Source organism: Necator americanus, chromosome II (assembly GCF_031761385.1).
Source record: "Necator americanus strain Aroian chromosome II, whole genome shotgun sequence".
Lineage (NCBI taxonomy): Eukaryota > Metazoa > Nematoda > Chromadorea > Rhabditida > Ancylostomatidae > Necator > Necator americanus.
The window spans coordinates 16,861,526-17,004,284 of record NC_087372.1 but is presented as its reverse complement, the minus strand read 5'-3'; the positions used below and the strand labels follow the sequence as shown (position 1 = coordinate 17,004,284).

The window sequence follows — 142,759 nt, the reverse complement described above, 5'->3', positions numbered from 1 at the left end:
TCTGTGGCCAACTTTGATGGTCATACTTCTCATGTTAAAATAAGAATCATCCAATCTAAAATATGGCCCCGCACCTCAAGGTACTGGAGTTTAGCAATTAGTTCCGAGTGACATACTTTATCGAAAGCTTTTGACAAGTCAACGTACACTATGTCTGACGATTTACCTCTGGTTCAGAGCTAGAGACCAGTCAAAAACACTAGCAATTAAGTTAGTAGATGTTGAAGCACCTGCAATAAACCCATGCTTTTGAATGGGTATTAGATGAAATTTATTTAGCCAAGATAATAGTTTATCACTGATTATTTTTTTAATTACTTTCACCGACGTTAGTAGTAAGCTAATAGTACGGTAATTATTCAGCAACTTGGTGCCTGGAGACTTTGGAATGGCTGCGACAGTGGCGTTTTTCCACACCTCCGGAGCTTCACCTAATGATATTCAAATGGTAAATGATATGAGCTAGAAGCGAGGAGATAAAGTAGTAGCACACTTTTTATATACAATAGGTAGGATTCCACCATACGTTACACTAACTGACGGCTTACGGCTTAAGCCGTCGGTTAGTGTAACGTTGTAACGGCTTAGGAGATTTGAGGTATTTATAGATATCAGTAGGATGGAAAAACATGTTACTGCATTGCTGTTGGAGAGGAGCTATGCCAACAGTTTCTGGAATGAAGTTTGAAGAAAACACATTGGCAAAATGCATAGCTAGAGGTTTAGCTTTATCTGCATCTGTAACATAGGTAGCTACTGTCTGATGCAAGACTCGGAAGCATAGCATTCGCCTTCATTTTCTGCCTTTATCATAAATAAAAAGGCTTAATAGATTCTCTGTGCAATAAGCGGCGTTCTCGATAAGCTAGGTAGTTCCTTATGTGGAATTCAATGTCAGAAAATACTTTCTTGTATAGTGAACTAGGTAGGTCGTCCAACTCCTCAAAAAGACGTTGCCTCTGAGAGTACAAAGTTTTTAGTTGACGTGGTAGATTTAAGGAGAAAGAGCGATGAAATCGAAAATTAACAAATTTGGCCAGACTCTCGTAAACTTTTTTGCAGAATCTGAAATAGATGTCAGAACATGAGGAGTAAAAATAAGCAGGTAATAATAAGTAAAGAGAGTGAAAAAGGAAAAGAATAGAAAAAAGTAATAAGTATTAAGTTGAATCGAAAGTTCTCGGACAAATTGACAATATTTTTATTAATTTGCAATTTTCAAACGATAACTGCAAATCATTTGAAGTATGCCCCATTGGCATCGATGGTCTTCTGCCAACGTTTAGACAGATCGTAGATGCCTTTGCTCCAGAACGCTGGGGACTGTGACTTGAAGAACTGCTCGAGTGCCTTTTTGATGTCGTCTCGGGTTTGGAAGTCTTGACCATCCGGATGACGTTGGAGATAGGAAAAAAGGTGGTAATCGGAGAGAGCCAGGTCTGGGGAATACGGCGGGTGTGGTAAAATGGTCTAACCGAATTTCGTCAATTCGGTTGGACCATTTTACCACACCCGCCTTATTCACAAGACTTGGTCGTTCTTGCAATGTGCGGCCGAGCGTTGTCGTGGTGGAAGAAGACTTCGCGCTGCTGCGGGCTTGCATTTTCGAGATTTCTCTTCAAATTCCTCAGTTGCTCAACGTAGACGTCTGCGGTCACTGTACATCCCTCAGCGAGCAGCTCCCAGTATTCGACGCCGTGTACGCTCCACCAGATGCAGACCATAACGTTTTTGGCGTGTACGTTGAGTTTAGGGACGTCTTCTGCATCCGTACCTTTGTGAACCCATTGGGCACGCTGGTGAATGTTAGATCAGGAAATCCACTTCTCATCCTCGGTGAGTAGGTGCTCAAGCCACGTGTGCGTGCGCTTGAGCGTGAGGAGAGGAGGTGCCGTATCAGCGCGGCAGTCCATCTCATACTACGTCAGAGCATGTGGTATCCATCGACCTAGTTTTCGCACCTTGCCGATTGACTTCAATCCGCGAACAACTGTGGTTTGACTCACCCCAAGAGCGACTGTCGGTTCGCGAGTGGTTTGATACGGATTGGCTTCCATCTGTCTCTGCAGGAAGTCCAAATCCAACTCCATTGGGCGTCCCGAACGGTCTTCATCTTCGATGGAATAGTCACCCGACGCGAACTTCAAGTGCCCTTTGTAGACTGTACTTCTAGCGTGGCGTGCTCCTTGTAAACTTCCTTCAGACGTCTATCGATATCCGCGGGTTCTTGGCCAGATATATGGAGAAAGAGTATGAAGTTGTGAAGGTGGAGTGACGACGGCTTGAAATTGTGCGGCATGGTGGAAGGAAAGGAACTAGCTCAGTGTAGTTGTTAACCTGCACTTTGAAGAGCCTTTTATACTCTAACAAACGGTAGCTAACACGTCCATTCTTGTCAGCACTTTGCTGAGTGATGATCACTAGAAGTCATCACTACCACATTGTCCGAGAACTTTTGACTCAACCTAATAAAAATAATTGCTCAAAGAAGAGTAGTCAGCATCAAAAAAGTTAGGCATAGGAATTCCGGTGCTGACATAGCTACAGGTGATTTAAATTTGATAGTAGCTTGCTCGGATGAGGCCAGCGGCGGAAGTCGGAGTGGGTAGGCAGGTTCACATCTTGTACTAACTCTACATTAAAGAAGAAATCTAAGAAAAGCGTTGAAGCTGAGTTAAATGTTATAGAGTTGACCCAGTCTACATGCAGATTAAAGTCGCCAAGAATGATTGCATGATGATTTACAGCTGCAAGGTCGCTGAGTACTTCTACAATTTTTTTATCATCAGCAGCAGAGCTATTTCGCTGACGGTAAGCAAGTATGAAACGATGTTGCGACACATTGTCCGGGCAGAAAATCACAGCGCAGACCAAGTCAGCTTTTAGATCATAGTGAGGAGTAACGATCTGGGCACTAATAAAGGCCTTAACAATAACACAAACTTCACCTCCTCTTTTCATGGACCTATCAGAACGATAGACATTATAGGGTAGGCTACCAACCAGCTCAGAGTCTAAGATCTTAGCAGTTAACCAGGTTTCAGTTATAAAAACTAAATCAGGTTTATATAAACAGTGAAACATTTGCAAATGATGAATTTTGTTAACAAGAGTACGTGCGTTGAATAAATATGATTTTAATGTTGGAGAAACACCGTGCAGCTCTATTCGTTTCCCGATGTTCCTCTCTTAATGTCAGAGATGCGCCGCAGTTTGCCACGATAGACCACCCACTCTCGCTTTGCTTATCATTGTTACGCTCGCGAGCCTTTTTCCTTAATTCATACTCACGCTTCCTTTCATCAGGTGTCATACTTCTGCGTGTATAAACATTGGGAAAACCAGCTCTTCAAAGTAAACGAGCATTGACAAGGGCGCAACGCCAGTAAAACTGATACGGGAAGTCGTTTTTTAAGAGGCGCGGACGAGAGGGCTTAGGTTTCCCCATTCGATGTAGGTCAACCGGGCGACAGCTTACATTCAGCACAAACGAAATTTCGTTGACTTTGTCCTCAAGGTCGTCCAGCCTTTCTGAGGAGGACGAAGAACTCCCAGGCTCAGGCAGAGGACTAATCACTATGCTACGCGACAATGCCGTTTATCAGCTTCCAACTGCTCAGCAAAATCTGTTTTAACTTCTTCAGCAACTACTGCCAGCATTTTTCCTATAGCAGGGTCTCTGTTCCGTTCTGCAATAGACCTGTTGAAGTCTGGTGCGGACATTCCACTGTAGTCCTCTTCTGTTAATTGAGAAAATTTTACCGTTTGCGTCTCAATACCAGAGGCAGCTGTGAGGAGAGAGGAGTTTGTCTTTTTGCAATACAAATAGATTTAGCTGGTATGATTCGACCTAAATTCGACCTACCAAATGGATATCGATGTAACCAACCAATCACAGCGGCGCGAAAAAAAAAAGAAAAAAAAAGGAGTTTTGAAAAAAAAACATGAAAAGATTGAAGTGAATTAATTAAAACTGCTGATCGAGAAAGGTTAGAATGTTAATGAAAAAGTGATGATTGTAAAAACAGGACCTCAGATACAAGATGTAATAAAATGGATAAACAAGGAGAAGAAGCGTTAATTAAGGTTAAGACAAATGCGAATATATTTTTAAAAAAATGCGAGAGCAAGTAATTACGCCACATGACGCACCGCGAGTACCCAGTGTGTAGTGTTGTGCACGTTACGTTTTTTGTGGATCTAGAAAATGGAGAATCAAAAAATGCACCTTCGCCATGTGATGCTTCGGGAATTTAAATAAGGTGATACTCCAGCGGCGCCGGATCAAAAAATATGCAACGAGTATGGTGAAGGAGTGACAATCGATCGGGAGGTTAGAAAATAGTCTGTGAAATTCGGCTCTGGGGATGTGGCCTCGAAGGACGAACCAAGGGGTCTCCCCTCGATTCGATGACGATATTTTGAAGTTAGTATTCAGCACAAAATCCACGTCAAACAACGAGGGAGTTAGCAGAGAAGCTCGTCACAATAAATGTACGCAAAACAAAACGAAAGTAATTTAAGACTCAATATAATATTGTGCTCTGAACGAAGAAGGCTAATTGATGGTTGTTTACCACACTGAAGTTTTGTTGCATGTTCGAAATTTCTGAAGTAAAACGTCCCATGTTGGGAAAGACAATATGTTCTCCATCACGTTTTCGCGCAATGGAAAAGAAAAGACTTGAACGTTTTAAAGGTGTCTACATATATAAGATGGAACATTTTTTGTAGTACATGCTAGGATTGAAGAATAACAAATAATGAATGCCCAATACTGTAAGGAGTTTTGGTTTACTATGTACCGTTAGCCATGTTATCTGCGCTAGCCGCAAATGATTTTCAAATCAGAAACTGTGACAGGATTTCTCCAGCAATACTCAGTTCGTTAGGATTCTTCGAATTCTTATTATATGACCAATGAAAAAATAAAAAAAAAAGACTGGTGCAACTGTGTTTCTTGTTTCTTCCAGGCTCCAAGCTATGACCACTGTAAATAATGTAGCAGAGTATAAAGGTCTTAGTGATGTTTTTCTCAAGGTGAGCATTCTTGGCCATTTTATTGGAGTACAGTTCCTAAGTTTTGAGCGGTTAATAACACATATGAGGGTATGGTTTATGATCTGCAGAAATGTGGGCAAATGTAGACAAGGAAATAAAGTGCAAATGGAGTGCAGTAATAAGATACCCAAAACTGTGACAATAGTGGATCTGGTAAGAACAAGTTCTCGAAGAGCAAATAAGGGCTCAAGTTCAGCAACATCTGGTCATCAGGGGCGTCCAAAGCAATCAGTGCGTACTTATTCTGCAAAATTAGCAGAAGTTTATCTATCGTGCTACATGTGAGCAATAGAATACATAGCTAATCTTTTACTAACGTGCTCAAAGGCAGCGTTAGCGGAAATTTGCTTCACTATGTGAAGACGGATTACTCGAAGCAGTTCTGCTAGGCAGTTTAGAGGCCTCGAGAGGACTGGGTGCGTGTAAAGAGGATCGCGGCGGAATTTGGAGCATGCCTCGGTCATGTCTCTTCAGAGCAATTAGCGATGGTGCGTATCCTGAAGAGATTCACTTTCGTTGGCACCTAAATAGCTGACTCTGCTTACCTGCCGCTAATCATACGCTGCATCACAGGCTAGGATATAATTCACTACCTATTAAATTGTTTTGGAGAATCAGACACATCCACTGCAATTTTGTGAGGTGAGGTGAACTTGTAATCGTACCAGAAGCAAGAGAAATATGAGATAAGGATGTACATATCTAATAGTTTTAGATTGCGTATATAAAAATTCCTGTTAAAACGGAACATTTCAGCCTTCAAAAGTAACGGTAATGAGAAATATCATTATCCTCTAGCTCCCGAGCTTTTTTGTAGCCTAATTTATTCCCAGACAGAGGGACCTTCTGTCTCTGGACTTAGAACTTACAGGAAGAAAAAGAGTTCAAATTTGTTAAGATTTCTAGACTTTTTGATAGTAATGTGAAGACAAACTCACTCCCTTTTTTGCATTATAACACCATACAAAATCCGAAGTACTTCTATCTAACTCTATTATCCTTTGGCTTACTCGGTAATTTCGACAACCCACACCACTCTTCTTTGCATATTTTTTTGTAACCGCGCAGTTCTTTGCGTCTTTGTGGCTAGAAGAATATCTAAGATGGTTGTCTGCATCTTATTTCTCGGAGGCATTCGCGGAGAATCCGCCGAGACCCTCTTTACCGTTCCTCGAGCGGACTGATAGATTTGAATGCTTGTCATGTCTCGAAATCATGTTTTCTGGGCACGTTGTCGTTTTTCTCATTGTCAAACTCGCAAACTTGGCCCCGCTACTGATGAGGAGATACCAATCTCGAGAACTTCCTTTCGAATCTTGGTTTTAAAGAACAAATTGCTACTGAAATTCATAAAAGTTTTCGATTCTCTACAGGTACTAATTTGGTGAGACGAGAGTGAATGAATTATCTATTTGTTTTGTTATTTGGACGCTTGCTTTACTTTATGCCTTTCAATCATTTCATTTTATTTTGCTTCATTTTCAGGTTTTGAAAAGGGAGGGCGTATTCGCATTTTGGAAAGGGTTCACGCCGTATTTTCTAAGGATGGGGCCCTACACTGTGCTCAGCTTCCTATTTCTCGAGCAGTTCAATGCAGCATACTCACGGAGACTCGCCCGGCGACAGAAGTCTTAAGGATCTTGCAGATTCATATCAAACGTGTTTTCTTTCAAAGTTCATTTCTACTTTATTAAAACATTTAAAACTCGTTTTTTCTTGCATCTTATATGAAAGCCTTTCTTGATTCAAATATCTTTTTTCTAGCAGCTCTATTTCTCTAATTCTGGTTGAACACATCCAAAGAACGGAGACACTAATCATTTTTTGTTTCCGAAATTTACGCACTAATGTCGCACTATAGCTCCAACTTTCGTTTTACAATAACGTTAAACAACTGTCATTTTTCTGAAAGGTTGTGAACAAAGTGATTTTATTCTAAGAAACTGAAAGAGGCTTTGCAAAGATTTGTAGTGTTCCTGACTGATCCTGTAACAGATTCCTCAGCATATGAACTCTTTCGCACTTCATCGTGACGACTTAGTCGGCCTGTTGATAATTTCTGACGTTACTGCATGCATCTTAGCCTCTTCTTTGTTGAAAATTATTGAACTCTGCCCTCTGAACCTATTTGATGTTAAGCAGGTACTCCCATAAAGTCTATCCATTTGCCGTTGTTTTGTACACTGCCAGACCCGTCATCCCACCTGTACTGTCTGTTGACGCCAAGTGTCTTTAGGTTTTCTTTCGTCACCTCAACCACTTCCAGTATTAACCCATGCTTGCGGCTTTTTCCAAACTAGATCCGCGAGACTTCTCAGACCAAGTTGAACAAAGCAGTCTGCATGACTTCTTACAAGTCAAATGAAGAAATGAAGGTCAAACGAAAACGGTTCTCTGTGACTACGTTAGAAGGAGGAGGAAAATGATAATGCTCTCCACTATCATCTTCCGTTGCGATACATCCACTCCTGCAAAATTTCTTTTTTTCCGTTGATTGGAAGATTTCCGTTGCAACATACATATGATCAAAATGTTGATCAAAAGTAAATCGCCCGTCAATACAGCTTCCTTTTCCTGCAAATGCTCCACTTTTACCCCAAGCAATGCTTCAAAGTCTGATCTCGATAGATGATGATGATAGATGGAGCGAATAGTGGTTGGGTACACTAGTAGCTTGACTTTCTTAGCTGAGAGTGGGTCACAGCAGTATCAAAGCGTTTTCCTAATGGACATCTTTCCTGAATACCCGTTTCAAAGGTGCAGTTACTGTTCTGTACACATCTACGAATCCGTCGTGCATCCACCGTGATTCCCGTTGAAGATCGCGATTAGATCCATCCATCTGTGTACCATTGCCGGTCCTAACGCTTGCGCGTAATCCACGAGCTATGCTATTCGGTATAATAAGGCTCACAAGATGTTAATTTCGCCCTGACCTCTGTGAATATGTACTGAAAATACTATTCGCGGTCGGTCAAGTAGCGTTTTGGTAATACTAGGATGACATCGGCAAGACATATCGATCCGTTCTTCGCTTGATTTTCTCGGTGGCAAACGTGAACATTTTGACTTCTTTAGTTTGAGGCAACTCGACATGAACATTACTAACCATAGAGACTGTTCATACCTCATGTTTACAAAGTACGAAACAGTATCTTTAGGAAGAGAAAGAAAAAGAAAATCTTTAAAAGTTCGTCAGAGCCTAAGTAGTTGCGTTGCCGTCATTTTGGAGGATCTTGGTAGAACCGTCCAGCTAACTTCAGATCAGGATCTAGCTTGTAGCTGGGAAGAAAATACTCCTGAAAACGAGCCCGCATAGAAGACCGTTGTGAAAATGAACCCTCATCTCATTCTTCTTAATATAGGCGCTCATATGCGATTAGAAATTAGTAATGGTAAATAAGATTAGAAAAACAAATTTACGCCCAACAAATAAATTAAAACAAAGTAATACAATGCAGTAGATATTAATAAATGTAATGTATAATGAATATTAATATATAGAGTTGCAAAATAAATATGTATATAATAGTATAATATAGACGTCACAGAGAGCTCACTGCAGAAATCAGAAGTGTCAACACATGTGGACGTGACCATATAAGCTGGATAGATGGGGAAGTTCACAGCGTGTATATGACGAAACATTTTTTTCTTTGACTTTGATAAGTTCGATCCCCTCCGGGATATTTCCGCTTTTGAAAAATGGAGAAAACAACTTACACGTGTGCAGGAATTATAAAGGAATTTTCACACTATTTTTATACTTCCTATACACTGTTCCCGGCGGTTGTAGTGTAGCGGTTAGAGGTTCCGCTACCTGTACGATCGATCGGGGGTTCGAATCTGCCCTAGTGCTCAATAAGCCCTTCATCCCTCCAGGGGTCGATAAATTGGTACCAGACCTCTCTGGGAGAATAAAAACACTGACCAAACTCATCAGCTAGCTCCCACAAGCCATTGTATAGGGGAGTTAGTTATACGCTTCGTAAAACCTCAAACAATTCTGAATTGAAGTGAACGTGGGGGCGCTCCCAAGCGGATTGATTGACGACAGGCACACTTCAACTTTATACACAGTTTTACTCATTGACAGTGATTACAGGTGGTGATTAGTTTGAACCTTTCTCCGGTGGTCTTGGTTTTTGTAAAACGGAAAAAATTCTGAGAAGAACATTTTACCAACTATTTTTTCTCGTGTTGCGTATCGTACAACATCATTCACCACATTAAGATGTGAATGACGCAGTAGAAGTAATTTTATCTAAAAACATAATCCGTGATTGGAAATGACTGCTGGACTGGTCGGATTTTGTTATACTGAAGTAAACATGAATAACTGACTGCAGAAAAAACTAGAAAGGTTGAACAAAAGTGCTGTAAAGGAAGGGTTTTGTAGAAGGAAGTTTGCGACTGTAAAACATTCAAATTACCATTTTCAGAAACTCTCAGGCTACTTTGAAAACTAGCCAAGAAAAAAGTTGAGAAACTTAACAAGTTTTTCAACGTCCTCTCAACTTACTTTTGAGAGAACTAAAACCAACTGAAAAAAGTGAAAATAAATTCGAATAGAAATAATCCCCCTTCACAAAAAGCTTAAAACCAAATTTTTTTATAGACTACGAGCTGAGTTATTGAACATTGGTCCAAGTCAAACAGTTTTTTACGCGCAGCCGAAAATCTAAAATTTTGCGCCTTCCTCGTTGCACCGCAGCGCGCGTGAAAAATTCGGTGCCTAATTTCGATGAAGCATAGAGAAAAACCCTTGACCGCAAATGGTTATCTCTGCAGCTGTTCTGGTTCTCTAGAAAGCTACCTAAAGAAAATCCGGAAGTTTGTGGAAACATTTAGCATTTTTCTCAGCTAAGTTTGGAAGAAAAAACGTGGAGAGTTAGAAACACCTAACTTTGCTAAAATATAGCAAAGATCTGTCTCTACCGCAGTGCAAAATTGCATTTCAAGAAATTTGCTTTCAGCGCCATAATTCTGATGTTCGTGGGGCCTACTCTGCACTAATTTGATCCCTATTTCCGGTTGTGATAGTAAGAAAATTCATCAAGCATGCATCACTGTCACCAATGTAGTATGTATTATCTAATTAATGAATGATCTCATCTTTTGTGCAAAATAATAACACAAAAATTTGTGATGTTTAGATCTAATGGTTTTGATAGCAAGTTGAATGACGTGAGAAATTTTCATCGCATGCTTGATCCTGTCCTCAGACACCGGCCAACATAACCCTGCCAAGCTGCGCATTAAAATCCATGAGATTGCTTTGCATCAACGGTAGTGAGTCTAAAAGATCCTCTCCGGGTAATTTGTGATTGCTCTTGTGATCTGGTTATGTCACGATAAGTTGTTGCTTTTAGAGTATCTTGTGGAAATCTCATTATTTACAACTGGCAATGATAGATTGTGTGAGTATGATTTTTATGCTCATTGGGAATCCTCAAGGAGATGTTGTGTCGGTCAATTCTGAAGAGAAATGCATTTTAGTATTGCTTCAAAAATGCCTTTAGTGAAATTTCGGGCCAGTCTATCAAGAGTTCGAGCAGATGTGCGGAAACAATGATGACGATAGCTCTCCACGCGAGCACGTTGGTAGGCTGTGCGCACTTCCTTACCAGTGTAGTCTTCATTGAAGCAGCAGCATGTCTACCATAATATTACACGCTATTTTTGTTTAATATTCGTTTTCACCCCCTCCATTTTGGACTATCTGAGCACCGGTATATTCTATATTTCTTGTTTCTAGTATGATCTACACGTACTGACTTTTCGGATATCTTCAACTTCTATTTGTTCTTCAGAGGCATCCTCCGTTGTGAGACGGCAGTAAACTGCTGCTACTTAGTAATTTTGATTTGCTGTGTGACGCTGATCAACATGACTTTGCGAAGCTGCGCATTAAAATCCTTGAGAATACTTTGCAGCAGACCAATAGCAGAGGAAGGCACAACCGACACTAGAATGACAGTACACTCGTCATTCGGGAAGAAAATCTCGCTTCCATCACGAAAATGTTGTCAAAACATCTGAACTGTAATAATGTAATAACTGAATTGAGAACCAAATAATCGAAATTCGACTGATTACGATATATTGGGAGCTAAAATGATAAGACGGTAAAGGAAGAACATAGTAGTTCCGCTTTTTCATTCCCTACTCTAACTCTATTTCTCTCGGTTAAAAATGTTGGACATTACTGAACAGAGGTTGGTTTCGACTGCCCATATTTTTTATTCAATGATTAACCTGCTATCGTGTCCGAATCGGTACATAGCACCTACTCTCGGGTACTTTTACAATTCCTGGCTATTCGACATGTATGGCAAAAAGATGCATGTTCTCGCTGGCCAGCAGCTTGCTTGCATTTGTGTATGAGACCACAACAATTTACCACTGTCCAAGCATCAGAACCACTGTCTCGTTGGTGCATTAGTGAGTTAGCTGGCCTCCAAGGACAGAGAGCCACGCAGAAATGGAGAGAGTGCCAGTGGAATATAGCGGGCCTCCAACCTCCTGGCTGCTTCAGCTTCAAACAGTGATACCACCGTTTTTCGTTAGCTCAGAGACGATGAAACAGCGCTGCGACATCGCTTTGTGCAACTGGTGTCAAATGAAGCAACTCAGATGCGGCAAAAGGTGTCTAACATAGGGCAGAGAGATGCTCTGACACAAAAAAGACAGAGAGAAATGTCAAACCACGTCAGGATGATTGTCCAGGGAACAGTGTTCATGATTAAAGATTGTTCATACAGCAAAGGAAACCTGCATGAATGTTTAAGTTTGGTGTCTGTGTGCAGACAAAAGCGAGAAGAAGAGAAGAAGAAAAGCTTCCGTTCTGAAACTAGCCGACAACTTGGAAAATATGAGAAAAGTTGTTATTTTGCTGAAAAACTGTTTGTTTGGTCGAATAGTGTAACCATGTATTTGTGCTCTGAGAATTTTGAGATAATACTGAAGGATCCTTTTGATTGCGCAAAGTAGAATTTCGTTATGTAATAGCTGTACGTATTCACACATGTTCTTGTGCAGAATCTTCACGATTTTCTGTTTTGGCCAGGTATGAAACATAACATAATAATGTAATGGAATAAATAAACCAAAGATAACTATCACAATGAAAAATAAAAGAAAAACAAATATGAATAACAATATATATTCAAATGACAACATTCCAAGCGCTAACTCGCTCCAACGTTGAGAAAACTGGATCGAATTGAATGTTATAAATACCGGAAGAGATGGCCAGGTGTGAAAACAAAACTGTATCTGAACTGAGTGAGATTGGACTGGTTTTTTAGAATAAAAGTTGGCAGTGGGAGAAAAAAAAATGAAATTATTCTACTATGTAACAATACGCTGTTTTCAAATGAATGATAGTAGTCCTTAAACATCCGAAATCTTCAGCGGCGGTCTGTAGTGAACTTTCTAAACTAGTAAAACTACTTCATGGATACCAAAATGTTCGACTTTCAATGGCATAGCAAGAGATTGCGATTTTTTATGAGCTGTTGACGAGGTTGTTAGTTGATTTTTAAGTTAACGTTTGGGCAAATCGCCTTCTAGGCCTGAAACGGGCGAGTTAATCCACAATCTAAACGTCCAAATCTCTCCGCAATTAAAAAGACTAAACCTAAACGCACCTCCAAACCGTAACGCAGTAACTACATTAAATGCTTACTTTAGATTGGAAAAGCCTAGTAGTGACCGCCGACTAATCGATAACGAGGGCGAATGACCTACAGTATCATTTAAAATAAACGAGATATCAGTCGAGTTCAAAAAAAAAAAAAAAAAAAAAAAAGAAGAATTGGGGGGGTGTGGAGCCCTTCCAAGGGGGGGCCCCCCCAAAACCAAAAAAAAAAAAAATAATAAAAAACCCCCCCCCCCCCCCATAAAAACAACCCCCAAAAAAAAAAAAAAAAAAAAACCCCCAAAAAAAAAAAAAAAAAAAAAAAAATCAGTCGAGTTCAGTAGTCAAGACATCCTTTCTTGCGATTCATTTCAAAGTTTTTGGAATGGATCCAAAATGCCTCTAGTGATTTTCAGACCAACGCTGCAAATTGGCGCGCGTAAAAAGTAGACTTTTGTTCCACACTGCAAAACCGTTAGCGGTGGACCCGAGGAGAGACCGAGGAGAGAAGGGAATAGTTAACTTTGGCTCGCGAAATTTCTGTTTCTGACATTTAAAGAATCCTAACGTGTAGAAGAAAGCGATACCAAAGTGTGCGAACATGAGAATGGGAAGCTTCCACCACTGATAAGATACCTTTCTGTCTTTCTTTCTCCCTCTCTTCAATCTTCGATGAAGTGACCGTTGCCATTAAGCGGTGTCTGAGGAGAGCAGACTCAGCTACGATCACCGAACCGTCTAAGGCCGTCTAAGGCATCATATATAGAGAGCTCACCAACGTCGGTTTTTATATAAGCCGCAGCTAAGTACAATCTTTGCTTTTCGTAGCCAAGTTCGAATAAGCGACTTCTACGTTGTCGCTTGGATCACGTCAAAGTTGAGACCACGGCAGAATTCGAACCTGCGATCTTACTATGTCTGAGCATTTTGCTCACGATTCACGGCACGGCGGTAAGCGACACAAGATGTCCCGTCTAAATCAATGTAAGCAAAACAATACTCTTTGCTAAAGATGGTGACGTCATACACGAAACGCGCGTCGGCTGTAGAGTCTACCTCATTGGTGAGACCTACCAATGCACAATTTTCTAGGATCTACAACTCCCAATGCTGGTCTCATTCGTAAATCGTGAACGTCATCTCGCAATAGCCATGGTGTCGCTTCCTTCACTATGTTTACTCCTGAGGACTAATGGTTGGATAGTGAAGCTGTTTTGCCGCATCCTGACTACGTTCGGTCCAATCCGATGGTGCATCTCACACGCGCGACAGTGGGGGAATCCAACGCTGAAAACGTACATCAGTCGAAGGAAACAGAAACACGTGCGTAAACTGATAACATGCACTATTGTCATGTTGCAAATTGCAGTTATCGGAGCTTGTTCCCAATTCACGTCTATCGCAGCTGATGAAAACGTGTGCACAATAGTAAACAACACCGAAGCATGTGTCTTCAACGAAGTCACTACCATGATGCTGCAGTTAATGCAACAAGAAACCTGCTTGGCACTTCGAGATCATAAGAATGACTATATCGGTGTCATATCCATCAAGTTGAATGGCATACAGTACCAACGCGAAAAGGGATAAACGGATCAGAGTCAGGCCATCGTTGTTACCTAACAGGGAGCTACGTGAGTGACGCATGCGACACTAGCAATATCAAACCCACGGATAAGCTGAAAGAGTTCTCAACCACGGCAAACCAACACCTAGGGTACACTTACTGCTTCTCTAGCTGTGGGTGCAGGAAATGTGACAGATGGTTCCTATGCGACTCCAGCTGTTTGTTCTGCCGAATCAAATCGAGTCTGTGCAAATCTTCAATATCCCAAATCACAAAAATCACAAATTCCACCACATCTTCAATATACCCAGTCTTCACTTGCAATAGCTGGACTCTCGCAGTCTTCGCAGAAGTAACAGTAAATCGAGGAGACCATGCACACGAGCACATAGAACAATTTAAGTCTCACGCTGGTTGGTTGTAAATCAACTTCCAATACTCTCGTCAACCTTCATGCAAAACGAAAACAGAGTTGCAATAATCAAACCTGCTCATAAGGGACAATTAATCCCACATACAGCAGGGTAACTACAATGCGCAACCATGCAGAATGCCAGAAATTCCCATAGTCATTTCGCAAGCAGCTCCTGCACGTGCATAAAAGGAGAACATATAGCTTCTTGTACTTGTACCGACGGAGACCTCGACAACCAAAGTCTTCACGTCGTGCGTCGTTTCCTTCCCGGGAGGGACCATCAACGTTAACATCGAGGGAGTATTGCAGTTTGTCAATGACGACCTCATCAAATCCGAACTTCAAGTGGGCAACAATAATTTGGACACCGCAAGAGATCTATCAGGGGTTGAAAAAGTATTCAAAAACATGGCACTTTCAGTGAGTCATTCTTTCTCAATTCGTCAGTATCAAAATTCATTTCTTCTAGAAATGATCCTTATCTTGTCATTACTTCTCTCTCAAATTTATCATGCTCTATGGCCAAAAACATCTCTTACGAAGAAACACTATTGACGCCTTTGCTCCGGTAGGAGTTTCTGCAAAAAGCAGATAATGCGAAGGAGTTTTGTGCGATTTCCTAACTATTGTTGTTCTTGTTGTAAATCACTAGACATATTGAGCCTATGTTATTCTTTTTGGTGTGTCACCTCGGCAGAATATGCAAAACTAAGTTCTATTTCATTGAGTCTTCTCAAGATAGAATACATAGAGGAGGTATACATAAGAGATCATCAACGTTGGCTCCTATATAAACCGTAGCCAAGTACTATCTTTCCTTTTCATGGCCCACTTTCGAATAAACTTTTACGCTATCGCTTGAATCACGTCAAGCTAATTTAAAATCGCTTGTGCGTTACCATATGTACGACACCAAACTGTATTATTTGTCCCACTGGTAGACCAGGAAATTGAGATCCACTGTAATCTAACTGATTTTTTGCGCGAGCTGTGACGACGAGTATGTTAGTGGAGCGGTGCCACCGCTACATATTCGCACCAACCATGAAACACAAAAACGCGACAGAGCCAATTTTGGGATCAGCATTCAGATCGTGGTGTACGAATTTAAAACGTTGGCTCGAAAAAAAAAGAAAACGTCGGCTCGCTTGGAGCATGTTAAATCGAAGCCAGGAATCGTAAAATGAACCAAGGGCGAATATCTCTCGATAACGTGAAAATCCTGAACATACTCCGGATGGGTTCTATGATTTGAATGAGACATTCGAAGTTTTCGCATCTCGTGATCGACTAGCCGAAATTAGTGAATTGAATCGCTCATTTGAGGCTCCGAAGAAGGCGATTCGCAGAAACGTTAGCCGATAAAATTAATTAATAAGCTCGTGTACATCTTACAGGAAACCAGCACGAATTGATGGACAGATGAGCTTAGAGCATATCTGACGTGGTGAAGAAACCCGCGGGAAAATCTGCAGTTAAAATTGTAGACTGCGGGATCAGGAGTGGTTCAACTCATCTGTCCCTGATCGTCGTAGGAAACGGAGTGGAAAGCAACCTTTTTTTTACGATTTCAGCTGCAACGTGCCGCATCCACGTGCGATCGGTCGAAGGTCAGTGAATTCTTCTCACCAGCCTATTCAAGTAAAAGCAATGAATATGCTGCTACGTGTACATAGAGGAGCATAATAAAGTACTCGTAATAACCAAATTGGTTCAAATGCCGTTTTTTTTACGACAATAAGGGAGGGATGAACGGAATATGATCCGCAATTCACAACCCAATCTTTAGCTTTTCCCCTCGGATTCCTTCACTACGTCAGATTCGTGGAATGCTGCCTTTAACACTAAAGAGTCAGTTCGCATACCGAAGTACATATAAACGTGGCTCATCAAGGATTTTTTTGTTTATTTACTGAATTTTAGCAGCACGTTTCCAACGGAAACAGAAAACCGAACTTCTATGCTGGTAAGTGCTTGGTACGTTCATCACGAATATTTCGTTTTCCTTGTTTACCAATTGATGTCTCCTACGCTTTAGGACGATGATGTGATATTCTGGAAAGAGGTCGCCTTCCTCGGAGTGATTGGCTTTCTCACGTGCTTCTTTTTCGTGCTTACTTGTGTTCTCATTTGTCTTCTAAGGTTGAGGCTGAAATCCGGAGAGAAGTGTTCGGAGATTTTTAAAATGCAGTAGATAAAACATCACTTGCTCGTTTCGTTGAGAAACTGTCGGCTGTGTGACTATATTTCGACTACCTTGCACCCTAAAGAGAGACATACTTCCGATTTTTCAAATTCTACTTTAAAACTTTCTTCACCCAAACTGCAAGTGCAGAAGACTGCAACCTAAAACCATTAAACGCCGACTATCTGGACAATTGTGCAGCTACGACGTGTATTTAGCAGGATCCTAACCCGGACACCTACCACTTCTAGTACAAAACTTTGAGCTATTACTCTGGGAGTTTTATTGGAATTTATTAAGCTCTTTTCTGAGGAATCGCAATTGATCGCCTTTGGTAGCATTATTTCACCAGTTTATAATTTCCTTCTGCTGTTTACAGTTTGCTTCTGCTGTTTTGTTTCTGCTAGGCTTGTTCCAGTAGGAATCGGAGCTAATCTTAACAAAATCTGGAGAAGCAATACGTCCCTCGTGTTTTCTTGGTTAGGCTGTGATGTGAGTCGGAGATAAAATTGGGAAGGAATTTTTTCCAGTATCTGGAACAATGATTAAATAGCTTCTGCAATGAAAAATCTACTTACAGAGGAAAGTACAACTGTCTCCAGAAGAAATTTTAAGAAGGATCTGTGCCTAATAAAGGACTTCAGAAAGATTACTTGTCTATTTTTCTGAACTGTCTAGTGCTTGATTTAACAGCGTTGAGCGCTCCTAAGTGTCAAGGACTTATAAACTGCTCAAGTTTACTAGTGCAATCTTTTATGGATGATAACGTATTTCTCAAAATTAAGAGATAGTTGAAATCACAGTTTTCGTGAATTTAAAAGGGTCACGAAATGAATGTAATACGGAATCCTCAGAGAAAACGTAGAGTTCGAGTTGTAGATTGTGGAAGCAAGCGTGACACCGCTCCATTTCCCCTAGTACTCCGGAAAACGGGGTGGGAATCGCTTTAGTTCCTAGGAAGTACGTTAGAACGGTTCCCTATGTACACGTTCCGTTCGCCTCAGCACCCTATTCATTGGTTTTACTTGATAGGCGGTGAAGACACCTCATTAATCCTCGACCGCTCACTTGTGGAAGGGGCGCGTGCACATGGGTGGCGGGTTGCAACTGATTTCAACTGGTGAGGAAGAACACCATCTTCCGCGCTGTTTTTTGCAACAATTAGAGAAAGTCGAGCGGAGCCATGTTTCCGTAATTAACAACCCAAACTCTACTCTCTTTTAAAGGTAGCGTACCGCGAATCTGATGTGGTGAGAGAATCACCAGGAAAAGCTAGAGATGAGGTTGTACATTGCGAGACCCGGGGTTGTTCCTGTCTCCTCCCTCTAATGTTCGGAAAAAAGTGCAAGACGCGGTTTTTTTTTTGCGATTTTTAGTTTTATTTTGGTTGCGACGCACCCCTCTTGTGCATACGCCGCGTCAACGAGCGCCCATGTTCGAAGACTAATGAGGTTTTGTAGCAGTCCATTCAAGTAAAACCAACGAATACGTTGCTGAGATGACCGGAAAGGGTACATAGAGGAGCGTTCTAACGTACTCCATGAGAAGCAAAGTGGTTCCTAAGCTGTCTTTTACCGATATTATCAGAGAAATGATGCCTTTCTGAAAATAATAATTGAGTAGTTTGATTCTCCCGGAACAACTTGAAGGCCTGGAGTTATAGAACATTAGGATCCATGCTCACTTTCTTAGCAGCACTGTTCTTTCATTTCAAGCTTAAAAAAACTTGGTGCTTCAAAAAAAAGGGAGAATGTAGTCAGAGTTGTCGAGAGTTCTAGCAAACAATAATACGAGAATCAAGAGCTACACTCAACTTCATTGACTGAAAATCGATGAAACAAATCAAAATAGGATGATTATATCCTGCACATTGTGATGGCAACTGTTAGACAATTGCTTGAAGCTCTGTTAGGCATGAAAACCATAGCGGGAATATCTTCTACTCGACATTCACATTCCTTCACAACTTCTTCTTTCACAAGAGGCTCGACTGAGGAAAAACCAAGGAAGAATTGCTGTAAGTAACAGGGATGAATGGAAGCGTTAGTGGCGTCCACTTGAAATGCTTGGAAATCAAGAAGAAAACGGGAGATGAGCTGACATGATTCAATGAATCTTTTTTCTTTTGATTTCCTTAAAAATGTTTGCAATTCAAAAACATCAACTAGGATATCAGCAATCAAATACATAGCTCTACTTGTGATGAGCACACGAAATGGTGAATTATTCAATTTTCACGAGTCCATCTAGCTGCTTCTCTGCACAGTATTTCTGAGTCTTCTTTCGCTGATCTACTTGTTTCCATATAAAAGTGTGCTTATACAGTGACCTGCACAGGTCAGCCGACGCATCAAATCAGTGTTTTTTTTTTATTGTAGTAATAGGTTTCGTATCCATCCCGCAAAGATACAGAGCTTGATTTGTGACAATTGGAATGGGTCGGTTTCGAGCCATCTACCGTGCAGCCGCAGCCGAAAACCTCTTACCGGTTGCGCTACTAACGTCCTGTCTCCATATAACAATCTCGGATGCTTTCAATGCACCGATTCCTGAGGCTTCTTCTTAAGCGGAGCCAAGGGACGGCGTGGAGATCGAAGCCGAGATTCTACAAAGCATGCATAATTCATCCAACTTTAGAATCAGGTAAGTAGCTTCTGTCACTACTCAGTCATATTATATTCATAATAATCAAATTATTGAGTTCCATAAGGAATATTGTCATTGACAACAACTACCAGGTATCCAGTAGATTAAACGATTATTCAGACATATTCACAGAAGCACCAAGCGTCATATGAGGCACCTGCAGCAGTCTTGACCATACCAATTCTACAAATCTTCAATAATTCTACAAGATGTGCTTTTGTATAATTCTACAATAATAATCCTCCAAATTCTGCAAATGTTGGGTGAGACAGGAGGTAATGATATTTTTGCTGCGGCACTCAAAAAGAAAAACAATAAGAAGCAGAATTAATCACAGTCAAAACTAGAAGAAAGTAGAACTTTGGGTTTTTTCGTTTTCAGCACACATGTGGAGAAGTTCTTCTTTGTGCATTTTCTGAACACATTTTATTTCACTAATGCAGAAGCAAAGATCTCCACTATCAAAGTTTATTAGTACTCCGGGACTTTAAGTTGCCTCAGAAGCGTTTGATTTCTTGTGGCAATCAGTTAGAAAATATTTATAGAAGTGCTCGGCAAAGAACGGAGATGTTCCCCAACATGAACGTGGTTGTTTTGAACCAAACCTCTGCAACTGTGGAATATACCAAAACTTCGTTGAAATTCGTAAAGATTCGTAAAACTCGCGTATACGAGTCTGATTGCCAGAGAATCGAAAATCTAGAGCTGTTTGGGGCGTCGCGTTCGAATCTGACCATCTTCCGTATCTTCTCAGCTTCAAGATGCGGTTCTACAAGAGAAACCGTGAAATTCCTCTTCGACCGAAAACCGACACGGCAGGTCTGAAAGACGAAGAATGCAGAACGAAATTCCGCCAACGTGTGTCTATTCATATTGAACGGATTATCTTCGTAATCTCACGAATCCCAGACAAAGGAAGATATTTCAGCATTTCTGCGCTAATCCCATCGTCTCCACCAGATTTCCCATTCTTTATTTTCTGAATACAGACCAGGACCTCCGACTCGGTCGGTGGCTCCTCGTTAACCGCACATGTCGGTCTATGAACGTGCTCGAGTTCAGGAGCTGACGGTGCTAGCCGGTTCAGCAAGGCCTTGAAGTCCCTCCAAATTGGAAGGGTTGCTTCACCGACAGCTACTCCATTGGCAGAGTTGAGGACAGGAGAACATCTTTTCATTTTGTCGCAATACTGTTTTAGTAAAGCACAGGCTTTCCGCGGGTTCTGGTGCTCCCACGCCTTCCCGAACTCCATCGCCCTTGACGTACGACGACGCAGCTTTTTTCTAAGACGTTTTTCCTGGTTGAAGTCACCAGTGCTACACATACAGAATCGTATGTGGATTTTGTTTCCGCAGATGCAAAGACAAACTTCTTCGGCGGCAATAGAACCGGGAGCGTTTCCCTAGCAGCATCCTGGGTGCAATTCGTGAAGGAATCCGCATCGTTAAGCTTCTTCCTGGCCCGTACTCCAACATGAACATACACACGTTGGAGGATTTTCGTTCTGCATTCTTCGTCTTTCAGACCTGTCATGTCAATTTTCGGCTGAAGAGGAATTTCTCGGTTTCTCTTGTGGAACCGTATCTTGAAGCTGAGTAGAATTTGAGGGTGGTCAGAGTCGAAAGTGACGCCCCAAACAGCTCTACATTTTCGGATATTTGACTGAGGAATGTTCCTCGCCAGAACGTAGTCGAGCTGAAGTTCAAGAATCCTCATCTTCCGCTCGCGCTGCTTTTCAGGTGTTAAAAGTGTTGACCCCTGCCACGTTCGCACAAGTCGACCAAACGGTCACCGTTGTCCGACGTGCGCTCCGCTGGATAATACAATTTTCCTAGCACGTCGGATTGCTGTTCGTGTCCCATCTTTGTAGTTGCGTCGATTCCGACAATGACCACCTGCTGGCTTGGTATTTTAGACATGAACGCATTGAGTTCATCATAGAAGGCGTTCTTACTGTTGTCTTTAGCGGTTTCCGTAGGTGCGTGAGCACTTACGATCCAGAATACACGTCCTCTGCGATCTCGCAGTCGTACAAAGACGCATCTAGACGACATTGAGCAGAATTCCTCCACCAGGTTTTTGTAATCGTTCCTTACAGCTATCGCACAGCCACCTACTTTGTTCTCATCAGCATCGCCGCAGTATATGGTGTAATTTTTGATGCTGATGACGGGTCGATCTCTCATGCGTGTTTCGTGCAGTGCAGCAAAAGGCACACAGAGATATCGCAGAAGTCTGGATAGAGCGGCTTGTTAGAGTTCACTCGATAGTGTTCGACAGTTCAGCGTAACGAAATGAATGGTTGTTGCCAAAAATTCCATGCTCCCTTCAGGCAGTTGACCTTTCAGGTGATGGGCTGCGGGTTATATAATTCGTACGTTCCCAATGCGTGCACTCGAACCCCTGGTTGCGTTTAGTTAAAGCAGGGCACCCACGTGCAGGTAGCAATCAGACTCGTATACGCGAGTTTCACGAATTTTTACGAATTTCAACAAAGTTTTGGTATATTCCACAGTTGCAGAGTTTTGGTTCAAAACAACCACGTTCATGGTGGAGACCATCTCATGACGTTCTTAACTAAACACTTCTACAAATATTTTCTAATTGATTGCCACAAGAAATCGATTGCTTCTGCGGCAACTTAAAATCCCAGAGTACTAACAAGTTTTGATAGTGGAGATCTTTGTTTCTGCATTAGTGAAATAAAATGTGTTCAGAAAATGCACAAAGAAGAACTTCTCCACATGTGTGCTGAAAACAAAAAGACTCGAAGTTCTACGGCAGACCTGCAGATGGCCTTGCTCAACGAGTTCTGAGGAGTGTGTCGGGTTCAAGCTGGAAAAAGCCACCTGGTCGGAAATAGAAGTTCTGGCGAGAATAGCGACGAAGGGATTGATTCTGTGCAAGCTGTCGCAGAAGATCGAGAAGGTTGGAAAGAACTGTGTTCAAGGACGGCACACCTCGGCGAAGATGCGGGTAATCGCGGTCAGGCAATGATATCCGATTAAGTCAAGTAAGTCAATCACCTATTCGGCATTTTCGGCGACCACGAATTGTTCAGAAAAGTGTAAGAAATGTTGGGGCTTTGTGGCGTTTTAACACAATACTTTGTCACATACCCATAATCTTACCGTCTAGAACTTGCGCCACAATCCCTTCGCAACTGTTCGCGACAAGATGTAAGGATATGTAAGGATGGGCATATTGGAAAACATTCAGTTTTTTGAGGCTATATTACTCATTACCGTAGTTTGAGGTAATTGGTTTCTTTTCCACTGGTACGTCTCGTTATAGCGAATACAGGGACCATTAGATAACACCAGATCATCCAAATAGCAGTCAGTCTACGATTAAAGTATTGTCTCGCGAGTATAATTGCATACCTTGTCTTGACATTGCGCTAGCGGTACAGTAGGGTTAAAAAGACAAGAAGCACGGTGCAACTGCGTACGCGACTTCTCTCGAGGAGGTGCGATGGAGCGTAGTGGAAGCCTTGCTGGCACCACCCATCGCTACACTTTGCGATGGTCCCACCGCGGTTCCAACTGCTGCCTCCTCTGCGTCGTGTCGAGCGCGTACTCAAATATACCGTGCTTCATGTCGTATTGATCCGACTATAAGTACAGAGCATGTTTACGGGGAGCGAGCAGCAGGGCCTCCGTTCCAGCCATCTACTTCTTGGAGTTACCTTTGTGAAGGATCGTGGGAATTCGCGTCGAACGAACGGAAAAGGAGACAGACATATCCCTGCATTATATCGTCGCTTGTTGCTTCCAAATTTTCACTTTAGGAGATTTCAGCATGTTTACGTCTTTGCGTGAAAGGAATCCCTCGATCCTTGAAATTTGTTTATGTTTGTTACATGTATGCGGATTGATAGAAAGCATTCTCTTTCCGAATAGCGGAAGAGCATGTTCTGAGTTAATGATTTTATGACTAGACGTAAACAAAACGTGCAAGGTAAACATGCCTGGCAATTATTTAATACACAAAGTAATTAATTTCAAGATAGGATTGAAGTAAGAGGAACGATTGTTTTTTCCGCATTCAATTCCTAGTAACGCAATTTACTATTATTTGTAAACAAAACATACCCTGAGTGCTGTTTCTGTATTTAAAAAACACAAATTTTTGCAGTCACAAAATCGTTGTAGTCACCAAACCAGCAAATCGTTTCTAAAAAAACATGTGTGGAAGTGAACCACGGCATCACTTTGAATTCTGCTCTGCCATCTCTACTGTTAAGGAACTATGTCGGATTAAAGGAAAAAGAACAGTGCAATTATGAATTCCAATTTTACAAAATGCGGATCATGGAACGTGAAAATAGGGTGCAGAAAGGCTTTGAACGCAGATATTTCTTTGCTGGAGCAATTTTTTGGGTGATTTCCGAAGCAAAGGTAATAGCATTCTTTAATTGACTTCTTTTTGCCCACTTAAAAAGACTTCATCTTTCTAAGCTTCTAAGATTCTTTCTTTGCGCAGTCTCCAGAAAAAAAAACCTGCATGAATTATTGGATTATATGGTTGTCCCTCCGAATGTAGAAAGTCAAGTTTTTGAAAGATTTAAAAGCTTCATCATTTTCCTCATGCAGCGGTGGTTCAAAGAAAAGAAAAATGCGGTGGAATTCTCTGTTTTGCTCTCACTCGTTATGTAATATTTTCAATTTTTTTTCCTGGGTGAAGTTCAGGGTGTTTGAAAAGAGGCTAGGATTATTGTTATCTCCGAAAAGGATCAGACATACAAAGTTCCAAATATTTGCCCTTTTAGTGTCCTGCAAAATAATAAAAAAGATAACAAAAGACTAAATTTGAGAGTAGTTACTCAGTAATAATTGTTTCCCCATCTCTCCTACTATGTGATTCCTAATTTGAAATATTCATCTAATGGGTAGAGATTAAGCTCTCTGAAATAAACGTTGAAAACCAACAATTTTCAATCCTGCGTTATTCGATTTAATTGTCATCTTGCAAGTTGAGAGGTAGGGTTTTTCAGAATACTCTTAGCTCTTGTTCCAGAACTCGAGATTGCTCTAAATGTCACTATTTAGATAGATAACTTTCCGCAAACATTCTGCTGCATTTCGCAGAGGCGTTGAACCCATAGATATGTCATACGCACGCACGCACGAACGCACGTGACAGACTAATCCCGTTATTATATAGCATAATTATGACAAGATTTTATTAAGTGGTTCTAGCCATTTCATTATTGAGTTTTTTTAAAAATAGATGTTGATTAATATCTCAAAGTGCTCTCAACGTAGTTTTTTCTTTGGATTTGAGAAAAAAACGTGGGTTCAGCTCCACCGTTCAGCTCCATGCTTTACTAACTATGTACTCCCAAAGGCCACTCAATCTGTGGAATGCAGGTGATTTCCATCGACAAATGGGGATTATATGGATATGTAATTGTGAATGGGGCAGGTGTGACGCAGTAGGTATAGTCGGGTCAAAACGACATGAATCACGAGTGTTGTTGCGCTGCATTTGCATATGCGCTCGAAACGGCGCGATGGAGGCAGCAGTTGGAACCGAGTTGGGTCCGTCCCAAACTGCAGCGATGGATGGTCCCAGCAAGGGTTCCAGTGCGCTCCTAACCGCTACGCTCCACCGCACCTCCTCGAGAGAAGTCGCGTACGCAGCTGCACCGTGCTTCTTGTCGTTTTGACCCTAATATAGAAGGTTCCGCCGCGACGATCGATCGGTGGTTCGGAACCACCGTGGAGTCTTTCCTTTCTCCGGGATCGATGAATTGGTACCAGACTTATCTGGGGGATAAAAACATTGATGTGACGCATCGGCTGTCTCCGCATGTCACGAGTTCGTAAACATGAAACGATTCTGAATTGAAGGGAGTCCATTCCAAACGGATTAACTCCGAACATTTTATAATTCATAATTGCAACTGTTTGTCGTTTATGAAGAGAAGACTACGATTTTCAACAAGTTTTTGTGATATCGTCTCTGTTTCGTGTAATCGATAGTGTTAGAGACCGTTGGGCATCCATCAAAGGCTGTGTCTATCTCGAGGTACATGGAAAGGTGCTCCATATTAAATGTTACGTTTGGTAATCGATTGTCTCTAAAGCTACACAATCCGGAAGTTATAATATTTGTTTTTCAAAGAAAATTAATTGTTGTTTGGGGTCATTGCAGTCCCTGAAGAAACGTATTAAAATTGTCCGAAATTATATAGTGTATTTACCTTAATTATAGCTTGTGAGCTACATTATTTTTGAAATTTGGAACCAAATTTGCTCGGTGTGGTCTTTTGCGCTCTTTTACGGAATTTCAGGCTATTTTGTTACTCTCATTTCCGTACCCTGCTATTATTTTCTTCTTTTAAATGTGTCATCTTGTAAATGTGTAGTGTAAGTTGATGAAATGGGAATTGTAACATAAATAACTACGTTAAAACTGTTGATGGGTCAACAGGTGGCGGTGAGCAACGGAGCGGTTTCCCAGGGTACATCAAGTACAATAAAGCGCAACTCTCAAAAAGTATTTGCTCTGCTGGCCCTGGTTAGAACAACTCTGCTGTGATGCTCTGCTCTCGACGTACGCAAGCAATATGCTGGGATTGTGTGAACTCCGCTACGGCAACTTTGGTTCCATGTTATTTATGTAAAACTTCCCCTAACATTTTCTACTGCTAAATTGAGATTCTGGGGCAAATCAAGAAAAATCATGAACGAAAGTTGCGCTCTTCTACTCAACGGATTATTACTGCTGCTGCAGATGTGAGACTTTAGAGATAGTCATTCAAAACAACATGTTGGAAATCGCAATCTTCCTTAACGAGCGAATTACGTTTACAATTAAACTTCCAGATAATCAATACTTGTCAACAAGTCCCCTGCAATGTAAGTAATGAGATTTACATTCGTGGACAATTGTAATGTAAAACGAGCTGAGACGGCTTCCCCCCCATAACGGCTTGAGCGTTCTGTAATAACCAAGTTGCCGATTAAAGGAACTACATGGGAATGGCGTTTGTCCCTAAGGAGAACGTTAGAGCACCTCTCCTTGTACGCGCTCCAGTCCCTGAGTGGCCTGTTCATTGGTTATACTTGCATAAGCTGCTTAAGAGGCACTACTGACCTTCGACCGCTCGCTCGTGGACGCGGCGCGTGCACATTGGTGGCGCGTTGCAACTGATTTCGTGAGGAACAACCGCACTCTTCTTCATCATCTTCCACGCTGTTTTTTTATAACCATTAATGAAAGTCGAGCGGAGTCACGCTTGCGTAATTATCTACCCAAACTCTACTCCCTTTGTAAGGTAACATACCGCGAATTTGACGTGATGAGAGGATCCGCAGGAAAAGGCTGAGAAGAATTCGTTGAATGCAGGGTCTGGAGTGGTTCCGCTCGCTTACATGTAATCATCGTAAAATCGTTGCAACTAAAATCGTCGTGAGAAACGAAAGACGCCTTTTTACGACGATTTTAGTTGCAACGAGCCGCCCTTGTGCACAACCAGCGTGTCGCTGCGGTGCGCGGGCGGTCGAAAACTAATGAGGTCTCTTCAGCAGTCAGTTCAAGTAAAACCAACGAATACTCCGCTAGGAGGATCCGAACGTGTACATAGTGAAGCGCTCTAACGTACCTCGTAATACATAAAGACGACAATCAGGTGAAATTGTACGGAACCACGCTGGGTTCCATGACTTACAACGTGAACTCTAAGGGTTCTCTGCGGTTTTTGTACTACTTCAGTTTCTCGATACGCTGTTTTTAAAGCAGCGACGGATCTTTAAGAGAAATCAATTAGGTGAAGACGGGACAATATAGAAACTAACTTTTTGCTGCGAGCAACACTTTATTCATATTGGGTCTTAGAACCTGATACATCTATAGGATCCATGTTAATTCAACTAAAACCGTGCATTTTGATGCTAAAATACCTAGAATAATAGTACATGTAAAATTAGTTCCTGGTAACTACAACTCCCTCAGTTCGCCTTGAATATAATAACGAAAGTCTGAAGGGTGAATCTCTTAAGTTGGGTCATGCTAGTTAATCTGTTGCTTTGATTTTCTATGAGTTGAATTAGCCAGATGTTCATGGTTTCCTCTGAATTTAGTTTCTGTATAGTGAGTTGTTTTACGGCGAGTTTTCTCCCACTTTCTTGTAATTTCTCTTTGTTTGTTTGTTCCTCGCCTTTTGTCACTAGACTTTCACCACAATAAGAAAGCGCATGTTTTCGTTCAGATGTCACATTCGTCAACTTTTAGTGCAAATTATTTCACTTGTAAAATCGAGAAGTGCGCACATAGCGCACATCGCACCAGTTTCACACACAATACGATCCTAAACAGCATCCCGCTACATTATTTTTAACCATTAAACTTGCTTGTTGAACAGCTACTGAAGTGGTCCGCAATGCCGCAAACCAGCCGCCCCCATCACGGCAGAAATAACTCGCCGTTGTCGAGCCATGCTTCCGATGCTATCTCTCCTCATTGTGTTTTTCTTGTTCTTTCGTTGTCTTTTTTCAGAGTCATATCAATGCGTTGTCCCAGTCTCGCGTCGTAACGCAAAAAAATTCCCTTTCAGCAATTATCCCCTCTGAACCTGCTGTGAACCGTGCCGTGTGTTTTCTTTCCGCTATCAACGTCGACGTCCAATGAGTGCACAAATGCGTGGCTCGAAGCCAACAACAAAAACAGTCAGCAAATCATGATGGTCTCTGTTTCTTCAAGTAAACAAGGCCATCGACTCAGACTCGCTAGCGAGAACTGGTTCTGGCGCTGTTCTCACCCGTATTGAGGCTAATCCGTAGGCAAATTAGCGCTCTAATTTTTGGACTAGCTCTCACTCATCCGCCATTTATAGTAGAAATGGTCAGATTTGTTTTCGTGACTCGCTGGCATGATAGTTTTTTCGCTAACGTTTATTTTGAACTTCCACAAATTTACGCGAATTCTTTGTTGCAACAGCTGGTCAGTGAAACTTTCCATCCAAATATCTGCTTATCTTTTTTATGCAGCAATAGTTCGAAGCAGGCTCAGGCGTGGTGATGGGACACGACCCTCTCGAATACGACAAAGTAATAATGAGACCACGGAGATTTTTGCAAAAGAGACAGAAACAGGAAACAACTATTAAATATTAATTATTAAAGGATGAAGAATTTGATTTTACGTAGTAAACTGCAGTTTGAAAGTGAATCTAACAGAATTTAGTTACCAAAAAAGCTCAGATTCTGTGCACAATATTAGATCTGAAAGATCGCGAATAACTTCGTCATAAGAGGACCAAAAGAAAAAGTTCAGATAGTTTTTGAGAGAAGAAGGTTTACCCTAACACACAGTCACATCGCAATTTATTTCCGCCTCCTAGTTTTTTTGGAATTCCGATGGAACGAAATTGAAAATTTTCCGACTTTTTTTTGCATTTGTCCCATCTAAATTTTGAGAAAGCCAGAAGATCCGGAAAGGAGGAATTTTGCATAGGGGTTTTTCTACACTCTCCATCCGAACAGATAAGTGATTTTCTTTAAACGTTCCATTTTTCTCTAATGGAAAAAATCGCTCGCCAAAATTTCAATTTTAGCTCGAAAAGTGTGTGATTTTGAATAAAATCCAATAACTTGGAGTAACTTAAAGCGAAGCCAATCATCTTCAAGTATGTTGTAGCCGAAGATTTTCTCTATCAGATGCTGCATCAAAAGATCTCTAAGGCTTCGCCGTTTTTTCAAATTTCGAAGGGACAAAGATGGGAAAATGCCATTTTTCCCATCTCCCATTTTATTGTCCACTTCGGTCGAGTTCCACAAGAGAGTCGTTAAAATACTTCAGATGAAGCCGTAATTGGAAGAAACAGCAGGTGCAAAAGGTGCAGATATTGCCTTTCTTAGCCGGCGTTTGTGACTTGTAGAAGTTTAAATAGGTCGTATTTTGAATAATTGTGAAATATTTATTTTGAATATTTTGAATAATTTTGAAAATGAAACCTACCGCATCTTTCGCTTAAAATTGTGATATTAGAATATTTGAGAACTATGTATGCAGTTCGAAAAACTTCTTCTCATACAAATAACGAGGCTTAGTGAAGGGCCCTTCGGTTCTTGATCCAAATTCAGTGCAGCAACATGGGCAGGAATCAGCGATCTCTTTGATTGCTTAGAGGAATGTGTAGAGCCAGACATTTTTTCTGACATCAAGGAATAGGAATCGTAAACATTTCGATTTTTCTAGGTCACAGTCGCGTCCACCATAAATGTTTGATGCATATTTTGTGTTGATTTATGAGATGTCGTAGAGCTCGCAAACATAGAAATTCCTGAAACGATCACAGCCATCAACGAATCGGATCGCCAGATTCGGAGAAAAGAAGTGGAGCTTCTGATAGTACCTTCTGTTGTGGCTTCTGTGTTCCTGGTAAAGTGTGAGCGCAAATCATAGGAAAAAATGTGAGCGCTATTTTACGCTACGCTGCTCTTTAGTTTTAAACTCCATTACTACAATTTGCGAGCGTTACTCCGCCCGTGGGACCCTAACCGCAAGACTCAAATCAAGGCAAAATGAGAACCCTGAACTACTCTGAGAGAACTTCCAACATGCACGTATGATCTTATACATACTTGTTAAAGTACACATTCCTAAGCCTCGTTCTCCCGCTGAGACCATTACATTGACGTTTAGTGGACAGCACACTGAATCCCCAAATGTGTATTTGGCCTGCAAACAATTTTGAGGTTTCGAAAAAATCCTGCGATTACTTATACAAAATTTAGATAAGTAGAATATTCATGGTTTGTGGACACTACGGAACTAAAAAAATCGTTTACTTAACTATTAACTATTACTTACCTACTTCGCTAATATTCACCACTCCTTGGTTGGTGAATATCTCTGTAATACCACTTATGAAGCATTTTTTTTAAATATTTTAATAAATATACAATGTGATTTTTTATACTTTCAACCCAATCGATTTTCCGATTCTCTTCGATAATTTTCTTCTTCGCCAGAACCTAATCTAAGCATGAAATTTCATCTAAGATATTCCTTTTTCAAGCTCTTAGAGATCTCTTTTGGGACTCGAGTTAAGTATGTTCTACACATGTAACGATGGTTATTTGGGCTCAAAAACATTCAGTATGCGGGAATATTAATCAAAGGGAAGGTTTCTGAATGTGATTTTTCGAGCTCCTTTCATCTTCTTTGTTATTCGAATATTCGACAATAAACTCTCACATGTCACGCAGTTAGAGGAAACATTATTTGAAACAGTTCAATTAGTTTGGCGTTACTGTGCGTTACTATTTATTACCTGTATCTTGGTGTCAATGCTGGTTTCTTTTAAGTATTGCGGAATAGAGGAGTTGACGCATTGCCACAATTTCTGTCCCAACGGGTGGAAAACGAATGAGCATAGATTTCCAAAAAAAAGGAAGAAAAAAACTGAAAACCTGTGAAGAATTCTATCATTTTTGCCATTGATCTTGTTATAGTTGTAATATCATAACAACTTAGCTGATGATCTTGTGGTTTTCAGTTGGCACAAAAAATGTTGATGTGTGATTAAACGCGGCCCTTGAAATTTGTTTCATCAATTGCATAGTATTCTTTCAGTCATCTCTTGATGGTAGATTTCAAAATTCTGCAGGTTAGTTATAAATGCGAAGTTTTTGGAGAGCTCCGATCGATTGACATTCTATTAATTCGAACTCGAGGACAAACGTTGATGTCTGACAGAAATTTAATTATTAATTCAGAATTCACGAGTCAGTCAATTTGCATGTTTTTGTTTTTTGCATGGCGGCGATTCAATGTTTACTTCTTCTCAATGGAATAACAAGTAATACACAGATGAAGTAAATAATCATAAATCAGATAGTAAATAAATGGCCAACATTGGACTACCATTTATTCTCACTCTATGCCTCGCTCTCATTTAATATATAACTTCAACCATTTGGAAGCCTTGTGTATTTAGAATTATACGGCTGGAATAATTTGAAAAACAAAGACAGGATAATCTTTAGTGGTAATATGTGCAGGAATTTGGGATTCACTGATAAAATGGAGAAGTGAATTCCATTAAAGGCGATGCATCTGAATGAATCTTGAATCAGTTCATAAGAATTTTCGGACTACTCCTCAACCGATTCCACCTATCGGATGTGAGTTGGCGTCTACTCTAGTTAGAAGATATTAGATTCCTTCAAAAGCATTTTTCACGAGATATTAGGTCACTGCACCAGTTCTCAGCTTTTTTTCTAGAAATTTTCGAGAAGGTGTGGAAAGTTTGCTATGCGATGTATTTTAGAACACTTTTTTCTTGGAACACATATGGAAGAGTTACTTTTATGCTTTATTTCGAAAGCGTTTTTTCTTCACTTTGAGGTGTCTGAAGAATTGCAGCCAAATCCGCTATGCTCTATGGCTTCAGTGAAAACAACAGAATAGTATTTATTATGCGCAGTTGATAGATTTGACCACCACTAATTAGCTCCGTTGCTGCGTACATTGGAGCGAATTGATCCATATCATAGACCTTCAATTTTTGTAAAAGAAACTCAATCCGAAAAAAGTTATGCGCTGGCCAGATAGTGTGACGTGCAGGGGCGACTGCCTCTGTACAACCACCACATTGCTGCCACATGTGTTCGACTTGTCCACATGACACTGTGCAGCTATTTTCAAGTGCTTTGCCGTCACCAAAAGCGCATGCATTTGCAATTTATAATCAATGAGTTTTTTTTTTGCAAAAAAGTGACATCGACAAGAACATTTTCCCAATCTTTCGTATTCAGGCGATTTTCATTCACTTGTCATTATGCTTTTTTTTTGCTTTCTTGTCTTTACTCTTTTTTTTATTTCTAATGCTCAGCCGCTTTCGTTGTTGCTTAACTTTCATTTCATATACGATAGAAAAAAATGAAAACAATACGAATAAATATCCAGAAATAGCAGTAGTAAGCAAAAATGACAAATAAGTATAACGATGAGTTATATTAGTTGGCGATAGTTACCCAGATATTGATATTGAAAGGGGCTATTGTCCAGCGCACATCGCGAAAGCCCAGTGCGAACAGGTCAAATACCTAGGAGTAGCCTGAAAGCCCTCCTCTTTGGTAACAAAATACCGTTCCGCTGCGCAGAACTGCCGGAAATTGTCGGAGGTATGCGGGTCTCTCGGTGTATTGGCAGCTCAGGCGAGACACCAAGTTTCGCATGAAGTCTTGGAGCAGTGACAAACGGATGAATTCTGTGCGAGCCGTCGATCGAGAAGGTTGGACAGAGCTGTTTTCGAGAAGGAGTCGCCTCGATGAAGATGCTGGTAACCGCGCCGGGGGATTACACCAACGGTTGATTATTTTTAAAAATAATGGAAGTAGTAATAATTGTATATATCCATAAAATACAAATGTATAAACCAAAATCAAAATTGATTGCTCGCTCTCGTTGCTGCCAGAGAGCTGTCAATTTGTCTCAGACGAACTCAATAACTACTTCACTTATCCTTACAAATCCGCTTATTTCAGTTTTCCCACGGTTTTCAACGTTCAGAGTTGAAGTGAAGCACCGAAATATGGTTGCCTCTTCTTCCTGAAACTTGCGGCCACCACGCTGCACGTTTTTAGGCGCCTGAAACTGTGCAGACGACCACCTCCAATTGGTTGCTGATGTTGCTGTTCGGTTTGACGTTACATCATTGCCCACTCACTGTCATATGCGCAATCAATTCAGTTTCAATGCGGAAAATATTTGTTATTGATAGCTTCAGTGAATCGAAAGCAGAAAAGAATTAGAAGACTTCACGATCCTGCCCTTCTTCTCAGCCCTCAACTTCTGCTTCTTGGGTGACTCGGCTCGCTGATCACTTCTAAGAAAATCACTTTTTTTCACAGCTAGTTTCTTTTTTTTTTCTTTTGCCTCTTCCACCGTTTTTTTTTCTGTCTCTTGCTTTTACGCAACGAGCATTTCTTTTTGGTTCAGCACTTCACTACTTGGCAGCATTCCAGAAATGATTGCGAAGAACTTACAGACCAACATTTACGACCGAATCAAGAATATTACAAATGTAGAAGATAGAACACAAAGTAGAACGTGGTCGCACACATAGTTGTAAGCTTTTGAAATTCGTATCAGTCACATGTCCGCATAGGGCAAAGTCATGGAAGGTGACCGCACAGGGAGTGAACAACATTGGGTCATCGGAACAGAAATTTTTTTTGTCACGAGCCTATCTGTGGCACCCTATTTGTAGTTTTACAATTGTATTCCATTTCCAAGCAGGTTTTAGGAATATTCAATATAGTGCAATTTTTGACTTTAGGCAGTGACTGACAATGACGCAGTTCTCTCGTCGTTAGTTTCATTTTTTCTTGTTTCTTGAAAGTTTCAGGGTAGGAAAATTGCTGGAAAGGTTTCTGAGCAAAAAGCGCTAAGCAGGTCATGTCAGTGTCGTCTGCTCAAGCAGAAAGTTAAAAAAATGTAATGGGAAAACAACGCTGGCGCAGAAAGACTAACTCCATCGGCTATATCTCGCTTGCTTCTACGTTTTTGCACATTTGTATCCATCCGTGATTTCTCTGAAATCGAAGGCGTTTGATCGATTTTTCTAGTTAACATTTGTATTACCTCACAGAAAAATAAAGCAACATCCAAGTGCTCAATAAACAATGATCACGTATCTAGTTTACCTAATCAGCCAAGAACATAATAGCTTCACATGAACGCTGTCTCATGATTCAGCATGAAATTTGTATTTCTTGTATGACGGTGATGGATCACTGGTTGAAGATCAATTCAATTTGCGAAATATTTCACAACCTGCGCAATCCACAGCTTCGTTTCAGTAGCATCAAATTCATATGGCCCCAGAACCAATCGTTATTAGTTTCTTTTCGTGAAGTACGTATATATCTGAGATTTTTTTAGATGGCGCAGGTAGGAGGAATTCCAAGGGGTTTTTAGTTTCTCTGGAAGTCGACAGCACTTTGTTCTACAAAAACCTTGAAATTAAGTGGCAAAACTAATACCAGCCTTCTCTTCGTCTTAAAAACGCGTGAATATAAGCGACCCCGTGAAGACACAACAACACCTGGTTTTCAGATAGTGCGGATGACATCTGACGTCCGGTTCCTCCTATCTGCGCCATCTTCGCATGACGACCTTTCGCTCCTCAGTCTCGGGCGTCCGCTGTAGTTGTTGACAGTTTTCCGCAGCTTCGACGGACACCTCAAAAACTCGCCTTTATGATGCACGCTCTATGATGTTTTCCCCCTTCTATTCAGCACCATACTCTGGCAGGTAAATTGAAAAGCGGGTCACGCAAAGTTTGCTTCGTGCTTCCATCCCCTGTGCTCTGATTTCGATGCGCACGTAGGACTAACTTGTATCTGACCCAAATAATTTGCGCTCTTGCTCAGAACTTATTTGTCGTAACATTCCAGACATCAATACTCAAACCAGGAAGCCGGTTCGTTCTAGCGGGCAACTCGTTTTTGATTCCATCTTACATGGATCGCGCGAAGGTGAAAATTCCTGGATGTTCGGAAACCTGCCGTCTTCTGTGGTGTTTCTGCTATTTTTCACCAACGCGCTTTCTCTCAATGCAGTGGCTGATGCTGAACAAAAATTGCAGCCAAGAGATCTTGGCCTTCTCTAGCTTTGACATCTTGCCGTACTTTTTGTTAGAAAAGGAAATTAATGAACCCATGTTCTTCGACATTTCTTGGAATCTCTTTCAAATATTTGAATTTAATGAACTTGCTTCAAGCTAGTCATCAGCGACTCTTCAGACTTCCAATATCTTCCTATCATTTTTTGGATTTTTCTTATCGGTAGCGTGCCTTCGAACAGATTTGATTAAGCGTAACAAGTCCAATCTTAGTAGGAAATTCACCGTTTAATAAAGTCCGTTTTTGTGCGCATTTTTTTGTTCAGCTCGAACATCTGTTCCAATGACTGAAAAGGTGCGAATATGTCCCTAATTACAACTGGTGTATCCTGATATATCTTAACGTCCGTAACAACGACCGCACATGCAGCGAATTTCAGAGAAAAGAAGGGTTTTTTTAGCAAGAGAGTGCACATCTTCGCCATTGTCCATGTTTCTTTTCCTGCAGTGACTATTGGGCGTTCCTCTGTTCTGTTCAATCTGTGCATTACTTCTTTCTTTATCTTTTTCTTTCATGTAGCAGAATCCCTCCAGATCACAAAATTTTTCCCAGCGTACGATGTCATTGGACTTTTATAAACCTTATTGAGGCCTACAATGTCTCCTACTAACAAAAAGGCGAACTTCACAGAAATCCACGGAATCCAATCAATATGCTGGAATAATCACACATGGATCCGCACTACCATCGCTTCCGCATCTTACATTCCTCAATCCCTCCCTTTCGCTGTTATGAATACAATTATCGACACTTGTCCTCAACATGACACCACATTCCGTTCCTACAGAGCCTTTGATTCCTACGTCGTGCGATATTTTAGGAAAATGTCAGAAATACAAGACTAATTTCCTTTTTCCGCAGCTCGGCTCTCACCTTGTCCTCCCAAATTCGTTTTCTTCCTTTTATCTATGTTATTGTTCTCCGATTTACGGGCATTTACGAAAAACAAATGCACGTAAAAGTCCGAAAATGTGTCAAGTGCGATCGTTTCATGAACCATACAGGACTCTGCTTTTGCACGAACATTAACCTCTCAACAACAATAAAATTACATGGAATTAATGCAATGATCTTGCTTGCTCTCGGTTAACTAGTTCTTCAGCAACAATTTGTTATATCCTCGTTTCCACCATGAATCGGATTTGCTCTGGAATCTCTATAAAAATCGGCCTTTTGTTTTATCTCTACCCCACATCTCTCAGTTATTTTCCCATAATCGGAGCGCAAATTCCGTTCGTTGTTCGTCATATTTCACTTCCGGTTCTGAACTTCCATGAAGGAAGACCTTTCCTTCTTCTGTGAACTATGAATTTTAGCATGGTCTTCGGGAACGTTGTAGCGCAAATCTCATCCCTTTCCCCTCTGCTGGAATGCGTAATTTTGTTCTTGATTTTTTTAACCAAGTTGTGAACTATTCAGCACCGTTGCCGTGCTTTTTTATACTCGATCAACAATGTGGTTTTAGTTGGAGATGAGACTCTGCCATTTCACATCGTTCTTCTTCCAAAACCATGGTTTAAGATACGTCTAAGAGTGGTTGAAGATAGAGTAGCTGATTCTATTGATCGATTTTTTTCCTTTCGAATCATTAAAGAAAAAGTGAAAGAGAATGCAACGAACCTTCTGCAGCGAAGGATCCGCAAACAGACTCGAAAATCTCTCGAAACCCCATTCTCCTCTGGCGAATGGACATATTTGTCGAATGTTTGAGTGACATGGGTAAATTCCCAACTAAAATGGACAAACACATTAAATTAGCGATTCTAGCTCTTTATTTTATACGTGTGCAATAAAAACAGCTAAAATGAAAAATACGAGCGATCTAAGGACACATATTCGCTTGAGCAAAATACGTACGTTTCAACGACACGTTTATTTCATTGTTTTTTTACGTACTAACTTACGGTTCGGAACAACTGCAAGTGGAGGTTCAACCAAATCCTAAACACTCGAGAAAATTGTTATAATTAATTATTGTTATAATTAATTGTTATAATTAATTAAGGAGCTCTCAATCAATTCTCCATTTCTCAGTTCAGCCGTCATGAGCCTTGTATGTGCGTTGTGCTGCCACTGTGTTTCAGTTGATGAGGGAGCGACAAAGCATGGAGGCGTTGGATGCGGTAACATAGCTGCTCGAGTTTCTCTAAATCTTCTAACAAAAAGTTATTTTTATTCCTTGGATCTTAAGATGATAGATCCATGACCGTGACTTCAAAGACTCCCCTGAATACGATCATCGTGCAGTGCTCAAATCAGAATAGACCCACTGCCATTACATTACAGAACTGCAATAGTTTTCTCCCGAACTGCAAGGAGCGACCGTTAGGATTACTCAACGACCGTGCTCAAATCGGGGATTCCCGCCTTCTCCTGTATCCATAAGGACGTGAAATTGTTCCGCTGCTGCAGGATGATCTGACGATCCTGCCGATCCAGCCTAGCACGAACCTATTTTAAATCTGAGCAGAGAATAGATTGTTCGTGGAGATAGGAGACTAAGTTTGAAAACTTCTTAGCAAATTTAAAACCTCCACGAATTAATAGTTGATTAACGTATTTGCATACATAATCCTTTTGCTGCATAAGCGCGCTACAGCGACATTTGATACCAGTGTTTGTTTCGTTCCGAACGAAAACGATTCAGCGATTCTAAAAATGGGCGAAAAATTACTCGTTTTTCCGGAAGTACAGTGAGAAGTGAAATTCTGTCTGAAAGTCACTGTATTCACCTGAGTCATACATCCCGAAGAAAAAAGAAGCATAATCCATGAACAGTATACGGTACCTGTTTGCGTAGATCTATGCCCACAAGAAACAAAACTTCCGAGTATGGCTGGCGCTTGCAGTGTCAACAGAGGAAAAATCCAACGTTCACAGCTCCTCATCAGTCTTCATCATTCCTATTTGCTCTAGAAATCCTACTAGACAATGCTCGATGTCTCCGCAACTCGAAAGAACAGCAGAACGACAGTAATCGATCCTCATTTCCTTCTGTGTAATTACGTACTGCTTGCTTACTACCGAGAATATTTCTCTCGCATCGGTTTGCAGGATGCAACTTTATTTTTTTCCGCGTGTTTTCGTCTACTAGTCTTAGTAGTCATGTCACTACTTTTTTCCCTTTTTGACTGTTGCAAGGCACGTTTCTTTATTATTGACCATGCACTAGACATGAATCGTCTAAATTTCAATTCACTCTCTCCAAGCCAATGTTGCTAAATCTTCACCCATTCAAGACAGAGACCTTTAAAGTTTCCCTCATTTTTGTAAACTAAAACGCGTTTCCAATCTTTCAGAAAAAATCCAAGATTTTTTGCAGTTGCGATAACAGTTTAGACATTCAAATTCTATCCACCTACAATTTTTTTCTACACGATTTTTTCCCTTCAGGATGAAATTCTCGAACAATTTCTTTGTTGCTACTCGTTGAGACTTATGCTTTGTGATTTGTTCTATATTGTATAAAATCAAAAGAATATTATATTAATCATGTAGTGATATAATAGAATAATACATATGTAAATAATAATATGTAAATAATAATATGTAAATAATATATTAGTCATGAGCGCTTTTCTAATTATTAATTATTAACAATAATAATTCGTAATTCTTAGTTTTCAAGTCTCCGGAAATGTCCAAAAGCACAGAATATGTGAAGAACACCAAATGTGAGAGGTATGGCATCACTTTTTTAAAATGAAATGAATCCCAGGGTACTAGAATTTTGGAATATTTCTGTAATTTTTCTCATGACTCCAAGCTCCATAAGTCAGAGATGTCACTAGTCTTCGACTGTACTTTGAGGAAACACCTTTCATAAGAAATAAGGAAGAGTATTCCAGTAGTATTTTTACTGTCTCTAAAAGATTCTGAACGCGATAATGTTCTGTGATTGTCGTTCAAAACATCCCATCCTCTCTATTATAGTTAACTGCCGCGAAATCGAATTTCCGGTTTTGGAATGGCGATAATCCCGCGATTCCTCGCAGATGATGGCCACCAAGGGCGTTCGCAATGGCTTTTGCAGCCCACCCTGCCCTAAACCCTTCACTGACCCGTCTCACTTTTACGCTTGTGAGGTGGGCCCCGTGTGGAACCGATTTTCTTCCATAGTGTAACTCATTATGAAGAGCACATGTATGTAGTCGTCCTTACCTCGCTTCTACACTCTCCGGCGAGAGGCTGAGAACTGAGCGCGTTGTTCGGCGTGTTAGATAGGCAACTCACAAAGAGACGAAGAGTTTCCTACTGTTGTGTTTCACGTAAGCAAAATATAAAATATAAAATTTAAGAGACGTCTTCTTTTCTCGATGTCTATCTGTATAGATATTGAAGGGAGGAAAAGTCGTCTTCAAATAGTTCGGATCTTAACCCACCCGACTTCTTTCTTTGGGGTACGTAGAAAAAAATGAAAGAGCAAGAATTTTTCCGGTTTCGACTGTCGACCAATGCGGCGCACCGTTAGTGGTTCGTTGCTTGGCTTGTGTAAGTAACAACGGCGGAAATTTTGTGCAGTTTATTTAGATGTTGTTACTTGTATATAATTTCTTATATATGTTATATATTATGTTATATTTTCTTCCCCCAGAACAAAATATGAGACCAAGTAGCGTACGTTTGTGAGAGAATAGCGGTTTTGTGCACGTCCATACTTTTCGGCCGGTCCTGTGGAGAACATCACGAAAGTATTCGATGTCCGCTGTCGTGTTCTGGCAGAGTATCGCTCCTTTTACGATGTTCCGGGCGAGCTTTTTGCGGTCACAGTTCCTCAGATGCTGACCTCGAGAGTTCCTTGATTTTGCTGTGGGGGCGCTCTTGCTGTTTAAGGAGATGAAATGCAGGCGTCCTTCATGTTTTGCGCACCACCTTTTTCCATTGTCATTCACGCTACGTGCGTGTGTGATAGCAAACTCTTGTTCGTGCACTCGAGACGTTCCACTTATCCTTCGAATTCCTCTCCGTTGACGATTTCAGATCCCTTTTCATAGCATGCAAAAGAGCTCTTCAGCCGAGGTGGCCAGTGGTGTATTGTATCACGGTTTGCACCATTTGCACTAAAATTGGTATGAACTCGTTGACTTTTTGAGTGTTTCGTTGACGCTGTGAGTCGCAGTTGGTTTTTTTTCTGCTGTGAGAATGACCAGCACAGAATGAACTAGTGCACGGCCCTTAATTGCTGGTTCAAAAAGTCATCAGTAGGTCGAGCGGTTGCAATTAACCAATTGTTATCTCGTTCAACAATCAAAAAATTACGAAATTTCGGTGAATTGGTGTTAATTTGGGTGTCAGTTGGGTCAACTGACTAACATTTTCTTGAGACGGCGTCAAGAGCGTGCAGTAAGCAGGGAGGCGAAGGGATCTTGCTCGTTTAGAGATTGAGAACTCCTTTAAAGGAAAGGATACTAAGTGAAGAATAAAAAAACCATTGAGGGGTATATCGTGCACGTGGACCCCGGGCAACGTGGATCCCGTGGGAAAAAGGTGAAGGTAGACCGAACCACCAATTAACTCTCAGCTTCAGGACTATCGCTTTCAAAGGCCTGCAGATTTCTACAAATGGGCCGTAATTTTCAAATCTTAGGACACATAGGCTCTTTTTGACTGTGATTAACTGCTCAAAAAGCACCAACAGCTACTGTATTTCCTCCAGCAGTTGATATTTTTATTTTCTGAACTCTTACATTTTGTCTCTTCATAGGTTCACGATGGTTTTCCAGATAACGAATTCTCCACTGGTTTCTTGCATTTTTCTAATTTCCATCTTTTGTCGAAGCAATGTCTTTTGCTCAGCAGAACTTTCGTGCTAAAATCCTTCAAATTACTTTTCAGTAATGTAGTTAAGTAATTTCAGCGCTGTTGAGGTATGCGTCAAAACAATAACAGGCGTCGTCCTGGTAGTATCAAGGGTACAGGAGACCAATCAAATTTTTATGCCTGTCAATTTCAATTTTTTCCGATGGAAATTCATCTTCCCGATGCAGACCCTGAACTGGAAATTTGCACTTCAGTTGAAAAAAGCTCACATTTAGGGTGATTGCATTATCGAGTTGGAATAAAAATACGTTTAAAAACTATTCTATTTGATTTTACGAAAGAATAACATTATTCTCTGGTGGAAGTAATACATTTGTAAGCACGTAACTGCCTACTCTAGCTTCCCTTTTTAGAGACGTATTGACATTAACACGATTTATGAGGCAGAGAATTGCATTCGTTGTCCGACCTCCTTGGAGCTCTTCATGTTCGCACAAAAAGCTGTGGTGTGGACTGCGGCCTCGTTTAATATCTTGCATACACCTCATCGCACGATCGAGTAAAAACACTAAACTATTTTCAAGACGAGAACAGCCTCCTCAAAGGATCTCGTTCTCAACTGAGCCAGTTGATTTAACTGGAGGAAGAGCGCTGCTTTATCCTTCTGTTCCAATGACCTTGGCAATTTTCAAACTTCTGCAAAATTCGATCTTTTTTCTCACCTTTTTATTATGTGTAACGGATTCAAAAAGGACCGTGGAGTATCTGAAAACTTATTCACTCTTATTATAGCATCAACAAATGGGAATTTAAAAAATCGCGCTGGTTACACTTCGGAAATCAAGACTTAGTCATTTAAAATTTAAATTCTTCTCAAACATTTTAACTCTCGTTACTGTGTAAGAACGACATACAATCAAAATAACAGTGCACATATTGCAGTGACCTCTCGTGCAGATTTTTCTCATCCGCTCGTGCAATGTACATCGGTGTTTGTTTTGTTTTCAAAGAAATGGACAGATATTTGCATGCGCAGAGACTTTCCGTCCACCGCTTTCTCCTGCCCTCCTCAGTTGCTCTTCCGTAGTAAATGAGTGGTGCATTGATAGTTCCAATGATTTTGCAATTGCTAAAATCAACTATCATTATTATTGTCAAAGTTTAATGCTGAAAGTTATAATTTTAATGAATTATGCCTTTACTTTTTAGTAACTGTTGAAAATAAGTTTGAAAATATTCCCGTCACATGTAATTAGAACTATCTACACGAGCAACGAATTAAGGGAGGTTTAACTGAGTTCTGTTCAAGCCATTTTGCCTCTCTCGTGGAGGATAGATATGCCGGAAAAAGCATTGTTCGCTAGGCGTCCTCTTGGGAAGAAGTCTTTAACTGGTGTATGTCTGTATTTTTACGTGTTACTGTAGAAATCTTAGCTAACGGAGGACAATTTTGCACTGGGTTTTCGATGCCAATTTCTTTCATTAGCGGGAGATTCTGGATGTATTTTGCAAGTATGAAAAATTTGAAAAAAAAAACAAGAATTCCTCTCAAATCCAGGGATTAGAAGCACCAGTTCAGCCAAAGTGGTTACTTCTTCGTAGATTGATCGTCAATCTAAACACAAATTCTTGAGACGAGGGTGGAAATCCGCATTATGTTTCGCCTAGTCAGAACTGTGCATGTAAAGAGTTGCATCGTCGGTTTAAACTGATACTGGTTCTGATTCATGGATTCGTTGGAGGCGCTTCGCATTTTTATTATGATGTTTGCGAACTGCACTCCAAATCCCATGCATTACTGGAGACTCGGAGATCTCCCTAGCAATGTACTTAGCCGATTTAGGCTAAATTTGGGTGGAGCAATAAGGACAGTACTGGACACTTCCTACACTATTCATCTACTTGTCAATTATATCAGCTTTATTAATTTCCTCCATTACTCCTCTTCGCAATAGCACTGTTAGGATGGATTCTCTTGTATGCCAGAATGTATGTTGTCAGTTCTGCCCGGCGATAGCCACTTCACCGGTTTATCGGCTTTCCCTCGTTCTGCAGCGTCCGTAGTAGAATTTTATCTACGGAATTCGTTGTATGACATGATCGTAGATGTAATAATCGCTCAGCACTAAGCAACAGTTTAAGTTGGTTTCTTAAGGTATTTTCCTGGACATCAGAGGATTTGGAGGAGGTCTTTCGTTCGGTTACAATGGAAGAAATGAGCTATGACAACAGTAACCACAAAAGAAATATTTTGCCATCGTTGTGAACTTTTTCCGAAACGTTGTGACAATACGAGAATCCTTCTCTTATCTGCGACGAAGTTCCTAAGCCTCGAACGAAAATTTACAAGTTAGAGTTTCTAGTTAGTAGTAGTAGAAGATTTACAAGTTAGAGTTCTATGTTTCGTTAGCTAAAAATTTGGTGAGGGAGCACTGCAAAGGCCAGTTCAGAATTCACTGCTTTGAGTGTGTGCTATGTCTAACTTCGGACGAGCACTGCTGCTGGGAAGTGTGACGGCTCCCACAAATGTCTTTGTCAAGCCCATTCACAGTACCTAATAGACAGTGTGTACATGAAGTGCAGTGTGTCACAACTTTAAAGGCAGCATGTCACGAAATCGACGATGACGGGCTCTCTCCACAAAAAGAGAGTTTGGTGTGCAGATCACTAGTGTGGGCGCGTTCAAGTTTGTTTCCCAACAATCGTCCTGAAAAATGACGTGAGAAGCGACCTTCCTAGACGAATTTCCGCACAAGGCATCTTGTAAAGCTGTCTATGTACATACGCTCGTCGGTTCCTTCAGATCCATGCGGTTTACTTGAATACGATGCTGAAGAAGCCTTCTTGATTGCCGTTCGCTCGCAGATGCGGTGCGTGCACAGGGAGGCGCTATAAGGAAATTTTCTTAGGAAATTTCGAACACGAAGGCAGTTTTCCACGCTGTTCTTCAGAATGATTCTGGGAAATTCGGCCTTCACACTATCATGATCGTAATCTACATCTCCTAAACCTATATTTTCTTGGAGAGATCCCAACATCGTCAATTTTTCATAAGTGAGCTAGTATTTTCGTCAGAAGTGTTTATTGTCCGGCGCAGTCAGGTGTGTTTATTTATTAATGCAGGGAGATAGAGAGGGATTATCGACGTTAAAGATGGGAGGCGAATGTATGTTCGAGCATTTATAGTAATATTAAAGTGATAATGTATCTGGCGTTAATCAATCCGCTTGGAATGCACCAAATGATAATGAAAATCGAAAAATACCTTCGACATCGATAATCCTAACTTACTTCCTTCGATTAAGTGAGAGTGTAGTTGGCGAAGTCGGCTCTTTATAGCAGGTTTCGTTTCGTGCAGAAACAGTTACCTTTTTAAAAGTAACTTAAATCATGAGTGAAATTGAAGAGGATAATGGAAAAATAGAGAAAATTTCGAGAACGTGGCAGGCTTTCATCATCTGCAATGCACAATTATTCCTCCATGTCACTTGTCACTATCTTCGCATAGAAGGTGTTCAGTGTTTGGCTTTCCTTATCAGGTGCCATAGCCATCGATCACTGAGCGCTGCTAAAAAACTGGAAAAGCAAGTAGCAGATCGCGAAGAGAAGCGGTCAACGTTGTTGTTGCCCCTACGTATGCGATTATGCTATGAGCAATTTTACATTTTACTTTCATTATCAAGTTTATTTTGATGTTTCTCTTCACCCAACAATCGTGTCTCTGAAAAATCATCTGTCGTGGTAACACAATCTTCCTATTAGAAGCCTTTTTTTAAAAGCTATTAAAACGACTGCTTAGGTGGAAGAGGGTGTGATCGCTGAATACCTCTCCAGCTAGTTAGTTGTGAAATAACTCGTCGTGGCGGGGCGATATTTCTTACTATAATTCACCTGAGTTAGGTCAATTTTCAAAGACACAAGAGTATCTGACTAAGCCGGAACAATAATCTCTGTTCTTTTCTCATTCCTCACTTGAGTGGTTTCCTTCTATTCCCTAAATGATATCTAAGATTTGAATCCTGTTTCTGAAAGTTGTGGGCAAGAATTTTCAACGGATATTGGTCTGGGTTGACGATGCTGGAAGACAAAACTTTCCAAAGTATTTCCATTGTGCTGCATTCATTGTCATGATTCTGTATGAATTGCCTCATATATCGAATATCTCTGGATAGATCACGTATTTGACTTTTCGAAAAATTCCTGTTCAGCCCAGCTTCTTTTCGATGAATAACGAAACTGAAAGTCGCATTTATATCTGTGTATGCATACAGAATTGCGTGCGCTCCTCTGATAATCCAGCCATGCAGAGGACTAATGACGCACTCTCCTTTTGAACTCGAGAGAACCTTACGGAAACGCTGTGTTGCACTCCACACTGGTGATTCCGCAGTCTTCTTCCAAAAAAAAACGTTATGTATTAGCAGAAAGTCGAAATGAGAAAAACGTTCGCTTCTAGAGATGACGTCTTTCAATTCTTTTCTCGTAAATTTACTCGAAACTGAATGGAAATTCCTGTGAGAATGACGTCCCTGCTGGCGGTTATAAATTTTTATCCTAGACAACTTTCTACGGAGACGTGAAAAGCTGGGAAATTCCTACAGCAGCACAGTTAGCCTCAAAGAAATCATTGAAATGTATACACGACCTAGTTTGGTTTCATTTTGTATTCATTGTGTTTCCGAAGAATTTCAACGCATTCTCATACGTATGTGCAGATCTATTGTACTATTGTATTGAAGAATCGTCACACATATGTTCACACAATAGCACAATAGAAGTATTCGTAATACAAAAGTAGTCGAAAGAATTCAGAAATGCCGTAGTCGCCTGGGAGTGTCGAGATGAAAAAATCGGGTCATGTTAATTGTTCTCCAGCTTGTGCTGTTGAACATTCTGGTACTCACATCTAACACGTTTCGTGTTCCTAATCCGGTTCTCGGTCCCGGGACAGCGACTCGCGGAGTGGGTCTTTGTTCGGAGGGAGCAGAGGTTTCTAGTCTTTGATTCAGATAAAACAATAAATACAATGTTTCCACGCTCTTCCGTTCTTCTCGTCTCCGATAACTAACAGGATTGTTGGGAGCCAGTAGTAAATATCGAAATATACGTGAAAATTTAGTTACCAGAGACATAGGGCTCAGCTCGTCCAACGAGACAACTCCTTACACCCGTAGGATTAATTGAGTGAAACGCGTAAAGTGAACTTGGAGTGAAAGCAAAGTGGGTTTCATTGGTTGTACAAGGGCGAAAGTTTTCTAAAATGTCAAGTTATTCCGCCGGCAATTCATTGTACGCGGTCTCATCCTTTCACTTTTGAATGTGTAAAGTGTTGTCTCGCTGGACAAAATGAAACCTCTCATCTATGCAGATGTTTCATGTGTTCTCTGTCTATCTGAACTTTCTGCGGCTGAGTCCGTCCTGCTTCTGAATAATCCTTCATCAAACATTTTTCAGAAAGATTCTGTTGAGGAAATATTGTGCAAAAAGAGACGTGAACTCTTATTATAGGATGATTACATAAGGTGTTCCCGATTTTTGGCACCAAAAATATTGTGTAGATAAACTTCGGTATTTTTCGCATGCTCAGGGATTCAAAGATGTCGAATTGACGGAATTTTTTTCCAAATAGAGAACGAAAATGTGCGTTAGCAGCATGTGATGCCGAATGAATTTCGAAAATTCATGAGTGTTGGGATTGCAGAAAAATTCTGACGTTTAGTCGGGTCGTGCTCTTGCCCTCTGGTCAGTCAAAAGCGGTTTGGCAGATTTCGAAATGAAGTATAACTTTGGATGACTTTGTGAACCTCGCTCTGACATTGATGACATCACTCACTGACATCACTCGACACTCTGACATCGAAATCGGGAGTGCCTTAGTGGAAGAAAATCCTAGGATTACTAGCGAGGGTATTGCGAATACTGAGAAAATTGCAAAAAGGTATGAAGACTCCTATGATCAATTACATTTAATTCCTATGAACGTTAATTCCTATGATTAGTTATATTACCACATTTTTTAAATGCTGCCTGCTGAAGTTCTTCTTTGGACCGGGCGCGAACATCAATCATCCAGTGCAGTACAAGCAAACCCCTGCAGTTAATCACAGTGCGCGAAAATCTGACGACGATATCGTTCAAATTGTGATTAGGTCAACGCAACTTTATTCAGTGTTTTCTTATTATTTTAATTGTTATTTTATTATAGTTCTTTTTTTGTTTCGTCTGTTCCATCTTCTCCGATACGTGGTTGAGTACTACGTGCGAACGCTGAGCTGATTCTCCTAAGTCTGAAGTACATGCCACCCTATTGGGCGCATTCCGACGGCACACGTCACTTTCATATCAGCTGATTCCTTTTCGACGTAACTCCCTTGCTTTTTTTCCTGGAATTCTCCACTCCTCTTCCCAACTTTGGGTCTATCATGTTCCAATCTATCATGGCTTGCCATCTACTCTTCTGAGTCGTCGGAACAATTTTTTTTCACAGATTTGCCGCCACTCTCTCTTTCACCACGGGTTTCAGATTGATCACCTGAAGACAATTTTGGCTTGAAAACATTTTTTAAATAGAAATTTCTCATTTTGCGGTACTCCTATAAGAACTCTGGTAATTTTCTCAGGAATAGTAGATGAACGGTAACTTACAGAAATTTTTGTACTCTTTTTACATTAGGAAAATGCAAAAACGATAAGCTGCAAAAGTCTATTTGAAGTACAAACTGGTTACAGTGACCTGGTTTTATATAGAATAATACAGTAGACAGCATCGTTCAGAAACGATCAGAGTATGAAAGCATTTTTCGAGACAAATCACTCATTGAGCTCTCACTTTTCCTCTTTTTATTGACGTTTTGCTCATCGAAGCCGCTTCTCTGCGGAACCACAGTAGTGACATAAAGCAACTGAAAAAGCAAAAGAAAAATCGAGATTTTTACACATTTCCTACATATTTTCGAAGGGATTTCCCAGAAACAGTGAAAGTACAGTAACTTACAGAAATTTTTGTGCTACATAAACATCAAAAAAAGCAAAGAAAAGTTCTTAGTTTTCTTTTATCATGGTTATATTGAAATAGTTCGATATTAAAAATAAAATGTAGTCGCCTGGGAAAAGAAAATAATTGCAAATGATTAATAGGAATTAGCTTAGAACAGTTTTGAAAGAAAGCTCCTCATATTTTAGTATTCAGAAATTTAGAAGACAGGAAGCGAATGACCAGAAGCAGTTGATAAGTGCAAGAACTGAAGCAAATGTTTCCATCAAGTTTAAAGAAATCCGAACATGAAATCCAAACGTAACGCAACTAGAGCCAGCTGCAAAATTTTCCCCGCAATTCTCTTTGCGGAGCAACCATAGGAGGCTTATTGTCTGCTCAAAACGGGACGAAGCTCGACACAGTTGCGTAAGCGGCTGCGCTCGAAGTGGTGCGCTGGAGCGTAGCGGTTCGGATTGGATGGGGACCCTCGCTGGAACCACTCATTGCTCCAGTCCAAGTGAAGCCAGCGATGGTCCCACATCGTTCCCAACCGCCGCACCGAGCTTCATGTCGTTTTGACCCGCGACTAGTCAGCTCTATGATTCAGTTCGAACTAAAGCTAACCATCGCAAAACAGTGCTCAAATCAGCGAAACGACCCTCTATCGTGTTTGTTTCCTGGGAAAGTAGAGGAGAGACTAGCGACAAGCTTCCTATAAAAGTCCGCGATACCATCATGTGCGTTCTCGAAACTAGAGCATTTCTTCAGGTTCTCTTCAATAGCTTTTTTGCTGCAAGTTCATCAGTTTCTATCTAATGGTTGTAGTTTTGGCGACTTAATTTTTAAGAAAGCCCTAAAAAACAAAAAGAACCCTTTTACTCTACAAGTCATATTTAGAACGCAATGAATGCATGCTTGAGCAGCTGAAATGAGATTAGATGCAAGTCATATGAAACTCTAACTATTATTATTTATTTAAAGGCATTCATTCATTATTCTTTTCTTATATTAAAGTTAAGGATGAAGTTTCTGGCGTTGATCAATCCGTTTTGAATGCGCCCCCACGTTCACTTCAATTCAGAACCGTTTGAGGTTTACGAACGTTTAATTGGCCTATACAATTACTTGCGGTGGCTAGCCGATGTGTCAAGTCAGTGCTTTTATCCTCCCAGACAAGTCTGCTACCAATTTATCGACCTCGGAGGGATGAAAGGCTTGGTGAGCACTGGGGCGGATTCGAACCTTCGATCGATCGTGCAGGAAGCGGAACCTCTAACCGCTACACCACACCAGCCTTCTTATATTACTTATAAAAAATTATGTGGTCTTTTAAATACAGTACAATAGTATGTTGGGATGGTTATAACTCGATCATTGGTCAAATGTTGTCATTTCTTGTAACTGCTGTATCCGGCGCATTCTAAACATGACTTGTTAGAACAAACAAACAACAGAGCAAAGCAGTTCGTGTTGTAGTGATGATTAGCATGCAAGTGTCAAAAAAATATAGCTCCGTTAACGGATAAAACACTTTCTTCCAACTGCACCTACATCTGCAGGGAAGCACGTGGACGATCCGTAGCGGTTCATGGCAGGACTCGAAATCCAACAGGCTTTTTCTCTCCACATCAAACCGCTTGCGCTGATAAATGCAGCAATCATGGTCCAAGTCGTATCGAGAACGGTTCATATTTCTATCAGCTGGCATTCAGGAAAAACGCTGCCTCCCATCATTAGGTACTTAAAATCATTTGTGAGTGCTCGGCTTTTTGTGCTTATTTTCAGAAAAACATGTAAGATTTTCTTTCACATCGAATTATAAAAGGATTAATTTTTTGCAGCAAATCTTCACTTGTACTCTTGAATTCCTTCAAAAAAAGTGTAGCATTTTCTCGAACTCATCTGCAAATGCAGCAACCTCAAGCCGACGGCTATTTCCTTCTGTTTGTTATGACCTTGTAAGACGAATTTCAGCTGAGTTCACCTGAGAGCGAGTTGGTGTGCGGCACATTTCTGACTCAGCAGAGGAGACATTTCTTGTCCCAATCTCAGGGACGTCAGTTAAGAAACGACCTTTCCACTTTCACTTCCATAACAGTCGTTCTCATATCCGCTCTTTTTTCACAAAAGAGGAATCGCGGATTTGCGAGGATTGGAGGAAATTGGCGTGTTATGCAAGAATGACTCATTCAAATCGCTTTGAATAGAAATGTGACTTTGCCCTCCAGTAAAATATAACAGCACAAATCACGACTAGTACTGTACACGAGGAAACAACACTAGATTTCATTCGCACTCTATCACTGAAATTGCTCACCTGAGCATAGTGCTAGCACTGGAATGCTGGGAACGCGGCGGAAAAAGAAAAACGTTTGGTCACATTTTGTAGGTGGAGCCATTTCGGGCGGCTGAGCAGAAGAAAAGAGCGCATACCTCATGCAAATCGCATTCTGCGGTTCATCACGCTGGAATCGTAGAGTTTTCCGTTGTTTTTCCCAGAAACCTTCTGTTTGCTATGCCGAAATGTAGAAATCACAAAAGTCTTCCTTGTTATAGATATCCTTTCTGCCCTTCAGATTCCAGCTCGAAGCTGACATTTTTATGCCATCTATTTTTAATTTGTACTCGACATTTTTACAAATTCAACTTCAATCCTTCAAACCTATGATACCATCGGAAATTTCTACTTCGCGCAACACTTCAGAACCAACATCGAATTTCGAGAACACGTTTTAATATTTCAATCTTTTTCCTAAGGATTTCTCTCGAATCAATTCCCTTGCACGCACCGAAATTGCAGCGGTCATCGGGATTTTTCTAGTAACATCACACGGAACCTCGGCACTTAATCTACTTGAAAACCTATGAACAAGAGGCAAAAAAATTACTGCTCGTGATTTGGTGTAGCGGTGATGTATCCCGTTTTAGTCCGCTGGGGGTCACTTCGCTGTCCTGTCCAGCCAGGTCGTTTAACTGTTTAATAGAAGACAATACACTTCGTTCAATTTATTCCTAATCGTGAGCAGTTCACGCAGGTTGCTTAATGAGGCAGGGTTCTCGACCATAGGAGACCGAGCATGAGCAGCCCTGTTTTTGCACTCATCCGGTACGTGCCAGAGAGGCAGGTTGCTACTGAACGCAGAAAGTGCGAAGTTTGTTTGGTGATGCATCCCGATTTAATCCTCAGAGGGCACTTCGCTGTCCTGTCCAGCCATGTCGTAGTCTTCTTTGTTCCAATGTTATGTGCTAGGATTAAGTGCTCCGCAAACGGAATCTCTTACCTAAATAAAAGCTCCCGGGGCTCTTAGACCATTCGAACCGCATGTGCGATTTCACGGTTCTCGTAAAAAATTCATTCCCAGTTACGCAGAAGAATGACCCTTCATTGCATGCCTTTTTTACGATATAATCGTGAATTTCTTCTTATATAGATCTCTCCTAATTCGCGTAATTTTCGAACATTTTCTGGACCAGATACGTCATCCAGGGTTTTGTCGTCAGTTCATGAAATTTCAGTGAATCCCATAGCTTGCGTTCAATTGTTAGGTTTGCGACAAACGTTCCTTCTATACAGTAGAAACATGAAACACATATCCAGAAAATTTATGTGTGTAGAACCCCGACTGATCTTTTTATCTCTTCCTCGTCTGTTGCATAAATAAATCAATCAATCAACTGAATTGTTTCTGATCCATATGATCTCTCGATGTGTAGGTGCGTTTTCGCATGTTCTTTGTGATTGTTGCAAAGCTACCTTTTGACGGGAACTAAGGACTGAAAATTTTTTGGCGCGCCCTGAATGCGAATAGAAGCGTTCATACATCAGTTTTCCTTGAAATCAGATGGACATCAATTAATCAGCACAGAATTCAATTGGCCCTCCTTTCTACTCTTTCAGTCCTCTTTATTTTTTCTTTTAGTTGTTCTTTCTCCAGCCTTTCAGTAGCTTTTCGTTTTTGTTCTCTGTTTCTATGCTCATGCTGAGAATGCTTGTCTTTTTTGATTCTCCTACTTTCATGGATCTTATGTGTTCAACGTGTGGTGCAGAATCCATCATGCAACAATAAATCTATGTTGTTCCGCAGTTACACACAGTCCACGCAGCTGATTCTCCTTATCTCGCCTCTCGAAGAAGAGCTTCTGCTCGTAGAAGAAAAAAAAACTGTTTAGTACTCTTGCATTGTACGTATGGTTCTCCCCCCTCCTACCTATTGTTCGCCTCAAAGTAGCAAACGTTCGTGCATATTTATCTGTGAGAAGAGACATTTGCACATTAGATTACGCTATTCGTAGGATTCCGTTGTATTTACGCTTGTAACGAGACATTTCGAGACATGACGGCATGACTCCTTATTTATTTATTTGTTTAAGACATTAAAGGTATTCCGTGCACAAGAGAGAGCGAGAATGCAGCCATTCCACTTTGATTTTTGGAGCAAACGCCTTCTTTAGAAGACCAGTACTTCTACCAGGATTTGGGCAACCAACTTAAGAAAGAACGGACTAAATTCGTTAGCGACCTTAGGTAAACTTAATGCTACCTTCCTTTAAAAGATCTGTGTTGGTTGACTTTATTTTGTTTCAAAACGAATACCAGCACAGAATCCCTAGTTAGGCAAAGAAATTTGCCATCTTCTGCTTTTGTTTTCGTCACAACGCTCATCTCCCACATCCGATCTAGGATAATTCTACGTAACGAATGTGAAGTGTGGATTTTGGACGCTACCCGACAGCACTTACGACCCGCTGATTCGCTTCCGTGACTATTACTTTGTTTGAGGAGAAAACACAAACTGCTCTACATTTACGGGAAAATGTAGGGCCACATGAACTTTTACTGCGCTTTTGAGGCCATACGGGTGAGCCACAATCACGCAACTCTCACCTCCTCTTATCTCTCCTTCGCTACGAGTAAATTGATAGCCGTTTGAAGCGGTCATGGTCACGGTGGCCTGCCCGGGCCATCATTGGACTCTCCCACTCAGAGTTATTACTCGCCAAACCTACCGATGCCGATTTTTATTGCGTTACGGCTGCCTGTCGCTCCCTCTTTGATGGGAAGAAGACAAAACGAAACGTTTCATTGCAAATTGCTGGCAGGAGTGCAGACTCCTTCTTCCTCTTTATGCGCCTCTTTGTTTGATTAGTTGTAGTCTGTTTCCAGCGAATTGCCTTTATCTTCTGCAAATCCCATCAGTACTAACTTCGCTTCCGGTTGTCGCCGGGCTAAGGACATCTCCAGAACAAAGCGATCCGAGTGGACTTTTATGTTCTTATGAATCATGCTTGCCGTACGCCAACGCCGGCAGCGCCTCTCAAGAGCTCAGGCTCACAGAACGCCCGATATATCGACGTTTTTACGAATACCCTGCTAATTATTTTTCGATTTACGAATCTCATTTGAAAAATTGAAAGAAATTGAAATTTGATTTGAACTAGACATCTCAATTCTTTCGGTTTTCTTTTATCACTGTCTTGTTCTGACTCACAGTCAATTGCTGAATTAAGTCTCTTCGAAGAACCCACTCTAAGTTCAAAAGATTTTTTCGTGGAATGAACGGTACATATCAAATATTAACCAAGTGTCCCCTATATTTTAGAAGGAATTCATCTCCATATTTCTTCGTTTCGGATGGAACGAGAAGGGTCCTTAATAAGACTTGGTTCCGTCCTATACCTTCAGCACCTTAATTCACTTTTTTTTTTCAAAAGAATCCCCGTTTGAGTTTCTTTTTTTTTTGAGAGAGAGAGACATCTTGTACATTTTATCTTGTTTACTCCGTTATTAGTCATTTTTTACTAATACGTTTATGAAGTAGGTTGAAATTTTGAAACTATTTATTCCGCGTTTTCAAAATGCTGTGATGGCCAGTCGCTCAAGGATAACAGGCTCTGTTGAGCTCCTTTGTGTTTTCTATAGTTATACTGTATATCCAGATATCCCATAGATAGATAAATACATACTGTAGCCGTTCCCATCAGTCCGTTTGGGCATTTCGTTTATTCTGGGTTGATTTGTTACACAAACCGTGTTTCAAGGAGCAGTGATCGTCTTTTACTGGATCCGAACTCGAGAAAAGAATCTTGTGAGGGAGTTCCTCAGCGTCAGCTTTCTTACAGTACTCAGTCAGTGTCCTCACAATTGCAAGATAGAATCCTGTCAGTTTTAATTCACTTTATTGGGATATTAGTTAGACATTAGTTAGATTAGTTTCCTTCGAAGTGTGGAAGTAAACACTAAGATCACACAGGACAGTATACTGTAAAGGTGTACCCTCCGAAGAGGAATTGAGCCTTTTTTTTTGTCAATTTCTCTATGACTCTCTGATACTCACCGATCTAATTGCTGGAATTCATACTCCAGATAAATAAACTTGTCACAAAATCACACGAATTCGGAATAAAAAAGCATTGCACTCATTAAAGGCAGCGTACCGCGAATCTGACGTTGTGAAGGAATCCGCGAGAAAATCCAGAGATGTAATCGTAGATTGCGGGATCCCGCGTGGTTCCACTCATCTTTCCCTAATCGTCCTAAAAAACGATCGGGGATTTCGCTTGCAACGCGCCACTCTTGTGCACGCTTCGCGCCGCATCCACGTGCGAGCGATCGAATATTTTTGTGTCAGGATCCTATCCTTTTTGCTTGTTACCCCCTTCATTTTTGTTTAGTTTTCAGATCTGTTGTTTTAATAGGAATTTTTTTTCAAGTGTGGGAGAACAATCAACCCTTCGTAATGATAAACTTTTGTCTTTAGTGTCTCTTCTTTCCCCATTAGTGACTAATGAACTTTTTTCCTTTCAAATTCACCGCTATGAATCAATATAAAAGGATTTTAGACAAGGAAATTCTAGTGCTACTATTTTTGAAAAATCTGAATCCTCTCTGGATAGCATCTAAAAATTTGAGATGTAAAGTTCATATCTGATAAAAATGTCGAGTCTAAAAAGATTTTCTTCAGGATGAGAACGTCGTTTTTATTTCGATAGCTATATTTCTTACCCTTTCATCTCTTAACATTCATTCATAATTCAAAAGTGATTGTTTGTGAAAGATTTCTGGAATGTGTAGACACATACATAGTGCATGCTGGGGAGCACTCTGCATGTCCTTCCAGATGCGAGCACTTCTTCTTCATTCACATCCTCTGGTCGTTCTCCACAGTTCTATTTATTTTCTACGGTCATCTCATTTATAAAGGATAGATGATAAAGGGTCTGGCGTTAGTCAATCCTCTTGGGATGAACCACCGCGTTCGCTTCAATTCAGAATCGTTTGAGGTTTACGAACGTGTGACTGGCCTACACTATGACTTGCAGTGGCTAGCCCAGTGGGGCTAGTGGGGCTAGTGTCAAGTCAGTGTTTTTATCCTAACAGACAAGTCTGGTACCAATTCATCGACCCGGAGGGGTGGAAGGCGTGGTGAGCGCTAGGGCGGATTCGAACCTCCAATCCATTGTGCAGGCAGCAGAACCTCAAACCGACTGCGCTACACCCGCTCCATCTCATTTACATTGGAGTAAATGCACCTTCATAGCAAATGCGATGCTTCTAACATCACAAAATAGTTGAGTTTTTAAAGTTCTTCAGTTTTTTCTCCTTTTTCGTCCACCTAATTCAGTTCTTCGATTATTCGATTATTCCAGAAAAAAACCTCCGTGTTCCAAGAAATGGCACCGTTTATTTAATTCTCGAATGAATCTAATTGCTGCACGCTCATTTCATAGTTGCTATTGTTCCATGATTATAAGGAATTCTTCGTGATCACTGCAAGGTGAAATGTTCGTGGAAAAGCAGCCTATCTTGTGTTCACCGTGATTTGATCATATTTTCACAGATATTTGCTTTCCGGACTATCTTAGTCAACACATTTCGAAAAGAAAATTCCTCGGATACTGTGTACATAGGCGCTTCACTCTGCTAACCTTCGAAAAATTACCTGCAAAACTAGATGTTGTCTCACGGATCCATTGTGCAAGAGGAAAAAGCGAATAATACGTTTGAATGGATCTTCTGATCACGGTTCTCGCTGAATGTATTTCTAGTGCTTCCTGATTCATTCGAACGGTATTTGCACTCGTTTTGGCGAGAGAATCTCTTCTGGCAAGCATCCAGATATCGGCGAATCGGCCAGGGGCGTCGATTTGTCCGAAATCGTTGTTGTAATTAGCGTTTGTTGAGATCGCGTGTCTACTATGCACTATTACGTGCAGACAGGTTCTTCTCCACTGCAGTCGTCCTTTCCCGCCAATTTCCTGTCGTCGTGTTCCAGAAAAAGCAGAGGAAACGATGAAAATCTCTATTATTCCTAGTGAAAGAACTCTGGAAAGAGTTTCGGGAACGTGACTTGGGGAACTTCTGGAATAGAATATTCAAGCAAATCTCCGCAGTTTTTCTTATTGTATTGTTGCTCTTTATTTGCTGTCTACTACTCCTTATGCAAACATTATTTTCCTGTCATGTTTTCTGATAAAGCAGCTGTGGCGGATCCGATAAATTTTGGAGGCTTTCGCATTGTATAAAACTTTCATCATTCACCAATTTCCTTCCTCTTAGGGTTTTCTGGATGTTAGCCCATTCGATCAATTTTCTTTTCACTTCGCTTGGCTCAAACCCATAGAGCGGTTTAAAATCTTGCGTTTTGCTGCGCTACCGAAAGCTTTTCTCCGCTCCTACACACGTACATTCAATCGCACGCTCAACCGTCACAAGGGTTCATGTTTGCTATTCTCGAACACTCGTCTCGATTCGGCGCTACTACTATTTCACGAGTGCTTTTCCTCTTTCTGAGAAGATCGTTGGACGAAAGAAACGAATTCTAGAGTGAACAGTTTGTAGCGGACGTGTTTGTTCTCTAAAAAATCTCAAGATCAAAAAATTGTTTCTTTGTATCTTCATCTGTAAAGATTAGATATTTCCTTTTATTGAGCCTCTCCTTCTGTGCTCTATAACCAGCTTAGAGCTCTTCGGTGAATACGCAAGAAACTTTCAAAAAACCTAATCTCGTCGAATAGAAATTTCTTCCATCTTTCTCCTCCGATAGTTTATTTCCTCATGTTTAGTAGCAGGGGTTTCCGAGTTTTCCTCCAAATTTATATCTTAATTCTCTTGTCCCTTACATCTTTTCATAGCATGTGTCATTCCTAGTTGCATTTTACCGACGTTAACCAGCGATTTCAAATTTTTACCATCTACTAGAAGCGAGTTTTCCGTTTCAGTGCACAAAACAAAATTTCTGACAAAATCTGTTCCACTATGGATGTGTTGCAGTGCCCACGAGTGTCCTTGAGTCTTTCTGTAGTGGGTACTGAGATTCGATGTAGTGGTTCTGAACTGCGTCCACGATTGCGAGCGATCCTTTTTGAACATTATTAACTAGTAATTGTTTAGCGATGAGCGCCACGTTAGAGCTGGTAAAGTGAAATTCATGAATGATTTATTCTACGGATAGTGTTCAGGCGGTTGGTTTACTCAAAGAACAACATATACAGCAGTGGTTACCGTATGAGTACAGTATATTTTGTCGATACAGCTCGCATTCAACTGTTCATTTATTAACTCACATACGTACACTAAAAAAAAATTAAAAAATTAAATTAGAATCGAAGCAGACTATTTCCTTGGCTTTTCTACAGATGCAAAAGTGCAGCTCTGGCATAACTTAATCGTAATGAAAGATCAGCCTGTTCTTCTCTTACAGAAATTGAAATGTTCGCTTGCGAGATCTGTTCCCCAATCCAGAACGCCTACCCTGTATCGAAAAAGCAAAAATTTCTATAAACAACCAATACGAACTACCTGAGCTAGCTGTTGGGTTTGACTTTGACGGTCAAAACCTTCAAAGTCAAACCCAACAGCAGAATTTTTAGTTCTTGCGATTCATCTTGTATAGTTGCGTTGGATAAAACTGTATTGGTACTGTGTAATACCTGTAATGAAACAATTTTTGTCATTCGCTGGGCGCTGGTCAACAACTTTGTCTGCTGAGACCTTCGCGCACTCATTGGTACTAGTTTATCGCATTTCGAGAGTTGCAAATTGAAAAGGTAGGGGGTTAACTTGACCTACATTTCGGAAGTTGCGATTTTCTCGCGGCTGAACTTCTTGGACGAACTTGAAGCAAATAAATTACACACCTGATTAAAAAACCTCTCTATCTCCATTTCTTGCGTGATCAACGGGAGCGATACTTTTTTCTATGACCAACATCTTTTTCGTCCAATTGCTCTAGAATCCATTCGCTATTTGGAAAACTCTCGGGAAAACCGAAACCGCATTGCTCTCCCACTAGCTTAGTGTAGAATTGATTGAAATCTTTGTAAGTCAATACATTGACGCTTCCAAGTTCCCGGAAATAAAAAAAAGACGAATGCGCCCGTAGGCTGTGAACTCGCTGAAGAACTTCGGATCAACGTTTCTAGGAAATGTATACACGACTGGAAGGACTCGTTGATTCGGAAGTTTGCTTCTATTTTCAAGTATAGGCTTTTAAGGCAATATCCACTCCGAGCTGAGTCAAAAATGGACGTGATTTCTTCATTATCTACTACCCTTGAAGTTGCAAACCGTACAAGTCACGCAGTTTCTCTGCACCAAGTTGACTTGGCTGACGAATTGGTTCCCGCCACGATTAATCACCGCCTATTCTGTTCATACCTGTGATTAGCCGGCGCCACAGCTCTCCAATTTCTCCGCTGTCTCTAAATTATAACTTCGTGAAGTTCCTCCAAATTGTGGTCTCGTTAAATTTCGAGAAGGTCGCAAAAACCACTGCCTCACCCGATTTCAATTCTCATTTCTCAATGTTGTGTCCAGAGCTGTTCTTCGAAATGTTTGCACTGTTGTTGCACGACCCGCAGCTAGTTTCTGAGCTAATATTAATCAGAAATCGATCATTAACAGCAGGCTCTGGTTTGCTTCATTTCAAAGATTTTCGCGTTTAATTTAAATATTAGGTTGTCTTCGATTTCATTTTGTCGAAGAAATTCTTACTCTTTCATACATTTCTATTGACTCACTGCAATCGCTTGCAATCGCCGTTGTTTTTGGCGGGGCTCGACATGGATCCAATCTTCCTATAAACTCCTCAGCTTTCTCTCTGAAGTACAGTGGTACATGAACTGAATTTGCTTCCCCTATTCGCTTCCAACTTTCCCCCTCCGTTTCCACGTGACAACACTAGAGCAGAAATTCACCGTGCAGACAAGGCTTTGCACCTCTCGGGTACAAAGTGAATCCATAGTCACCGCCAGACGTGTTCAGCCACTGGCGAATCTCGACGCAGCCGCAACGCGCACCCTTTGGTTGGCGCACGTACATACCTACCGCTCCTGCCCTTGCACAATCACGCTTAATTGACAGCTGTCAGAATCCCTCACAGAGGAGAAATCAGTGAAGTCAGAGATATGTGACATGACGAGGGAAGCAGAGCAGTCGAGAGACTCTGGTCCTACATAATTTTTTCTTCCGTTTTTTCTCTTTTGTTTTTTCTGACTTCAAGCAACCAGTTTCGGGTACGTAGCTGGAGCTTTCGACGTATGCTTCGCGAGCAGGAAAAACATTTGCGCTCAACACCAATCAGAAGCTACTTAGAGAAGTAGGGAAGTGAGAAATTACATTTACACTATGTAGCGTAAGACAAAGATTTCGTTGCGGGCTAAAGCAGCGGTTTTATTCCAGCTCAATGTGACACATAGTTCTCGATTGAACTGCGACAGTTCACTGCACCAATCACCCTGAATTAGAACTGATGTATGACTCGAAACCTGCTCGTGTCCATGTCTTTTGATTCAGGGTCTGTTCAGAGTTCAAAATCAGAGATTTGAATTGGCCTCTCTTTTTATCTTTTTCAGTAATAACGTCACTTAACTTTTTCATCATCTAACAATTGCGCTCAACACTGTCCGGTTGTTTGTGTGTATGTTAAGTGGATTTTATGCATCTTCATTGGGACCTGTTTCTTTCACGCATATTCCTTCTTTTCTGTTCTTAAGCTGCTTCGTTTCAAGTTTCTAAGGTATTTTTTCCAGTCTCTCACAATATTTCTCAGTCCCTTATTGGAGAGGAAAACGAGTGAAGAAAGCTGTCAACTTTCAAAATGGATTGGATCTGGTCTTGGAAGGATACGATGTTTTACGGGATCTGTACGTTCTCGAAGGGAGCAGGAGCCGCGGAACGAGATCCAGTGCCTGTTGACAAGTAAGTGTTGCCTATCTAATGGAATTGACTTCTCTTCATGGCTTAGGATTTTCCGAACAAATTCCGGCACTCGGGGTTTCTGCTCTTTCCTTCGTTGAATTAACATCTGAATTTGTCCTTCGATCAGTTTGCTATCTTAGAACTTTTGTTTCTTACGCAAAGAATTTTCCTTTAACATCTCCACGACTCTCCTACCTTCAGTCCCCTTCCTTACCCTAGCTTTTTTCAGATATGATGCTCCTCTCCGACTCAAAAGTTATCGGTGAGCATTTTGACCCCCTTACTAACTTTCTTGTTATTGCACTATCTTGCTTTCTCCCTGCCGCTACTTATTTTGGAGAGCATGTCTGCACTTTTGTCGGCCCACTTTGTTCTACAACCCGAACACTAAGAACTTCGTTACAGTAGCGTCTCTCGACAATAACTAAGGTCATATACCTTTTTTATTCGGTTCATTGTGCATGGAAATTTTATGTTCACCTAAAAAACCTTTCGTCTGAAGGAACGATAAGGAAACTTTACATCTGGATTACAATGTAACTACTGCGGGAGCTTGTAAGAGCGCAAGTACACGGGCCTGTAGTAGAGTGACTGCCTTATCTGTCTTATAACTAGTGTGGAACGTGATTTTAATTGGTAAAGGTTTGCTGCTTTCTTTCCTTTGCCAAGAAAAAAAAACAAAAAAAATCCTTTTAGAAAACCTCAACGACTTGAAAACAACCATTCGGATTTACTTGATCGTCTTGACTCCACTTCTTTTCCATTCGTTTAATCCCTTCGATTCTTCTTTATCAAACATTAAAAGTCAAAAGGGAGTTGAAAGACGGTGTGGTGAATCAGTTTGTTCTTGTGGTTGTTTCTTCTCTACACTGAAACTGAAGATTTTTAAAATCTAGTCGGGTCACCATGGCGCTCCCGAACTTGGTACTCGAGTGCTCAAATAGGCGCATCACTTCAAAATTATTCGTGAACGAGTTAATCTCTTGCTGTTTTAAGGGCATCACCCCACGAATCTGAGGTGGTGCAGATTTCAGGTGGAGTATTCGTATACGGGATGGGAGACTACGGAAAGAGAGGTGATTCCGTCCATTTCTTCCTAACTGCCGTAAAAAACGGCCCGGAAGATACGGCTTCATACGTTTTGGCGCACCATTTTGTACAAAGGGTTCGATTGGAGCGCGCCAGTCTTGTGCGGCGCCGCATCTTCCGGCCCGTTTTTTTACGGCAATTAGCAAGAAATGGACGGAATCACCTCCATCTCCGTAGTCTCCCATCCCGTATACGAATACTCCACCTGAAATCTGCACCACCTCAGATTCGTGGGGTGATGCCTTTAATAGGTCTTGAGTGAAATGAAGTGTAGCGCGTAAGAGGCATCTACGCGCCGGTGTAGTTGATGGTTCATAACCGCCCAACCACGCGTTCACGCCCCAGGACCCATCAATTGTAATCAGGATTATCTGGGAGAATAAAGACACAGATGTGGTTGGCCTCAGCAGTTCGCGGTGTAGGCCTCATATTTCTACGGTTTTAAATAAGAAGTCAGATGCCAGTGTCCATTGTGGATGCGCTGACGCGTCTGAATTCTTATTGTCCACACTTTTCTTTCTTTCTTGTCCACATCCACACGATCAACGCCAACCATAGATGCGATAGTCGTGTACCATTTACCACAGTTTGTAAATGGAGCGCCAAACGTACTATATTGTTTGAAACAAACACGAAGAGCACCACAAGTGGGCATTAGGTCTGTCGAAACATTGCTCTGTCTTAGTAACAACCCATTGCCGGAAATGTCACAGTTTTTCCTAAAGTGCTCTGACCGTCTGCTTAAGATTCAGAATCCCAACATTTCAACGTTTAATTGAATTTAGCTTCCCCCTGAATAATTTGTAATTGTAATTGCTTTTAATGCTTTGATTTTAATTTGCTTGGTTTGTCACATGAACCACGTTTAAAAGTGGTTTACTTGACAATTTAACCACAAAGAACTGAGAGTTGAAAGCGGACGCTCAAAAACACTCACGAAGCGAATTGCCTTCCCATCTTTTACATTACTGTGGAAATTCGTGGAACAAAAACTAGTTGAAGAGTAGCTCAAAGCAGTGGGCGAATTTGGGACATGAACCGAGAAAAAACTGTAGTGATAAGGAAAATAATGACAGAAACTGTCACAACTACTCATTTATGATAAACAGGCGATGAAAAAACCAAGCAAACAAGGGCACACTCCACTTTGAACGAATATAAATCATGTTGATTTGACACATTTTCTGTCGGAAAGAAGTCGGTGGAAATCTAGACGACAGTGGGTTTAAGACATTAATAATAAATAAATCTACCAGTGTGTCAGAGCTTTGTGGAAGAAAGACATGTGAGGGAGGAAACTTGTACTCAACTTTGTTTCCCATCATGCTACGCTAATTTTCACGAGCGATACTTCCCTATATTGTCAAAACACTTCTTTTTTAATTGAAAATAGCAGTGTCCTGTGAAAGTTTTCATCTTGAGTCCTTTATTAGATAGTATTTGGAGCATAGTTTTCAGTTATAATAACGAAAACGTGGAACACTTCCCCTCAAAATCCAAGATGCAGAGGCCTCGGGGGCACCTACTCACCCAAAGAGACAACTCCTTATACGTGTAGGATTGGTAAACTCGTAATCTCCTTAAGAGAAGGCTAAAAATATAAACTGGATTATGAGATTTCATCTCTTCATTCATGTAGTGTAAAGAGTTGCATCGTTGCTTACAATGGTTCCTATATTTGTAGACGATATTTTGCGTATCCGCATGGACTAAGGTCTACGCAGAAGCAAAAACAGCCCAGACATTTGAACCGTCACGCTAACGTTATAACTACCTTATCTTAACACCTTAGGAGTTGCAGAACTCCATTGATAGTTGCGAACTATCTGCTGAAGTTTACCTAATGGTAGTAGAAGTCAGGCACCGAACATTTCCTCAAACATTCCTTTTCGGAAGCAAATAAAGTAATGTAAGGCTGGTGGATTTAATTTGTGCACAACTATAGTGCTCAGTAATAACACTTCCCTGTCCTATCGCATGAAAATTCTGGAAGCGATGAGGTGATTGAAAAGAGGACATCAATTATGGGTGAAATCATGTCAAAGCAGCGGCCAAACTCGCAGCTAAAATTGCTTCTATTTTTTTTTATCATTCACTTTTACGCTTGATAGTCTATTCATTTCATTTATGGACTTTGCATGCGAGACTTCTGGCAGTACTCATTTCTGTTTGCACGAAACTCATCCACTTTTTGAGGAGAGAATGACGGCAAGTATTGCCCTTTGGTGTGCTAGCCGTATCATTATTAAGTCCAAGCCACGTGCGCTTCTCGTTTTGCAGGTTTTTCTCCTTCGAGATCCAACTGCTAATATAGGGCTTGCACGCAAGTGCTTACCGTAGTCATCGGTGATTTTGCTTCATTGAGAAACCCTATTAGTCTGATGGCTGCTCTTTTCCATACTTTCAGTCTTCATATTTCCATTTAGCCTTTATATCTCGAGGCAGCTTACTGTATTAACAAGGCAGACGTCTTGTATTAAAGTATTAAGGTTATATTTTAGATATCTTCCTTATCTCCTTTATGTGAAGAGCGACAGCGGCCAGCTCGGAGGAGCAGAGTCAGATTTGGCTGCTGTCTATTGTTCGCTTATTAAAGTGGTTGCGTTAATCAACCCGTTTGGGATGCGCAAACGCGTTCAAATTCTATTTTTCTTGCAAATATTTCAATGCTCGAATGTAACGAGTCGCTCTTAGGAAGTAAGCGTGAAACGACGTTAGTTAGTCCCTTTATTGGATGCGCAAACGCGTTTGAGATTAAAATCAGAAGTGTGTGAAACTTATGAACACGTATAGGTCCTTTGCCATTATTTGGAGAGGAGGGGGGATCAACCGATGTATCACGTCAGTGCTTGTGTCTGCCCTAACAAGTCTGGTAGCAATTCATCGGCCTGAAGGCGTTGAAGGCTCGGTTGGTCCCACGGCAGTTTTAAAGTGCCTGCTTTGATGTATTATTATTATTCCCCATTGAATCTAACATCCATCCTGTTTTCTCTGTCTGCTCCTAATGTCACTGTCTGTAAACAAGAATTCGACTTCAATTCGACGGTTTGCGTAAAATAGAGAGGCAGTTTAGGACAAAATGGATAGGATTGTCCATTATGTTCCTTCATTGGACGTTTTTGTAAACTATCTAAGTAACCGTAACTAGCTACGTGGGCCCGCTCGGGATTAAAAACAACCCTACTGCACACAATGCGACAAACCTTGAGTCATTTTTAGAAGATTTCCGTCTGTTTTACTTCTAACTTCTCACATATGTGGGGTCAGCAGATTTTGTGCCACAAGACTTACAAAAGATCTGTCATTTGTCTGCGCCCAAAATTTTTAATCACGTGATTCCGAGCCACGATGGGTACGCTACGAGAAGAGTGATCCATTAAAGGCATCACCAGACGAATCCGAGGTGGTGCGGATTTCAGGTGGAGTATCCGTGTACGGGGTCGTAGATTATGGAGGCGGAGGTGGTTCCGCTCATCTCTCCCTGCACCACTGCAAACAGCCGCCTTCAGAATGCTGTTTTTTTACGATGCCATCTATTGCAACGCTCCTCCACCTGCGCCGCCTCCGCCCTGCGATTCGTCGAAAATCAATTCGGACTGCCCCGATAGGCAGTAGGGGACGCTACGCGTGCAAGGGTGGCGCGCTGCAATAGAAGGCATCGTACAAAACAGCATTCAGGGGCCGGCTGCTTGCAGTGATGCAGGGAGAGATGAGCGGGACCACCCTGGTCTCCATAATCTACGACCCCGTATACGGATACTCCACCTGAAATCCGTACCACCCCAGATTCGTGGTATGCTGTCTTTAAGTGTTTTCCAAAAAAGATTGGCGATCAAAATTAGACTTGGGAAAAATCTACAAGAAATATACACGCAGTATAAACATGTGTTATTTAATAAATGCATGATGTAACAGGAAATTCCTCGCCTTTGCAATTCGCTTACGTACTCGTTCGGCGCTTTCAAAGTTAAGGTAAGATTGAGCAGGGAGAACTTTAAATAGTCATTAAGAGGTGCCCAGCCACACTTCACAATTCGAGGTCGAAGTTGCGAATTTTCGCTACTTTATCAAAGATTCTTTTTTCAAATGACTTAAAATCATTGATGAATTGCTGTCACTGTTTAAAATAAGTATGTGTAAGTTGCATTCTCCACGAAACTGCAACGAATCTGCAAGCCATATCTTAGTTAGAAAATTATCACGTCATCCATACAAGTCTTTTGCGACCGATCTGATTACTCTTGACGGAGTTTTCTTTCTAGTGCACGGTGTCGTGGAGAGTAGTGATGCACATTACTCCCGTTTGCTCTTCACTTTCATTCTTGTAGAGCGTATTTGTGTCATACAAATCAGTTTTCTTTTACCACAAAATTCTAAGAGGAACGTAGTCAGCGCCAAAAGCGTCTTTTGACGCCTTTCATAGTCGCCGCCGATGATGTTGAACCGAATGGGCGCAGGCGTTTCCCGCGACGCACGCCGTTCCTTGTTTGACACACATTCTCTCTCCTGTCTGCTCCACTCTCGCCGATGAGTCATCGCGTTCAGCGCTTGTACACCATTCGGCGTCGACTATGTTTATTGTGTCAACCTCCCCGTTCTAGAATTAATATAATTTTTTATGCTTTATCGCAAAGAAATCCGCGCACAATCCTCTTGAAGAGAAAACTACTAGAAGTCACATGTTTGAAATAATCAGCTAAAATTTTCCTGCACGAAGTCGTCTTGTTGAGTTTTTGAGTTGAATCTGTGGATAATTCAAGCAAAAATTTCTGAAAGACCTTGCAAGAAAAACTCAGCTTTTTCCGCAAAATACTTGACTTCTGTGAGTATTATTTCCATATAATTAACTAGAGGTACTGCAAATGAAAATCACTATGTTCAGACATTTTTTACAAGTTTCAAATTGAGGAGATTTTGAATTACGCAGCCATGTGATCATTGAGAAGACGAAAAGTCCTGTTTTAAGTTAGTGGTAGAAAAAGATATTCATTGGTTTGCTGCGAAAGAAGTTATGCTTCTATTTGCATTGTTTTTTTTTTCGTGGTCTTCGAATAGTCATTGCTCAAGTCAATGGCTCTTCATGAGGAATTTCTATCACGCAAAATTTACCGTATGCTTCCAGTTGCAGGGAATTGTCCTTGTTTTACTTCTTTTTTTTTCTTCTTCAACTTTTTAAAGGCCTATATATCTGGATAAGGTGAACAAAAAACGAGCGACACTATGTTTTGTAATTCATGAGTGGAATTTGTCAGCTTTCAAAGATTCGACTGGAAAGCGACGAGAAACTGCATCTCTAGAAGTCCAATTTAAGAGGAAAGAAAGACAGCACTTCTAGATTTTTCAAAATAATTTTTTCTAAGAAGTCTTTCTGATCAGGCATGGACAAGCTTCTGGTTTTTTGGAAGACGGATAGTTGGGCTTTTTAATTAAACGAAAACTCCGTGAGCACGTACATATGTCCTATTGGTTTTTGCCGCAGAAGCCGACATGCCATCGTGGCCAGCGGCGCCCGAGATGGCACAGTTTTTTCTGCAGTGAGTGACTGCATCTCTAACTTTATGAGTGCCATCTCAACGAAATGTGCATCCGACCGAGTGATTTCATCCCTCATTGGATTACAACAACACTGCTGAGTAGTGCCGCGCAGGGGCAAAGGACTGCCTTGACCCATCGAGAGGAGTTCGGCGGAATTCCTCAATTGGTACTCTCGAGAACGTATTGTTCAGGTATTTCCTCGATCATAAAAACTTGGGCGCCCTCAATCATAACTCGTGTGCTGCAACCCTGCAATCAAACTGACATTTCGACCACTCAGCACATGTTGTGTTTGTGCGTGTGTTCTGCATTGCCGAACCTCATTTCATCCCTAGATATTTCTCGTCCATGCTTTATCTCTCTTTACAACACGTACTTTTGCAGAAAATCGTTGTACAATACCGTAATAAATTTAGCTTCTCACTATTATTCAGTAAGGACCCTTTCACTCTTCTATTCTTACACATACAAGATTAATGTAGTTGTGAGCTGACTTTCGCATAGAGTGTCGATTTTCTGGGTGAGCATTATTAGACTAGGTGATAGAAGCAAATTCTCTTCCACTTTCTGTTCCTTGAATATCAGAGAGAGTTTTCTTTCCTAATCCTAAGCTTATCTGTTCTTCTTCCTAGCGCTGAATTTTCCTCGTAAATCAACGGTTTAATGAACGAGAACCAAGACTAATCATGTGTAATGGATTCGGTTTGGCAGCAAAGAACGCTGAGCAGAAAGGGTGTGAAGAACTGCAGGGCGGCAGTGCAACGACATCACAATTATTTGAGTCGGAGAAAATATTTCAAAATTCCCCCTCCCCCCCCCCCCCCCCCGTGGCTTTGCTTTCAAGATTGTCATGAGTGCACTTTGTGCACAATGTTGCTTTGCAACGTTTTAAAAATAAAATTCGCAACACTCAGAGAAAAAAGGAAAATAAAAAGAAACAAACTTATTTGGATTAAAATAAATCCATGCGTGGAGTGATTTGTTTTCTGTTTGTTTCTTTTGTTCCCTCATCGTCCTTGTCTTGGAATCTTTGGAATGTTTTCTGTTTTTTTTTTCGGATCTCGCTCCTCAAGCTGTACTTTGAACTTCATTTTTCTTGATCTCATGACCGCATATTAACAACAAGCAAACTGCTCAAATTTCCAAACGCTCTGTTTTCCGCACTACGATCTTGCCCACGCTGTACAGCCGGCTGTCCAGATAATTCCGAACAGAAATCTATGATTCACATAAATCATACATCATAACTTGTTCGAGAAATGTAGAATGGTATTACAACATTATTTCCGCCTTTATGGAACCGAAAACAGCAACTTGCAGCCGTTTTTCCCTACCACATAACGGGACCTTCTAAATGGATGTTTTTTTCTTCAAATTATACCTTAAATTGTTTATAAGAGAACACGGTGGTCTGTTGAATACATTTCGTCATCCAAAAAATTGTTCACAAATTACTTCGGTGACCAAAAACAATTTTCGATGTCAGATGGTTCATTTCGTTGTAATGTGACAAACTAATACGAATTTAGAGTTACGATTAATGCACAACGATTGCTCAGCGTAGGACGGTGCTTAGAGTAGCTGGATTCCTCCAGCAAATGTGCTTGGTCCACCCAGCTGACGACAGAAAGCCAACAGCACATCCCGTCCATCATCAGCAGTAAAGCGAATACGAGAGCTAATGTTCTGTTCGAGAGTGTGAGAAACGAACACGATCGATTTCATTTTGCAAATACGGGTTGAGTTCGAGAAGCGTTCCCGATGCTAGGATTTCTATGGGCACATTTCTCTAAAACCCTAAGCTTATTTCTTTGCGAGGGAGTTCGTTGGGATTTGTGATTCAAAGAAAATTCTAATGAAGGAAGGTTCACTCAAAGCATTCTCCATTTGGCGTCAACATTTCTTATTGGTATTCTGTCTCTAGTAACAACAGAGTATGATAGCGGTAAACACAAGAGTTTTCTCAAAACTTATAGTCCTTTCACTAAAAAAAAACCTAAATGAAAGAAAAGTCTAGTGGGAACACTAAGGAAGTACGCAGGCACATATGTAGCCTCACATTGGAATCCAATCCAATTGTAAGTCGCCAACGACATGACGGAGAAGCGAATTTTGCATAAAACATTCTTCTTTCAAATAACTATAGTTCATACCGTTAAATAACGTTGAATGAGCACGGATCTCCCCTGCTAAAAGCGTTCAAATCAAATCAAAATCAAACCTGACCTAAAGCAAAAATACTACTAAAAATGCGTGGAACATAGATTATGTTATAAATTTTAGGTTTGATGCGCGGAAAGTATTACGATACTTTCAAGCTAGTAACCATTTACAGCTAGTTACAAACACCCCTATCGCGTGTTTGGACTTTTCTTTTTCCGTCAAACTTGCCGCCACCTTCTTGCACACTTCGAACAAATGCATTTTCGCTTTCTTCGAACCTCCCAACAGGAGACGCTCCTGTCGATACCATTTCTCATCATATAGCACCTTTTTCGTAATTTTCATGCAGTTATTATGGATGAAAGCTAGAAATATTGTTTCCAACTTGTTCTGGTTCTCTACGTCAGCCTCCTATTTTGTACAGACAACGCTACAATTAAACTCTCCTTCGTCAGTGATTATCTCGCTCTTTCTTTTATTTACAGAGCTTCATCAGAAGGTAAATTGAATGAATGTAACTATTTTCCTCTGACGATTTACGTGACTCATGGGTTTGTTTGACGTTGATGCGAGGGCGTGTGGCATGTGTTGGCTGGTTTTCGTCTACGATGTTCCTAGGACTGACGAATAGTCCGTACGGTGATGCGTTCGAGAGCTTAATGCGCTCTTACAGCGCATACCTACGGTCTGTGCTAGTGAAGCAACCTAATCTGTGTTTTTGACCGCAGCTCAAGTGTGCTGTGGAAAAAAAGCTGCCGGAAATTTGCAGTTTTCTTCTCAGACATGACTTTTCTGTGCCGGACTAGTCTATTTCGTTTACGGTGGGAAAATGTAGAGTATAACAGTTCAAGTGAGCTCATCTAGCCCTAGTCATCTAGCAATGTTGTCGTTCTTTGACAACATGTATCATAGCTTCGTCGCGACCGCTCGTTTACAGCCGCCACCACGCCTAATTGATTTCCATGCAGTAGTCAGTCACCTCGTAAACTTACGGACGGATGGGTGTCGACCTTGTTACAATCGAGCGCATAACAGCCCGAAGTCGGCAAGATGAATCCCATCGCTCCAGGCGTACAGAAAAAAATTGAGTTAGAGTTCTTTGGAATGCTACTGCTATCTAATAATTTCGCAGAAATAGAGAAATACGGACTCCGGACGATGCTATCTGCAATTACGGCTAATTTTTTTCTAATCAACCAAACTACATCCTGAAGGACCAGTTTTTGCTAGGAGAGGCTTGAGTCTGCCGAACATTTTTCGCCCTACAGCAATTTGCCAATGGAGAAAATTGCTGAGCAAAGAAATCTTTCTAATCCAGTGCACACACGTGCATGACGTCCCAAATAGCTGCAACCATTATTCCGAAAATGTCGGAAAGTATTGCTGAATGCAAATCATGCGTTTATCCATTTCTAAATTCAACAAATAATTCGAGCCATTTTATCTAGAGATTGCAAATCAGTTTTCAAAAACCAACTAGTTGCAAAAAAAAGCCTTTTCAGTAAAAATTAATATTTCTTCCAAGCTTTTCACCATATGATAGAAATCATTTTTTCTTTCCTGATGCGAAGATTACACGATGACAAGTTTTCCTGGAAGCGTCAAGCGTGGATTTTTTATTGCAGATAGTTAAGTTTTGCCAAGATATTTGCGAAGAGTGATGTCAGCTACATAGCCTGGAACTTATTCGCATCCCTCTCTCAGTTGCTAAATTTCTGCTATAAAAATTGCGACTACGTACTGTACGTGTGCAGGAATGTGTTATGAGTCAGCGATTGTGGTCAGTGTGTATGATTTCTCGTATAAAAAAAAGAAACCACTGTTGAAGATTGACGAGAAGAAGTGGAACAAAGGATAAAGAATGTTGTGTCGTTGTTGTTGTCAGTCCGTATTTGGATGCGCAGACCGTTCGGCTTCGATTTAGTGTTGAAAAATCCAGTACGAATACCCGACCTTTTATCATGAGAAATTATTTGTTGAGGTGGTTGATTCAGAGAACTATAATGTATTTTTGATTCACATAAAATTTTAAAAGCAGAAAATATTGTCCACTCCATTGGTAAATTGGCAGTGGAAAGCTAAACATGGTAGAAGTTCCGTTATAAGAATTATCTTCCAAGAAATGGTGTGCTCTTACGGCTATTGACGACGAATGTTCACAAATACAAAATGGGAACATTAGTGGAGAGTGCTTCCGAGCATGCCCAGAAATCCTCGTAACTACGATCGGGTGACTGGCGATCTGGTTTCCATGAACAGTTTTGTTCGCGTCTGCACCTACATCTAATGAAAAAAAATTGTCAAAACCTCATCTTAGATGTCGTGTTTACTCGAGAACGGGCATTTTTCCCACATGTCCAGGGATTTTCACAAGATTAGTGGGGACCATTTTACTCCACCTTCTCTTCGGATGCCATTCCAACGACATTCTGCCAGGACGACGTTCCTCCATACCTCTGCCGTGATAACAATGATATTCGGTGCGCGGATGTGTAAGTGCGACCGGATGACGCATAAGTTTGTCGAATTTATCACAGTTGGCCGGAGTGCGCTGGCAGCCGAGTGGCTTTGACGAGGTGAGACAGGAGGCGGAGCGACGACGGGAGCCAGCCAGAAACCTTTCACCTGACTCGGTCTCCTCTTCATTTCCTGCCTTCTGCTGTAATTCCCTGCTGTAATTCACCTTCAACCCAATTCTACTCGGTGCCCGCTATGAACGTTGAACCCACGAGGGGTATTCTCAGACGACCTGGACGTTACCAGCGTCGATCCGCAAAGGATTTTTTCTGCAATCTCAGCAATGCTAGACGACTTGTCAGGTGAGAAATGCTGCTTTAACTGATTTTTGCTTAGATAGTCGAGCTTACCCTTAGGATATTGTTTTTCTCTTTCTTTTTTCACTTTTCTTCGTTTTTCCTTAGCATATTTTTCGCCACTTCATTGTTAAATGGCAGATAAACTGCAAATCAAGGAGTAGATGCAGTTTGCTACCATAGGGTAGATCCCAAGATTTTCGCGAAAGTCCGAGAAAATGACCAACATTTTCTTTTCCGAGTGTAGATTAGAAAAGGTGGCATTCCTCGACCTTCGGTCCGTATAGCTGTCAAGAATCAGCTCTTCTTGTATAGCATATTCCCTTCCACGTTAAAATTTAGAGCACGGCACTTCATGAAGCGCAAGCAGAACGAGCTGTTTTTTAGAAAAAAAAACACCTGGATTCATGGAAGCATGATCCTTATGATGAACATTTTCTGATGTTACGTGCGCTATAATCTCATCTGATGTTTGAAGTTAACATCATCTATCTTATTATTGTTTTCTTAACGATTTTACGACTGCGCTTGTGCATTCGGATTGCCAGATGCATGGACCACATGTACGATGCATCGGACAATTTCTCTGTTATTTAAGAGGTTGTTTCCTGGATATGATCTTCAACGAAAGATTTTAGAGCGTCGTTAATTTGTCTGGGGAAATGTTGCTCCGACTGAAGTCCGTTGTACCAGATTGCCACTTTCATAACGAGTTCTGAACACTCAAAACATTATTACTGTTGCTTCATTGCTTCTCTCGCTGAAATTCTGCAGTTCTCTTCAACTGAGTTTTTCGTAGGTCGGTTATTTTCTAAAAGTCATTAGTGCTGGAATGCGAAATAAGATATCTGGTAATGTTCTTAGAGGGAAGAAAATACTCCCCTTTCCTACTTTAAAACACACAAAAGCGTATGAATCAAGTGCAAATTACTCGTGAGGGTAGACAGCGAGTGGGCAACTGTGTGAGGGAGCCAGCCACGCAGACCACAACACGTTCTTCTTTCCGATTTCTAAACCTACATCTTAATTTCCAGGCGAGTTCAGATCTAATTAGATCTGGGATTGAATGCCGAGAAAGGCGACTTTTGGGATGGACAGGCCAGCACCGCCACAATATCACCGCTGAATTCGTCTAAAATCTTCATTGTCGGCCCCAATTCAACTCCGAATTTTCCTCTGTTTCTGCTCATTGTTGCCTCCGATCGGTATTGAGTGTCTGCAGTCCAATAAGTAGTTGCAAGTGGCCGCGTGGACACGTTTCGGTTAACACTACTACATGTTACGTAGAAAGCCTCTTAGGTTACGGCCGTAACCTGCCTTCCACTCGGCTTTTTTTACAGAGTTGCATCATCGGAAACAAGTTTCTAGAGTATGGCGCGTGAGTCAACTAAGGTGCGTTGTGAAATGTCCGCAGTTTCCTATGGATTATTGCGCGCAACGTCTTTGACCCGTATAAGCCGCGAATGACATTTGTCTCCAAAACGGGCACCATTTATCTTGATTTGGGACCCGTCAATTTATCCCATGAGACTGGAGGGGGCGAAAAGGCGGCCCCAGAACTGCACTGTACTTTACGCTGAACGCAAGTATACTTTCTGATCTTGCACGAAGAACTCTGCGAAGTCTCCTCGCAAGCCCCGTACGAGGAGCTAATTGCTGGTTCTGACTGAAGTGATTCGCTCAGAGCTTGTCAGCCCGATTAGTTTTTCGTGGCGAATGAGGCAATCTAATGGAGTCTACTCAAGGGTTCTCAGCAATTTCTTCAAGTTGCACCGGATCGGATGTGATCCGTAAAGAAACCTCACGGATTCCTGGACGAGTGTTCAGTTTTTGAGGGCGTTCCACCCAATTGGCGATGTGCAAGGAGTGCAGTGGTTCTTAGAGAACCATGGAACGAGTACAGATTAATCGTTTGAGTTTAAAAGGTTGTTCAAAACATATTCCCCTATGCATCATTTCCATCCCATCTTTCATAGGATATGCATGTCTTTAAATAAACCCAGAAGTAAGTCAATAAGTGCTCGGGGCATCCCGTGATTCAAAATGTTTACTCGCGCCTTCTACCCGTTCTATGTTCTGTTGTGAAAAGAAAAACTTGTCCTTGCAGATGTTTCGTTCCTCGGGTTATTTCGTTTTTGCGAACATGGTGAAAGAAAATGGAAAACTATTCCGTACATTTTTTCCGAATACATCTTAGAGTCGACGGTTTCCCATGTGCTCGAAATTTGCTTATCGCTTACTCGAACTCCAGGATCTCTGTGTTTCTCCTATATGCGACTTGTCTTTGCTGCTGGATCACCAAATCAGGACACTACGTACATAGTCGTCAGAATCGCGCCGGAAAAGCTAGTTAGGACCGCTTAGTTTGTAGCTGAGGATTCTAACTTCTGTGAACTCGTTAGCTGCTTGGAGGATCCTGATTGAGTTCGAAGATCTCTTTCAGTCCATGAGGAAGCCATCGCCTCGCCGTCGTATGCAACATTTGTAGATTTTCTTCAGTAGACTGCGAACAATAGGGGACTGATCGCTGCTTTCTGCAGACGTGTCCCCTCCCTTTTTGCGTGCTTTATTAAAGCATCTGTAGTGATGTCACCTTGTCATGAACAATTTTCAGTTCGGAACGAATACCGGGGTGACGTCGTTTCATCACTACCTCGAGCTGTCAGTTCCCATGAGCGAGGTGACACTGAAGCTGGCCATCCGCAAACCGACCGAACTCATCTGCTCTGCTGCTCTCCCTCCCGTATCAAGAGCGCTACACGAGTCGATTTGCTAGATCCGGACTCAGTACGGAAGCATATGATTTCGAAGCGCCTTGTGGTGTGTCGTGGACAACTAGTTGGAAAGCAGCGGAAGAAGAAACGCTCTTTCACGAATACATTATGCCACCATTTACGAGCCGGGTGCTCTGACGTTTTACGATACTCTCAGCCACATTTCGTTCTCAGATGAGCATTCTGGACTGCTTTACTGCTGATGCTCTTCGCATTCCAACTTATTTTGTCTTGGGCGGAGCACTCAGAAGCTCTCTCGTTCTCTTCATTTGGAATTTTTCTCGGTAATACATCTCAACATACTACAAATAAATGCAATTCTCATTCGCTAACTTGTTTACCTCTGCTTTTTCTGCCTTTACATACTTCTCTACTCTCTGTTTCTTACATGTCAGCTAAGGTTTAAGGATCATGAGTTCACCTATTTTTCCAGAGAAAAGTAGATGAACAGATTAAGGCATGCGAAGGAAGCGAGGCGCGTTGTGCCTGCGAAGACGGCAACTGGTTTCGACTGTTTTCCCTTTGATACTGTTTTCTTCATCTCTCTATCTTCCTGCTTATCTAGACAATAGGCGATTGACATTTGAAATTCTTCTTTTAACAGTAATCCTGCTTACTATGTAGATCAGAAAACAAATTTAATTGGAGCTGAAGTTCCCTATCGTTGCACTTTTGATGGTGTGTCCTTGAAACTGGAAAATCACGTACCTTTTTCCAGAATTACAGCATATGTGGCTCTGAAGAGGCAACGTTTCGTTAGTTGGTGTTGAATAATTTAGTGTGAACTCGTTTCGTCCTCGTTCTTCTGTAACAGCTGTTCGAGGATTGTGTCCGAGATTTGAAAAAAATGAAAATGTCAAAAACTTTTTCTTCTCGTGGAGACGTTCTTCTTTGTTTTATGTGCAGTTGCCGTTGACTCCCGTTCGCTCGGTGCAGCTGTCCAAAATTTCTTTAATTTTTACAGACACCTTGACGATTTCATCAAATAAAATTATTCGATAGCCTAATTGGATATTGTGACTTATTTACTCATTTGCTTAATGGTTTGAATATACTCTTTCACTCCTTGAAGGAAATTATTTTGCTAAAACAGATGAAAATTAAAACTCAAGAAAATATTTATTTATTTAGGAAAGGTTTGCGAAGAAGTAAAAATGAAGTAAAACAAAACGGATTCTCTGTGTTTCTCACGTTATTTGAACCAGCGGTTGACATTAACGTTCTCGCCTCATTTGCCCAAAAAAATGCAGCGCTTTCAGTTTTTCTTTGGACTTTTCTTACTCAATTATAGGCAGAATGATGCTGAATCATCAAATAAATGGTGCGATACTTTGTATTTCCTTTATTTTTCCAAATCAGCACAAACAAAGCTTTTGTATAATTTTTATAAATTTTCAAGATACATTTTGTTTCTTTTCCTTAGTATTTCTTCATTTTTCCTCCTTGAGTACTTTCTGTAACCTCTTCCAAAACTCGCTTATTCTTAACGAAAAATAATAACAAGTGCCATTGAAAGATCATTTATGGGATGACACAATATTTACCGAAGCCTCATATCTGTCAAATGTCAATTTTATTTTGTAGAAATGTATTTTCTACTTGAGCGGAGTATTTGTGCCTTTTGTTTGACCTTTATGTATTCATCTTCTTATGATGCATTATAATCCTCGTGCAGAGATGCCGTCCTATACGCTTGGTCGGTTAATCGCGTGCATTCCTACGAATCTTTTGATGACTGCTGATGTTGAATTTCTAGCCATTTTGTATTTGCTCATCGGATTTCCTTCTGGACAAAAATAAACAAACAAACCTCTTTCCCCTTAAACAAATTTTTTTACAACCAAATGTTGAAAAGGATATGAAATAAGATTTTCTGGAGGGAGTACTTATTCTTGTTTCTTTTTTGGCGTTCTTTAGAACTGTAATTTATTTGTGCGTCGCGTTAGAAAGGTGATGCGTTGAGAGAGTAGCGTAGGACAGTTGACTCCCAGGTGCGTTCCTTAGCTGTGAAATCGGACGAAAGAATCCCGGACAGCAATCCATGTCTGTTTGTCCTTATTGTTTGTTGTTAATTATTGTTATTCAAATTTTACTAGAACTTTTTAATTCGATTCAGCGCGTTTTAGCTGGATTTGGTCTCAAATACGTGCGTTTTCCCTCCCGAGAACACCCTCAGATCCTCCATTCCTAATCGTCGATAAACATCACGACTGGCATAATTTCCCGCACATATTAGCGGGGGCTGCTAATTCGCATTAATCGTTAGCACTTCTGTGCGTGTGCGTGTCCATGTGAAGACAAGATCCCTGAATGTCTTTTTCTTTTTGAAAATTCGTTCTGGCTTCCTGCACTGCACCATCGGCTAATATTGTGAGGCAAAAATTTGCCTCAAACAATGTACTCTTCCGCCCCGTGCTCAATAAAATCGCTCTGCCTTTATGGACATGACTTGCACTTCGCGGCTCAGTACGCACGTCCTTTGCGCACTACTGACCTAAGCCTCCTTCAAAGAATTTTCTCACCCTTAAATTACTCCACGGAAAAACTGATGCTTGTTCCGCGAAACTGCTGAGAACTTCCCACGACCTTGAGTCGTCCGCTTTGGCGCGAGTCCATACTTGTGCGACTGACCCCAGCCAACTGTGATGGTCAGTCGCCAGCTACGCCAATCAGACCAGTTCCCTCATGTGACCTAGAAATGCTTACGCGATAAATTTCAACCTCAGTCGAAACCGTCTGAGCTACTGCTCCGACGCAAATGGACTGTAGAACTTCTCCTGGATTTGTTGCTGTAAAACGTCTTTGATATTGTTTTCGGTTTCGATTTATTACACAGACGTTATTTGCTGCGGTTACGCAACTTTTCATGCTCCAATCAGCGATGCGATTTCGTGGTCCTCGCATCGTATGCAATTAACAGCGGGTTTCGAGGACAACAACAACGGGCCCCGTCGCTCCTTGTTCTTCCATTCAACTCTCGGCATCCCGCACAACTTTCATTCATTGAAATCGCTGGCATATTGAATTTCTTTTCTCATTCGTTCTGTGTTTTGTTGCGTTTGTGCTGCTCGCAATATCTCCTTAAAATATTCCTTCTTTTCTGGGGATAATTTCTGTTTTTTGTTTTCTTCTTCTTTGACTGTTTATTCTTCTATTCATCATACTGAAACAACACAGCCCTGCTCACTACCCTGTGCTAACTTGTGTTCCAAAATCTTTTCCTGGCAGATCAGTCTGTGAGAGTCCGTGCGGATCATTAAGAGTGCGCCATCTGATCAAGAAAGGTCCCAATGTGGTTTACATATACATGGATCATTGCAAATGTTAGGATCGCCATAGGTGTACAAAAACATGGGATGGGAGTATATACTCCCTCATATGAAATAAACAGACGAAGCCCAATAAAAATCCCTCGAAAAAATACAAAAGAAAATATGGGGGAATACGGGACCAAACGTTTTTAACTCTTCACATGATCTGCATAGGTATCTTCATGTGCAGGTATATGTCTGCCATATTTCCTTCCATACATGTATTTTCACCCGGATTGCTTATTTTTCGAAGAATTTTTATTCTGTGCTTGGTGCATCCACCACGTTTGAATGAGTGTCTACTCGTGTTTTTCTGTCGTAGTAATCCGGAACGAAGTGGGGACCAACAAGACCTTTGGTGAGGCTGGTTGAATAGAAAAGAGAAAAGTTCCAAAACATGAAGAGGTCTGACACCGGAGATGTTGTGACGCTGCATCCAAAAATGATCTAAAAAGCTCTTTCGATATCCCAGACACAGATCCGCTACGCAGCTCAAGCATCCTCGAATAACTCGTTGAGAGTTGCAAAGCGAACGATTTGAAGGGTGTCCTCGAAGTGTCAGCTCTTTTCCTTCTTCAATTTATGCATCTCAATGGTGATACACGTTCCGCTTACGGTTATCTGGCTTCAGGAGGGTTGGTTCGAATGTAAAATATTTTCTCGACGCAATTCCCTTGGAGGACATTGTTTCAATTTCAAACTTATACAACTTTTTATTCTCTTGTAACAGTTTTATGCTTCGAATGAAACCGAAATGTTTCCCGCATTTTATTTCCTTTTCACCTCTGCCCTTTTCACCACTCGTTTTCCTTTGCGTTAACCAGGAGTGAATGAAGATAATCTATTTCACCTTTCTTAGCTGGATTCGATAAAAAGGAAAACATTTTTGGCGACATCTCTCGTCAAAGCAAGGTGAAAGACAGTCTTATTAATTTTTTTGCTACTTACTCTTTGCTTTTTACACTTTCTTCTACGTTTCTCAGGAATGGGAACTTTCAGTAGTACTAGTGATGGTTATGGTAGCACTTCTAGAAATAATGAAATAGATCAAATAAATATAGTGGATTGGAGGGGAATTTCTCAGTCGCTCCCTTAAATTCCCCTTATTCAGCGGTAGCAAAACACTGGAGATTTGCTGGTTTATAGCTGAAAACGCGGAACTCCCTCCGTTTGTTTTGAAACCACAAATGCAGCGTTCCTAGGTAATGGCTCATAAAGTCTGCAGCTCGGAAAGATTGAAATCGACACGACTGCTGAAATGCTTTATTCCAGCAATATCTGAGCCTCTTCCACTCCGAATTTGCATTCCACCTCTTGTTGCGCTTCTCACGTTCCCATCCCAGGTTCTTCCTCACATATGTTTTTTTTTCAGACGAAATTCTATGAACAGTGATTTCTACATCGGGAGCGAAATGATGCGCGGAAGTGGTTTGTTCACAACAGCTGTGCCCTATAGCCCGAATCCAGACAAGGTATGGAACAGGTCGATAGTATTTGGTGCAGTTATTAAAATTTATGCAGCAGTAAATTATTTTTTTGGACGCAAAATCGTTCGACAATAAGCGCTCACGGAACCGTGTAAATGGGAAGTGGACAGTTGCACGATCAGTTTTTGTGTAATGTTGCGCTCAGCCATATGTACTGGACTGAAGAGTTTATTATATTAAACGCAGCGTTCTGGGAATTTGTTGAGTGATCGATACGATTCAGGGCTTAATTTGCAAATATCACTACGAAAACGCGGAGCACCCCCTCTAAAAGAACATAAGATCCAAGAGTCAGAGGCGTCGAAGCACCAGAAGCCTCGTTCTGCCAACTACGCAACTTTTTGCAGCAACTAAATTGAGCGAATAAATCTACGAACAAAACTGAAGAAATATGAGGTGGATTGCTGGTGAAATTTTCCAATAAAGGAACTTTTTTCACCCTTAGAAATAATGAATTCCACCTTAGGCGATTTCGTTTAGTCAATTTCGTACGTGTGAAGAGGAACCGGGCTCTCTGATACTTCTGAGACCTCTAATTCCTGGATTTACTAACACCATTTTATTATTCTTATGTATTATAGTCATTTAATTTGAGGATTATTTCACATTTGATTCATTCATTTCACAATGATACACTTGCAAACTTCGTCCCGAACTGCATCAACAGCAAGATAGAATTGAACATAAAAATTCCCCTGAGAACTGTTACCTAGAACTCTAAAGAATGGTGTAGCTCAGAACATTTGAAAGAAAGAAACCTTCTTTCGTGCTGCTGCTTGGAACTGGCTTTACCGCTGCTCATCCCTCTCACCTGACCCTCTGGCTCGACATGTGGAAAGTGTGAAAAACGCTGCGTCGCATCCATGACCTGTTCTACGCAAACATTCTTTTGTGCAAAGAATTTAACATGCTGTTTGAATCGAACCAAAGATTGCCATCCTCGTGTTGTGGACAGCACGGGGCTCGACAGCTAAATCTTAACTCTTTCCATTCTTTTCAGTATCTACAGCAACCATCTCGAGTTGGTTTCCCTGTTGAAGTCACGTTGGGCTTATTTATCTCTCGCTCTTTGGGGTATTCGTATACGGGATGGGAGACTACGGAGAGGGGGATGATTCCATCCATTTCTTCCTAATTGCCGTAAAAAACGGCCCGGAAGATACGGCTTCAGGCATTCTGGCGCACTATTTTCCACAAGGAGTTGGATTGGAGCGCGCCAACCTTGTGCGGCGCCGCATCTTCCGAGCCGTCTTTTACGGCAATTTGGAAGAAATGGACGGAATCACCCCCCTCTCTATAGTCTCCCATCCCGTATACGAATACTCCACCTGAAATATGCACCACCTCGGATTCGTGGGGTGATGCCTTTAAGGGACTGGTTGAACCTGATAATCACAGCTCGAAACAATTAGAAAATTTAATGGTTTGATATGCCCATGTGGTACAGGTATATATTATACGATCAGAGCATAATTGCACATTTATTGAGCCAATCCTGAATAGAAAACTGTGGTTCAACTCGCATACAGGGATTTCTAGCAATAAGTTGAACAATACGCAATGAATGTTGGAATGCTTGAAAGTTTCTTCAAATGCTCTGCTGAAGTGTTCCTATCTGGAAGTGCAGCACAGATTTTACATAGAATTTCCACCTATTTGTGGGCATTCATCGTTTGCACGAATAGCAAGAAGTCTTGTTTCGGGAGCCTCGATTAATTTGCCCGCTATGCAAAATTTTCCAAATTTTCTCTGCTGCCAAGACAAACTCCGTTGTGGAGTTGTAGTTTTTGATTAAAAAGCTTGGGAATGTTTTATTGAGATCAATTAGAATTTTGGTTAAAGGCAGAGTCTCACGATTTTCACGTTGTGCTGAAACCAGAGCGAAAGCCTACAGTTCGGGCTGCAGATTGCGGAAATTATCTTCCAAGCAGGAGCGAGCGGTCGAGAGTCAGTGAGGTCTCCTCAACAGCCTGTTCAGGTCAAAGCAATTAATAGGCTGCTGAGGGGACTGGCTCATGCACGAGCGTGCTCGTTCTAACGTGTCTCGTAAGAACTAAAGCTGTTCCCACGTGTTTTTTTTTACGATTAGGGAAGGATAAGCAGAGCCGCAGTAGTCTCCACAATTTACAATCCAAACGCTACGTTTTCGCTGCGATTCCCGCTCCACGTAATAAAATCGTGAAACGCTGCCTGTGATTAATATACATATTTCGTTGTTAGAGCGAAGAGCGCAAACTTCGTTTAGCTGTTTTTCTGGAGAGAGAGAGAGTTCAACCTAGTTGTGTTATTCCGTATTTCTGCTACTTTCCTGAATGTGGCACAGTGACAAGCGGTTCCGCTGAAAGTGGACGGTCAATGGCTAGAAACCACTCTAGAGAAACAAACACGTCTATCCCTTCGTAGTACAAATTGGTACCAGAATTGTTCGGAAGAATAAAAACACGGTAGGTATGTAGAAGGAGACGCACACAAGCAGGCCTGGATTTTTTCAGCAAGTAGCGTAGTATGGGGCAGCAATTTTGAAAGGAGATTTTTCTTCAAAGTTCAGCCCCACTAATTTATCACCATCCGAATGTGTGGTCTACGTAGAGGATTTTTTCCTAAAAAAAAGTGAATAAAGGTGTTTGGCTTTAATCGATCCGTTTCGTATGCCAATCAGAATCCTCTGATTTCTACGAACGTGTGACTGGCCTATACAATTACTTGCGGGGACGTGTCGAGTCAGTGTTTTCATCCTCCCAGACAAGTCTGGTACCAATTTAGCGATGGATCGAAGGACTTGGTTGGCAATAGGGCCGTTTCGAATCATCAATAGATCGATCCTTTTACCGACTGCGCTACACCCGCTCTATTGAAAATATATTAAAATGTTGTGCAAAAAAAGAAAAAAGGATAGATTTAAATTCATTATCTTTTGAATCAACTTTATAACTCGATTCCGCTCAATTCATGGCACTCACTGTTTATTCTTGACCAAAACTTCGGTTTTGGGTGTGTGCCCATACCCATATTCCCTAAAAAACAGGGGGATGGAATACCGTAACCTTTCTTCCCTGACTTCTCTCTTTCTCTTCGTTGAGTCGAGAAGGCTAATAAATAATTGCAAACAGAATTTTCTTTCCAAAAAAATATTTGTTATCTACTAAAGATTTGCAAGTAGCATAAATTTGATTCTCTCGTTTTATAGCTGTTTACTTGGTATCCGTATTTATTTAATCAATTTCGTCTGTTGACGTACCTTCGCAGCAATTTTTCAACTGTTTCCACTCCCACGCTTTAACCGTTGCATTCCCCATCACGTTTGCTTGTTTGGAATAAAAATAAATCCGACACAATTGACACTTAAGTCTGCTTTGGAGCTCCGCAATGGACAAAGTCCGGTGTTTTCGATTGGCGAAATGTTCAAAGATCGAATTTGCATCTAACTGTTGCTGCTGTGGTTTCTAGGAACTGGAATGTTTATTAAGTAGGGTCCTACTTCAGCACAGAAACAGAGGGAGTTGTGCGATTAGTTCGCCTGCACTACTACTTGCCGTGACTAACCAATGTATCAAACCAGGATTTTATCTCTCAAATAAATCTGATGTCGATTTCTCTACCCCGAAGAGAAAAAAAAGAACAAAGACTACGTTGGTTTCGGCAGGCTCGAACCCTCAACCATGCAGGCGTAGTGGCGACCTCTAAGCATTGCGCTACAGGAGAGTTAAAGGGAGAAGGAAACTGTTCTGTAAAATGAAGAGGGTGTATTTACATATTTTTGCTGTAGAGAATATTGGGGCAAATATGTCGTCTATTTCGTTTAGATGTTTCCATCTTTTCTTCTCTGCTAACAGTGTTCCAACGAGTACCAGCACAGCCGTGAGCTAAGGGTTAGGGCTTCAACGAACCATTGCAGTTGGCCCTGGGTTTGCAAGAGTTCCGAGACCGCAACAAACTCTGCTTTTTTCTGCCGTTAGATCACTCGCTGGAAGGGTGTTTACTTAGCGGTATCCGGCATGGCACCGCAGCACAACAATCAGCACCAAGTTTACACTTCCACGCCATTTCTAAGTAGTGCTTTCGTTAATGTCTTTATTATTTCCCATTTCACTTATTTTTTTTTTCGTGTTCAGAGCAATGACTTCCTGACGTTGTTGGAAAAGATGCAAAGCCAGCGGCTAGACGAGCAGCGCTGTGAAATGCCGGACCTGCATGTGAGTTGACCATTTCCATCCGCGGTGAAATTGGATAGAGTGAGCAGGTGGAGCTTTGACTTTCGATGTTTGACGGGAGCGTGTCTTTTCTCGAACGCGCGGCTGAAATGGAATCCCCAATGCTGCGCACTATGCAAAATAAGGATCAAATGACGGACATCGGCGACATCGTAGCGGTGGTCCACTTTGTCGAGCATCCACACGCCCACACAAAATATTGTAATGCAGCTCTTCGTAGTTCTCAACATCAGCTGGTGACAGCTTACTTCTTTACACTACTTTGATGTACTAAATGGCTTCATACACACAACTTTCTCATGCTGCTATATTGTGCTTAACCGCTCTTTGGTGATTAATTACTGAGATTATTCTTGAAAGAATCCGATATTCGTCGCAAGCATCGTAAGAATAGCAAGTTTAGATCTTCATTCTGCCATAAATCAAAATCTTTGGCAGCTTTGCTTCGATTGCGTTGATAATCGTTAGAACAAGGATCAAGACATCGTCTCCTGCCTTCGAAGTGCAACTTCAGAGGCGACAATTCCTCCAAAGTTCTCTAGAAACCAGATAACAGTATTTCGTGCTATTTTCTAGCTAATGATACAGGTTTATAATCGAATATCGTCTAGCTTGTTTTGATTTCTGCCACTACAGGACCGGTTCATCATTTTTGTAATGTTGTAACGAAAACGACAAAGTTGCTATTATGCTATTTCTCCATATTCTCACATGTTCATGTTCGTTTTTGCCGGAATTCCAGCTGACAGCTTTCTCCTACATGTGTTCGCGCCACTCATTTAAATAGCGTGGATTTCGTAGTTTTTTTTTTTTTGAAAAGTTGTCACCTCGGTGAAACTGAAACTTCCAAGTGAGCGGAGGTCCAAGAAAGCAGTGCTGCTTTGGGAATCTTTTACTTTCACTACTGCACTTGCACAATGATTAACTTACGTTACAATTCATAGTTAGTTTTAATTTAAATTTGTACTTTACTTTAGTTTATATTTATATATTTATTTACGATTACAATTTATAAAATGATCTTCTGTCCTCATCAGCTTCTATTCCTTCAACTTTTCTGCTGCTATGTTTGTTTGCTATGCTGGGAGAACTGAGGACATTAAAGTTAATGGTTTTCTTCCTGCATTGCATTCAATTTTTTTCTTGCGTTCTCTTCGCTGATATGGCATATGTTCGAGTTTGTTCGGAGGAAGTGAATATCTTCACCTTCTACCATCTCTCTTTATTTCTACTTTCCATTTTTATTTCTTCTGGTGTAACAGAAGAAACTGCAGCTAAGAAAGCCTGTGTCTTCTATCTTAATCCCTCAACGAACTGTAGGCTGCACGACATTGGTAGAATTGCTTCCCATATCCTTGTCCTCCACGAACTCGTTGTCCTTAGGAACGATACTTGCAGTGGTTAGTATTGTCCGAAGAGCTAGTTAGGATGGTTTCGATCTGAGGGCGCGTCAGGAATGGCGCAGACCTTGGTTCGCATTCTAATTAAAACCCCGCTCTATCGCAACCTCCTCACGTCTCTCCGTTAGCCTTCTACTGTCATCTTCTCAGCTCCAATGCAATCTTAGCCTGCTATGAACCGATGTTTTCTTCACCGAATCGTCCACAGAGACCGATCGTTGAAACATTTGGCAACGCTGCGTTCCAGCACGTTTTCCTGAGCTGCCGTTACGGTGTTTGTGCGCCTGTCATCGATGACTGATTGAATAAGAGGTGATGCCTGAGTGTGGTGATGGCGATCGAAGCTAGTTTGGAAACAAGCAGGAGTAGATGTTGTCGAACCTCCACCTCACTCTCCACTAACCTTGTCCTGTTCATGTGACTCCACTCAGCAGTGCTGTTATTCATTCCTTCTGGTTATTATTTTTTACTATAAGTGGACTTTTCAGTGCTAAGAATTTGTTTGAGCATACAAAAAATAAACTCGTTCCATATGGAAACATTTTCTTATGGACGTGTAGTTGTATTATGTTAAAATAACAAATCTGCGCATCTCACAAACGAAAATACACGACCGAAGAATTAAGATTTTCATCGAAACAAGTCCAGGTAGTTGCAATTTGGAGCCCAAATGGTTGTCAATGTAATCATGAGAAAGCGTTTTTCGTTTGCCACATACAAGCACATGGTAATGTATTGAATCATCCGAGACGTGCACACGTATTTCCTGACCGGCATTCCGTTTTCTGAATGACCTATTTAGAGTTGCATTACGGCTTTGCGCCAAAATTTCATCCTAAATTCTCGAATTTTGGGAGATATGGAAATGATAGGTCATCTTAATCTATCCTATGTTAAATAGCTCAAACTGTTCAGAGATTTTTGCAAAATTGACTGATTGATTTGACAATGAAAATGACAAAAGGTTCGAGTATGATGGAAACATTTTGCTTTTTTGAAATAAGTTTCATCAAGTGATTTTACTGCAAAGTGTATTCAAAACGTGGACGAATTCAAGCGAGTGTAATTGTGCGAGCATCGGAGACCTCTTTTTTGTGGTCTGATGCTACTTTGACTCTTTCCAAATCTGCGCTGTGAGCTGAACAGCAAAAGTCTTGTTGAAGAGTTTATTAACGCTTCAGGGTTCAAGTGTGACCCTTTGTACTCTTCTCTCACTCTATAAAGAGGGGATTGACACATTCAGCTAAGCTTATTTTTGGGGAATTCTTCCTCCTCTATGCGTTGGCTATGTAATCCGCCCGATTCTCTGAGCAGCGCAAGAAGCGTGCGAACATGGTTTAACCAGAGGAATAGGGCAAATTCCTTACTTACCTGACGGCAAATCGTCGCTTAATTGCTCGTGCTGACCTAGTTCTCCCGGATCTCCCATGAATGCCGCCTTACGTTAGAGACAAGTCTCGGAATAGCTCATTAGTGCCGCAGTGTCATAGAACGTTTCGCAGCTGACACGTGCTAGTCTTCGCTAGTCCTTCTCTCCAACCTGTTCGGCCTCTGGAGCAAGCAAGCACTCGCGAGAATGAATACGTACTCTATTCTGCTGGAGCATTACTGTGATTCATTGGATCTTCTGCTTCTTAATTGGTTTTTTTTTTCCTTCTTTGTTGTTAGCCTTACTTCTCGGCGCTTCTTTTTACTCATGAGAATAATTTTTAAGAAAATGCATCCTTATGTTCACCACATTAGAGACAATTAATTAACCCTTTTGCTTTGCTTTTTTTTTGCAAAAAATCAGGAGGCGAAATCTTTTACCGTTTCTTTTTATGTTTTCATTTGCTTGGTCATTCAAGAAATTATAGAAGGTGGGAGAAGAAAATTAGGCTTTTATTCTTCTAGTTTTTTTTAAGTTTAGGTTCATGATTAGCAATGAAAGCGCTCCATTAGAACGGCTCCCAATTGTAATCCACTTTTTTAACTCGATGTGATTTTCTCGTATTATTTAATCGATTTTTACTGCCTAATTCAGAGAAATTATTTCTCTAGAGATCAACCACGTAAATTCCTAAGAGCAGCTGATTTTTGCGTTTTTCGAAGAGTTTTTGTCTGCGCGTTAAAACACCTCCAACGGTGATGCATTGTTCTGAAATAATACTAGTGAGGGGAATGGACACCGGCCGTTTCTGCTCAGCTTGGAAGTGATCCACATTGTGACATTTGATAGAACCTTCCTTTCTCCTGTTGATAGCTGAGCTTTTTCGTGACTCACAGTACAACTCCTCCTCAAGTATCGTGAGTGCAATACTAAGTGCTGAATACATTGCGTTATGCTGACGCCCGTATAGTGGCTGCGCTTAAATTTCCACGAATTGTGTCAGCCGTGATTCAGCTCTCAATGTTTTTCTGTCGATTTAGTGCACCAATGCTCAAGTGCTTAGTTTCCTGCAGTGTCATGGCGGCTTGTCGACGCTGCATCGGTTGTCGGTCGCGTGTCGCGCCCATACCGCTGAGACCCCGTGGCAGTCACACAACCCAAGCGCACCTCATACTCACAATCCGGTTATGGAATTGGTAATTGCACCCAGCCGTCGCTGTACTACCGTATTCTCAGTGACGAGCACTAATCCGATTTCACAGCTCTGCCATTGATTCCTGTTAACGCCAGGAAATTGCAAATCGGACATTTTTCGTTGGCCGTAGGATTTGCTTTTGTTTTCACTCAATTTATCGTTAACAGAATACGGATCTTATTGTTCTAATTTTTTCACTTTGTTTAGTCGGTAGCTGTGATATATGCATGCATTTTTTTATTTATGTTCCCAAAACACATTTATTAGTGGCAATCCATTAGGTTTTGAGCGAACCTGAGCTTAGCATCAACAGTATCCCCTAGTAACGGACGCATCGCTCTCTTAGGGAAAATTCCGCTCTCATACGCATTCCAGCACATATTATAGGTTTGTAAGCATATCTTATTCACACGAAAACTTGTAGTTTCAGAGTAATATTCGAAATGAAATATTTTTTGGGATAACCATGAAGATATATTGGAATGTAGCCTGTTTTTGGCGCAATTTAAAAACCGATAACTACCGTTTAGTGAAAAAAATAAAACAGCAGATCATAGTGCCAGTTGCTGCTCGAAGGCTATACGGACATAGCTTCAACGTGCCGAATAATCCGCTCCTATTGTAGCATTTATGTCAAGAACTCGCGGCTGATTTCTTTTCCGCTGAGTTTTTCCTTTTGTTCGGAAGCCATCCAAGATTTCGGCCTACATTTGATCTGTGATGCAAAACAACCTCTTGAACTGAATCCCGGCGGAGTTCGGAGAATCCTATCGAACAGAACGAGAGTTGCGCTGCTTTGCCTGCTTCGTTTCGTATGAACATAATCACCTCCGATTATGTGCATAATCTGAGCGCATTTCGCCTTCCCTACGTGATACCATAAAAACACCGCAGATCACGTCTCTCATCCACCTTTTTGAGAGAGAAACCCAACCTGAAAGTTTGGGTCAGCTCAACTCCTTACCTCATTCTTTACCCTTCCGCCAGCAACTCCTCACACTACATTCTCCTTAATTTGGGCGACGATAAAATTTCTCTTGAACCGTTTAGTAGATTCCAGTAATAATAATGTGGAATGAGTAAAGCCAGGTGTAGAATGTTCTCATGCACCCCATTTTAACTCAGTAAGGTTATAAAGATTAGCATTTGTGCTGTCCCTATTATTGGCTTTGAAGAAATTGCTAAAAATGTTCAGCTAATTTTGAGAACACGGGAAAAGGCAAGCAATCGAGAAGTTCCCATACAACAGAGTGACTGAGAATGCAGGAATTTCATTCCGAAGGTGCGATCGGAAGCATTTGCAGCCTTCAAGAATCTAAACTCACTCAATTTCCTCTGAATAATTTGAAATTTTTGGATGAGCATGGACTTCTTTTGTTGGTTTTGTTTTGTTCTCATAAACCTCCCACCACTCGATATCTTTCACAACCTACAGATGCAGTCTATCTTCTATTACCTGCACCATACCTGTTTCTGCGTACCTGCTGTCTATTGTTATAGTTAGTCGCTCAGTGAGAAGCCCGTTAGCGGAATGCCAAGCACGTGGGCGCTGTTGTTCTGGCATCTAGAAGGATCAAAACATCTATTGAGCTACTTCGAGCCAATGAATTCTTTTCACACTGATCGATTTTGCTCATTTAATCCCGAAAAGATGACGACTTTGTTTTTTTTCTTGATGCTTGTAGTTTTCTATCCTTTTTCTGGGAGAGATTAGATTTTAGGAACATGCAGACGTATTTGTGTGTGCAAAATTGCTGATTAGATCTTTTGTGTTCAAAATGAAGTATGAAGAAAATGACAAGGAGAAGATATTCAGCAATTTTTGTTTCGTGGAGCCTGGAGGGCTCTACCAATGTTGATGAGAAGTTCCTTTACAGCTGACGAATGATTGTCTTCTGTTTTTCCTTCTTCTTCCATTTGAAACCTTACTTCAAGCTTAAAGGTTGAATCAATTTCAAATTTAATAATTTGAATTTGATATAAGTTTAAATCATTGCCGTGCAAGATTGTATGGCTTCATTTATGGACATTCAGCTGTAAATATCATACAGCGCAGACGTTCTAATGGGTGCCGGGAAGTAGCATGGCTGAAAGCTTCGCTATCCGTGCACCCGCTGGCTGACGACCCTGCACATAACGCCCTGTTTTGCCTGTTGACGATGTCCGATAATTATCTAGCGGTTGCCTAATTGCCTTGTGGTGTACACTGGTCCGAGGAGCGATCATTGACGCACATGGTCAGTGCTGCTAATTTTGAAATCCGCTCACTTAATAGAAGACACCGTTAGCCGGACTATTGCAGGGTAACGAACCCACGTGTAGCCTCTATTTTGCTCTTCCACTACCCGAGCCTGCTTACAAAATGCCTCCGTTGCTGTAACGTTACTTTTTCCTCGCACTTCTCTGTCAGCTTGTGCAGCAATAAGACGGGCATAACGCTTAGACCGGGTCCTTCCCCTCAAACTACACTTAAACTGCGTGCCAGCGACACCTTCCTCGGGCGTCGATTACGCTTACTCCAGTCTATTATTACTTGTTCGCGTAGGTCTAGCGCTCGATAATTTCGTCCTTGGACGTCTACGTGCAGAGCAAACAATAACCATTACACCATTCAGAAGGTTCATTCCTTTTCTTGTACGGTGCGACTATTATAGTATCGTTCGTCATACATATTTTCGCAATTGCATGCCTTTGGAAAACATAGGAGGTTCTGCACCGAATTATCGAAATCATAATTGATCACATAACCTCGTAATTTTTGTTCCTCTTTGCGGTCTGGATTTTTTTAGAAGAGAAAACATTTCTCAGGCTCCGTCAGTTTGCGTAATAAAGAGGGCAGACTATGAAATTGCAGTTGCCTCTCTCTCTCCAAATTCTATTATTTCACGTAATTCTGGCGAAGGTTGACGAAGCCCGTCAGAGATATCTCCTATGTTCATACTTTAATCTGTGATTGCTCTCCCTTCTCCGCTCTCTCATGTTTCAAATTGCAGATTACATTTGATATCCTATATTATAAATGTTTTATTGTCTTAGAAATTTTGAAGTTTCTATTTGACAAACTTCTTATACGTAACTTTTGGCTACGTCTATAGAAATGTTGAGATGGTCTAATTTTTCTGCCACGCTGGTTTCCTCAGTATATCGTCTGTTTTCTTGAAACCTCGCTTACTCAATGCTGAGAAAAAATCAGTAAATTTTGAACTCGTAGAAGAATCCATTCATGCCAATTGTTCTCTTAAGAAATTCAAGAACTCTTAAGAGAGATTGGAACCATCTACAATTATGGTTCGAGGAAATCTTCAATTCTGGGTTCTTTCTAGACGTAGGTCGAATTTTAGCCATAATTTGTAAGTACGAAAGCGAAGGAGCAAAACAAATGCAAATCTAGAAATCCAAGACATCCGAAAACGAGAGAACACTTCTGAGTCACGTGAGAGTTTGGTTATTAGATTTGGTGTAAAGAGTTGCACTATCGGTTAATCTCACCATCATAGTTCCCAATGATATCATATTTTTACGCTTAAACCCGAAAACTATTTCGTGACTGAAAAACATAAGACTTAAAATCTTCTGGAACGCTTCCTCTTAACTGTTTATCTGAGCTTCAAAATTGTCGTATAATGTGCTGTCGCACTTCGCTGTCACTTCACATTACTCGATCCGGTTCGCTGTGTGGGACCGTTTAGTGGCTGCCGATGCACTGATCATTCTCCTATGGCTATATTGGTGCCATTTCCTATACATCTTTTTCTATCCCATTTCCTTAATGCGAACAGTTCGATTGTCATCATTATAGAGATTGAAAAGGAGATTTTTTTTTCTTATGATACTCCTTCAACTCAGCGGACATTTGGTTAGTTTTTGAGGCGAAGAATTTGCCCTTTTTCCACAGTTATGTTGCAAAGATTATTGATTGCTTTCATCCGTGATTTTTCTTCTCCAAATTACAGTTCTATCTAGGTCTCTCCATCTGTCTCTATTCCACTCTGTCTCACCAAGCGAATATTTCCCAAACTTTCGAAGCATGAACATTCATCAAATTGACATCAAAGATTCTTCAACTTAATAGCGCTATTCGGACTTCATACAATTTTCTTCTGTCCAGCAAACCATCTCGTTCTGTGTTTGTAATAGCTGTTTATTTCAGTCAAACATGAACTGCTAAAAAGTTCCCTCTTGATAATGTAAGTTGTGTGTCGAGAAAAAAATCGGCAGAAAATTACACGGGAAAATTGAACTCATGAGAAATCAACAAAAACCTTCCATTCTATTAATCTTTCAGTTGATCGAAGCTATTCAATTTGTCGTCAACCGGTGGAATTTTGGTGGGATTTTTTTGTGAACGTTTTTCATAAAATAGATCTGTGATATGATAGTGATGAAGCACACTATAGCAGAGAAAGACCAATCTCTAATGTAGCTATTAAATGAGCTGCTTAAATTGCTAAGTTGAGAATCTTCCTCTTTCTCGAGAAAAAATTTTAAGGCAAGTCGACACTCGATACATTTAACTCTGCAAATAATTTTGTCTAGTTTTTTCATATCTTGGCTAGGCACTTTTTATTATATCCTACTAGTTATTGTATTACTACAATACTATCTTATTCTTTCCATCGTGAAAAAATCTGCATCAAATAGAACGTATTTGTGTGGAAGAAAATCAAAAAATCTCTAATTAGCTAGGATAGGGGGGGGGGGGCAAATCTCGTATACTAGTTCCAGATTTGCATTCGTGAACTCTTTTCATCAGTCTTTGTACCAATAATTAGAAAAGACGACATCTAGAGAATGTAAATGTAAGCAGAACTTTTTTCCGGAATTATCTCTGTTTCGTCATAAATGCCGTTCTATTCTTTTTTGCGCTCCAACCTCTGAATAAAAATCGAGAGCTATTTTTACATATTACATCGAGGCGGGCTCTAAATGTGGTGCATTATCAATTAGCGATTAGCAATTCATTTTATGTTCTACCATGCGCTCGTTTGACTGAAACGATGTTGGGAATTGAAATAGTCAATTTTGCGGCGCTTTCTAAGACTTGTTGTAGCCTTCGTTTTCCCTCTTCAACTGCCGACTTTTACTCCACATTTCGGCAAAAATCCAGAGCTTGTAACTACGCTTCCCTCTTGTTACCCCATCCATTTCTATTCAGCGCCTTTCCTCCGCGATCCTCATACTATTTCGTGGATGCTCTAACATATTTGTACACCTTTGCTTCGCGTCAGTTTTGTGCATGATTGTTCCATCGTACACCATTCGTGTCCATTCTACCAGCACATCTCCTAACGGTTTCTGTATATTGATTTTTCCTCCACTACGTGTCCATTTGACGTTTTTCGTATGTCGCTACCGTCCCCATCATGGAGTAATCCTCTGATGTCGTCTACAGAACAGTTTGTTCCTCTCCCACGTCGGATGAGGTTCATCGACAGCAGTGAGGATGAGGCAGACAACGACTCTCGATGCGGACTCGTAATCGGAATGGAGAAACAGTACCCCACAGCTAAATTTAGCAATAGACGTCGCGCCCGACTGGCGCCATCGCTGGCGCCAATTCGGGAGCCGCTTCGAGAGTCATTCTGCGATTACACACCTCCCAACAGGGCGGCATCGATGGATTCAGTTGCGCCGGCAACAGCTGCTTTGGAGGCTCCGAAGCCACTTTCCAAAAGGCTGTCATCAGCATCGCTAATGATGATGTCAGAAAATGAGTTTAAAGTTATGGCTGCCGGCAAGCTCATTGAGGCAATGGAAAATCTGAAAAAAGCAGAGTCGATGCCATTCAGAGGCTCCACCGAGTCCCTGCCGCCTTCATCTCCACGTAGGTTGTCCAACGGGAAATCGTCATTCGACATTCTCAGTTATATACTGGGCAGAAGAACTTCGGAGAGATCCCTGAACAATCTGGTTTCTCCGCCTATTTTGATTTCTTCCACCTGTGCAGCTGTATCTCTTCAGGAACTTCCGGTGAGATTATCTGGTCATCTGCAAACATTTTTGATTTTTTTACACCAATACAAATGCAGCAGCAATCTCAAAAATCCTGAAGATAAAGAAGAGCTCATGTACGTAACTTATCCAGAAGCGAAACTTAGCTGCTACCACGTTTTTACGTGAGAGGTGCATAAGTCCGTAACATTCAGTAGGTAAACAAATATATGAAGGATACGAAAGAACCGCTCAAGTGATGCTCGAGAAAGTGCCACTCGAAGATTTTTTGAGATGGTTATTCAAAACGAAAATAAACACAAAAACCACTGTAGTTTTCTGCCCACATGCATTTTCACCTTGACCATTCTTTTCCATTTTTCAGAGTCTTAATGGTGAACGAAAAAGGGACAATATGCAGACGAGAGATATCATGAAGGAGGTTTGTCTCAACCATTTTAGTTTAAACATTTGAGCAATCAGTTTATTCGCAGATGTTGCAAAGGCCAGGTCCTTATCCACAAATTGTTCTTCCGCCAACTGGATTCTGGATGGACGGAGTTAGTCAGAACAATATCTACCTCGATCAGGAAGTTCGTTGATGATGTTTATTTGCTTCTGCTCCTGCTGAGGACAGAACAACCTTCTTAGTCGTTTCTGGAACAATCTTTCTGTTCTTAGTCGTTTTCTGTCAAAAAGAGAACTCCATTCGTAGTAAGTGCTTGTACAATCAAAACGCTTCTAAAACTGTACGATCGCGATCACCCTTTTTCATCAAATTTCTCGATCGTTCCACAACTCTCACATCAAAGACATTTATTGCATCATGTGTTTGTCTAGTTTTCAGGAAATTGAAGACAGTTTGTCAAATCACATTCTAAGTAGTGAACCAGGAAGTAATTTCTTGAGGCTTCAACTTCTCGGATTGTAGATAATGGGAGTGAACACCAACAGTTGCGTGAGGTTCAAACTCGAGACAGATGAAACCAGTCACTGCTATCGACGACACTTCTACGGAAGAGTAAGTCCGATCGATTCCGTCCAACACTCCCCAACTAGCTGATCTATTCAGGAACATCATGACTTTATCGCAATGGACCCCGCTGTCGGACCACTAGTCCTTTCTGTTAGAACCGAAGTGATCTCCTCACAAGACCATTTTAGAATTATGCTTCGCACAAAAAAAGGAACTACCCACAAAATAATTTCAGCAACTAGTGAGTTTCGAACAAAGAGTTGATTCCATGATTCTGCGCTAAACTGAAATTTGTAGCACTCGCAGATCGCCCGTCCGCGTCCCGAATGGCTCGTCTGCTTTGCGAGGAAATTACCACGGAGCAGTTCACGCCCGTTGCCTTTCCGGGCGGCTCGGAGCTGATTGTTCAGTGAGTTTGCATCTTATAATTGTTCCCAACATTTATTTTAACCAATATACAATACAATACTCATAATCGATGCCAATCGTAGAATAAATAGTTGAAAAAGATGTTCAGAGAATAAGCACATTAATTTCTAATTCTTTTTCAGATATGATGAACACGTGTTGACCAATACTTACAAGTTTGGGGTGATCTACCAGAGAGGTGGTCAGATTAGCGAGGAAGAACTGTTTGGTAATGCCAGAGGTGGTCCCTCATTCCAAGAATTCCTAAGCGTCCTAGGCGACACGGTGGAATTGCAAGGTTTCTCAGTAAGTTCCACATACGGATTTCGTCGTCCAGGATCAGTATATTTCTCCAAACCTCGTCCTTCTTCGTGCATCCTTTTTTAGGGCTATCGTGGCGGACTTGACACCGTTCACGGCCAGACTGGTCTACAAGCTGTGTATACAGAATTTCGCGGCCGTGAAGCGATGTTCCATGTCTCGACAATGCTACCGTATACGTTGGGAGACCATCAGCAATTGCAACGAAAGCGACACATTGGCAATGACATAGTCGCTATCATTTTCCAAGAGCAAAACACGCCGTTTGCTCCGGATATGATTGCGAGCAACTTCCTACACGCCTATATTGTCGTCCAACCCATCGATGCACTCACCGACAAAGTTCGATATCGGGTTAGTAACTTCTGCGAACTGGTGCAGCTCCACTTCTTTCTAATTCGTACAGTTCAACCCATTTGTTCACACTACGAGTGGCAATACTGCTTCTGTTCACAATAATTTTGTACAGAAACTAAACTTTATTGTTGTTTCAAACTAGCATGCCCTATGAAAGCACTTTGAGCAGCAAATGTCAACGGGATTTCCGTCATACACATAATTTTCAATTTCTCTGCGGCATATTTCATGGAGAAAGGCTGTTAGAAGAACCTCTACTTCCATTCTGAAATCAGCACCAATAGCAGGTGTCTGTGGAAGTTCTAAACACAAAAAGATATTCTTAGTTGCTCGCTCTAATCGAAGGTGACGATTTCACTGCGCTTCTTAAGGAAGCGAAATGATTGAAAAAAAACTTATTTATGTCAATTAACTAGTTAGTTGGTTAATTAGTTAATTAATTAGTTGTTTAAAGTTGTTTAAAGAAATTTTCCTTACAATTTCCGCAGTATGTTCCTCCTTGTGAAGGCCATGCTTATTGATTCAAAGAAAGACGTAAACGATTCTTGCCGTATCATCCATAATCTCGGAGCTCAACAAGTAATGATCACCAATATTCCTTGAAGCTGCCAGATTCAGAGCGGGCCCTTGTTGAGAGATGTGCGTATTATTCCTTTAAATCATTTACCTTCTTCCTACGTAAGGATGTAATACTTGCTGTCCCTTCACATAAGTGTACATGCAATACACTTGTGTGGAACAGCGTAGACATCTGAAAGCCAAGGAAGAAACTTTCAGATAGACAACCAGCTGTGCGCTTATTGCTGGAGGCTGAAAGAAGGAATAGGAAGTTACCTGTATTGTGAATCTCCTAAATTCCTCTGCCGTCACTTAAAAGCACCGTGCATTTCATGTGGAAATGTTGTGATTATTGAATCGGCTTCATTTTTCAAGGCGGTTGAATAAACATGCTTATTGCATAGCATATGCAGTTCATACGGCAGGGAATGAAGAGCAGCTGAGTATTCTAATCCGAATTTCCATCTATTTTCCATTCCCAAAAAATAAAAAAACGAAATTTAAATACAAGAAGTGTATGAAGACAAAAGTAAAGATCTGACCTCAGACTTAAATTCGATGCGTAACAATCTCATTCTTCACTTACACGTAATTGATCTCCTCATCTAATACTCCTGTAGAGGTTTTCACGGCCAGAAAAATCTCAAGAATTTTAATTATATGTTCGTGCTAGTACCAAAAAAGGCCCAGAAAGACCTTTTTCTAACAACATTTCAGCTGCATTGATTTTCAGGTATCTGTTGCTGCTAGAGACGACGTACCATTTTTTGGTCCAACGCTCCCAGCTCCATCCATTTTCAAAAAAGGACAGGATTTCAGAAATTTCTTGCTTACGAAGTTGATTAATGCGGAGAATGCTGCATACAAAAGTGCTAAATTCGCTAAACTAGCGGTGCGTTGACCATGTGTTTCGTCTTGAAAGGGTTTCACTTATTTTTATATTTACAGGAGAGAACTAGATCGTCATTACTGGATAGCTTATTTATGAATCTAAAAGGTCGCGCAGAGTTCTATGGTTCTCCACTTTTGGAGACTACCGAGTCCACTGGTGGATTATTCAGTTCTGTAAAGAAAGCATTGATAGGCAGGTTTGTGCCATTGTCCATCTAGTAGTTTGTCAACTTACTGTTCTGTTCTGCCGTGCTGCGCCCGAGGTCCGATCCCTTGTTCTAAAGCTAAGGAAGGATTTATTCTACTAGTAATAAGTTGTATTACCGGGACAGCACCAGGGACAACGCCCACTTAACATCACCCCACATCCAAAAATATGTTCTTTTGAAATAATTCCGCGTATCTTTGGACTACGTCCAGTCTAGAAACTACTTGATATTTTACTCACGTTTGCTGACAGACCTACCACAAACACTTCTGCCCGAGATGAATTAAGAGAAAAGTCTTTCTTGAAATCCATAGGAAGGTAGATACTTCTTAGAAGACCACCACAAAAGAACAGTTCTGCTCCAACAGTCATTTCAGTTAATTCAAACTCCGAAGAAAAGCCATAAAAGGGAATAACTGTCAATACAATTAAAACAGATGAGAGAAACAAGTAAGCAAATAAGAACTATCAAACAGTTGTAGCCGAGCGCCCGCACGAGTGCTGGTTGTAAAAATATAGACACAGGACAATAAAGTGATTGCAAAAAATTTGATAGTTGAAAACTAATACTCAGGAAATTTTTGCGAAGCTACAGCTCCAGTTAACATTGTTTTGCGCTTAAACATGAGAAAAATAGACAAGAGTGGGAAATTGCTAAAAACCAGGTACAAGTACACCAGTGTTTCAGGTCAAGATCTGTTTCCCAAGAAACCACAACTCCAGCTCGGGCTGTATCGATGTCAACGCCAAGCCGAACGTTTACCGTACCGAAACGTACGGCGAACTCGGAACGTGACAAAAGTTCAAGCTCGAGCGGAACCAGTTCGCTCAGGCGAGACAGTCCCATCCGAGATGACCGAAGGTTAGCAATAAAATCTCCTAAGAGACGTTTTTGATGTATCTTCTGAAGATTTAGTGACTCACAAGCAGACGACGACACGCTCCCAGCAACAGTATCTCCGAGCCGTGGTGTACAAAGAAGAATCATAAATCGACATTTGAGCGCAAAGCATTCGTACCATTCACAGCCAAGGTAAGCATATATTTTCCAGCAACTTCTTGGACGTTTTACGTGAAACTGTATGAGTCACTTTAATGTTTTAGGATGGAGTGGGAGTTGTCATCAGTGGACAACGATTCTCCTGAGAACGAAATTGATTCCGACACCGGAATGGTGGGTGAAGTTTCAGTATCAGCACTAAAAGTAGCATTTTGAAAAGGCACGATTACTAATGAAATCGAAAGAAGAGACAATACAATGGAACCCTCTGGATTGTGTTTAACGTCCTATTTTATTTATAAAAATGATTTTTGCCCGTAGCTGAATTATGTGTTCAACTATATCCCATGAGCACTTTTTTTTTTACAGGAGTCAATGTCATCTACAGACCAACCGTCGACAAGGCTTTCATGCACCTTCTGTGCAGACGACTGTCATTCCGTAGATGCAAAGAAATTGGAGTCACTAATGATGGTAGTTGTTGTATCTTCTAAGTAGGCTCCATGTAATACAGTACAAATCGAAATTTTCTTCGAAGAAGCCTTAAGAGGATCGCCTTCACCATGCTCGAAAAACTACAAGATTTTTGCAGCAGTGGTCTTTCTCATTGTGGTTGACATCCTAGTGTTTGAAAGAAAAACAAAAAACAACTTCATATCGCTTCAAAACGTTGTTCTCACCTCCAGTATGAATAATGTTTAAGAAGTAAATACTGAAATAGAATAACGAGTCCTAATAAACACCGCTAATAAAGACAAGAGATTCTAGTGTTAACGGCGGAAGAACCACGCCCAAATCCACTTGCATCCTTTTGACTGACTAGAACACACGGTGTCTTTTCAACTGTTGACGCGGATGAGAGCGACCCAAGTCAACACGTGCTCTCTCTCTCTGCTTCCTCTTTCCTCTGGTTTACCTCAGTTGAAGCGCGTCGTGTCTATTCTGAATGAAGGTGTTCAACGCCTGTTCAGGATATATATTTATATATCGTCAAAAACCTCTATTTAGAATACAATTCCAATAAGATGACTATTAAAAGCAGACTTTTGGTACCACTAAATGTGAATCATAAATTTTGTACTTCCGTTACCAGATGCATAGCTATTTCGGAAACATCAACATTTGACACGTTCATGTTCTATTTCGGATGTAGGGATGACATATTGAGTAATACCTCTTTCTATTATTAGTAAACAATAATTTAAAATTAAGGATATTGATCGACTGAGTGGAGAGAAGTCCGACTTACTCCGACAGAACGTCTCCTGCAAAACCGATATCAAAAAACTCAAGGAGAGGCGAGTTTTTTTTTCCTTTCAAGAACAAAACCTCCATTCTATATGCTCACAGCTACGTGATTCTAGGCAAAGTTGTCTATCCGATGAACTGGAACGGGCAAATGAAGAGATAGCTAGGCTTCGTCGCATGATTAAGCGACCATCTCAGGAAGCAGCCGCCACCGTTCACCAATCAACCCACGAAAGATCATACAGCGATGTGTCCGTTTGAGGACGGCCTCATTCGGAGATGTACAAATGCGAATCTTCAAAGTCCTCTATCTTTCGTTTCTCGTAATCTTTCATGAAATACCTTTACAAACTTGTATAACAACTTATCAGTTTCGTCCGGTGCGCCAAAATGTGCGTATGCGTGGATCTACCGTATCGATTGCTAGTCGCTTGCATGCCGACGTCGAATCATAGGAAATCAGTCCATCAAATATTCAGTTGTTTGACCTCCTTTGTTTTGTTCATCTCCTCTCTTCTCGCTCTTGTTATTCGCTATGATTATTGAAATAATAATAACTTCATAATTCTGCGCATTCTTTGAACTCCAGGGTATCTCATCGGGGTAATTCTTGTAACTTTTTTCTGTCAATTCTTCTTCGTACTGTTTAGTCCATTATCTGCCTTATGATAATATGTGTTGTTTTTGTGTATCTATATCAATGCTATGCTCATATAAATATTGATATGCTTTCTGAAAAAAAAATACTTTGACAGGTCCCCCAATAGGGAGAAGGGAAAGCTGAACAATTATTGCATTCGGCTAGACTTGTTCGTAGCCTGTGTAATAATATGAACACAAGTCGTTAGGATTGTACACGCAAAGTGTAGCGTTTTCCGCACTGCCATAACCACTTGACTATGCTTGTGTAGGAATTTGTAGAATCAAAGCAATCATTTTCATGCAACTAAATTTGGATGTTATATTGCCACATATTAATATATAGTAATATTCAATATCCACATGTTGCAATAAAAATGGGACGCAATATAAGTGGGATTAGCACCCTGCTTGTAATAACACGCTCATACTTTGTGATTGGGTCCAAGGATCTGTGGTGAAGCGGCACTTTCTCCATTCCAATTTCATGTCTTGGGCTTTTGGAATAATTGTAATAGGCGGGTAATGCCTATACGGGATCGTAGATTGTGGGGAAGAGGGTGATTTCGTTCATCTTTCCCTGTATCCGTGTGAACGAACGATCGAAACGATATTTCTTACGACTGCTCCTATTGCAATGCGCATCATCATGCGCAGAACTCATCGAACTGCAGCCAGCCTTTGGACTACGTTCACCTGATAAATGCAAGCAGATGTGGATCTCTTCGAGACCTCGAAAGAGAATCAGGGTGGACGAACAACCGATCGAACTCGTCGATGAGTTCTGTTACGTGGGCTGTATGCTGAAGAACAACGGCAGCTATGAGAAAGATATCCAGCAAGGAATGCGCTAAGGCCATTTCTACATTCAACCACTTAGCGAAATGCTTCACCAACCCCATCACCAACGAACCCCATCATGGTGGACCCCCATCACCAACGAAGTTAGGCTGCGAGTCTAACTATTCGCAATTCGCCCTATCATGATGTACGGATCGGCTCAAGAACATGCCACAGCGGAGGAATTGGTGGAGTTGGTGGTCCTTGTCAACACTAGTATGTCAATGAACATTGACTCTTTCGGAGAACTAACGACCCGAATCGGACGTCTACGGATGAAAAAAAAGTGTTTCAATGCTAACTTTGAATATCTTCTTCGTTGATGCTCCAACATGAAGTTACGAACAGGGTTCCCATGGATGGTCTTAGTCGTCATGATAAACTCGGAAGGTTTTTCCCCCTCTTCATTCCAATGAAGGTCGTGGGTTCCGGTGTGAAGTTCCTCAGGTGTTCTTCTGGAGACAATTTTGGCATTGAAATCGCCAACTATGACCTTGTAGAAGGTATAACCTGCTCTGTACAACTTCTTCAGGTCCATGTGGAAATACTTTGGCTCCTTCCTGTTCGTAACTTCATGTTGGAGCATAAACGAAGAAGATATTCAAAGTTAGCATTAGACACTTTTTTTTTCATCCGTAGACGTCCGATTCGGGTCGTTAATTCTCCGAAAGAGTCAATATTCATTGACATACTAATGTTGACGAGGACCACCAACTCCACCAATTCCTCCGCTGTGGCATGTTCTTGAGAGCAGTTCTTCTTACATTACCAGATCCTAAATGGCCGCTTTCGATGCAGTCCCATAAGTTCCGGAAGATTGTTTCGTCCTTCCGGAGTAGACAGCTGAGGGTTATTGGAGTGGAGGCGACTTCAAACCGCCTCCCTTGCACCTCCCAGTCACTTGATTGCAGACTTCTGGCCGGGCTGACTTGCGGAATCCAATTGTATTATGAGCCGATCCTAGCACAGCAGAAACAGAGGGTCCATCGCCTGGATCGACATGCTCAGTCAGGCAAAAATCTGCTTTCAGTCCGCGATTAGCCCCCTGTCCGCCACCTGGAGACGTGCCAAGTATCCTCGCGACTAACCGGCTGCGACCCCCTTATGACGGAGATCCGTCGATATCTTGCGCGTTTGCCTCAGCTTGGTAACGCCTTTTCTTCACATATTGGAAAAAGGCAAACGGCTGCATGAATAGTAACCAACAGTTTACGTGGTCTGAAATACTGTAGAACACTATCTTTATCAGTGCGATAATGATATTCACGTCATTTCATGTTAGCACATCATCTTGTGCTAATTGCTGAGAAAAAAGGAGATAAATCATTCTTTAAATGTTTCCAATTGTTTGTTTGGAGATTTTAAGGAAATATTGATGTACATTCAAGTTTAGATGCTCTCCAAGTGTAGAACTAACGCGTTTAGGAAGAAAACTATGAAATATTTCATCTATGAAATGTGCCCTAATTTTTGAGTAGAAAAAATCCCAGAAAGCGTCGATAAGAAAAAAAACTTCTAATTTTACAGAGAATGACACTACTGTTTTTTTACCACTTCTCATTGATCGGTGAAGGCGAGTTAAAGCGAACACAATATATATATATATATATATATATATATATATATATATATATATATATATATATATATATATATATATATATATGATTATTTTTTCCTTCACCCCCACGCATACCTTTCACAATTTCATAGCTTCTTAATCACACATAATCATCAGTCGATGCATTTACCATAATTGTCTAACACTGCGTTCCAACTTTCTGCGAGGATTACAATTCTTTGGCACCGGAGGCTGATATTCAAAGAACAACCTACAACGGATTTGAACTCAGTAAAGAAATTGAACTGTTTTTGGTACAAGGGGTGGTTAAGGGCGGCAAACAAGTGGTAATCTGACAGGGCAAAGCTTGGGAATAATGTGTTTCAAAGATAGCTTCTCAAACCAGAGTCTAAAGTTGGCTTCCAGTCGAGTAGTGTGGAGTCATCGTCCGCGACCTAGCGTTCGAGAACCGCTCCAAGAGACTGCGCAAATCTTCATCGATGTTAGCGCGTCTGGCAAGGACTTTGAAGAGAATTTTCTCTCGTTGAAATTTTTTCGTGACGAATAGTAGTGGTCCCCTCACCAAACACCTCATTAATGTTCGCGGCATGCCGTATTGCGTTGCTTCCGCAGAAGAAGGTCACTCATAAATGACGTCAATCCATTTGCATCACAACAGTAACAGAAAAGAAACGTGGCACTCCCATATACCTATGACCAGAAAGCTTCTAGAACAACCTTTTGCCTGAGCGTAGAGAAAAAAAGCAAAAAATTAAGTATTCAACCTTCTATCCCGCTATGTATAAAGCGCAAAATCGTCCGACCGCCAAGAATCCCCACGGATAGTCAGAGATCAAGGGGACCTCAAATTCGGATAGTTGAACCGACCTGTTGCATAACCTCCTAAAGTGGCATTGACGACCATGAGCTTCTCTTTTTACGTCGTATTGAAGCAGACCGAACTTAACTTTTAAGTACCAACTTCGCCTCGCTCCATTTTTAAGTATCATTTTAACGCGTGAAACATTAAGAGTGCGAATGTTGCTGTTTAAGCCACCTTCAAGTCTAGCGACTATCCTTAGGCATCCGACAGCGTTGTTTCATGTGCAAGGGAAGAGTTCCTAACCACAATAACCGCTGCCAGGAGGAGAGGAGATGGTCGAGCACGGTGAACTACTGAAGCAGATGACCGCTACATTGGGCAATAGGCAAAAAGGGACGCACGTCTGTTGGTCATCCATACAAATGATGTCAGGGCCAAAGGCACTTCTGGAAAGGAGGTCTCAGGAGATACCCAAGCAAATTGGGTGCAGCCGATGTGTGTGCCTGCAGAGCGATGGCCGCTACGCGTATCCAGGCGCAATGTCCATCTTTAGCCTCCACCCACACCTTTCACCGAAGGCCCATGTATATGAATACAGTGAGTAACGTTACGTAATTCATGCTTTGTTACGATTTAGAAAATTATGTAAGAGCTATATTTACAATCATGATCATGATCATGCTATATAATAACTGGCTTATTCCGTCATGTGTGTGAGTCAGTCACGAAATTCGAAAAAAGGGATGCAACGGGTCCACCAGCGTCGAGTTGGTGCGCCGACGTCAGAAAGCTACAAAATGGGTGCGATAGGTCCCACAGCGTCGGATTGGTGCGCCGGTGCCAGATGGCTATAAAAGGGGGTGCAACGGGTCCAACGCCATAGTATTGTTGTGTTATAATCAGGGTCAAGCGTATAGTTGGGAAAAATCCCTCCTAAAAACGACCCCAATTCGCAGACCCTCCCAAAAACGACCCCCTCATCTCGTTCCTACCAGTACAGCTGCCCACACAGCAATCAAAATTTGGGTATAATAAAAATTTTAAAAAAACAAATAAACGCCTAATAAATAAATTAAAACAATACGATGTAACAAACAAATAATAAATTATTTTAAAAAATAGTAATGCTACAAGTAAAACAAAATACATATTGTAATGCAGCGATATTAGTGGAATAAATAATAACTAGAAATTATATGTTCATGTTAATTATATGTTTAAGATGCCGCGTGCTAGATGGAAGAAGATCAAGAAAAGTAAAAGTTTTAAACAATAAACAAAAGTTCGATCCCTGCCGGAACCATTATTTTTGCAAAACGAAAAAACAGCTGGAAAAGAAGGAGAACACCTTTTAAAACAATTTTCACACTATTTCCGACTATTACCAAACAATTTTACTCATCGACAACGGAAATGAACGGATGAGAGTTCGATCCCCGCCGGAACCATTATTTTTGCAGAACGAAAAAACAGCTGGAAAAGAAGGAGAACACCTTTTTTAAAAAAATTATTAAAAAAAAAAACAATTTTAAATTAAAATTTTACTCATCGACAACGGAAATGAACGGATGAGAGTTCGATCCCCGCCGGAATCTAGATTATTGCAAAACCGAAAAAAAATCACTGAGAAGAACATTTCACCGGCAATTTTCTGAAATTGTGTTTAGAGCACTGTTTGTCATATACAAGTGTTATACATAGGTGATTTTAGCGATTAGAACGAGGCGTTAATTGGAAATTACTGCTGTACAGGTCGGATTTTGTTACCTTGAAATAAACATGAATAACTCACTAACGAAGAGACATAAGACCTTTAAAAAAGTAAAAGCAAATTATGATAGCAAAAATCACCCTCTACAACATACTTTAAACCGAATTCGTTTTTATAAACTATGAGCAGAGTTATGGAAATTTGTTTAAAGTCACACAGATTTTGACGCGTTGCCGAAATCCTGAGATTTCGCTCTTTTTCAAGTTGCGAGAATACGGTAGCGCCGTTGAAACATTCGACTCTATATTTGGATAGAGCATCAAGGAAAACCCTTAACTGCAAATTTTGGCCTCTGTAAGTGTTCTGGTTTTCTCAAAAGCTAGTTGAGAAAAACTCGAAAATTTGAGACAAAAATTGGGAGTTTTCTCAACTAGGTTTCAAAAAGACTAGGAAAGCTAGAGGCACCAAACTTCGTAGAAATATAGAAGAAATCTCTCCCTACAGATCGCAGCCAGCTTTATTGCATAAAATTCACTTTGAGCGTAGATATTCAGAAACTCGTGGAGCCCACTTTGTACTAATTTTAACCCTAATTACACCTGTAGATGTCTTTTTTTCGCTCAGTAGCAGCCTCAGAATTGCTTTTTCGACTGAAAGTAAGAAGTTCGTCACTGTAGGATGAGAAATGTGCTTTTTAAATTCTTTTACGCCAAATGCAAAAATAGCACCTTTCCCGGTCCCGATATCTGCGACTAAAAAATGGAAGAGTTGTCTCAAAGAAGAAAAAACGTCAATGATGCATATTCAGCACTTGAGTTCTGTTTAATATAAAAATAAATGATATAGAATAAATAGATTTTTTTAATATTCGAATAAACGATTGAAGAAGACTCGCGGTTGCAGTTGAGGAAGACTATTGTAGCATAAACAGTTAGGATAAAAAGAGGGTACACAAACCAAAAAAGTGATTTTTAAAAAATTTATTCTTCATAGTTCTGGTAATGAAACTACTGTGCTTTTTGAGCCAATCTTGAATATGGACGACAGCATTTTTTGCTACTCTAACTGATGCTTGATGACGTCGGAGTCGCTTCGGTGGCACAAACCAAAACAATTGAAATCTTGAATAAATGTGATGCATAATAAATAAAGCGATAATGTTGTGATGTGATGAAATAGGAAACCCATTATTTTAAATGCAATTAACTACCTGAAAGTTTTTGTTCTTTCAAAAAATCGACTTTTTGTCAAACCCATCAAGTCTAAGCACTACAAAATTACAGTCTAAACAACAAAATTGTGTGTTACTAATTTATATGAAAGAAATGAAACTAACCAGAGGTGCCTTCGTATTAATTACCGTAAAAGGCAATCTTCATAGCTTGCACAGTGCTTTGGCACTCTTCGTCACAGCCAATTCAATATCGGAAGCTAACAGAAGTGTAAGAGCACTAAGTAAAAGTAGAAAGATAGCTGCAATGAAAAGCAAGTACGCTGGCTCAAGTTGGTAAGTGTAGTGCAGACTTATTTATGCGTGATTACAAAGACTTCGATAAGGACATCTGTTAATTGGCCTTTACACGCGCTGTTGAAATAGGGCTGGTGCTGGTAACTTAGCAAGGTTGGATGGCTCAACGAGATGCCGCGCTGTTTTTATTGTGAATGTCAGGGATCAATCCCTGCAAAGGTGCTATTTTTGCATTTGGCGTAAAAGAATTTAAAAAGCACATTTCTCATCCTACAGTGACGAACTTCTTACTTTCAGTCGAAAAAGCAATTCTGAGGCTGCTACTGAGCGAAAAAAAGACATCTACAGGTGTAATTAGGGTTAAAATTAGTACAAAGTGGGCTCCACGAGTTTCTGAATATCTACGCTCAAAGTGAATTTTATGCAATAAAGCTGGCTGCGATCTGTAGGGAGAGATTTCTTCTATATTTCTACGAAGTTTGGTGCCTCTAGCTTTCCTAGTCTTTTTGAAACCTAGTTGAGAAAACTCCCAATTTTTGTCTCAAATTTTCGAGTTTTTCTCAACTAGCTTTTGAGAAAACCAGAACACTTACAGAGGCCAAAATTTGCAGTTAAGGGTTTTCCTTGATGCTCTATCCAAATATAGAGTCGAATGTTTCAACGGCGCTACCGTATTCTCGCAACTTGAAAAAGAGCGAAATCTCAGGATTTCGGCAACGCGTCAAAATCTGTGTGACTTTAAACAAATTTCCATAACTCTGCTCATAGTTTATAAAAACGAATTCGGTTTAAAGTATGTTGTAGAGGGTGATTTTTGCTATCATAATTTGCTTTTACTTTTTTAAAGGTCTTATGTCTCTTCGTTAGTGAGTTATTCATGTTTATTTCAAGGTAACAAAATCCGACCTGTACAGCAGTAATTTCCAATTAACGCCTCGTTCTAATCGCTAAAATCACCTATGTATAACACTTGTATATGACAAACAGTGCTCTAAACACAATTTCAGAAAATTGCCGGTGAAATGTTCTTCTCAGTGATTTTTTTTCGGTTTTGCAATAATCTAGATTCCGGCGGGGATCGAACTCTCATCCGTTCATTTCCGTTGTCGATGAGTAAAATTGTTTGGTAATAGTCGGAAATAGTGTGAAAATTGTTTTAAAAGGTGTTCTCCTTCTTTTCCAGCTGTTTTTTCGTTTTGCAAAAATAATGGTTCCGGCGGGGATCGAACTTTTGTTTATTGTTTAAAACTTTTACTTTTCTTGATCTTCCTCCATCTAGCACGCGGCATCTTAAACATATAATTAACATGAACATATAATTTCTAGTTATTATTTATTCCACTAATATCGCTGCATTACAATATGTATTTTGTTTTACTTGTAGCATTACTATTTTTTAAAATAATTTATTATTTGTTTGTTACATCGTATTGTTTTAATTTATTTATTAGGCGTTTATTTGTTTTTTTTTTTTTAATTTTTATTATACCCAAATTTTGATTGCTGCGTGGGCAGCTGTACTGGTAGGAACGAGATGAGGGGGTCGTTTTTGGGAGGGTCTGCGAAGGGGGGTCGTTTTTAGGAGGGATTTTTCCCAACTATACGCCTGACCCTGCCTCTGTGCGTCTGTTTCCTTGCATGTTTGCCTCAGGTTGGTAACATGCCCTCCCCAGAAAGTGGAAGCACGAATGCAAGCGGCTGCTCGAATAGTAGCCAACAGGTTACATTATCTGACGAGGAACGTTATCTTTATCAGTACGATGGTGTCGCTCTCGTCATTTTATGTTGAACAATCATTGATTCATAGCTGTTGGAAGAAACAGGAAGAAAACCCATACGTCAAGTAATGCTTTAAAATTGTGTCTATATTATAATGGAATCGAAGGAGTGTTTGAAGCATAAGTTTGAACATTCTCAAAATGTAGAACGTACACGTTTAGAAAGAAAACTATGAATTCTTTCGCTCTTATTTATAGTTAAAAAAAAGAAAATGTTGCTAGAAAAGCAGAATTCTGATCTTACAGTAATGTCACTACCATTAATTTTTGACTAACTTTGATTAATTGATCAGCGAAGAAAACACCACAAAGTCTGAAGTCCGGATTGGTATATAATAATAGGCTTATTATGTCACGTGTGTGTGTGTGTGTGTGTGTGTGTGTGTGTGTGTGTGTGTGTGTGTGTGTGTGTGTGTGTGTGTGTGTGTGTGTGTGTGTGTGTGTGTGTGTGTGTGTGTGTGTGTGTGTGTGTGTGTGTGTGTGTGTGTGTGTGTGTGTGTGTGTGTGTGTGTGTGTGTGTGTGTGTGTGTGTGTGTGTGTGTGTGTGTGTGTGTGTGTGTGTGTGTGTGTGTGTGTGTGTGTGTGTGTGTGTGTGTGTGTGTGTGTGTGTGTGTGTGTGTGTGTGTGTGTGTGTGTGTGTGTGTGTGTGTGTGTGTGTGTGTGTGTGTGTGTGTGTGTGTGTGTGTGTGTGTGTGTGTGTGTGTGTGTGTGTGTGTGTGTGTGTGTGTGTGTGTGTGTGTGTGTGTGTGTGTGTGTGTGTGTGTGTGTGTGTGTGTGTGTGTGTGTGTGTGTGTGTGTGTGTGTGTGTGTGTGTGTGTGTGTGTGTGTGTGTGTGTGTGTGTGTGTGTGTGTGTGTGTGTGTGTGTGTGTGTGTGTGTGTGTGTGTGTGTGTGTGTGTGTGTGTGTGTGTGTGTGTGTGTGTGTGTGTGTGTGTGTGTGTGTGTGTGTGTGTGTGTGTGTGTGTGTGTGTGTGTGTGTGTGTGTGTGTGTGTGTGTGTGTGTGTGTGTGTGTGTGTGTGTGTGTGTGTGTGTGTGTGTGTGATCGGCGCCGGATCAGCGCGCAATAACTTTGTGTGGATGTCGCGAAAGGTAAATTAGACGTTGAACAGTTTTATATCCGTAGCCACTGCATGTGTTGCATTGCACCTCTGCGACTCCTCCGCGTATCTATTTCACTGCACTTGTTTCCCTCAACTTGGTAGTATGCATTCTTCAGAAAGTGGAGACACCCACACAAACGGCTGCTTAAATAGTGCCGAACAATTAACATGATCTGATATGGAACTTATCTTTATCAGTATGATGATGTCATTTACGTGATTTTAAGTTAAAACATCATTCTGTGATGACTGTTGGGGAAAATCAGGAAGAACACATATTCTTCGAGTAATACTTTTAAATTGTGTCTACATTATATTGGAATCGAAGGAGTGCTTGAAGCTGAAGTCTGAGCATTCTCCAAGTGTAGAACTGACGCGTTTAGAAAGAAAACTATGAAATCTTTCTCCTTCATTTACATTTAAAAAGGAGTAAGAAAGCAAAGTTCAATTGTTAGATCAACACAAATGTAATTTAAGAGAATAATACACTACTATTAATTTTCATTGATCAGTGAAGGGAACGAAGCGAACACCACAGAAAGTTTGAAGCCATCTTTCTTCATCTTTTTTTGTTAGAACTAAAGGGAAAAGATTTCATAGTCTTCTTTCTAGACACGTCAGTTCTACATTTGGAAAACATTACACATACATTACACATACACACACACATACACATACACACATACACATACACATACACATACACACACATACACATACACATACACATACACATACACATACACATACACACATACACATATACACACATACACACACATATACATATACACACATATACACATATACACACACACATATACAAAAATCTTTCCTTTGTCAATAAAAGCCTATACAATAATGATATAAAGTTGCGCGTTTATGATGTCTTTAACTACTCTCTGACGTACTTCGTTGTTTAATAACCCAACAGTCCTCCTCAGAACTTCTTATGAGGAATGAAAGGAGTGCTGAATACTTCCATGTTGTCCCACACCGAGATATCTAATTGCTTGAGATCGCATGAGTTCAAAGACCAGGGATCTATTTCCCTGAGTCTATGAAAGACCCTTGTCAGAGATTGAGAGTTGATTTGATCCGATGGGAAGGTCCGCAACACTGCGCAAGTAAGAGCTGTCTTCAAAGAAAAGAGTTCTGAGATGTCAAAGACATGGAATTTCCTCTTGCTTCGGGTTAAAGTTTAAGGTCTAAGGTTTAGAAATAATCAGACAGGGCAGTTGAAGGCACTTTCTAGCAAAAAAAAGAGGTGTGAAAGCAAGAAAGAACGGGAGGATGGAAGTCGATAATGGTCAGAAAGCAGTCTAAAGACATCACCCCACGAATCTGAGGTGGTGCAGATTTCAGGTGGAGTATTCGTATACGAGATGGGAGACTATGGAGAGGGGCATGATTCCGTCCATTTCTTCCTAATTGCCGTAAAAAACGGCCCGGAAGATGCGGCGCCGCACAAGGCTGGCGCGCTTCAGTCGAACTCCCTGTAGAAAATAGTGCGCCAGAATGCCTGAAGCCGTATCTTCCGGGCCGTTTTTTAACGGTAATTAGGAAGAAATGGACGGAATCACCCCCCTCTCCATAGTCTCCCATCCCGTATACAAATACTCCACCTGAAATCTGTACCACCTCAGATTCGTGGAGTGATGCCTTTAAGATTTCATAAACGGCAATTTTGTACCATTATTATATAGTTGTGTGTAATTTTCCACTTTGCCGTGAAAACCCATGTGTGAGTAGATCACACAATGCACATTTGCTAGATGGCTACGTGTGGTTGCGGTGGCGGGTAGGCTGCGTAGTTCGTCTTGTCTCTGAAAGAACACCAACGTCATTTCTGACTCCTATTGATTACTGATTAACTTACTGATTTCCATCATTGCCTTTCACTACATAAAATATGTAACAGTGCAACATGAAATAGACAGTATCGAAAACAAACAACAACCACAATTCCTGGTGTTCCAAATATTTCTACATTGAGTGTAATCACGGAGGTAACAACATATTTGACAGCTAGGTACCGGACCGCAATTCGGCCGCCGGTTGGCTGATACTTCTGTGACTGTGCGCTTAGTTCACATCTCCTGTGCTTGTTCTTTGGCGTCATATAAAACGAGTGTTATCTGTATCACTATTTGATATTGGGATAGTATTTGTCTTCGCGTGGCCTACTTCCAGTTTTTGACTCCTGGCTTATTTCCATGAGAAGTTCTGAGTTACAAATGAATCAAGCATCTCATTTTCAAAGAGCTAGTGGTTATGTCGATGAATTCCTCCGATGAATTGAATTATCTGCTTATCATCTTTATAATTGCAGTTTCACCAACTGTTTTGAGAAGTTTCGTCGGAAGTCTCGGGAATCGGTTCGCTTTATGTGTGGTGCTTCCTAGTTAAGATGCGGAAACTCGTCATTCCCAAGTATTACGGTCGTCCTTCGATTGGCTTAGCTCTTTTTGGGTGTGCAAATCGCCCATTTTACCATATTTGTGTTTTTCCTGACAGAGCTTTGGGAAGAAGATACGAGGGGAATATTCTTGAGCAGGTATGTATTTATTCACTTAAGGGAACATTTAAAGACTACTCCGTGTATTTCAGGTTGGTACGTTTGACCCGTTACCAAACTTCAGAAACGAGAAATTAGTGTCTCTCAACTTTGGACGGCTCAAGTACTGGATAGGCGAGAGAAACGCCAATATATCTGTCCCTGTTTTAGAACTTCTAGGTGAGACATCTCAATTTGTTGAAGTTCCATTCAATTCCCGTTTTATAACCAGCAGTACGGAACACTCACATAGAAGCATCGAGATAAATGTAGTTGGGGAGGTCATTTAACTGCGCCCTCATATTTAGAAATAAATAGCTAAGTCAATCGGAGCCCAAGGACCTGAGCATTAGCTTTAGAAGGTCTTTAATATGTAAGCTAAAGATACTAAGAGAAAAAAAAATGAAGATAGAGTTTTCAGAAATAAGGCCGCAGTTGAGTGCCCCCCTCCCAACTACATTTTCTCTGAAACTTGTCTTTGTGCAACCTTTGTTGATGTTTTTTTTTTTAATTTCAGGACTCTCGGGGTTGTTCCCCATTCATCCGAAGACGTTTATACGGGCAAAACATAACAGAGAACACGCTTCTTCATTGGACGCAGACATTAACAAGAATACTGAAGGCTCGGTCGACAAAGAAGTGAGCTATGTTTTCACTTCATGATGGCCTAACATCCAATGCCTAATTCTAGGCCTCTGCTTAGAACGGCGTTTGGCGATGACGCTTTTTGTTAATCCAGCACTATCCTATTTTTTTACATTGCTTTTCTGTTATCTTTTGGTTGTTTGCTTATGCGATCGCTGTTATAATAGTGTTAGAATCAACTACGATGAAAATTCATTCTCGCCTGATTCTGTATATAGTGTCATTGGAACATCAGAAGCCTGTGTGAGCAATTATGAAGCAAATTTTTATTCCGGTTAGTTCGATCTTTCTACTACAATCATGCTCTGGACTTCGTTATGTCAAACCGCTTTTTTTCAGGGGCAGAAAATGAACTCCCTCCTTGTCGTGTTGGTTTGCTTTCGGTAGAACTATCTCCTATTGCTCGTTTTGATAACAATAACAATTTGTAGGTTGATGTGTCTTTCTGCATTCACTAATAACCAAATAGAAATCAAATTGCAATTTTTCGAAGGTGGTTAGTGAAAGTTAGGCGGTGTCGGCTCTTCGCACATCCGGCTTGACAGGCCATCTCCTTGCAAATTTGAAGAGTGTTTTCTTTACATAGTAATGCTAGTGAAGTGGTTCACCGTCTGTTCTTCACTAAAAAGATCCTCAGATTCATATTCATTCTTCATTTGTTCGTCTTCTCCTTCATGTAGACATTGACTGTGCACGTTTTTTTTTTCGTTTCTTTCCAACATACTACCATTTTTGTTTATCGTTCTAGTATATTAACGTAATATAAGCATTCCGAATTATTAGGGACAAATAAGAATGGAAAAGGAACTGAGTAAGGATTACGCTTACGACTCAAACTTGACCGGTTAGCGCGAGGAGCGATTATTACTGATGTCATGAGCTTGTCTGATGTTCTTTGACTTTGTCCGCCTATCAGGCATGTTAAAGGCATCACCCCACGAATCTGAGGTGGTGCCGATTTTAGGTGGAGTATTTCTATACGGGATGGGAGACTATGGAGAGGGGGGTGATTCCGTCCATTTCTTCCTAATTACCGTAAAAAAACGGCCTAGAAGATACGGCTTCAGGCGTTCTGGCGCACTATTTTCTACAGGGAGTTCGACAATAGTGCGCCAGAACGCCTGAAGCCGTATCTTCTAGGCCGTTTTTTTACGGTAATTAGGAAGAAATGGACGGAATCACCCCCCTCTCCATAGTCTCCCATCCCGTATAGGAATACTCCACCTAAAATCTGCACCACCTCAGATTCGTGGGGTGATGCCTTCAGGCGAAATCGGCACTCAGTGGCGCCCTTATTTCTCGACGCTCCAACTTAGTTTTTTTTTCTCTTAGTAACTTTAGCTTACATGTCATAGATCCTCTAAGACTAATGCTTAGGCACCGATTGATTAATGATTTAGTTGTTTATATCAATTCATTTTTTGATTGGTTTAATTATTTACCTCGAGAAATAAGGACGCACGGAGTGCCCTTATATCTCGGGGTATATAATCAAATCAATCCCCTCCCTCAACTACATTTTACCCAGTTGTTGCTCATAATCGACATTGAGAAGGGAGATGTTATATGTTTAGGGAGATGTTCCAAAACACTAACGTCAGGTTTTCATTAGAAATGGTACTTAGCGTACTGTTTATTGTCACTATTTACATTTATTGTCTATTTATTTATTTAGATGAGTCATGCGCAAGTAAATTCAATGTGTTTTTGTTGTTGTTTGTTTTTATTTCTTGTTACCGTAAGTGCTCCGACGTGTAGATTACATAGCATTTATAGAAAGTAATAGATGCTGCGCTCTTCCAAGAAACTTCCTTAGTCTTCGTAACATTTCTGTTTCCTCCAGCATGTCTTATATTTTTGTATTGCTACCAGATAAACTACGCTAGAGTACAGTGGTTATCGACCTCTGATGCTCTCGTTTTTTGAGTTATATTACACGGTGATTTTACAATTATTACATGAGTTAGAAAATTATTGGCTTGTAATAACAGAAGCGATATATTTCAAGGAAAGGAATTACGAACACTTTGAATCTTCTCCTATTTTAAATTAAGAGATCCGTTTTATTAGATTGCCATATATTGAATTGAACATATCTGTGACGGTTCATGAACATGTGGATTCTGTTGTCATTCGTCTGCAATGCGTATATGCACCTGACGCTGAAGATATCTATTGTCACGATACTCAACGAATGACGAATCAAGGTCGCTGGTTATGGCCATGTAGAGCGCTAGTCTTTCACAAAAAGGATATTGTTTCTGTGAGTATACTAGTTGATCTTAGTATTTTCGTAATGCTTCGGCAAGCTGTGCTTAGTCCATTGTTTTTCATCGAAGTACATAATATTTTATTCTGTACTGAGCGTTTTCCTTCTTCAGCTGCCGACCCATTTTGGATATTCATGCTTCCGCGTTTTTGGTCTGTCTCAGTACATTGTGAATGTGACGATCTTTCCTCAGAGGTGCCGGTATGTGTAATTTTCAATGCACTCATATTTTTGCTTCCAATACGTGTTGTCAGCTCAACCTTGCTTATTACTTCACCTTCGGATATCCAGTTATCCCCAACTATCGCTGAATACTACGCAAACAAGGTAATAATTTTTCAGCACTACAACTGAGAATTCCTATTTCCTCTCTATGTGTTTTGTCCTCCTATTCGTATTTGTTCTTTAGGATATTCCAAGTCCCGAATGGTCTCCTCTTCTAATTGTTGACTTCAGCGAAGAAGATGGTATTTGGTTACGTGTTGAAGGGCCCGCGTCATACCATGGTAATTTTTCACTTTTTGAATTCACCCCTTCTTTTCAAAATTTCCGAACCTCTTCAGCCAGAGCAATAACTGTTTCAATTTTTGAACGGCACGCAGACGGAGCACTTCATCCTTTACAGACGTTCAGCATTGTTCATCCAGATACGGGTTTGAAGGTTAGTTTTCAAGTTACTTTGGGAATTTATTCCATAGATTATATCCCACTAGGTGCTATCAGAGGTGCTGGTACAAGTATCTTTATTTTTCATAGTCAAATTGGAAAGCTAACAAATGCACTTTGCAGCACGAAAGTAATAGTGTCACAAACGGGTTCAACTGCGTTAGTGCCGCAGCGCTGTAAGGACGAATAGAAGTTAGCAAAAAAAGTACAGCAGTGTCAGTACCGTGTATCGGTGTATATAGAATGTTATGTATCTGTTGCATACTGTTACTGTAGTTAGTCGTTTCATAATGTTGCTCTTTCGATTTCGCAATTTTGAGCTCGAATTGTACTGAGCTGTCATGTGCGGTCAGTCACATGAGAGGTATCCACGTGATATCGCTCGAGAAATCCTTCTATACAAGGAGCTCGCTCACAGTCAGCCAGTGGTTCGTCTAGTCCAGTGCGGGACCTCGTAGCGGAGACCCGCTCGACTTGAAGGGAAGGATCAAGTCACTGGTTTAGTGCGATCGAGACGATAGCGTTTCCAAGGATATCCTCCAGAAGTGGGAACGGTTGTAACCGAACCCATAGTGAGTGAGAGATCGCCGACTTGACTCAAAGCTCTCTTGGGGTCTCAGCGAGAGGACCCAAGCCTAAGCGGTTGAGAAGGCGAGCGCAGCGCCAGAGGGATTGGTGCAGGAGTATGTACACACATGCAGAACTGTTTGGAGTGGTAGCGCTGCATCAGAGTAGACGCCCAAGGGAACAGCTAAATGGGCGAGGTTGCGCGTTATTGTCCACTTATGCGTTTAACCCTCTAATTGTATTTGTGTTAGTGATGAAAGTTAGCTGGCTACCTTATATATAGTGAAGAGAATGAAGGGACAAGGTGTTTCATGTTATCATTACTTTCAGATGGGGATGAAATACCCCAACCTCAACATCACTCAGAAAGAGCTTTGAGGAAATGAGGGCAAAAAAAAAACCGTCGTAGATGAGAATACGGGTGATACAAGCATCACAAACCTTAGATAACATATCTCACTCTAAGAGATGGTTAATTAGTTCAATTACGAAATTCTTCCCATGATTTCAACCAATTTTGTTTTCAGTGGCGTAATGTGGCAAAGGGAGATTATGTTGCGTACGCACATATTCATCGCCATGACTGTGTACTTGTTTGTGATGACAAGATTATACCACGAATGGAATGTCGGCTTTGTGCTCATACAGTTCTAAATTTTACTCTGCCTATAGATCGGGCAAGTCTGTCATGGAAAAGTTTACGTCGAATGCGCGATTCTAGCTCTTCAATTCTGTACGCATTGAGTTGTAAGTTATTTTTTCTTTTGCTGTCTATCTCAAATCTTATATTTTATTCTGAAATTACCATATATATTTAATTTTTCAGCGGCAGTCTTTGTGTTAGCTCTCTTCGGTATGATTTATGTCTTCATTTTGCGAAGAAGGGTTCGTCACACACCAGTTGAAGTACGAGAAATAGAACTGCAGTCGAAGCCATCTGTCCTTTTATTAACTCCGGATGACTGTGATGAACATGCCTTAGTTATGCTCCTCCTAAGTCGCATTCTTGAGCGCCATTTTGGAGTTAATGTTCTCCTAGACTATCACGAGATGAGTAACTCTGGTGCGTGAGCTCTTTACATCTGCATAATCGATTGTTTTTATGATGTGTATCCTTTCAAGTAGCACGTCCTTCCCGTTGGCTGGTCGATTCCATGTGTAGAGCGTCTCGTGTGCTGATAATTGTCTCACCATGCACCGAGCTGGTAATAAATGGGCAACATTTGAAGCAACGTCGACCCTTTCCTGATCTCTTCGGATCCGCCATAAACATGATTTTGAGAGTAGGCGCCATTCTCTGAACATCTCGTTGTTGCTTGTGTATGGGTACAGTTACAGGAAAGCACAAAAACCACTACTCTAAGTAAGTATATAATTTGTCGTCTACCTTATTCTCCGCCCACTCCTAAACAGCTTAGCCTTTTGGGTTTTCCTGAAGTGGAAGGTGCGTTTTTATTTTGGATTCTTTTCTTTTTTTTTAACAAAGATCAGAGAATGAGCATCGATCGTTCTATCCATTTGCTCGCTAGTTATAGCTGATGTAGCTGTCGTTTCACTCCTAGAATATCTCGCTCAGTTTCCGCATTGCGTCCTTTCGAGTTGTTCTGGATGTTTTAGGTGAGATTGCCATAGGAGATTGCTACCTTGTGTGAATCCTATATTCGCTGCAACTGTGGTGTTACTATAGAAAATAGAAAAAAGGTTGTAAATTTGCTGCATAATTCCCGAAACCCATCGGGTAGGGAAGTTTTTGATGTCCAAGGCTTCTATGACCATTTTCGTCTCAAGTGAAGAGATGCTGCAGTGTTGAAGTGTTGCAATTTCTCAAACTCTTGATAATTCAATAAGTGACCGTTTTCTGGTCTTCTCAACAGATACATTTGTTTTCGAGGGATGTCCTCCTTTGCTTAGAGTATTTAGACGTCTCTATTAGAAATCGCGCAAATCATCCTTTCTTTAGTTATTGAGCTGCTTTTCTTCACATTAATGTTATTCTTCATTCTCTCAATTTTCAGTACCTTCGGAGTTTACCCGTCTGACTGCCTTAGTCCATTCGATCGATTACGAATTTAACGACGCAGTTGATCCTTCACTTCAAAACGAGCTTGCTGAAGCAGTAAATAGAGTTGTGAAAATGATGAAGGTCAATCCAAGCTGGATTGAAAGTCGGTGTGTTTCTGAGGTGTGTTTCACTGGAAGTCTCCGTTTAACTTCCATTGATGTAAGCTTATTACCATCCACATTCTTTTTTTCATTACCACTAGTATATATAAATTCCGTATACTAAGTTTGCGCTTATTTGCTAGATTTGACTATCTGTCCTAATATTTTGTTCCGTCGAACGTGTTCAACTAATTACACTAGGCTGAAGAACAACTCATCGGTTTTTTCAGAGTGAAAAATGCAGATAGAAATGAATAGTCCTTTCGAGGTTCTACTTATTATTTGATAGAGAGCTTCTCGCCCTAGAGTCCAGTCCTTTTTCAATTTTTTAATCTTACTTATTCTTGTTTTTTTGGATAATGCAGGTGGAGTGTCAATTAGACAAAGCGAGCATTTTCAGCTGCTCCAGTTCTTCGCAATTTATCGAGATGAGAAAGCCGCTGAAGTTGTTTGCCTGATTTGTTGCGCATGGACAGCATTTAATGACGGATAAAAATTTTTGAAAACAACAGAAAATGCATGAAGGAAATTAAAAAAAAAAAACAGAAAGGAAGGAACTAATACCAAGCATTGAGAAATTGTAGAACGATGGAAATTGTTTTAAGAATAGTGGGAAATATAGTGTTAGTTAACTTACTTTACTTTTTTGCTTTCAAAAAATTGTAAAAGAGTGTTTTTTACCGCAACCCGCGCCAGTTGGGTCGACGGGTTTGTGATCCGCTTTTGAGTCAAAATTCCCAACTTTGAAACGCCAAAGCATATGTCGAGCGCTCTTCTCAAGCATTGCTCCTTCTCTATTTACAACAATTTCAACATCTGCGACCTTATCAAGTGGACTAAAGTTAGGATATCAAGAAACTGACGTAGTTGGGAAAATTGTGGGAAAATATGGCGTTTGAGATGTAGATTACGAGTGTGAGGGTAACCTCACTCAATTCCTGATGATCTTTCTGCGGAACGGCATTTATTTCTACGAGGTACGTTAGAGCGCGCCTCTTTGTACACGTTCCCGTCTCCCCAGCAGGGTATAAATTGGTTTCGCGTAAATAAGCTGGTGATGAGACCTCCGATCTTCGATCGCTTGCTCGCTGCTTTGATCCGTGGACAAGGGTGGGACGTTTCCGAGTAAATCGCGGGAATAAGCGCAGTTTCTCACGCTGGATAGGATTATTTTGTGGAGTGAGAAATTATCTTTCTGGTAATGAATAACCTAGTGGAAACACTTTCTATTTTACACATTTTTCATTTTAAAGAGCGCTCACGACTTATTGTTCAACCCAACATTGTATCACGTTCCAAACGTGGGATTTGACGAATTCTTTTTGTTTCTGAGTGTTAATATCAGCATTACTCTGAAGGTTTTGGGATATATCGGATACTCTTCACAGTTATGAATAACATTCATATTGCCTGAAGTTCTTCTTTTCCAAAATATTGTCCGAATATTCGTGTTTTCCCTGCGAGTACAGTCGGGTCAAAACGACATGAATGACGAGTATAGTTGCAGTGCATTCGCGTACGTGGTCGAAATGGAGCGGTGGAGGCAGCAGTTGGAACCGACTTGGGGCTGTCGCAAACTGCAGTGATGGGTGGTGCCAGCAAAGGTTTTACTACTGTCCTAGCGGCTACGCTCCACCAAAACGCCCCGAGAGAAGGCGCGCACGCAATTACGTACCTGCGGCGTGTCCTTTTTACCCTACTATATTTTTCGGTACATTAACGAGGTTCTTATAGGCGTCTGCTAAATTTGCTGAGTTTTCTACCTGCAGTCTTTTAAATACTTCGTATTAAAAGATTCACTTTATTTGACAAAAATTAATTTGTGCTTGCCATCGTGGAAAGGGTATAGAAAATGTTAACAAATAATAGCAGTTGTTTTGTTTTCATTTCATTCGTCAATGGTTAGTGATTCAAATACACTCCTTCGGCTATCAAAATCTTATTGACAGAATGTGCACAACGACAACACCGTTAGGTTTGTGGATGTTCCTGAGAAAAGTATGTTGTTGGAAACTTCAGAGGAAAGACGAGAGGCTGCTGTTGAGTTCGGATTACTTCCGCCAGAAGAAAATGAAGTGAGGTGCACATCGTTTCTTTTTCTTAATTCTAATCTACATGTTGACGAAATAAGGTTGTTGGCATATCGTCTGAGTTTGCTCTATTGCCCCCGGACTCATCGGATGAAGACTGAGATTTAACCCATTCGACCTATGATTTGCATCTTCGATTAGGTGTTTAGAATGATAGTTGTGAGCGTGTAGGCAGCACTTCACAGAACTGATATCCTGTAGAATGTTTAATGTTGTTTTGTGTCATTTTATGCGATGTTACCATTGACGATACCCACCTTCCTTTTTTTTTGTTGAGTACTTTTCTTAAATGAATTGTCTTGTTGTGGCCATAAATATCACGCAGATCAATAGTTCAAAACTACTTTCCTCAATGATGTTTGGAAGTTCATAAGTATCTTGATTTTTACCGTGCTTGACAATGCCAATTGACAGCTTAATCGCTTTAGCAAGCAATGCTTGAGCATAGGAAGAAGGAGCGAAGGAAAACGGAAAGCGTGGACGATAGTGAGTTTCTGTTAAATATTGAGATTGGCTTTGAAAGGCCGATTTTTTTATACAGCGCTTGTACTTACCGATTTTTCTTATACCAGGGTGAACTAGACAGCGTAGTTCACACGAGTGCTTTTTTGGACTGGAATTTGATGGTCAGAAGTATGCTAAGTGTTATGGCGTGTTTAAATAATGACCCAGTGCGCTGTGAGAAGCTCTGCTATCTTTGTCGTCGTGCTCTTTCTTACAAAGGAGGCCATTTCTGTCGCTGGCTAGCCGTTAGTGTAAAACGATGCAGCTTTCCTAATTATAAGAGAAGCACGAAGCCAAAGATGAAAATGTGGACGAAATTCACGCAGTGCGAATACTTAAGTTGTTTAATTTAATACTTAAGACGTGTGAACTCCTGAGCTATAGAACGGTAGTCGCTTTTTAGTACAAAGGCAGTGATTTGTGACCTAATGACTGGTTTCGATAGTAAATATATGCTACCTTCGTTGTAAACGTAAGCAGGAAGTAATTACTTGACAGATTAAAGGCAGCCTATCATAAAAATGACGATAGCGGGGTACAAGTGAGCAAATGTGGAGTTGTAGATTACGAGTATGGCCCACTTTTATCTTCTTAGTCGTTCTGGAAAATGATGTGAGCTACGGCGTTTCTTCCTACGATGTACGTTAGAGCGTACCACCTTTTACACGAGCGGGCTCCTCAACAAGATATCCATTGGTTTTTTTTTTATTTGGATAGACTGCTAGGGATAGCTCATTATTTTCCCGTTCGATCGCTGGTGCGGGGCGTGCATTTTCAGTTATGTCGTAGGAACAAATGCAATTCCCCACGAAATTTTCAGGACGATTAAGGAGAACGGAGTGAGCCTACGTTCACAGTCCTGATTTACGCTTCGAACTCTATGTTTGCCTACAGAAACTCCAACATGGTTGGTTTCGTGATACGCGAGGTGCAGCACAAGACTTTTCATTAATTATAATTAATTGTTCATAATTAGTTGCACCAAACCACCTGAAACCTCCTGAAATTACGTAATTACGTAGGATGGTGTCGAGCTTCAGGTAATTTGGACTCAATCCTAATTGTGAGCCATCAGATGTCTACATCGTTACGAATTTCTATACCGAGACTGGAGCTGACCTGTGTAGTAGAAGTTTTTTGTTGTAGAATTGTGGGAATGTCGCAACATTTACAAAGGCTCAACATCGTAGCCTACAATTACCTTTTAGCATTCATACCGTCTATGGTGATATACATCAATATCATTGAGTGTGATCACTTCCTATAATATCTTAGCCTCATTGAAAGGAAAATTGTGTTTCAAACCAATAAGGAGATACTGCATCAGAAAACGAATACGTCAACTTGGAGATGCGCAGGGCATTGCCAACTACGAATTGAGGTTCATGCTTGCGAACAACAACAACATGCGAATAACATTTGAACATTGATTTTCTTGAACGCAGATCGAACAGGGAATACATCGATATGAAAGTGGAGAACTTTAACCGTGGGTTCTACTCGGATTTCTCGATAGCCACACCCACTTCCATCCGAATTGCTTCATTTTTTTCTTTTTTTTTTTGGGAAAGTGAATAATAGTCCAGTGAAATCAAGATAAAATTCGAATATGTGAAGGACTAGCAACCATTAAAACATCGGCAGCGACTTTCACACAGTGCCTGTCGGAATGGTGGGTCCCTTAACTGAAGGGCCTGGGAGGCTACGTTGTTGTATGAGAAATGGACATAGCACTTAAAAGTACCTCCAATCTGCTCACTGTCTCCCACCTACAAAACACCTACAAAACAATTCTTCTCTTAACAGTAGTGATCCTAAATAGTATTGAAAGGAGATCAAATGAAGTGCAGTTTTAAGAACAAGCATCAATTCAGTGCGATTTCCTACATACGCACTGTTTCGTCATCCATGACGCATCGCGAGCAAGATACCCCCACGACCTGCTTCAAACAACTGAAAAGCAAAATTTCAGTTATACTTAACTCGTATACCTAGCCCTGGTCGGGAGAAATATATGTAGTTTATTAGGTAATATGGTGCGTTTTAGAGGCAACCACAAAAGACCACTAAGACAAAAGCCTTCGGTGTCAGCAACTTCAAACAGATAGAAGCAGGAGTGCCAAGTGGTCAGATTCTTTTCGCGATGTCCTGGGAAACTATGATTCTCTTCCTCGGTTTAACGTATGAAATTCACCAGACAACTCATAGGAAGATCCGGAAGAATGGAAATGCTACCGGTGGACTGTTCGAGCAATTCTGAGATTGTAATGAGGATAGATGGAGCAAATGATGAGCAGCTGAAAGGCAGATGAGAGTTTTTATTGTAGGTGGTGCGGAAATTCCGTAGTCGTTGCTGTCGTTGCGTCATGAGCATAAGATAATTGAATAAATGCAAAGCTATACAGCAGTTTCTCAGTTTAAGATTGAGAAACAAATAAAAGTTTCTTTTTTGTTCAGAAGTGGATGTCAACAGTTTGTAATGCAAGTGTGATATAATTCTTAGTATTAAAAGTAGTTTATCTCATACTTCATATTATCTTGCCTAGCGTATTTTTACATTTCTTTGCATAAATGTGAATTTTTGAAAAAAAAACATTTAGACATATCGATCTCTTTTCCCTCCTCGGAGAGGTCTGCAAGTCCATCCATCCGCAAGAAGTATTCAACAATAGTTCCTTCCACTTCTCGTGGCATTGATCATGTGCTGGACTACAGCGTTAGTTGCAAATATTTTCCTCCAGACGCTAGCTCGCATTCATACGACTTATTTATGATGAATTTTGTAGGCCTCTAACTCGAGCGAGACAAATATGTGCCCTTCTCCTGTTCGAAACCAGTTTGTTATTGATTCCGAGGAAGAATATTCTGACAAAGGGGATGAAGAAACTTGTGGGTACCGGATTAATTGCTCGCAGAATAGTTTTGGTGAGTGTATGTAATTGTACTGTATTTGTGTGGTGCATTTATAAAGAACATAATTATAAACAGTGGAAACTTTTTCGTGAAAGGCTATAGCGTCTTTGGACTGCTTTGCTGCTTGGTCTGCACATCGGAAAAACAAGCTTGAGCGTACTCCCGACGGAAAAATTCCGTTGTTTCTGTCATATCATGAACATTTCAAGATTGGTTCGTAGAGAAAGGAGACTTGCTTGTGTTCTAGTGAGAATCAAGCAAAATTCATCTACCGGAAGTAAAAAATATCGTTGTCGTCGCGTCCTTCCGGCAAAAGGGACTGAAGAGAAAACGAACATTTTGAAAATAGATGCCAGGAGGCGAACGCAAGAATCAGCTGGAAGATATTCGTTAGTTTATCTCTTTTTTATGGACAATAATGAATCTCTTTTTTTCGCTGAAAGACTCATAGATTTGCCATTTTTGCACGACTTTCATGAGTTCAGTTCCGTAGGCTGTCGCGTTACGACTGTTGCATCGGTAGCGCCGAGTGACCCAAATATTACTGGATGACAATAGAATAGTAAATTGCGAATATTCGTAAAATGGCAAAACGCCGAATTTAAGCAAAGGTCTAACTGCGGCAGCTCACGGGACGGAACGGCATGAATCTCTCGCTGTTACAGTTGTCCATTTTGCGATTACTGCGCGCCTTTTCCCAGCAAAGTGAAACGACATATTGTCAATAAACACAGTGGTGAGATTGCGAAATAGTCTATATTTTTCAAGTCATTGATGACAGATAATCGCCGTTTTGATTCAGATTCTCACTTATGCTCTGATTGCAACAAGCGTTTCGATACTTTCTTATTGTTACGGAAACATTGCTCTACTGAACATCCAAAGCTACATCGCTGCCAGTTTTGTGACTTTTCGAACAAGGTTCGCTAATATGAAGTTAATATAGAATTCCTCTTTTTGGCGGTGAACTAATATGTCAGGAATCTGCTCACTATTATGTTTCAGACTCAGGCTGCAGTTCGAAGACACACAGTTGCGAACCATGAAAACGGTGTGATGTGTACAGTAGCAGGTTGCAGTATGCGTGTTGCACGTTGGCGACTGAAGTACATTTTCGAATTGATCGTCTGCTATTCTCCGTGCAAGAACTTGTTTTACATCTAGAAAACACCTGATGAAATATCATCCTTGTTCTCCATCAGAAGTCGCTTCAAGAAATATGCATCTGGAAAGACTTCCTGAAATAGAACGAGGTCCTTCTCTAAAATGTTTGGACTGCACTTTTGTCACAAACGATTTGGAAGACTACAATTTACACGTAGTGAGGTATGCCTATATCATTGGGGTTTTTTTCGTTGTTAGAGCTGATGCTCTGAGGTTCAGAGCTCATAAGGAAGGATTCGAATGCCCTTTCCCAGATTGTTCAGTTCGATTTCTGCTTGGAGATATGGATGATCATTTCGCTGCCATGCATGAGCCATCGAAACAGGAAAATGGTGAGCTGGAAAATGCTTTCTCTCAAATTTGTTCTGTTCTTCCTTGCTTTGTTTCTAGTATGTTTTTCCTCATTGATTCATAGAGTTTTAGGTTCCTTCTGTTTGCAATTCCGAGATAACTCTGCGGCTAGTGCTACAACGACAACAGTATCCGAGTGCGCTTCAACATCATACTGTTCAGATGCACTTTGTTCAGACTTTGAAATGCCAACTCCTTCGAGAATGCCAGTTGGGGTATTTCAAGGATCCAGTCGAGGTAAGCTCTACTATAGTCGGATCAAAACGACATGAATCACGAGTGTTGTTGCGGTGCATTTGAGCACGCGCACGAAAAGGCGCGGTGGAGGCAGCAGTTGGAACCGAGTTGGGACCGTCGCAAACTGCAGCGATGGGAGGTGCTGGCAAGGGTTTCACCACGCTCTTCGCCGCTACGCTCCACCGGGGCGCCTCGAGAGAAGCCGCCTACTATACTATTTTGACCCTACTATATATATATATATATATATAATATATATTATATATATAAATATATATATATATATATATATATATATATATTTATATATATATATATATATATATATATATAGAAAGGTCTGAATAGAACGCCTCTTTATGTAGATGTAGTACAGTGGTCAGGAGTTCCGCTGGCAGTGCGCAGTCCAGATGGTTCGAAAGATAACAAGACCGACTTAAGCCTAGCCCCAGAGGTCAGTGTATAGGCTGCATACGAGTCTGAATTGAGGTCTAACACACCCACAATCGTTTCCAGATCCCTAGCGATTTGATTGAAGACAGACACGTTTGTCCCTGATACACTTTCCTTTCATCTGAACATATTCGTTACCCTTTGATCGCGTCTAAGAGTTAGTAGAAGCATATACGTAGTTAGCGTTAACCTTTAGCAAGTGCAAAACGATAGTTTGGGATAGCAAACCAGTCTGGAACGCTAATACTAATACGGATACAACAGAGATTAAACTATTCGTTATGGCATTGCAGTAAGTATTAAAATTGGTTTTCAAGAAGATAATGAATCTGGCGTCCTCGCTGCTTTTTTCTGAACGATGTCGTCGATTATTATGGCCTACCGTTCGGTCACGCTTTGACACCCAATCGGCACTTTTGGCTACTTTTATATTAACCATGCTCATGTGATAAGTGATTTTCGTCATGAACATTTTTTTTAATTTGAAAATTAAAACAGCGATTAACTTGTAGGTGGAACAGAATGGATTTAGAACAAATTTCAAGATGATTAACTTGTTTTATGTGTGCTGCAAGTTTGCGATTCTATTTCGATTCCTGCTTTCATCATCGGTGCACCTGCAACCTGTTTTCGTCACAGTTGGTTTTACTGAAGATCGAGGAGCGCTGAATATCAGTTGATCCTAACTAATTTTACTTAAGAATTGCTGCTGCAGACAATCTGATCTGTAGATCATATCATTGTTTGTTTATCCCATTTTTCAAGAGGTCACTCGGAGAACATAGCCTTCCAGATTTCCAATGCAGTTTATGTGGGAAAAATTATCAAGACTTCTACCTTCTTAGGAAGCATGTTAGAAGTGTGAGTTTTTTTTTTCATTTTTGAAGTAAGTACAATAAAAACATTGATGTTATTATGTATAAGATGCAACGTTACAATTAATAAAGAGGAGCTTTGTTTCAGGTCCATGAAAGGCGTTACACACAACGTTCCCGACCCCTGAAGTACACGTGCGATTGGCCAGATTGTGCGCGAGCTTTTGCGTCTCCTGGACTTCTCCAGGATCACGTCAATGCTCATCGAGGTCTAAAATTAATCAATTTATAACCAGCTGCTTTTTTAATTGCACTTGGAAATCATTAATATGTATTGTATAGCGTTAGAACATAATGAGTGTTCTCTTAATAAGTGAAGGTGTCAGTTTAGGTGTCAGGCCATATCAATGTACTAATTGTGGATGCTCGTTCAGTGCAAGAGCGAGATTTGCTGTACATCTCTCTAAATATCACAGAATGAGCATACGTGACTACAACTGTGCATCTGATCTTCTGAAGCCTCCAAGCAACGACGAGTCTCAGATATAGCTTTAGTCTTCGTAGTATATAGAACTAGCGATTGGTTGTTGTTAAATTTCGTTTATGATGTTTCATATAGGATTGCATGCGTTTTGAATTTATTGAAGTCGAATTCCCGTGGCCCTTTTCCTCTTCTTAACGGAAATATGTGAGGATATATTTGCTCATCATTGAATTCGCAGTCAACCTAACATAGGTTCCAGACTGGCGTATCTGAATGAGTGGAGTTTACTAGTTTATCGTTGTTGAGATTTGTTATTCATTCTTGTTGAAAGTGTTTCTTCAGCTGTTGATGTTTAAATTTACCTCTTTATCCATATTGCACTTACATACAACTCAGTGAGTACGATAGGAAGAGTCTGTTGCTTGTGGACTTTTGAATACTAATGTGCTTGTTTATTTGAAGTAGACTGTAAACATAGGTACGAAATGTGCAACCGAGGCTCCGACACGTTCACTTTGGCGGCTTGTGAAGTCATTAGTTCATCCAAACTAGGCTCCTTGAAAGGCCTAGATTCCATGAGAATCTGTATTACGGGAAAGGAAACTAAGAGAACTTAAGTGTCGACTTAACCGTAAATTCTTGCTGAAGCTGATGATGCGCAGTATTGCGTGATACCACTAGGAGAGATTTATAGGAGTGATTGCTTACTATCTTGAAAATCGTTTAGAAGCGGAGTGGAGAAGGAGGGCAATTGGTGAAATACACGACAGCTATGACTAAGCTTGAATCTAATGCAAAGTTTGCGATTCGACCTTGAGGGTAGATTTTGAAGTTATGCCATTTCATGAGTGGTGTTGCAAAAAGGAATGGGTTGAAGAGATTAGGTGAAAAGGATAGTTGGCGTTCCATCTATCGTTGAAAGTTGTAGAGAAGAACTTGAATTAAAATACTGAAGGCATCAAAGTTGAAGGTTTGCTGCATTTATTCTACCCGTATTCAAACGGTAAAAGTTGTGTTCGTAAGAAAAGTTGAAAAGATACTCTATTAGGAGGTATAGCCCAACAAACCACGGATCTCCTTCACTAGAGGGATCACAGCCGGTTAGTGACGAGGCTACGTGGCGCGTCCCCAGGTGGCATGTGGGGGACTAATCGCGGACCAAAAGCGATCTTATTCCTGAGACGAAGGTGGACTCAGGAGACATACTGTTGTGCCATGAATGACTGATAACATCCTTGTAACCCGCACGTCGGTCCCTCCAAAAAACTGCATTCAGGTGACTGCGAATTACAAGGGAGGCGGTTTGAAGTCGCTGACCGTTTGACTCTGATCGCGAAGCTACGTGTCGCGTCTCCAGGTGGCGGATAAGAGGCTGACCGCGGACCAAAATCGACCTTGTACCTGCCCTGAGACGCAGGTGGATTCAGGGGATGGACTCACTCTTTCTGCTCTGCCAGGGCCGCTTTATAATACCACCGTCCAGGTCCGGCCAAAAGCCTGCAATCAAGTGACTGGGAGGTGAAAGGGAGGCGCTTTGAAGTCGCCTCCAGCAAATAAGCTCCACCTGTTCACTCCGGAGAACGGAACGCAACGTTTTCTCGAAAACTCAAAGGACTAGATGTCCGCAGCCTGCCCATGGGTTTTAAAATTATATGCATCTCTCGGTGGTAATAAAGAGTCTCCTGATTGCAGAGGAAAGCGTGGTACGGTAGCGCCTAGAAGGACAGGATTGCAGGAGTCATCTAACTTACCGAAACGGAAAAGGACTAGGATGACCATATGAACGCAAAACGCCCGCCCGCTTGCATCGGATGCGGCCATTGAAGGTTCAATAATGCAAGCCAGGAAGCTTGGGTACGACTTCATCGGACTAACCTTGATGAGACGACCCAGCCACTAAACGCCGTATTTGAAACTGGTGAAGAACTGTTCTTAGGAACATGCGACAGTAGAGAAGTTGGTGTATTCGTCAATACGAGTGTGGGAAAGAAAAGGAAACTGACTCTTTCGAACCACCTACCGACCCGAATCGGACGTTTACGAACAACTTTGGCTATCTTCTTCGTTTATGCTCCAACATCAAGCTACGAAGGAGTGAAAGCTTTCTATATGGACCTAGAAAAATCCTACGCAGATGACCATACCTTCTACAAGTTCATTGTTGGTGATTTTGACGCCAAGATTGCCGCCAGAAAAACGCCTGAGGAACTTCACATCGAGACCCACGGCATACAATGGAATGAAGAGGGGGAAAAACCTTCCGAGTTTATCATGACGACTAAGACCATCCATGGGAACTCGCAATTCCAGGATCCCCTACGTCGGACGTGGGAGTCACCCGATGGAGGGTACCATTCCGTCTACCCAAAGAGAAGAGGAAGCCGCGAAGTTCAGAGAACCAAGTCCCACAACTGTCAACAACTGGGATCTTTTAGCTTCTTTTGTCGGCTTTTGAGAAGATACCGTCATGGACGACATCGACGGCGAATATGAACGGTTTGTAGAACATCATCATGACTGTAAGAGGAAAGCGAAGAGTTTCAAAACCACCAAAAAACTCCTGTCTCCGGAAATAGCAGAGCTGATACGTAAACGTGGAGCTACCCGAGGCGTAGGCATTCAGGGACTCACGCCCGAGCTGGCAAGGCTTTGCAGAGAGGCGATAAAAGAAGACCCGAAAGGGAGAAGAGAAGAAGAGTTGCCTGAAGTGTAGAGGCTAGAAAGAGCATCCTCTACGCCCGTCGAGAACTCGCGATATGAAGGACGAGAATGAGTGCTCTCTAAACCCCAAATGGAATAACCATAGCACCGAGGAGAATGAAGAAACTCTGCCACTACTAGTACCCTGACCTCTTTGACAGTCATGTTTGCTTGCTTACTCATTATGTGAGGGAAGATGGACATGTCATTCAAGAGGTGCTCCCGTCCGAAGTGCGAAATGTTGTCATACTGTCGGTATGAAATTGTACAGCACCCGGTCCCGGCACATAATAACAGCTGAACATCTGAAGAATCTTCCCGCGTCTGACCAAAACCCTGGCGAGACTCTTTTACGTTACTTGTCGGAATGCAATTTTCCCAAGCAGTGGAGACCAGCGAGGTCGTGTTGTTGTATAAAAAGGGACATCCACATGACATCGGCAACTATTGCCCAATCTGCTTATTAACCGTCATCTACAAGCTCTTTATATGAATAGTCCTTACCAGGACCGAAAAGGTGTTTGATGAAGGACAGCAACCAGGGTTTTGAAAGGGATTCTGATTGACCACATTCACAACGTTTCGAAATTCATCAAGGTATCGCAGTAGTGCAATATGTCGCTATATCTCACCTTTTTCGACTTGAAAGCATCACTCCTCGAATCTGGCGTAGTACAGATTTTCGAATGAAATGAATTGCCCATCTGGCGTTCGAATGGATTTTCGACGAATCGCACGCGGGGGCGGGGCGCAAGGGCGGCGCGTTGGAATGGAGGACGTCATAAGAAACGATGTTCCGGAGCCTGTTTACAGTGATGCAGGGAGAGGTGAGCGGAACGTGAGGTGATGCCTATAAACAAGGCCTTCGACTCAGTTGAGGCGGGAGCAGTCACGGAGGCGTTTCACAACCAGGGTGTTTCTACTCAGTACATGAAGGTACTTCGAGAGTTCTGCTGTAACTTCACGATCAGAATTTCGCCATTCTACAACGATATCACCATTGACGTGAAGAGGGGTCCGTCAGGGTGATTCAGTTTCACTCAAAATTTTCCCACCAACCCTCGAGAACGGAATCAGAAGGCTGTAATGGGACGACATGGAGTAAAGGTTGATGGTCGACAGCTACACTATTTACACTTGGCTGACGACACCATTCTGATAACATTTAGCATCAGGGGAGCAGAACAAATGCAGAACCAATTCGACGAAACATGTGGATACATCGTTCTTCAGCTGGTCATGCAAAAGACGATGTTCATATGTAACGGATGGGTCTCGGATGCCCCTTTCACGTTCGACGGCACGAAAATACTCGAATGCTCCAGCTGTGTATATCTAGGTGGGGAAGTTAACATGATAAACGACCTGAGTTGGGAGGAGAGTAGGAGGAAACGAGGGGCTGGGGGAGAGCGTATAAGAGCATCGAGGGTGTGGTGAAGAAAACTAGAAACACTCAGCTCCGTGCTCACTTTTTCAACACCACAGTACTTCTTGCTCGACCTATGTTTCCGAATCCTGAACACTTCGAAAGCAGGAAGAAAATACTATCTTTGTCATTGAACACTCAATTGAAAGACTTATAACAGGCGTATCTTTACGCAAGTTAAGAAAGGTATTCGATGTTCACTTCTACGTCGCTGATCGAAGATCAGAGACGCTGCCGCATATGCCACTTAAAAGTAAAAATAGCTCGAGTGGACACGTGATGCGTTTTAATTAACGACAATTATTGGACCTGAGCCGTGAGCGACTGGGTTCCTCGCGGTGTTAAGCACAGCATAGGAAGACCACTGACTCGATGGTGAGACATTTTCACAAAATTCTTGAAAGGAAAAATTCGATGCTCTTCGTGTCTCACGCGAAAGGAGATACAATTGAGCGACTATGACACGCGATCGCCCGCTCGACGAGTTCGAAAAAAAACGGGAGTCAAGGTTAAGCACACTAAAGAACCTCTCTTTTCTAATGAAGAAGAAAGGGATATTTTGATACTTCTGGCCAGGAACGTTATGAGAGAGTGAACAGTGTAAGAGCAGCCCTGTTCGGCGGAAAGTCTCGCCTTCGGCGCTCTAGAAATGTCGGTGCATTTTTGTGAACGAAACCTTGATAACTGGATAGAAAAAGTACACTAAAAACATCTGTGTCTTCACAAAATAATTTAGTCGGGTCAAAAGGACCTTTAGATCCTTTAGGTTTCGTGACTGGGTGTGCTCGTAGCTGCGGTGGAGCATAGCGACTTTTGTCAATGGAGACCATCACTGGCATCACTCATTGCTACATTACGAGAAGATTTAATGACATTAACGATTGATTTAACGGTTCCACCTCCATCCAAACCGCTGATACCATCACGCTGCTTCATGCGCAGCTGCTTACGCAAGTGCACCGAGCTTTGACCCAGCTGTACCACAGTGACGCTACATTGATTGACGTTATTTATTTGTAAATCATCTTAGGTTTTTCCAACGTTATTTTACGTTGCTCCGGTGTTATTGGCACGGAAATAGCGGATTCCTTTGACAAGAAGTGTCTCTTGACCGAATTTCGTATATGTATGTCCTTGTCTTTCATCTCTTTAATGCTGGGCTCTGATTCAAGTGTATACTTTGTTGCGACAATTGAAGCACTTGAAATTATAAATCTGCGATGTTGAAGGGTCCTTGAAACTGGAGAAAATTGAGGAAGTCAAAGAAGTGCGGTAAAAAAAACGGTGGTATAGATATAGCTGGTGCCGATTGGTCGCGAAACACAGAGCATACACAGTTCCTCATCGTTTTGCTTCGCCTTTTTGTTTTCCTCAGATTCCTATGATATGTGTAACCAAAGAAGCAAGGATATATAAATTCGCCATTTTCGATTTTTTTTCAATTCGAGCTCCTTTTTTCTACTCCTTTTTTCCTTTCTGCACCATATTTTGCGATTGACACTGAACTGCCTGCTACAAGCACCATCAGATCTTCTTTCACTACCTCACTCCACACCCATTATCTGTCTTTGCTTTTTCAAAATTTTACCTGAGTGTATGTTCGGTACACGTTTGAAAGCTATCTGCTGACCTCTTTATAACGGGATCGAGGGGGTGGAGACGATGAGATTGATATTTGTTTTATTTCTGGGCGGAGCTGTAGTCCATAGGCAGCAGCTGGTTTCAGTTCAAGGCTGAAGACATGTTACATCTTTGCGCGGTTTGAGGAAAGAATTAGTATCGTCGTTGTACCTGAGGATCATCCAGATACCAGATACTCTTCGTTCTTCGCATCGTTACATTCTACTTCGAGTGATGCCAACACTTGGTTGGAACTTCTGCAGTGATTCTCTCTCTCCCTTAAGCGAATTATTTTGACGCCAAAGTACATTGAAAGAGGATGCGAAATTTAAGAAAATTTACTGTACATATGCGCTCTGAACACTGCTATATTTTGATTAACCTTGACCGTCGCAGTTCGTTGATCAACAGAGATGAAGGCCGACGTTTCCATAAACAATGTTTTTTTTTATGATTCGCTTTCTAATCCGTGGTTTTAGGATTCTGAAATCCTGCAAATAACACGCAAAAGTGAAATTCCAATATAATTTTTGGACGTCCTATTTCCTGTGGAGGATCAGAATGACTGCGAGTCTCCTTTGCGTGTGTCATTAGTGATTGTGGGAGGAGTCTAGAAGTCCAATGTGCTCGTCCGTTCAGCAGTGGTATAGAGATACTCCTTCCAAGTTGCTAGGAATACATCATGGACAGCGATTTATTAACGTCGTTAAAGGATGATGAACAACTTTTCATGCAAGTGTCTTCCCGGGCCCAATTTCTTCGTTTTTGTAGTCCATTTGTGTTCGAGTGCACTTCATCTGATTACATAAACTTCTTCTCATTCTCATGGTAAAAAAAAACTGTGGGGAAACGGTCGGATCCTCCCGTTCTCCAGTATGAGTAGACATACGCGCGTTGCAGAATTTCATTCTGGATTCTTCATCTTTCATCTTCATATTAATCTTTGGACGTGGTGGAACTCTATCGTTTCTGATATGCATCTATCTTAGCATTAAAAGAACTTAGCAGTAGTATTAACGGAACATAAGACAGACTGCGGTTCTGAAGTGACGTACACAAGGATGTTTATTGTCAGAACGCGAAATTCTAATAACTGTCGATATTGTTGATCTTATTGGTCTAGAAACAGTGGAAACGAAAAGCTAGTGTTTTTTAAGTGCACGGATCACATTTTTTACATATGCCAGCAAACTTCCGCACTTTCTGAGGTAATCTATGATTTTCTAAGATAGTCTCTAATCTAGGATGATTCTCTTTTGGCTTGATATTCAGGTATTTTTTAGCACACTTTTTTTTGAAGGACAGTGTTAAAAGCGCGAGAAGCAGGCGACGCCTGCATTTTGCGTGGTAAAAATTAATACACTTAACACAGGCTATTCGAAAATCGTTTGGAACTGCGATCTCTGGGTGAGGAATGCAAGCATGCCACGTTCTGTAAATCCGTTTTACAAGTTTATCGAACCTCTTTCCATTTTTCAGAAAACACGTGAGCACACTGAATGAAGATCGACGAGAAGCCGAAGATATGGTCATGACTGTTAAGTTCTGGTCTTCTTCAGTGAATTTTAGGACCGTCCTTTGATTATCATGATGAATTCTGCAAAGTGTTCAGTTAGATAATCGTAACTATTACTTGATAGTTAGCAAATATACCAGCTTGGCTATCACATACCATCTCTCCAGCAATAATGGTTTATTCTTACCATGAAAATTAATCATCCCGTCATGGTCTACATCTCCTTCTTTTATCATTTCTCGAGCAGCGTCTTCGCTAAGCGTTTCGCCAAGAGAGAGCATTACTGATTTCAGGTCCTGAGTTGATATTAAGCCATCTCCATCCTTGTCGAACACCTTAGAAATGAAATATTTAGGACTAGTCAATAAAATAATGCCAATATTACTCTGAACATAGATGATTAATTTTGCGGTAAGTCTTCAAAACTGACCACATGTTGGAAGGGCTGACTTTCATACTTTCACACGTTAAAAAATGGGTTTTCGGTGGATTTAATTTTCACCTTCCTTTGGTCGAAAAAGACCTTTATTCGCCTGACGTTGCAGCCTTTTCGCCGTCTTCCGAGGCCTTGATGGAAGTTCATCGGAATGATCTACGTTAATTCCATCAAGGGCCAACCTACTCTGGGTCAGTGTTGAGGAAAGAAGTATGCCGAGGTTTTAAGACACGAGAACATTTGAACAGTTCATTTCAGTGCCAGATCCTCAAGGAGGCTGCCAAGCTTATTCTGAATCCCAATTTTTTGATATACCAAATGAATTCAAAATTATAAGAGTCAGTCATACCCCAAATACTTCTCTGAGTTCACGTTCCTCACGCGGACTGAGCAACTGCTTCCGTAGGGCTTGAAGGAATTCGTCAATTTCGATGCAACCATTACCTGAAAATACAAATTAAAGCTGGGGGATAAACAACTTTTTTTTGTAGAAAATAACGATTTCAAGCAGAAGTTCTAGTGCCGAACAACAACCATTTTGCCAAGAAAGTATGACTGGGATGTCACCGTAAGCAATTTTTTTTTGGTTCTAGTTGTAAAAGTTTTTTCCCAGGTGCGAACGGATCTGACAATCTACTGCTTAGATGTCGAGCATCACGGCTTTGCGACCCTTATGAAAGAAAAGATATCTTCACAGCACTTGGTAGCGGAGGAAATATTTTGCCTTTGCCAATAACGACTCCGAGCACATGTTCAAACAAACATGTTTACAAAACAGTGCTGGACCTGAACTCTTTGCACCGCATGTAACACGGTTTAGTGAAAACACTATCCTCAATAGGTCGAATTTTGAAAATTGGGTCCATTACAGACTTGGAACACTAAAACGAAAATTAAAACAGCGGTTCTGGATCCTTTTCAGTCCACTCATAAGTTACTCAGCTCCGCCCTATAAAATCTGTGAAAAGAGATATCCCCTCATTTTCGGTTTTCGCTTCTAAACTTCTGTAAGAGAAATGTTCCTGCCCTTTCAGTTTTACCGTTTGTCTAACTTTTTTCGTTAAAAACCTAGCAAAAGAAGAAAAAAAATCTAGTTTTACTTGGAACCAACTAAGTTTACATTTGAACATCAAAGTTGGAAATATAATTGTTTTTTGATTCAAAATCCTCTAGGTTTTCTTTTTTTTTTTTTTTGGGGGGGGGGGGAGGGGGAAATGCTTAGCTCTATATTTCGTCAATTTTTCAGAGGCTAATTTTGGTGAATTTCCTGTTAATAGCTGACTATTTTCTCGCAAACAACACCTTTTATTTCGTGCCTACTTCGAATTTTGAGGGTGCAACATACGGTTGCCGGCGCTCAAAAGACTAGGCTTTTCTTTTATCCATCGTTGTTGCAAAGCACAGATGTAAGCACTTTCAGGTTGTAATTAGTTCGAATGTATCCATTCTAGGATACGACGAAATTTCGCAAAAGTCGACGACCAGGAACGATCGACATTAGTAGTTTAAAAATTATTTTTTTACACATTTTGCAAGGAAACTACTTGTCGTAGAATGGCCTTGTTTCTTGATTTTCTACCTCAGTAACATTTTCTGTTTTTTTTTTGCAGCTGAAGTTACATCTTCGGTATTTTGCATTTCTTACTCAGATTTTTTGGCACTTCGTAAATCGATAACAAATTACGTTTGCCATCTACCTGAACAATATAATAGAGAGCAGTCTTTGTCCTATGGATTGTTCCCATTTTTTCTATAATATACCTCAGCTGTGTTCTCTTGGAACCTGCAAAAAGATGAGAACTTTTCATGAGTTTTTGCAAAAAGCTTTTTTTTGCGATTTATCGGAACTTTGTTCAAATATCAAGTGGGTTTGTTTTTTCAGGAGTTCGGTCTATTAAATAATGTTGAAAAAAGTTCTACATCACTTAAATTTTCATCACATACTCCTTCAGCCTCTAGGGACCGTTATTGTCATCTAGGCACACCGACCCACCAGATGCCTAAGGCCACACATCGAGCTACTGCTGTGTTGCCACATTGATTACCTAATTTGAAAAGAATAGAAAAACTACAGAGAAAAATGTTATACCTGCAGAGAAATATTCTTCAGATCATGTTTCTTTTATTTCTTTTTTCTATTATTTTTACTATTTTTGTTTTATTTGCATTCTTCGCCCTTCGAAATTGAAGCAAAATCATCAAGCCATATAAATAATTATGTTTAAACGAATTTTTTGTTAGAATGGAACGAACAGATGACGTAAAAAAAAAACGAAGAAACACTGAAGTACAAATCTGAATAGAACTACCAACATATGGATTTGGAATTGAATCAGTGATCAGCAGGTTAGCAAGACAGAGCCCCACTTTCATTATCAGCATCTTCAATTTCAAAGGGTTCAAGGATTTTTAAGACCTTCTAAGAATAAAAGACTATCTTAAAGAATCTCGTTAAAAAAATGTTATGTTAAAAAACATTCTCCTCTGTAGTTATTCTATTCTTTTCAAACATAGTAATGCGATAACACGCCGTTGCTGGATGTATGGCCTAAGGTATCTGGTGGGTCTGCGTGCCCAGATGAAAATAACCTTCCCTAGACGCTGAAGTGTGATAGAAATTGGAATGATTTAGAATTTTTCGAAATCAATTCTTCAATACATCTCTTCCTCCTGAAAAACAACATATCCACTTGACATTGGAAGAGGTTTCCGATAAATCGTTGAAAAAGAGTTATTTGTAAAATGAAAAGTTTTTCATCTTTGCAGGTTCAAAACCGGCACCAGTTGAGACGTATTGCGAAAAAAAATCGGAACAATCCATGACACAAAGAGTGTTCTGTATTGTGTTGTACCGAAAGGTGACAAACCTAATTTGTTAGTGAAATCCTGTTGAGCTAGAAAATCAAGATACAAGGGCATCTTACAACAAATAGTTTTCTTGTAGATTTTGTAACATAAGTTTTAGGCTGCTAATGTCGGTCGTTCCTGAAGTCCAAACATGCTACTTTAGTCTGTTTTTCAACATCTTCAAAATTGGGATATTACAGATGTGAGAGATATCAAATTGTTCCCAATAGTACGCAGATTACGAATATGTAACTATCATTTTACTTATCGAAAAATATATTTACGTCAAAGATCATATATCCGTGGGAAAATCATATATCATATATCTTATATCAATTGTCTCAGACTCAGCCGGGCTAATATGTAGCCGCAGGTACGCCTTTCAGAAAGTGTTCTAGTGTTAGATGTTAAGAGTTGTATTCATAACCAATCGATAGATACACGTCTTTTTCGTCTTCTATCGAGGATTTAGAGATTGTACTATATGTTGAGTCATTCTTTCAAAAAACATGAAAAAGATCAGAAATGATGTGTTTCTTGTTTTCTCGAGAAATGGCTTCTCCGAACAAAGCCAACAACGCTGACAAAAAAAAAACCTATTTTAGATAAAAGAAAAGTCAAGATAAACAATAAGAAAAAGGAATAATGTGTTTTGGAACGCTCTTTTAATTGTTGGAAAATAACCTTTTTTCCTCCATCGGGATCCTCATCTCTAATAACGTTTTTTGCCGTATTAATCAAGTTATCAATAAAGTAAAACTTCTATTCATATGCTTCAAAAGTGCATATGTTAGCGATCATGTGACCCTTGAATGAACGGTGGGGTATTGTGTGTACTTCGAGAACTTTGCAAAAAAGTTCCTCTGCTTTAAAATGCTATAGCCATAAAATGAGTTCCGGCTGGTCCCGCGGCGTCGAATTGGTGCGCCAGCGCCAGATATGCATAAAGGGGGTGACGGGTGGAAATGGTGCCCAATAACTTCGTGTGCATGTCGCAGAAAATAAATCGTACCATCGCAGCCGTTTCATAGCCGTGGCCACTGGGCGCGTCGCTTTTCACCTTTATGACTCCACCGCGTTTCTATTTCCATCTTGCTTCGCCTCAAGTTGGTAGCATGCCTTCCTCAGAAAGTGGAAAATGAATGAAAACGGCTGCCTCAATAGTAGCGAACAGTTTACATGATCTGACGTGGAACGTTATCTTTATCAGTAGGGTGATGTCTTTCAAGTCATTTTATGCCAAAATATCATTCTTTGAAAACTGTTGGGAAGAAACAAGAGGAAGAACTCATATTTCGAGTAATGCTTTTAAATTTTGTCGTCCAGTCGCCACGGCTTTGAACCAGCTGCGGTCATCTATCTTTTGCGTCTTGCACACGCACCATTTCGACGCCGGTGGACTCGTCTTATACCATTTTATAGCTTTCTGGCGCCGGCACACCAATCTGACGCCAGTGGACCCGTCGCAACCCCCTTCTAGAGGTGTCTGGCAGCGACACACCAATCCGACGCCGGTGGACCCGTCGCACCCTCCTTTTTGAGTTTCGTGACTGACACACACACGCGTGACAGAATAAGTCCGTTATTATATAGCATGATAACTATCATTTCTTTGAAGGCAGCATACACTCAAAATAAAAGTATCGGCGACCTGTTCACTACTTCCGTACACTTTTTTGTGTTATTTGGTGGTATGATGTATATCTGGAAATAAACGCGCGGAGGAGTCATAAGGGTGGAAGTTACGCGCCGACTGGCCACGACTACGAGACGTCTGCAATGTCCCATTTACCTTTAGCGACATGCACACGAAGTTATTGGGCACCATTTCGACCCGTTACCCCCTTTATGCATATCTGGCGCCGGCGCACCAATTCGACGCCGCGGGACCCGCCGGAACTGTCTCATACACATACACACACATACACACAAACATACACACATGCACACATACACATACACACGTACACACGTAAAGAACCGTATCACCCCATTTCGTAGCTATCCAATGCCGGCACACAAATTCGACGCCGGTGGACCCGTCGCACACCCCTTTTCGAATTTCGTGACTGACATACACATGCGTGACAGAATGAGCCCGTTATTATATAGCATGATAACTATCATTTCGTTGAAGGCAGCATACACCTAAAATAAAAGTATCAGCGACCTGTTCACTACTTCCATACTCTTTTTCTCTGTTATTTTGTAGTATGATGTATATCTGACATATATTTTGAAAAAGATAGATATTTGCGGCTGCAGCTCTGGTTAGTGGCTAAGAAAATTGAGAAAAGAGATAGAAACCTGGAAAAAAATAATTGAAGGAAGAGACAGTAATGAAGAAATGTAGTGGTGGTCATAGTGGAAAACAGTCAGAGGAAGGTATGAATGATAAAGGGTCTGGTGGTAATCAAGACGCTTGGGATGCGCCATCACGTTCACTTCAATTCAGAATCGTTTGAGGTTCACGAACGTTTAACTTTTGCCTGTACAATGCAGTGACTAGCCGATGTGTCACAAACAAACACACACAAACAAACACACACACACACACACACACACACACACACACACACACACACACACACACACACACACACACACACACACACACACACACACACACACACACACACACACACGTGATAGAATAAGCCCGTTATTGTATATCATGATAGCGCCCCGCTAGCTTATATTTCCTTTCTTCGGCTTTTCGACCATCTCTACTTAGCACGACAAAAAGTGTTGTTCTTGTCTGCTTGATGTTGTAGTCTGTTAGCCTAACAGTGATGACCTGAGTCCAGTGTGAGTTGGAACCATCTTCTGCTCCAACGTGATATCCCTCTGCTGCTAACCTCAAACCGAAAGTTTGTTTGGATTGAGAATCCGTTGAAAAGGACAACACCAGAGAAGTGTGTAGGGACTATGACTAAGAGTACTATTTTGATTTCTTAGTTCTACTATTTTCTGTTTTTCCATATCACTAAAATATGGCGTCGAGGACAAAACAGAGCATTTGCGACGCTCTTTTCACTTCCTTTTATCGACGAAGCCGCCATTGCCAGAGCGCTGCTGTGATTTGTGCTATGTGTTAAGTGCATCCAAAGGATGTCATGAGAAACTTTAGGAAGACCAAAAAGAATTGTTAGAAAGGTAAGAAAAAAACCAAAACAAAATTAGACGTTATGAAAAAGTGTGGGGCGTCAAAACAACCTCTGAGTGATGCATGGAAAAAGCAGGGAACGTTTGGAGAAATAAGAGTGGAGAGCATACTTTTGGAATAACTGATGGCAATTTTTTTGTTTAAAAAACTGAGGAGAGTGAGCTTTCTCTCATCCGACGACAATTTCTCGTTATATGTGTACTGTTTTCAAGGTCGAGCCATAAAAAAGCGGTATTTAAAAGCGTGGCCCCTCCTCCATGCAGAGCACAAATCATTTCCAGCAACGTTATCGTCTGGATTATATTTTTAAAAAGTGCTGTTGAAAGTATGCTTTTGTCCATTTTACACCACATTTTAATCACCTAGAAGACGGGTACATATTATTAAAATTTTAAATTTATAACACTGCACTGGCCTGTGATTAGTTTAGTGTAGCGGTTAAAGGGTCCGCCTGCACGATCGATCGGAGGTTCGAGTCTTCCCTAGTGCTCACCAAGCCTTTTATCCCTCCGGGGTCGATAAATTGGTACCAGACTTGTCTGGGAGGATAAAAGCACTGACTTGACACATCGGCTGGTCACCGCAAGTCATTGTATAGGCCACTTACACGTTCGTAAATCTCAAACGATTCTGAATTAAAGTGAACGTGAGGGGTGCTTCCCAAGCGGATTGATTTACGCCAGACACTTTATCCTTTATCCGCTTTAACACTGCACTCTGACAAATGAATTTTGTTAACCATATGATAGAGCAAGGAATACTCTATCACACGGTTTACGAAATTTTGCACATACTTTTTAATTTTATGTGATTTTTTTAATTCTGAATAAAATAGCAGCGAATTACTTTTCAACCCAGTAGTCCTTCTGAAATCATTAAGACCGAATGCAGTTCTGTAGAATAAATGATCTTGGTAATTTTTTCTATTCGTTTGGGTTTACATGTGGTTTTTAAGTTCAAAACGAACATAAACAGTACAAATATTATCTTCATGGAAACTTATGCCGCTCATTAATCGCTTGATTTAGTGCGGGATTTTCTTCTTAATTTATAAACTCTAAAAGAGAATAACTATAGAACACTTCTAGAATTACCATCGGTATCCGCTTGACTGATGATTGCATCGATTTTCGAGTTTGAAGGTTTCTCTCCGAGTTGTAGAAGGGCGAGCTGGAAGAGGTCCTTTTTAAACACTTATTCTTCTGAAGCTCGGGCGAGTGCTGGATAAGATGTGCACCTCTAGCTCTTCCTTTGTGATTTTCCCATCGCCATTCTTATCAAACTCCTTGAACATTTCTCGAAGCTCCGATTCCCGAATACACTCCATTATAGTAGACTGCAGTAGGTATGTGGCAGGTACTATTTGACGTATTTGATAATGACGAGGAATTGATTACCTGCAATACAATCCGGTTACTCTTGGTTTCCGTTTTCACAATGACGTTGAGGATATCATGATTACCTCATTCGTAAGCAATGTAAGTTTTGAAAATGGTCTGTTACTTTTTCTATGTATTCAATGATTCTGTACGTAAAAGATAGTATGAAATATGTGCTGTATAAGCAAAATAGAAAAAAAAAACTTCTCACTAATTTCATTCAGGAATAAGGGAACAGTTAGGTCCTTTAATCCAATTACTTGCCAGATTCAAAGGACTGGATATGGTAACTAGGTGAAAGTAGAGAGAAAGAGTGTCATAATCATTCACGAGATTGTAAGAAAGTCAAGGCATCAATACTTACCGGACCATCCTTGATTCATGAAACTTTCATTTATTTTCCAAGACAAATAACTTTATGACTGGTCATTTGTTCACAGTTAGAGCTTTACTTCGTTGCTAATTCATATCCTGGCAGTTTTTTTTTTGCTCACGGCTCTTAAAGGATGGAAGACGCACGATCGGAAACAA

General features: G+C 40.9%; 15 protein-coding genes across 27 annotated transcripts in view; 7 read left to right on the top strand and 8 right to left on the bottom strand.

The window, feature by feature from the left end:
• RB195_018146 (uncharacterized protein) overlaps window positions 1-6,696 on the top strand; it is a gene marked incomplete at both ends in the record, with an annotated part of 16,390 nt that extends 9,694 nt beyond the window's left edge. The window contains 5 exons of one of the 4 annotated variants that reach the window (XM_064185452.1): window positions 364-448; window positions 2,710-2,811; window positions 2,887-2,990; window positions 4,974-5,040; window positions 6,547-6,696. In XM_064185452.1, coding sequence (XP_064041334.1) covers window positions 364-448; window positions 2,710-2,811; window positions 2,887-2,990; window positions 4,974-5,040; window positions 6,547-6,696 — 508 coding nt within the window. Of the gene's footprint in view, window positions 1-363; window positions 449-608; window positions 750-2,709; window positions 2,812-2,886; window positions 2,991-4,973; window positions 5,041-6,546 lie in introns of those variants that run through there. The other 3 variants (XM_064185454.1, XM_064185455.1, XM_064185453.1) reach the window with 3 other exon arrangements.
• On the bottom strand, window positions 1,283-1,603 carry RB195_018148 (uncharacterized protein; the record flags this gene model as incomplete). Its single annotated transcript, XM_064185457.1, has 1 exon — window positions 1,283-1,603. The coding sequence occupies one exon, from the start codon at window positions 1,601-1,603 to the stop codon at window positions 1,283-1,285; it is 321 nt and encodes a 106-aa protein (XP_064041337.1).
• RB195_018147 (uncharacterized protein) lies at window positions 1,920-3,313 on the bottom strand (the record flags this gene model as incomplete). Its single annotated transcript, XM_064185456.1, has 2 exons — window positions 1,920-2,197; window positions 3,235-3,313. The coding sequence occupies 2 exons, from the start codon at window positions 3,311-3,313 to the stop codon at window positions 1,920-1,922; spliced, it is 357 nt and encodes a 118-aa protein (XP_064041336.1).
• Window positions 6,697-11,256: 4,560 nt separating the features above from the next.
• On the top strand, window positions 11,257-17,501 carry RB195_018144 (uncharacterized protein; the record flags this gene model as incomplete). 2 transcript variants are annotated; one of them, XM_064185450.1, is made up of 5 exons in its annotated part: window positions 11,257-11,279; window positions 16,609-16,651; window positions 16,724-16,827; window positions 17,278-17,362; window positions 17,451-17,501. In XM_064185450.1, the coding sequence occupies 5 exons, from the start codon at window positions 11,257-11,259 to the stop codon at window positions 17,499-17,501; spliced, it is 306 nt and encodes a 101-aa protein (XP_064041330.1). The 2 variants fall into 2 exon arrangements, with proteins under 2 accessions (XP_064041330.1, XP_064041331.1); XM_064185449.1 differs by lacking the exon at window positions 11,257-11,279 and adding an exon at window positions 15,197-15,253 and having other exon boundaries at window positions 16,580-16,651; window positions 16,724-16,875.
• Window positions 13,811-14,293, top strand: RB195_018145 (uncharacterized protein; the record flags this gene model as incomplete). Its single annotated transcript, XM_064185451.1, has 1 exon — window positions 13,811-14,293. One exon carries the CDS (start codon window positions 13,811-13,813, stop codon window positions 14,291-14,293), a length of 483 nt encoding a protein of 160 aa, XP_064041332.1.
• Window positions 17,502-20,384: 2,883 nt separating the features above from the next.
• RB195_018143 (uncharacterized protein) lies at window positions 20,385-20,768 on the bottom strand (the record flags this gene model as incomplete). The annotated part of the gene is made up of 1 exon (XM_064185448.1): window positions 20,385-20,768. The coding sequence occupies one exon, from the start codon at window positions 20,766-20,768 to the stop codon at window positions 20,385-20,387; it is 384 nt and encodes a 127-aa protein (XP_064041329.1).
• On the bottom strand, window positions 20,385-21,232 carry RB195_018142 (uncharacterized protein; the record flags this gene model as incomplete). Its single annotated transcript, XM_064185447.1, has 2 exons — window positions 20,385-20,832; window positions 20,886-21,232. The coding sequence occupies 2 exons, from the start codon at window positions 21,230-21,232 to the stop codon at window positions 20,385-20,387; spliced, it is 795 nt and encodes a 264-aa protein (XP_064041328.1).
• Window positions 21,233-21,258: 26 nt separating this feature from the next.
• Window positions 21,259-21,702, bottom strand: RB195_018141 (uncharacterized protein; the record flags this gene model as incomplete). Its single annotated transcript, XM_064185446.1, has 1 exon — window positions 21,259-21,702. The coding sequence occupies one exon, from the start codon at window positions 21,700-21,702 to the stop codon at window positions 21,259-21,261; it is 444 nt and encodes a 147-aa protein (XP_064041327.1).
• Window positions 21,703-46,739: 25,037 nt separating this feature from the next.
• On the top strand, window positions 46,740-99,601 carry RB195_018139 (uncharacterized protein; the record flags this gene model as incomplete). Of its 5 annotated transcripts, XM_064185442.1 has the most annotated exons (19): window positions 59,995-60,095; window positions 60,325-60,357; window positions 79,153-79,252; window positions 83,380-83,460; window positions 93,759-93,815; window positions 93,868-93,966; window positions 94,305-94,394; window positions 94,446-94,590; window positions 94,647-94,758; window positions 94,901-95,063; window positions 95,145-95,432; window positions 96,727-96,885; window positions 96,942-97,081; window positions 97,781-97,954; window positions 98,009-98,125; window positions 98,197-98,266; window positions 98,462-98,566; window positions 99,305-99,390; window positions 99,457-99,601. In XM_064185442.1, 19 exons carry the CDS (start codon window positions 59,995-59,997, stop codon window positions 99,599-99,601), a joined length of 2,265 nt encoding a protein of 754 aa, XP_064041321.1. The 5 variants fall into 5 exon arrangements, with proteins under 5 accessions (XP_064041325.1, XP_064041321.1, XP_064041323.1 ...); XM_064185440.1 differs by lacking the exons at window positions 59,995-60,095; window positions 60,325-60,357; window positions 79,153-79,252; window positions 83,380-83,460 and adding an exon at window positions 92,786-93,412; XM_064185444.1 differs by lacking the exons at window positions 60,325-60,357; window positions 79,153-79,252; window positions 83,380-83,460; ... (13 more) ...; window positions 99,305-99,390; window positions 99,457-99,601 and adding exons at window positions 46,740-46,858; window positions 46,999-47,061; window positions 49,456-49,580; window positions 52,349-52,421 and having other exon boundaries at window positions 59,927-60,092.
• On the bottom strand, window positions 49,268-49,604 carry RB195_018140 (uncharacterized protein; the record flags this gene model as incomplete). Its single annotated transcript, XM_064185445.1, has 2 exons — window positions 49,268-49,316; window positions 49,444-49,604. The coding sequence occupies 2 exons, from the start codon at window positions 49,602-49,604 to the stop codon at window positions 49,268-49,270; spliced, it is 210 nt and encodes a 69-aa protein (XP_064041326.1).
• Window positions 99,602-111,670: 12,069 nt separating the features above from the next.
• Window positions 111,671-120,318, top strand: RB195_018138 (uncharacterized protein; the record flags this gene model as incomplete). 3 transcript variants are annotated; one of them, XM_064185437.1, is made up of 17 exons in its annotated part: window positions 111,671-111,817; window positions 111,871-111,997; window positions 112,509-112,736; window positions 112,802-112,889; window positions 114,533-114,725; window positions 114,844-114,932; window positions 114,986-115,058; window positions 115,141-115,237; window positions 115,295-115,392; window positions 116,492-116,711; window positions 116,791-117,027; window positions 117,087-117,247; window positions 117,303-117,408; window positions 117,980-118,146; window positions 119,635-119,838; window positions 120,077-120,202; window positions 120,259-120,318. In XM_064185437.1, the coding sequence occupies 17 exons, from the start codon at window positions 111,671-111,673 to the stop codon at window positions 120,316-120,318; spliced, it is 2,421 nt and encodes an 806-aa protein (XP_064041318.1). The 3 variants fall into 3 exon arrangements, with proteins under 3 accessions (XP_064041318.1, XP_064041320.1, XP_064041319.1); XM_064185438.1 differs by lacking the exons at window positions 111,671-111,817; window positions 111,871-111,997; window positions 119,635-119,838 and having other exon boundaries at window positions 112,535-112,736; XM_064185439.1 differs by lacking the exons at window positions 112,802-112,889; window positions 114,533-114,725; window positions 114,844-114,932; ... (9 more) ...; window positions 120,077-120,202; window positions 120,259-120,318 and adding an exon at window positions 112,335-112,456 and having other exon boundaries at window positions 112,509-112,520.
• Window positions 120,319-120,367: 49 nt separating this feature from the next.
• On the top strand, window positions 120,368-127,203 carry RB195_018137 (uncharacterized protein; the record flags this gene model as incomplete). 2 transcript variants are annotated; one of them, XM_064185435.1, is made up of 14 exons in its annotated part: window positions 120,368-120,376; window positions 120,646-120,703; window positions 123,322-123,437; window positions 123,508-123,646; window positions 123,882-124,023; window positions 124,300-124,370; window positions 124,437-124,555; window positions 124,640-124,740; window positions 124,799-124,960; window positions 125,018-125,130; window positions 125,222-125,386; window positions 126,633-126,700; window positions 126,803-126,923; window positions 127,046-127,203. In XM_064185435.1, 14 exons carry the CDS (start codon window positions 120,368-120,370, stop codon window positions 127,201-127,203), a joined length of 1,542 nt encoding a protein of 513 aa, XP_064041316.1. The 2 variants fall into 2 exon arrangements, with proteins under 2 accessions (XP_064041316.1, XP_064041317.1); XM_064185436.1 differs by lacking the exon at window positions 120,368-120,376 and having other exon boundaries at window positions 120,652-120,703.
• A 374-nt stretch (window positions 127,204-127,577) lies between these two features.
• RB195_018136 (uncharacterized protein) lies at window positions 127,578-129,004 on the bottom strand (the record flags this gene model as incomplete). Its single annotated transcript, XM_064185434.1, has 3 exons — window positions 127,578-127,704; window positions 128,579-128,702; window positions 128,890-129,004. The coding sequence occupies 3 exons, from the start codon at window positions 129,002-129,004 to the stop codon at window positions 127,578-127,580; spliced, it is 366 nt and encodes a 121-aa protein (XP_064041315.1).
• Window positions 128,358-129,851, top strand: RB195_018135 (uncharacterized protein; the record flags this gene model as incomplete). 2 transcript variants are annotated; one of them, XM_064185433.1, is made up of 3 exons in its annotated part: window positions 128,358-128,414; window positions 128,496-128,656; window positions 128,965-129,631. In XM_064185433.1, 3 exons carry the CDS (start codon window positions 128,358-128,360, stop codon window positions 129,629-129,631), a joined length of 885 nt encoding a protein of 294 aa, XP_064041314.1. The 2 variants fall into 2 exon arrangements, with proteins under 2 accessions (XP_064041314.1, XP_064041313.1); XM_064185432.1 differs by lacking the exons at window positions 128,358-128,414; window positions 128,496-128,656 and having other exon boundaries at window positions 129,606-129,851.
• Window positions 129,852-134,449: 4,598 nt separating this feature from the next.
• On the bottom strand, window positions 134,450-142,176 carry RB195_018134 (uncharacterized protein; the record flags this gene model as incomplete). The annotated part of the gene is made up of 5 exons (XM_064185431.1): window positions 134,450-134,481; window positions 134,588-134,735; window positions 135,186-135,280; window positions 141,944-142,019; window positions 142,087-142,176. 5 exons carry the CDS (start codon window positions 142,174-142,176, stop codon window positions 134,450-134,452), a joined length of 441 nt encoding a protein of 146 aa, XP_064041312.1.
• Window positions 142,177-142,759: the final 583 nt, after the last annotated feature.